The 144,179-nt window shown below is 38.1% G+C and overlaps 3 protein-coding genes across 6 annotated transcripts; 2 read left to right on the forward strand and 1 right to left on the reverse strand.

The window, feature by feature from the left end:
* Positions 1 to 1,370: 1,370 nt before the first annotated feature.
* On the reverse strand, positions 1,371 to 57,669 carry ATP6V1A (ATPase H+ transporting V1 subunit A). Its single transcript, XM_079921881.1, has 16 exons — positions 57,614 to 57,669; positions 56,918 to 57,134; positions 31,730 to 31,824; positions 24,514 to 24,642; positions 22,469 to 22,683; positions 22,052 to 22,189; positions 20,635 to 20,786; positions 16,888 to 17,050; positions 16,251 to 16,359; positions 11,844 to 11,966; positions 11,636 to 11,750; positions 10,759 to 10,822; positions 9,083 to 9,286; positions 7,644 to 7,738; positions 5,488 to 5,659; positions 1,371 to 3,731 (listed from the first exon to the last, which is right to left on the reverse strand). Exons 3-16 carry the CDS (start codon positions 31,812 to 31,814, stop codon positions 3,639 to 3,641), a joined length of 1,857 nt encoding a protein of 618 aa, XP_079778007.1. The 5' UTR covers positions 31,815 to 31,824; positions 56,918 to 57,134; positions 57,614 to 57,669; the 3' UTR covers positions 1,371 to 3,638.
* Positions 57,670 to 57,792: 123 nt separating this feature from the next.
* NAA50 (N-alpha-acetyltransferase 50, NatE catalytic subunit) lies at positions 57,793 to 89,566 on the forward strand. Its single transcript, XM_079921772.1, has 5 exons — positions 57,793 to 58,103; positions 76,765 to 76,901; positions 77,315 to 77,434; positions 77,872 to 77,938; positions 79,309 to 89,566. Exons 1-5 carry the CDS (start codon positions 58,096 to 58,098, stop codon positions 79,484 to 79,486), a joined length of 510 nt encoding a protein of 169 aa, XP_079777898.1. The 5' UTR covers positions 57,793 to 58,095; the 3' UTR covers positions 79,487 to 89,566.
* A 5,298-nt stretch (positions 89,567 to 94,864) lies between these two features.
* USF3 (upstream transcription factor family member 3) lies at positions 94,865 to 139,088 on the forward strand. Of its 4 annotated transcripts, none has more exons than XM_079922269.1 (7): positions 94,865 to 95,123; positions 114,804 to 114,928; positions 116,347 to 116,411; positions 118,132 to 118,160; positions 120,263 to 120,345; positions 128,095 to 128,191; positions 130,828 to 139,088. In XM_079922269.1, the coding sequence occupies exons 3-7, from the start codon at positions 116,365 to 116,367 to the stop codon at positions 137,256 to 137,258; spliced, it is 6,687 nt and encodes a 2,228-aa protein (XP_079778395.1). In that variant the 5' UTR covers positions 94,865 to 95,123; positions 114,804 to 114,928; positions 116,347 to 116,364; the 3' UTR covers positions 137,259 to 139,088. The 4 variants fall into 4 exon arrangements, with proteins under 4 accessions (XP_079778395.1, XP_079778394.1, XP_079778396.1 ...); XM_079922268.1 differs by having other exon boundaries at positions 114,804 to 114,919; XM_079922270.1 differs by lacking the exon at positions 114,804 to 114,928.
* The last annotated feature ends 5,091 nt before the right edge of the window (positions 139,089 to 144,179 follow it).

A 144,179-nucleotide genomic window follows, 5' to 3' on the forward strand; every position in this document is an offset into this window, starting at 1 on the left:
CAAAGAGACACTAGAAATCAGGGGGTCTGAATTCTGATATTAAGTGGCTGTGTGACACTGGGCAAATCAGTTAAACTTCCACTTCTCTTCTGTATTATGAGGGGGTTGGAATATATGATCAAAATCCCCACTAATCCAAGAACCTGCTTTACTTTCAGAAGCATTAAACCCCACATCTGCCTATTTATAATCATAATTGGTGTGTGTACTATCTGCTCTTTAAAAGACATCTTTTCTCTTTGAAGAGATGCTCTTTTAAAAACTCTTTTCAAAGAGTGTCCCGATCCTTTTACAGGGTGCTTCTTTATGTTGCAGAACAATGGCTTTTCAGTTACTGATTGAACAATCTTTTTTTCCTGTGTCTTAAGAGCCCTGAAGCAGATGCTATGAGTTCCCCACCCAAATCTCTTCAGCCATGAGTACCATTTCAGTGCCCACCAGCTGACCTCCCAACTGCCGGCACCTAAATCTCTTTGCAGAGGGTTTCCTGTGGCCACCAGAGCCTGATCTACTTATCATCATGTGCTGGGCACTGACTCTCCCTGTCTTTGTGGGAACAGCCTTCAGTGGATGACTGACAGCAGGTGGCTGTCAATCAATGATGCTGAAAGGACGCTAGTTCCTTTGCACCCCAGGTGGAATATAACGAGGTGCACATTTTTCAGTTGTTCCCACAACTCCCCAGCAGGATGGTGCTCCAAAATGTTGACTTGCTTGATACGAACACGTATTGGCTTCCTTCAGTTCTGTCTTAATTCTCTATTCCCCTACTGGTGCTTTCCTAGGATCTCATCCCAAATAAACTGTCTGCACGCAAATACATGTCTCAGTGTCAACTTCTGGGGGAACTCGAACTAAAAGGGAGCCCTTAGAACAACTTCAGAGGCATTTTATCATACCTCACCTGGGAAAATTGGTTCCCTTCTTCATACTCTTATATTGTGGCAATACATTAAAACTAATAACCTGAAAATATTGGATTATTACCAAAAAATAAAAATCACCCATTCTATAATGAATAAGCTTTCTCATGAATTTTTAAGTATTTCTCTACATAAAGTTGGTAGAGTTTTTCATTTCACACTGCTTCTTACTCCTTTAGAAATTGTTAAAAATACACTTAAGGAAATAAAAACCATGTTGCTACATTGGATCTTAAATAATTTGGCTTGCAGAATTACGAATTACAAAGCTTTAGTTCATTTGCCAAAAGTAGAGATGAGTACACTGATTTCCTTTCATTTATAAGTCTACTTTTAGAAACCATTCATTTTTTCAATTTAAAGTAATATTCAGAATGCTATGGGATTCCATGTACTATATTTCCAAATCACAGTGGTACATGATTATAGGACTTTTTGCAGTCTATAGTGAGGGCGCCAACTCAATTTCATGATCTTAAGTAACAATCTATAAAGAGGGAAATGAAAAACTTTGAAGTTCATACTGAAAACAAGCCGAAATATAATAAGGTGGCACGTTTTTTTAGCAGATCTTGCCACACCCACAAAAAAAAGGAAAAATGTTAATTTAAATCCACTTTTTATTCTTTCATAGATTTTAACAATTATACACAACTTTTAACATAAAGATAGTGAAACCTCAAGGATAAGAAGGCAATACATATGACCTCTTCTACTCGTTCGTCAGGATGGAAGGAAGTTTCCAAAGGGTACAATGTGTGAGATTTAACACTGGAAAAATACATATGAAACTTGTTAACTGGCTCCACTTAGGATCAGGCACAGCACAATAAATATAGAACTGCATCATCTTTTTAAAAGACTGTTGTTAACTTTAACACATTCTTACTAAAGAAATATGATCAGTGACCAATGTGAAATTCTACAACATATGGGTGAAGGGACACTTACGGTGAGGCTCTGAGCAAAATTTCTCTAGCATGTTCACACCCATACATCAACATTCTTAAAAAGGAGTAAGAATGTACATTGCAAATTCAGAAAAACACAAAAGAAACTTGGTCAAACTTTCTTCGTCATATCATTCATTACTAATACAATCCTAGTTTGCTGGTAGGTTTAAGGTAGGAATTGAAAGTTTTTGAAATTCTTTTAATTTCCACTGGTCTTAGGGCCTCTGGGTAGGAGGCCACATTGGAAAGCAAACTGATTCAGCAGCACCATTACATCCACGTCTCGACAAATCACTGCACAATTTTTATCTTCCAATATTCTGAAAGGTTAAAAAAAGATACATGGCAGAATACTTATCCTGAACAGCAGGCCACTGTAAGAACATGTAATCTGCAAGGATTTAAACAAACATAGCTGAATTCTCTAACTGCATCTTTCCTTAACAGACCAAAAGAAATACATTACCTAATGTGCCTTATCATACAAACACAGAAACTTTTATTTTAAAACATATACTTAAAAGATAGGAAGAAATGATCTTTTTTTCACATGACCCAGATTCTGTTATCAGCAGATATAAGAATTAACTTCATCCCTATGAAACAGAATGGAAACTGTTATACTGCTACAGCTACAGGTGTTCTGAGAAATCTTTTGAGCCAGTGAATCAAAAACCATGTGAAAGAATAATATTTTTTACAATCAGGAAGCTGGTTGTTCAAAAATGCAATTAGCAAACAAACAAACATGTGACACATGTCATTATCTTGTAAAAACATAGTGCCACTCTGGCCCCAAGAATCACTAAAGCCCAGCTGGTCCTTAAAGGTGCAAACAGCCTTTAACCACCACTAAATATCTTCTCTGTGGCATTTTACTGCCTATCACGTTGCCACATGATTCTTAGAAGCTTAGGGTTCTACGATGTTTGAGGAAAAAAAAGAGGGTGTGATGTGGATCAAGTTCTCGGTGATTGTTTTAAACATAATTTTAAAAAGAATTTCCTAGTAATGTAGTATAATAGTCCTTGATACCGAATTTTTCCTAGTGAAGTAAAATAGGCTTTAACAAGATGATGTTAATCTAAGTTTGATCACCTGGCTTCTTTTTCACTTTTTTAGAGGTCACTGATTCATCTATTGTGCTGAGTCCCACAAATGCCTGCTTTAAAAACAGTACAGTTCTCAACAGTTTCCCACAAATATTCTTGATTTATACTGGGGGAAGCAACACATAATAGAAACATTAATTATTCACGTTTTAAAAAAGTAAGTATTTCCTACAAAGCAGGTTACTTAGCAAAATGCTAAGCTGCAAATAACTTTACCAGACAGATGTTGAGTCATTTCACAATGAACCTGACAAAATGTATAGAAGTCTGGCCTTCCATTCCAAAGCCATTGCAAAGAGAGTACACGCGGTAGTCCTGTTTACAATTTAATGGCGATGAGGAAAGGGCAAACCTAGGACAAGGAGAGACGTCATCGTACATACACGTTCACAGTAGTGTAGCCATTGTATATCCTATTTACTACATTCACCACTTTGGAGAAAGGATCAGGGAGGCCCTTCAAACACTGGAACAAAGGAATGTTTGTTTTATATAAGACCTACCAAATAAACAGGGAAACAAATGATAACACACATAGGCACTAGTCTCAAAGCTGCACAATAAAGAAGCAAAGGGTTTGAGATGAGAAATTTAGGAAAATATACACATATGAGAGCTTGCTGAGGAAAAGGAGGAAAGAAATCACAGTTCTAATCTTCAAGGCTACGGAATGCATTCTGCATGTCTTCAAGAAGCTGTGCATAGTCGGCCTTGATCTTTGCCTCACCATCTTTCACTGGATCCTGAAAGAAGACATGACAGAATTCAATTTACCTTTGGAAAATAATTTTCAGAACACATAGTGAGTTATTTATATTTACTATATTTGAGTACTAGGTTGAGGTACACTGGTAAAACACAGGCAGGAGGCAGAATTAACCTTATTTTTCTTTTTGCCTTTAAGGGTAGAAATGTATAAAGTAGTCGTCCAACCAAACAGAAGACAAAATTTCCGTTTTGTGTCTTGCTTGCTAACTGTATTCAACAACCAATGGATTTACCCTCAATGATATGCAAAATATTAGGGAATTACGCAGCAATGTGTATTAGATGCATTTCTCTCTGTGTATATGATAGTTGGAATTTAATCAAAACAGAATTTACTATTCAAGGTCTGGTAGTATCACCTTGGGACGGGGGGAGTAAAATTTCTAAAATAACCTCAAAATGCACCCCATTTAAAATCTGTGTGGAAAGCAACTTCATTGAGTAAAATGTATGAAAGAAACCTTAAAGCGTTTAAGCCCTCTGATCCAATCATTCCACTTCTGAGAACATATACTAGGAAAATACACAAAACCAACTACATGAACAAAGTTGTCCATACCAACAACTGGAAATTTCCTAAATGCCTAAGAATAGGAAAATATTATTCTCCAGCCACAAAATAGTGCTATAGAAAAATACTTAATGATATTAAAGAACAACTGAAATGTTAATTTGATACAATATACCTGTAAACAGAAAAAAGACAGCACCTTTAGTTATACTACCAGAAGTCATCACTATTATTGCATATATTTTTTTATCATCTTCCTATGAATGTATAATTTTAAAAAATAAAATTTGGATCAAATTACATATGGAATTTCTTTGCAACCAACTTTTTTCACTAATTATACCATAAGCGTTTCCCTGTGTCTTTGGATATTCTTTGAAAAAAAGATGTTAAGCCTTTATAATATTTTTGCTGTAATGTACATGCCACAATGGCTCCGTTCACTTTTGGATGACATTTAAAAGTTTAATATACAATCTTTTACATACATCCATATCAAAATCTCTAATTATTTCCTTGGGTTATATGTTTTGAAATGGAAAGACAGGACTCAAAGGGTGTGAATATTTTAAAATCCTTGATACAGTGAGTGTCTATACAAATTTACTTCCAATCTATAATGCAAACACTATATATAGTGTATAACATACACATTCAGAGAATCACTCTTAATTTCTCAGTAGGAGATTAGTAAATATACTTGGATGTCACGACTTAGAAATAATTAAATACAACTCAACTGATCAAGTATTTTAAAAACAATCTTACACATTTGAGTTTCTACAGATAATTTCACTTAATTATCTATTTATGTCTTGTGTACTTCCCAAAGAATGAGAGTCTACTTAAAAGTAAAAATGATGTGTAATAGGATACTTGAAGTAAGCAGCAGAAATCGTTTCAGAGGAGCATCGGGATTAGATATTAACAGGCACTTGAGGTAACATAATTGCTGCTTAGCAATGATTTTAGCTCTAAATTGCCTGGCAGTTACGACAAAAGGGAAAACACGTCAGCGTTTATTTTAGACGTGACATACTATAGTCTTTATCATGTGAATTCCTATTTGAACATAGCTTTGAGGTCTCTTCTGGTTTTACATAACCCGAGCATGTATGAAAATGATAAATGCCAGTTTCACACACCAGGTTTGGGACCCAAATATTTTAAAAAATCAAAAAGAAACTACTAAAAAAAGTTTATGGTAGAAACAAATATACCTTGAATTTCATGGAGGAAAGCTTATAGAGGATCTCCCCCATGTGCTCACGGATAATGGACCATGTGATTTTATTGTCACTCTGGGCAGTGGTTTCAACAGCTCTGCGGGCCATATCATAAAATGCAATCATGTTGGACAGCATCCCGACTGTCTTGTAGAATGGGCAGAACCTAGGATAAATGAAAGTCAAAATAATAAACAAAAACAAAATCCAAAGCAAGGTCATAGTTTTTACTTCATCTGTAAAATACCAGAGCATTAACTTCTTTATTTAGATATGCACACTACTTACATTTATTGCATGATACATAAGGAATGAAAAAGGAATAGTGGAAAAGATCAATAATACTTAACCAGAGTTTTTGGACAGAGATGTCTCAGGAATAGGGGGTGGATGGAGAGATGGAGCTATGTATTCTTTTATTTAAAGAGTGACGTTAATTTTTGTTAACACAATCAAACAGGAAGAACAATGAAACAGTACTGCTACAATCTAATGACCTCTGAGGGTTTGTGTTTGTACAGTGCAGTTAAAGCAGTTACCCAAATGGTAAAATAACTGAGTTGTAAAGACTCCCTTGTGACAGTCCGTGAAGGTTTAATAAATAATAGGAAAGCAGGGAACTGCAATTTCCTAAAGTTAATAAGCATTTCCTTTCTCCATTAATGTGTTCACTTTCATTTACCCATATCTTTTAATAATGAAGACACAGAAGTTAATATTCAACTTGCATCCCATGCATTCTAATCAAATTTCCAACGCATTTAAACTTACTTGCATACACAATTTCATGCACACTCTCCATTACACTCTCTTCAAATAATTTTCCCTTTGTGGAGATATCTTTGTGTGGATGCTTCCCAGAGCTTCTTAAGTTCCTGATAGGTTTTTTTTGAGCCTTATTGATTATACTGTCATATTTTCTGCTTGTCTTACATTCTGGTAATCTTCCTATGTGTTCAGTTTCCACTTTAGTCTTATACAGGGCCAAATATGATTGAGGGAGAAAAACTAGCCTATGATGAAAGGGTTCAAATGATCAAAGTTTAAAAGAAATGGGAACTTTTAAATAAGCCATGGAAGTAGCAGAGACAATAATGAAAAACAAGCACTGGGCAGGAGTAGCAGGGACTGGTGAGATGTCCGACAGGGACTTCAGTAGAAAGAAAAAGAATAGGACTCTTGGGCTTCCCTGGTGGAGCAGTGGTTAAGAATCCACCTGCCAATGCAGGGGACATGAGTTCGAGTCCTCGTCCAGGAAAACCCCACATGCCGCGGAGCAACTAAGCCCGTGCACCGCAACTACTGAGCCTGCCCTCTAGAGCCCATGAGCCACAACTACTGAGCCCACGTGCCACAATGGTGAAGTCCGCATGCCTAGAGCCTGTGCTCTGCAATAAGAGAAGCCACCAAAATGAGAAGCCCGTGCTCTGCAACAAAGAGTAGCCCCCGCTCTCTGCAACTAGAGGAAGACTGCGCGCAGCAACGACGACCCAACGCAGCCATAAATAAATAAATAAATATACAAAGAATAGAACTCTTGGGAAATGAGGCATGAAAGTATATTATTTAGGAAAAGAGTAGAAGAGGCACAGGCTGTGGTAACAGGTAGTGAGAAAAGCTTCTGAAAGAGGCAATGATCCCCAGGCTCCGTACACTAAGCCACAATTTAATCTAATTAGAGATGGCTGGATAATGAGTGAAAACACTGTCATAACTGGAAAAATGAGCCAACTCAAGATAAGGGAACATACTGGATCACTAGATGTCTGCTATGAAAATATAAAATAAACCTATACACTGAGTCAGAGTGTGTCTGTATGAGAAAAAAAAGGCGGGGAGGGTTTTGTTTTGTTTTTTGGTTTTTTTTTGCGGTATGCGGGCCTCTCACTGTTGTGGCCTCTCCCGTTGCGGAGCACAGGCTCCGGACGTGCAGGCTCAGCAGCCATGGCTCACGGGCCCAGCCACTCCGCGGCATGTGGGATCTTCCAAGACTGGGGCATGAACCTGTGTCCCCTGCATCAGCAGGCGGACTCTCAACCACTGTGCCACCAGGGAAGCCCCGAGGGGAGGGTTTTAATGTGTAGGCAGCTCCTTCTTCAAAACTTGATAGAATATCCTCAAATTAAAAAAAGAAAATCAGGCTAGATTACCTGTCATAAGGAGTATATCCATTTTGTTGAAGGAAATCATCTTTGATAAGTTTTGCTACCTCCAGAGTGATTTTATCTGTTTCTGCTAGTGAAGCCTAGAAGAGGAAAAAATACATTTTTAGAAATTTACTGCCACAACGTGGGACCAATAGTTCTAACCAGTTAGCATGCAGAAACCAATCAACACACGATCACCTATCATTAATAAATTCACTTCAGGGGCTTCCCTGGTGGCGCAGTGGTTGAGAGTCTGCCTGCCGATGCAGGGGACACGGGTTCGTGCCTTGGTCCGGGAAGATCCCACATGCCGCAGAGCGGCTGGGCCTGTGAGCCATGGCCGCTGAGCCTGCGCGTCCGGAGCCTGTGCTCCGCAACAGGAGAGGCCACAACAGTGAGAGGCCCGCGTACCGCAAAAAAAATAAAAATTAAAAAAAAATTTTTAAAAATAATAAATTCACTTCATAACTGCTTCCTGATTGATGTTCTTTTTTGGATTTTGTTGTGAAAACATATAACATAAATTTACCATCGTAACCATTTTTAAGTGTAGTTCAGTAGGTTAAGTATGTTCACATTGTTGTGAAACAGATTTCCATAACTTTTCATCTTTCAAATTTGAAACTCTATACCTATTAAACAACAACTCCCCTTCTGCCCTCCCGGTCCCAGTTAACCACTACTCTACTTTCTACTTCTATGAATTTGACTACTTCAGATACGTTACATATAAGTATTTGTCTTTTTGTGACTCGTTTATTTCACCTAACATAATGTCCCCTCAAGGTTCATCCATGTTGCAACATGTGTTTGAATTTCCCTTCCTTCTCAAGGCTGAAATGGAATATTAATTCCATTGTGTGTGCATGTGTGTGCGTGTGCGCACGTGAGTGTGTTGCAAAGGACATCTGGGTTGCTCCCACCTTTTAGTGCTTAGATGTTTCTATGAACGTGGGTACACAAATAGGCTGATTTTTTTTGAAACACCACATAGAGAGAGAAATGCCCAGCCAACCCTTAGCTATTCCAGTCATCCTAGCCCAGGCACCAGACATGTGAGGGAAGAAACTTTCAAATGACTATGGTCTCAGCCACCATATGACTGCAAAAACTGTATGAGGGGACCCAAGCAAGACTTCCCATCTGAGTCCACTAAACCCAAAAACCATGAGCAAAAAAACACTACTTAAGCCACTATATGTCGGAGTGGTTTGTTATTCAATAATAATCTAAACACCAATCATCTTTCTACTTTCCATAACACAAGCAGGTCCCTCAAATATCTTCTGGATAAAGGAATAATCTAAAATCCTATTAGTTTAAAAAATATTTAATAAATACTAATTCTCCCAGCAAGAATCCGCATATCCAAGGTTCTGTTTGTCCTTAAAAAGCTTCACTGCAACTCACAGACCTGTCTTCCACAAGATTTTACAACCTACCTTTCCCACAAGCTGTACAATTTCTGCCAAGTCTTCTTCTTCCTGCAGAATCTCCTTAGCTTTGGTCCTCAGAGGAACAAACTCTGTGAAGTGTTTGTCATAGTACTCATCCAAGGCACGCATGTACTTGCTGTAGCTGATCAGCCAGTTGACAGACGGGAAATGCTTCCGTTGAGCTAGTTTCTTATCTAAGCCCCAGAATACCTGATTTAAAGACAAAATCAAAAACAAAACATAAAAATTTTTCTTAAATACAATTTTTTTTGAAGTATTGAAATGTATTTATTTGTTTGTCCTAAATATGCAATTCTATACTTTTCTGGTCAAATTATTTATCTTTTTAGTATATAACAAGTATACATGAAATAGAATAAAACTGCAAATAGGAAAATGTATTTCTTTTAGTTTCGGTATGGGTAATATCTACAAATCAAAATTTCCTTAATAGTATGTCAAATCTGATAGCAAAAACACTGACTCCTTTGAAGATTATGACAGTGCAATATAAACAGATGAACCAGAAAATGCTTATTAAGATAGATACTTCACTTTAATGAAAACCTCTAAATGTTCTGAATAAATTCAGTTCCCTATCATTAAGGGCCAATCCTAAAAGATGTGACAGTCATTTTTCTGAGGCCAAACATTCATATGTATTTTATGCGTTCCTAACTTTGCTCCCCATTTCCCTGCAATTCAAAATTCAAAATTTCAGCAAAGGTTAAACATCTTGAAAGTTGTAAATTTAGCCTCTACCACTTCCTTTTATCTGAAACTGACAGAAATATAGGCAAATATTCTATTTTTCCCATATGAATAATACATATGCTTATAAATGTATCAACATTAAAAAAATAATAGCTCTGATTTATATACATCTTTCATTTAGGCTTACTTTTAAAATTTTTTTATTTATTTATTTTTTATACAGCAGGTTCTTATTGGTTATCTATTTTATACATATTAGTGTATACATGTCAATCCCAATTTCCCCGCCACCCCCCCCCCCCCAGGCTTACTTTTAATGGCCAAGTTGGCTGGCTATCCACTAGAATTCATGCCCTTGTCACCGGGAAGCTGCCTAGGCAGAAACTACACTTTCCAAGTTTTGCTTTCATCTGGGTGTGGCTAACAGAATGAGTGGAGTGACCAGGCCTGAGCCCAAAGTAGGTGTGCCTTCTACACAGTCCGCCTGTACCAGCCAGATGCAGACAACTACCAGGCTAGGTGGAGCCCAAGGTAGAAGAAGCGCTGGTTCTGGATTACTGTGGAATGGAAAAGAGCTGCCCTCTAATAGGGTTACCTGCCTTGGACCATACCACGAGGAGAAACTTCTGTGGGGTTTTTGCCATTATATCTTTTTTGGGCCCATTTGTTTCTACTCCTAGGGTTACTCTAACTCAAAGTGTAGTATTACTCTAACACGAATAAAACTTTGCTACCCGGATGTATTTTCCACTTACAGAATATTAAATCTATTATAAACTCTAGATAAAGAGCTAAGAAAGAACAGACAGCACTGAAGACTTTCAGTAGTAAGAATGTTGCTAAAACAGACTTTACCGCTGCCTACTCTTCAGTGACCAAATGAAATACTTCACAGTGATGTGGATAACATGAGGACAGCCTGGGGTGGGGTGGAGCTCAGAAGCTGACTACACTAGGGAAAGATATACCTGAACAATACCAAGAGTAGCAGATGTAACTGGATCAGAAAAATCACCACCAGGTGGAGAAACTCTAAATTTAAAAGAAGAAAAAGTCATTAGAAATGCTTATGGAAAATAACTTGTATATAAAAGCAATTTTTTGCAAGTCAATTTTAATGTAAATAACTTTAGAAATATGACCTTCGGAAAGAAAATCTTATACAAAAATCTTAAATAAAAACCAGTACTAAGTTGAAAATTAAGAATGACAACTATTAAACACCTTCTAGTTTGAGAAATGAGACAGATTTAATTATAATCTGTTTCACTATTCTGATCAAACAGATGAAACAGGAAGGAAGGAAAAGGTCTGAGAACAAAGTATGGCTTTATGTGGGGATCGTGAATCTTCACATTGTTTTTATCGTGATACAGTCTTACCTTAACATGTCTATAATTTTCTAAATTATTTCTATGATATTGTGACTTGAATGTAATAAATCAGTCAAGTCAAATCTATAGAACCAGAACATGTAGAGATGACCTAAACATGTGCATTTTAAAGAGCTTCTTGGATGACCCAAGTGCAACCTTGGTTAAGAATCACTGCTCTCGGGCTTCCCTGGCGGCACAGTGGTTGGGAGTCCGCCTGCTGATGCAAGGGGTGTGGGTTCGTGCCCCGGTCCGGGAGGATCCCACATGCCACAGAGCGGCTGGGCCCGTGAGCCATGGCCGCTGAGCCTGCGTGTCCGGAGCCTGTGCTCCGCAACGGGAGAGGCCACAACAGTGAGAGGTCCGCGTACCGCAAAAAAAAAAAAAAATCACTGCTCTCAGGGGGGCTAAATATTGTCTCTTTAAAATAAATAACCTTTTTTCTTATGAAAAGTACAGTTTTGATACTTACGCTCCTACAATGCTGACACTCCCTTCTCTCTCAGGATTTCCAAGACATTTCACTCTGCCAGCTCGCTCATAGAATGAGGCCAGACGGGCACCGAGATATGCAGGATATCCACTATCTGAAAAATGAAAAGAAATTTTAAGGAGAGGTTATAAACCAATCCCCAAATCCTAACCGTCTTGCTTATGTAATAAGCAATACAAAGACTTACCTGCAGGCATTTCAGCTAAGCGACCAGAGATTTCTCTAAGAGCCTCAGCCCATCTGGAGGTAGAGTCAGCCATCATACTGACGTGATAGCCCATGTCACGGAAATATTCTGACAGTGTAATTCCTAAATTGGGAAGAATATTACAAGTTATAATCCTATAATGTATAATCCTGACTTTTTCACCCTTAAGAAAAATTTAAAGCAATAAGTTCCTAAGACTGCTAGCTGTTCACCATAATCTGTGCTGCTTCTTTTGGGCACACAGCTGAATTATATTGTCTAGCCTCCTCTGCATTTAGATGTGGCAAGTAACTGACCCCTATCTAATGGAATGTAAGAGTCATGTGTTCCACCACCAGGCAAGCCACACATCCTTCCATGCTACTTCTTCCTTCTGGCTTACTGAGAGGGCGAGAACTCCCAGGACCCATGGAAGATATGTGTCGAAATGAAAGAGCTCTTTTCAGCCTGCGTCCCAGCCCAAAAATGACAGAATAATGAAGATTGCCTGGATCATCTGAAATAAATGTCTATTATATTGAGCAATTATATGTTTGGGTTTATCATAGCCTAGTATACATTTTTAAAAGTAGGAAAAGACTTGCCTCCCATTCATTGTTGAGATAATTAGACATAGGCATCAAAAAATCCTCAACTAATTAGCTTGTTTGATTATTTTTCACAAGTAACAAATGTTATTAACGTGAGTAATAATCTTAATTATCCAGATCATTCTGCTATGCAGATTGGGTCCTCTCCTGTAAAATCACATACAGTAAACCACTTAGAAGAAGCTAATACACAGAAAGAAGTCCTGGGTTCTACTTCCTATTCTGTCATTAATCTTAGCAAAATAACTTCATTTCCCAGTGTGGTTTCCTAATCTGTGAAAATGGAATAGCTCTCACCCTATCTATCTACACATATCAGATGAAAAGATTTCTATAAATGCCCTCTGCAAAGTACAACGTACTATACAACTCTAAGATATTAGAAATGTACATTTGTTGCTACATCATAAGCAACAGTAGATTCCAGCAAATCTACTGCCCTAATTCCCTTATTTTACCAGTAAAGAAACAGATGCTTATATAAGTAAAACAAAATAGTTGCTGGAAGACTCAGAACTTTACTATTTATCACATCCTTCAGAATAAAAAATACTGACTTAGGCTTCCAAAATATGATCCAAGGAACAAAGTCTTTAAGAAATCCACTTATCATTATTAAGGCTTAAAAAACACAGTAATTATCACATATTTCAATCTGATGGTAGAATCAGATCCTCTCTTATACAAATACGCTATGTCTCTGTGATAACATTCACTAATGCCTGTGTGTATATATTTATTAAAAAGACTTGATAGAAGAGACAGATACACATGACTAAACCTCAAAGAAGTCTCATAGACCACTTTCATAGACCTAAAGATATCAGTGCCTACAAGAAAAAAAAAAAAAACTCTCAGACAAAATCAAAAGATAAGCAAACTAGGACAATATCTGCAACTCATAACAGATGAAAGACTGATTTCAAAGAACTTTACCAATCCATATGATAAACAACTACTACCAATACAAAAATGGACAGAAGGCAGTTTTCAAATGGTGAATACACAGAAAAGATGCTAGCTCACTGTAAGAAATACAGACCGAATAGGCATCTAATAAAGCAGGGACGGTAAAATGCTAATTATCAGATCTAGGTGTGGGGTACATGGGTATTCACTGTAATATTCTTTCAACTTTTCTGTATGATAATGATCATAAGAAAGTGTTGAAGAAATCAGCATTGGTGAGTATGTGAAGAAGCAGAATTCTTGTCCACTGTTATTCCTTTTCAAGAGCTATTAGAAACTAAAATCTATATTAACAGTTGTATTCTTAGCAATTTTACTTCTAAGAACTTACCTGACAAAAATACAAAGAAACGTGCATAAAACATACAAAGCCACAGTGTAAAAAACATGCTTAAGAATGTTTTATGGTGTGAAGTTTGTGGGAGCAAAAAAATTATCAATAATCCAAATGCCCCCTAAAAGGATGCTGGTTAAATAAATTACGATATATCCATACAAAGGGATACTGTGCAGCCATTTAAAAGAAGTAGGTAGACTTCTTGTCCTAAAATAGTAGATGAGTATGTCACTTTCTCCTTCTCATAAGAGTAACCACCAAACAAGGAGAACAAGAAATACAGAAACACAAACTCCATAGTCAAAAACTAGGGGCCATGTTTAGCTTCACAACAAAATAATGAGGAAAGCCAACTAAATGAGATAAAAAACAAACAAGGGGGTGGAAACACACCAAGAATTCACCTGAGGTTGCACATCTCAGATTAAGCTTTTGTAAACCAGAAGGTACATCCTGAGGGGCAAAACCAAGAATCCGTTGTCTGGAACACAGTAAAAGGGGTACAGGGCTAGTGGCAGGGGTTCCTTGGACCTAGTTTGGCATCAAGGAGAAGTAGAGAGATGGGGACCCAAAAAAAAGGAAGGCACTCCTTTTCAGTAAGTAAAAAGTGAATAAGGCAGGGTAGAAGAGAAAGAATTCATTGTAAGCGGCCTTGTAGCTGCGGATTTTTGTTGGCAGGAAAGAAAAAGTAAAATAACTTACACAACTCTATGCTATAACAAACTTCACAGATTACCAGGAAGAATTCCTGCTACCCTGGACCATAGTAACAACCATTCCCTCCCATCTCCTGCAAAGATGAGTAATAGTAATAATAAACCTCAGCACAGGAACAAAAATAAAAGAAAAAAAGAGACAGAAGAGCAGAGTACAACAATGAACCTGCCAAGAAACAAATGAAAACTGTGACCACAATTAATTAATAAAAGAAAATCTTAATATTGCATCCTACCACAAAATAAAAATCTCAAGGAGTATACAGTAAGATCACAAAAGATGTTTCATGAGCCAGCAGAACTCAGCAAAGAGCTAGAAGAACATAAAGGCTTCACTGGAAGCAATACAAAGAATACACGTTGATTACCCTGTTAAAAAATGGAAAAAAGGCTAAATAAAAAGAATTAGAGAGGAAATGATGCATAGGGAAACAGCTAAAGGAGATGCTATATGTTTAGCTTCAAGAAGATAACCATAATGGAAGAGAAAAAGTTTCAGAAACTATTCTCAAAAATTTTCCAAAATAAAAGACATATTCATAGATTGAAAAGGTATACTATGTCTCAGGAAAAAATTATCAGAACTATCAATACTGGGATATATCCTAATAAAGTTATAAGACTTCAAGGTTAGGACTTCCCTGGTGGCGCCGAGGTTAAGAATCCGCCTGCCAATGCAGGGGACACTGCTTTGAGCCCTGGTCCGGGAAGATCCCACATGCCGCGGAGCAACTAAGCACATGTGCCAGAACTACTGAACCTGAGCTCTAGAGCCCGCGAGCCACAACTACTGAACCCGTGTGCCACAAGTACTGAAGCCTGCGCACCTAGAGTCCGAGCTCCGAAACAAGAGAAGACACTGCAATGAGAAGCCCGTGCAACGCAATGAAGAGTAGCCCCCACTTGTGGCAACTAGAGAAAGCCCGTGCGCAGCAACGAAGACCCAACAATGAAGGTCTGATGCAGCCAAAAAATAAGTAAAAAAAAAAAAAAGACTTCAAAGTTAAAGAGACATTCCTTTGGGTAAAAAGAAAAATCACCTATAAAAGGAAAAAAAGTAGGCCAGCGTCAGATCTCTCCCCAGCACTTAATGCTGAAATAAGAGTTCTCTAGGCAAGAAATACTGATCAAAAAATTTTATACTCTGCCAAACTGTTAAAATTTAAAGGCAGCTGAAAAAACCCAGACTTACAAAGAAACAAGAATTCAAATTTTGTCCAACCATGAAACAAATGGAAAAACTGTAGTCAAGGGACTGCCAGTGGGCATGACTCCATTTCACTAGGTCTAAGGCTAATACAAATACTGGATTTATGGTTATAGAACAGAATACGAACATTATAAATCCTGAAAATGTAGAAATCAAAGCACCAAAAGCTGGATGGAAGTGGGAGCAAAGATGGAAGATAATACATAAACATACTGATATTCAAAGTATTACAGTTCAAAGCTGATAATTCAAGTTATAGAGATACAGATATATTCAGAGATAGAGCAATGGTAAAACAGGTAATGAAAAAAGGAAAACCAGTAGTAGAAGATACATCATTTTAAAGTCATCAAAAAGATTGTGGCAGCTCTATTAATGTCTTAAATTGACATATTCTCAAGATATAATAATATGTGAAATATTAAAAAAAATATTCTAGGAACATGGTTGTGTGTATGTACTTTAGAATGAAAGAAAAGTTCTTTGGCAAAGAAAAAGTTTGGTGCTAGATTTAAACTTAAGAACAGATATGTTAATCGCTTTTATTCCAATTCATATACTCACCAGTATAAATAGAGGCTTCTCTAGCAGCAACAGGCATATTAGAGGTATTGGCTACCAACGCTGTCCTCTTCATAATTGACTCTACCTTACCATCAACCTCCATCGTGAGCTAGAGGCAAACAATCTATTAGTGATCCCTAGAACATTTCAGTCCCCTTTTCACAACTTGTTTATATTTAATCTCTCTTATAATCTGTATTCCCAAAGCCATATTCCCATCACTCCAACCTCTTCCCTCTATCCCACTGTGTGGTAAAGAAAACAGCCAGTATTTCCATTTCATAAATGAAGCCCATTATTTTATGGAAAAAGGAATATTACTACAGTAACCTAGTAGATCATATAAAGGCTATGTAAAGTTCACACCTATAAATATTTTGCCTATTGTATCTTTCTCCCAATAACTGAAAACCACCAGACCACAAAAAGAAACTTTCAAGTGTTTCACTGAAAAATTCAAATTCGTCTCCTTGAGTATACAAACTGAATCACAGATATAATTAGAAAAATTCCTTAAAAGATCCTTGACAAATGAGAGCATTGCTCCAGATTCAACACAAAGCTTTATTAATTGCCAATTAAAGTTGATTAGTGGTATTTTCTCTAGATTAGTATTGGAAGCGTTATAAATACAGACCTCTGGGAAGTCCCGGAGGACTTCAGACATCTCATTTCCTCTCTCACCACATCCTACGTAGATGATCACATCACTGTTGGAATACTTGGATAGAGACTGCGATATCACCGTCTTTCCACAGCCAAAAGCCCCAGGGATTGCAGTAGTTCCTCCCTGTACACATCTATACAAATAAAACAAGCATGGATTACTTTACTCGCTAATACATACCAATAAATAAAGTAGGTAAGTGACACAGAAATACAAGTTAAAGAACGAAAGCACTTTATAATACTGTCATCTGTATCTATATATGTACTTACAAAGATAGATATACAGATAGATATATAACAATTGCTCCCCTAGTTTCCACCTATAGTAGTATATGTTGTTTATTATAAATTAATCATTTCTATCATCTTTAATAGCAAAAAGTGAAAGTATATTCCATAAGGTAACTGAGGAAGAGGAATATGAAAATAAATAAAATAGTACTAATGATATTCTGAATGCTTAAATCAATTAGTTTATGAAAGGACAATGTAAGAATTAAAGCTGAAAGAAAAATATAAACACTTTGAAAGTTGTCTTCTGAGGTAAAAAATAAGATCTAAGAAATTCCTATCTTGTTACAGAGGTTAATAAATGAAGACTTTTGTTAAGGTGTTAAGTCAACCCCCTTTTACCCATTCAATAACGATTTATGAGGTACTTCCAAGGTACTACAAACTATGCTTGGAGATGCTGGAGAGACAACAGCGGAGAAAATAGCCATGTTTCTGTATTCAAAGAGCTCACATTCCAGTGGAGTCAACTAGAGAGTCAGCTTGTGATTACAGCACCATTTAGCAACCACTTTCAAACTTTCCCTAAAAAGTGTCAGTGGAGAATGAAATACCGTTAAGGGCAGAAGGAAGTTAAGAGCAGAGGGAAGTGAATGTCACAGGTGTGTTTGTGTGTGCGGGTGAATGTGTGTGTCAGGCAGGAGTGTCTGGGCAGGAGAAATGAGACATAATGCTAAGGGAAATTCCTTGGTAATAGTGTGTTTTATCATAAAATTCACACAAACACTGCATCGTTAATAATAATAACAGACTTTTCTCATATGAAACTAATACGCATTAAAATGTTTTCTCCTTCAAACCTTTCAGTGACTCTGATACACTAAGAAGGCATGTCCATTCAGCCTATGGCTTTGTATACGTCTTTCAAATCACCTTTAAGCCAGGGTGGGGAGGCAAGGCTGGGTGTGCCCCACTTTAGAAGTTCAACAATCCAATGTGAAAAGTGCTATCATAGAGACCATCCAAGGTTTGTGGGAGTACACAGGAAGGAGTACAAAGTCTGACACTGGATGGGAGTGGGATTAGGAAATTCTTTCCGAAAGAAGCTAAGACCTGAAAGAAAATAGAAATTAGCCAGATACAGGGAAATAACATTCCACATAGAGGGAACAGAATGCCCAAAGGTCCAGGGGCAAGAGGGAGCATTGCTTGAAGAATTAAAAGTCCTTCGTTAAGTCTGGAAGATGGTGTATAAGGAAGCAGTTGGGCAGGCAAGTGGCTGAGACAATACTGGAAGGTAAGCAACAGCCAGATCATGGGTGGCTTTGTAAGGAGTTAAGGAGTGTGTGTTTGTCTTGAGAGCAATAAAGAGCTCTGAAGGGTTTCAAGCAATATTGTGCAGGATCACATATGCGTTTTAGTTGGATCACTATGTAATATGGACAACCACTTGGAAAGAAGGCAAAACTGAAGATGGGAAGTCTGATTAAATGAGTTTATTACAGGAATTAGGGTAAGATCCTTAATTATAGTCATGGAGTAGAGATGACAGATGCAGATAAAAAATATTTAGGGAATAGAATAACAGCATTAGTTCACTAATTAGATGTGGGAGGGTAAAAATGATACTTGAGAGAAGTCATAGATTTTAGATTAGGCATTCACTGGATGTATGATAATGACATTGGTTGAGAGAGGCAGCAAAGTTTCAAGGAAAGGAGTGGTGATTAAGATGATGATTTTAGTTTTAAACATACTGACTTTGAGGCACCTATAAGATATTCAAAAGGAGAGGTATAATCAGAAGTGGATGTATGAGTCTGGAACTCAGAAGAGATCTGGGATGGAGATACAGGTTTAGAAATCATCATATATAGATGAACATTTAAGTCTCGAGAGAGAATGAAGTCATCCACAGAGGGTAAGACGTATAATGAGGAAAGAAAAGGGAAAACCTCTAAGAAATATCAAAATTAAGGGAGAAGGAACCTGCAACGGAGAATAAGCAATAGCTTCTTGTAGACAGAAGCTAACTGGAAAAGCAAAGAAAGAGGGTGTTTCAAAGAGGGAGGAGTAGAAAGCAATATCCAATATCCAAAGTTGTAGGAATTAGGAAAACACTAAAACATACTTATTGAATTGGGAGTGACTGATGATGTTAGTGAGAGTAGTTTCGGTTGAGGGGTGGCACCATGGGCAGATCAGTACAGTGAATTAGAGTGGGAAAAGTGGAGACAACTAATTTACTTTTTTTAAGAGGTTTGGCTGTGAAGATAAGGAGAAACGTAGTGGCAGGTAGAAAGGGGAAAAGGGTCGAAGGTAGATTTCTTCTCATTAGATGGGAGATAAAGAGAATATCACTTAATGGGAGGTCTTTGAGGAAACATGAGGTGGGATAAACTCCAGAAAAAGGAGAGAAGTAAGGGATGGATGGGAATGTATGTTAACTGATCGAGTTCCAAATCTGATGGCCTGTCATTTCTCTGTGAAGGATCTAGAATGATCATTTGTTGAGAATGAAGGAGAAAGAAGACTGGAGTTGAAGCTCTGAGGTAAGTGGAGAGGTTTGAAATAGTCACTGAGGAGAGCAGGAGAATGATAATTAAGGAAACGCTGAACGACTGTGCCACAGTGGTGAGATACCAACTTGGCCTTATTTATTTTTCTCAGCAGCTTGTGTGTAGATTTGGGAGAAGGAGATAGCAGGACTGATTCACAGTTGATATTTCGCCAGGTGGGCGTGGCAGAAGACAAAGGAACCAAGAAAATTTAATATACTGACAGATGTTAGTAAAAGTGATAGACTATTAAACTTAAACTGGATAGTGAAGGATATGGAAACAGGAGGTACTGACTAAATAAGAAGAGTCAAAGTACTGAAGATCTTATGAGAGAGGAATAGTGAGAACAACTCATAGAGTAGGTTTAAAGGTAAGAGGCTGAAGAGTAAGTGAGACATACATGGGTTGGTGATCAGAAGTTGAAAGAATTACTACATCACTGCTTCAGTCCTTTCTGTGAATTAAATGATGAAGTTATCTGTTAAAAATGCCTAAGATTTAAAGAGAAAGGAGGTTTTTAAGCAGGTGATGAAGAAAATGGCAAAGAGCAGACTACAAAGTAAGAAAGATTGCTGGGTAGCATAGAGAACCCAGTTGATGTTAGAAATCATCAATTTATAGTGACACCAATCTACTAATTCTAGGATAACTTAAGAAAAATAGTTATATTATTTTGGCACAGATTTCCTTCTGGAAATTTCATTTTTTCAGAAAGTTTTAGAAATAGTGCTTTCCTTTTGCAACTGTGAAAAAATAAATTTTCTTCAACAGTTTGATTCTCTAAATAAGCACTGGTAAAATATATTTCTCTAGATAAAATGTATTATAGGATTAGCACATAAAATCTTTATCTATAAAGAAGTGAAACAATAAGCACATATAATAACTCTGAGGGAAAACCACGGGACACAAATCAAACTTACGGAAAAAGGGCATCAAGGACTCTCTGGCCAGTCAACAGAGGATGATTAGCTGGCAACTTCTCAGTGACAGGCCGAACCTGACGTACAGGCCATACTTGGACCATGCTGAACTTCTCCTTTATACCTTCAAATTCAAGCTCCAACACAACATCCTACAAAAATACAGCAGGACTTTAAGTACACTATAAACATTTCTTCCTCTAAAATCAAAGTAACGCCAGATTTCTCTTGGGGGGTTAGGGAGGTGGTATGTGAAAGTGGGGAGGGAGATTTATACTTTTTTATTGTAAATCTTTACATACTGTTCTAATTTTTTTTAAACCAGGTGCATTGTTACTATTTTAATGATTTTTTTAAAAAGCTTAGAAGTTTTGGAGAAAGGGGTATCTCAAGTAATAGAGGGATAGTTAAATAAATTACATGAATATGCATAGGAAAAATTCTTGAAGGGTACAGAAGATACTCCTGGGACTGAGGGAGGGAAGAAATGAAAGCTTTCATAATTTATTTTCCATTCTTTATTTTGCTTACTTTATTATAATGCTCTGACACTGCTTTAATGAAAAATACTAATCTATTAAGAACCCTAACATATTTAATAAAGTTAAATATTTTAAATTATTTACAAAAGCAAAAAGATAATGAGTAATACTCTAACATTTGTGAACACTGAGATGGTTTTAACTGTTCACAAACAATCTCAAAGTCCATAGACCTATAGAAATCTGTAATCTTGTTGATGCATGAATCTGAACTGTCTACTTCAGGGTTTTCTTTCAAGTATAGGTGAGTCTCTAAGCTAGTGAGTAAGGTTAGCTGACTGCCCAGAATCCCGATTTAATTCTTTTGCTCTGTATATGTTGTAGAGCACAGACTGATTCTTGTGAAATGATTAGAAAATTATTATCTTTTATCATATTTTATTGGGAAAAAATTATATGCTATAATAATCTTCTCAATAAAGCTATCTTCATACCCACAAAGATTATCATGCATCTACTGTATTTGGTGTGATGTGACTATCAATAACATTAAAGGACTAAGTTTTAAGTGGCTCACCCAGAGTAAGAACTTATATAATCCATTCTACAATTCATTATGTGAATAGAGACTGACAAAAAGATCAGTCTATTCTATGCCTAAAGAATCAGAGGTTTAAATAATGTAGCATAAGTTAAGAAGGTAGGAAAATACTATACTAGCTATTTCTCTTCAAAAAGAAATAATATATTTTGCTTTTTGTATTCCCAAGCTCAAGTTTTAAAGAAAAAAATCTTAAATAAAAAAATAATTATGGGAGTAACTTAAAACATACACATTAAATATGAATTCTGTAACTATTCAGAGTACTAAAACGGGGCAACTGTCACATATAAGGGGGGCCACTCTTGTGAGATAAAGTTTATATGATACTTACAGAGGTATCGTAGTTTCCAGGTGGAGCAATGTAAGTGACAGTTCCTCTGTTTCGTGGGGGCAACATGATTTTGTGTTTGATGAGTGAGTTCTCGTTGACAATTCCATAAATATCTCCACCAGTGATGTGACTACCAACCTAGAGAACAAATGCACTTGTTTAATGTTCAAATAAATGTCAAACCATTTAATGTTTAATAAACGTCAAGCAGACTCACCCTTGCTATTATTTAAATCATTTGCTTCACTTATCAATAGAACACATTTGTTCTATAATCCTTCTAGTGGAGCTAAAAAAAAGATGTAAACTATGCTTCTGTGGTCTATTTTTATTTTGACTAAGAGTACAAAATAGTTCAGTAAACACTCTTTTCACATTCTTTCACCAATTTTAGAAATTTAGGTTACAAAGACATACCCGTAGGTTTTTGCAAGGTGTGAAATCCCATTTGACATCTCTGCTAAGAGCAGACACATTTACTCCTCTGGGAATGTAAATACTTTGAGTCTGACTGCTGATATCCGACAAAGGTCTTTGAATACCATCAAAGATGGCTCCCATAATGCCAGGACCAAGCTCTACTGAGAGGGGTTTACCAGTGCGGAGTACAGGATCTCCAACAGACACACCAGCTGGAAATGGCAGTTGAGAAAAACTCACTATGAAAGATTAGAGATACTATAAAAAGGAAATACCACAGTTTAACAGGAAATGATACATAAGGCGCTAAACCTGCGATTCTCAAACTTTTAGTCCACAGCATCCTTAGTGTTTCGGTAACTTTTTCATAGTGACCTACAACAAAAGATATATATATATATATATATATATATATATATATAATTCCATCTATTAAATCATTATGTCCAAACATCTTAATACATGTCTATGTCCTAACAACTAAGTGGTACTTTGAAAAATACACATAAATTGAAAGAAAAAAGAACATTTTAATTTCATTATAAAATAATCTCAATTCTTACAAATGGGATTTATGTCCCTGTTGGGTATTCTACAATTTCCAAACCTTGGAGTCAGATTGAATACTCATCCCACATCATTTTTGTATGACACTTGGTTTTTAGCTTAGCAACTGCCAAAACTCAGCTTCACAAAGATATGATATCATCAACAAGAATATAGTACAGTCAAATAATAAAAGTGTTTATTATCTCAAGCTACTAGTTCTCATGGTGTCTGACAAAATGTCTAATATCCCCGTGTTTACCGTAAAACCTTAAAATATCCTGGGGCACCCACATGAGTTTGCTGCAGCTGCCCAGAGTGCCCTGGGGCACAGTTTGGGAGCCACAGGCTTAAAAATAGAAGCAAAAGCCTCTCCATCATACTTTGTTTCAACTATACTGGTGAGGAGTATCAGTTCCCTAAAAAGGATATTAGGACCTGGACAAAAACTTAAACGCTTAAGACTAAGAAACAACCAAAAAAATCTTCAGACTTAACAATCATTAAGAGATTTATTAATAAATGTTGGTATATTCATAAGCTGGAATTCTATGTAGACGTAAAAAAGACTAGGCACTTCTACGAATTTTTCAAGAAAGATCTCCAAAATATATTTCCAATATTTGATTATGAAATATTTCAAACCTACAGCAAAGCTGAAAGAATTTTACAGTGATCTACCATAAACATTGTACTATATTTATCACATATTTATCCATCTTCCACCATACATATATTTTTAAGTGAAAAAAACAAGGTACAGAACAGTGCATATAATATGCTATGCTATCTTTTGGGGAAAAAAGGAAATAAAAATAAAAGTATATATTTATATTGGTTCATACAACAAACTAGAAGGATACAAAATAAATGGAACTAACAAAATGGGCTGCATGAATGCATGTCTGTTTTGAAAACTGGCCAAATACAGGATAACAAAGGCAGAGCGGGTTCTCACTATACACATGGTCATTTGTTTATTTTAAATCTTCAAGCCATGTAGAAGACTAAATAAAAGATAAACCTAACAATAGAAAAAAATCCTTTTGATTAGTGATGATTTCATAGCTATGAAGACTTATTTTTATTAAAAATTTCAAATTAAAAAATTTAATTTTATTAAAAATTTTCAGATTTTGTTTAGAATTAGCACTCCAATACTGACAGAGAGAACAGGTACCATAAGCATATATTGTAATATGGCAAAAAAGCTGTACCAAATAAAACTTAATTAAGTAGCCAAAGAAGTAATACTGATCTTGAGAATAAGAGCAATGAAATATTAAGAGCAATGAAAGGTCAGGAGATAATACTAATTTCTTAAAATAAGAGCACTAATTCTTAGTACCTTTCTTCAATAAACTCCTATATATCGGGTTTCTTCAAAACACCAATATTCCACGTTTCTGATACCATTGGTGCTGCTTATACCTTTGCCATAAATCTTTCAAATCTGATTTATAGAAAATGGCTAGAAATTGAACCAAAAAGGATACAGGTTTCTTCATACACCTGGATAGTGGCCATGTCACCCTCCAATCGGATAATCTCTCCAACCAACTCACTGTGGCCCACTCGCACCAGTTCATACATGGCTGCACCTGCCATGTCACAAGCTGTAACCACTGAAAAGAACAAATGAGTATTAAGATAATTAAAACATCCAATAAATACTATAATACACTTCTCTCATATATTCATAGGAAAAATAAAATACCTACTATGGAACACACTATCTCATAAAAAGACAGTTTTAAAAAATTATACTTGATTTAAAATACTGTGTTAGCCGCAGAAATACAAAGCAGACTACAAAGAGACTACTACAAGCAACTCTATGCCAATAAAATGGACAACCTGGAAGAAATGTTAGAAAAGTGTAACCTTTCATGACTGAACCAGGAAGAAACAGAAAATATGAACAGACCAATCACAAGTAATGAAATCGAAACTGTGATTAAAAATCTTCCAACAAACAAAAGTCCAGGACAGATGGCTTCGCAGGTGAATGCTTCCAAACATTTAGAGAAGAGCTAACACCCATCCTTCTCAAACTCTTTCAAAAAAGTGCAGAGGAAAGAATACTCCCAAACTCATTCTATGAGGCCACCATCACCCCGATACCAAAACCAGACAAAGATACCATAAAAAAAGAAAATTACAGGCCAATATCACTGATGAATAGAGATGCAAAAATCCTCAACAAAATACTAGCAAACAGAATCCAACAACACATTAAAAGGATTACATCATGATCAAGTGGGATTTATCCCAGGGATGCAAGGATTCTTCAATATATGCAAATCAATCAAGGTGATACACCATAGTAACAAACTGAAGAATAAAAACCATATGATCATCTCAATAGATGCAGAAAAAGCTTCTGACAAAATTCAACACCTATTCATGATAAAAACTCTCCAGAAAGTGGGCATAGAGGGAAGCTATCTCAACATAATAAAGGCCATATACGACAAACTGACAGGAAACATCATTCTCAATGGTGAAAAACTGAAAGCATTTCCTCTAAGATCAGGAACAAGACAAGGATATCCACTCTCAGCACCATTATTCAACAGAGTTTTGGAATTCCTAGCCACGGCAATCAGAGAAGAAAAAGAAATAAAAGGAATACAAATCGGAAAAGAAGAAGTAAAACTGTCACTGTTTGCAGGTGACATGATACTATACATAGAGAATCCTAAAAATGCCACCAGAAAACTACTAGAGCTAATCAATGAATCTGGTAAAGTTGCAGGATACAAAATTAATGCACAGAAATCTCTTGCATTCCTATACACTAACAACGAAAGATCATAAAGAGAAATTAAGGAAACAATCCCATTCACCACTGCAACAAAAAGACTAAAATACCTAGGAATAAACCTACCTAAGGAGGCAAAAGACCTGTATGCAGAAAACTATAAAACACTGATGAAAGAAATCAAACATGACACAAACAGATGGAGAGATATACCATGTTCTTGGATTGGAAAAATCAATCGTGTGAAAATGTCTATACTACCCAAAGCAATCTACAGATTCAATGCAATCCCTATAAAATTACCAGTGGCATTTTTTACAGAACTAGAACAAAAAATCTTAAAATTGGTATGGAGACACAAATGACCCTGAATAGCCAAAGCAGTCTTGAGGGAAAAAAACGGAGCTGGAGGAATAAGACTCCCTGACATCAGACTATACTACAAAGCTACAGTAATCAAGACAATATGGTACTGGCACAAAAACAGAAATATAGATCAATGGAACAGGATAGAAAGCCCAGAGATAAACCCATGCACCTGTGGTCAACTAATCTATGACAAAGGAGGCAAGGATATACAATGGAGAAAAGACAGTCTCTTCAATAAGTGGTGCTGGGAAAACTGAAGAGCCACATGTAAAAGAATAAAATTAGAACACTCCCTAACACCATAGACAAAAATAAACTCAAAGTGGATTAAAGACCTAAATGTAAGACCAGACACTATAAAACTCTTGGAGGAAAACATAGGAAGACCATTCTTTGACATAAATCACAGCAAGATCTTTTTTGATCTACCTCCTAGAGTAATGGAAAGAAAAACAAAAATAAACAAATGGGACCTAGTGAAACTTAAAAGCTTTTGCAAGCAAAGGAAACTATAAACAAGATGAAAAGACCACCCTCAGAATGGGAGAAAATATTTGCAAACGAATCAATGGACAAAGGATTAATCTCCAAGATATATGAACAGCTTATGCAGCTCAATATTAAAAAAACAAACAACCCAATCAAAAAGTGGGCAGAAGACCTAAACAGACATTTCTCCAAAGAAGACATACAGATGGCCAAGAAGCACATGGAAAGCTGCTCAACATCACTATCAGAGAAATTCAAATGAAAACTACAATGAGGTATCACCTCACACCAGTTAGAATGGGGATCATCAGAAAATCTACAAACAACAAATGCCGGACAGGGTGTCGAGAAAAGGGAACCCTCTTGCACTGTTGGTGGGAATGTAAATTGATACAGCCACTATGCAGAACAGTATGGCAGTTCCTTAAAAAACTAAAAATAGAATTACCATGACCCTGCAATCCCACTACTGGGCAAATACCCAGAGAAAACCATAATTCAAAAAGACACATGCCCCCCAATGTTCATTGTAGCACTATTTACAATAGCCAGGTCATGGAAGCAACCTAAATGCCCATAGACAGATGAGTGGATAAAGAAGATATGGTACATATATACAATGGAATATTACTCAGCCATAAAAAGGAATAAAATTGGGTCATTTGTAGAGACGTGGATGGATCTAGAGGCTGTCATACAGACTGAAGTAAGTCAGAAAGAGAAAAACAAATATCATATATTAATGTATTTATGTGGAACCTAGAAAAATGGTACAGATGAACCTGTTTGCAGGGCAGAAATAGAGACACAGATGTAGAAGACAAATGTATGGACACCAAGGGGCTAAAGTGGGGGGTGTGGGGTGGAGGTGGTGGTGGGATGAATTGGGAGATTGGGATTGACATGTATACACTGATGTGTATAAAATGGATGACTAATAAGAACCTGCTGTATAAAAAAATAAAATAACATGCAAAAATTCAAAGTATATAAAAAAATAAAATACTGTGTTAGTTTCAGGTGTACAGCCAATGATTCAGTTATATACATTTTTTTTCAGATTACTTTCCATTTATAGATTATTACAATATATGGAATATAATTCCCTGTGCTATACAGTAAATCCTTGTTGCTTATCTATTTCATGCACAATAGTTTGTATCTGTTAATCCCATACTCCTAATTTGTCCTCTCCTGCTTCCCTCTTCCTTTTGGTAACCATAAATTTGTTTTCTATGTCTGTGAGTCTGTTTCATATACAGATTTATTTGTATTATTTTTTAGATTCCACATCTAAGTGATATCATACAATATTTGTCTTTGACTTACTTCACTAAGTATAATATTCTCTAGGTTCATCCATGTTGCTGCAAATGGCAATATTTCATTCTTTTTATGGCTGAGTAATATTCCATTGTATATATATACCATGTCTTCTTAAGCCAATCATCTGTTGATGGGTACTTAGTTTGCTTCTATGTCTTGCCTACTGTAAATAGTGATGCTATGAACATTGGGGTAGATGCATCTTTCAAATTAAGAGTTTTCCTCTTTGCTGGACATATACCCAGAAGTAGGACTGCTGAATCATATGGTAGCTCTATTTTCAGTTTTTTAAGGAACATCCATATTGCTTTCCATAGTAGCTACACCAATTTACATTCCCACCAACAGTGTAGGAGGGTTCGCTTTTCTCCACATCCTCTTCAGCATTTATTATTTGCAGACTTTTTTGATGACAGCCATTCTGCTTCGAGAAGATACCTCACTGTTGTTTTGATCTTCATTTCTCTAATAATTAGTGATGTTGAACATCTTTTTATATGCCTGTTGGTCAGCTGTGTGCCTTCTTTGGTAAAATGTCTATTTAGGTCTTCTGCCCATTTTTTTTTTTTCTGCCCATTTTTTGATTGAGTTGTTTGGTTTTTCGATATTGAGTTGCATGAGCTGTTTGTATATTTTGGACATTAACCCTTTGTCAGTCACATCATCTGCAAATATTTTCTTCCATTCCATATGTTGTCTTTTCGTTTTGTTGATCAAAAGACACATTTTTAGGGACTTCCCTGGTGGCGCAGTGTTTAAGAACCCGCCTGCCAATGCAGGGGACACAGGTTCGATCCCTGGTCTGGGAAGATCCCACATGCCATGGAGCAACTAAGCCCGTACGCCACAACTACTGAGCCTGCACTCTAGAGCCCACGTGCTGCAACTACTGAAGCCTGTGCACCTAGAGCCCGTGCTCTGCACCAGGAGAAGCCACTGCAATGAGAAGCCTGTGCACCACAACAAAGAGTAGCCCCCGCTCGCTGCAACTAGAGGAAGCCCGCACGCAGCAATGAAGACCCAACGCAGCCAAAAAAAAAAAAAAGAGACATTTTTAGCATATGACATAGTTGGGGTAAACAATAAAATTTGTTAGGCTAAAGATTACTTATTTACATAATATACATGAAAACTATATTCATTTTGAAGTTCTATATGACAAACTCTTACCTAGTAGCATTGAGGCAAGTTTTGATCAACCTAGGTTGCTATAATATATGGAATGATGGGTTTTGGAACAAGAGTAATAAAAAAAACCTTTAAAACTAAAATGAGAACAAGAGCTTTAGCTAGTTGCATGATAGAATGCCACACAATTATCAGTTTGCTGTGTTGTCACCATCGCTTTGAGAAATATTATATAAAACAACATCTTTACTTTCTAACACTTTATACCAGTGGTTCTTAAAACTCTTCTGGAACAAAGACTCTTGATAAACTAATGACAGATCTATCTAGAAAACCTCCCATTTGCATCAAAGACTTTTTTCATATCCCATAGGATGTTTATTTCATATCCCATAGGATGTTTATTTCATATCCCATAGGACGTTTATAATCAGTCACCACCACTGGGTGAAATCCTAATTAAAAATCCCTATTTCTTATAAATACTGAACTAGAATTTACACTTATTATTTTGGTTTATTTATTTGTTTGTTTGTTTATTTATGGCTGAGTTGGGTCTTCATTGCTGTGCGCGGGCTTTCTCTAGTTGCGGTGAGCAGGGGCTACTCTTCGTTGCGGTGCGCAGGTTTCTCGTTGCGGTGGCCTGTCTTTGTTGCAGAGCACAGGCTCTAGGGCATGCAGGCTTCAGTAGTCGCGGCACACGGGCTCAGCAGTTGTAGCTTGTGGGCTCTGGGGCGCAGGCTCAGTAGTTGTGGTGCACGGGCTTAGTTGCTTAGTTGCATGTGGGATCTTCCGGGACCAGGGATGGAACCTGTGTCCCCTGCATTGGCAGGCGCATTTTTAACCATTGCACCACCAGAGAAGTCCTGATCATGTTGTCTAGTAAGCAAAAACTACTTTTCTGGAATGAGGGGAATGTTGTACATTTTCAGATATGTAGAAATAAGTCTTTTTTTTTTAATTAAGGAATCCACTTCTATGACTGTCATGAAGCCCAGGCTGAGTTAACAGTGACAAGTTATGGAAGTAACAACATCCCACTCTGGACTTTCTGGTTATAACCACTGTCTTCTCTCTCTAACCTCAACCTCTCTACATCTACCTCTATCTATCTCTCTACCAGACTCATGAGGCCTCAATCCCTGCCCTCCTATTCCTGGTAGATGCCAAAGCCAGCTATGTAAGAGGCCTTTTCAGGAGAAGACGACTTCTGTCCTCCCAGAAGACAAAGCCTCTACTGTGCTTTATGAGGCGGATAGCAACCCCAAACCACAGATAGGTTGGGACCTGCGCAGGCCTCAATGGAATAAGTCTATTTTAATATTTAGCCTTCTGATACAATTAATTAGATCTATGAATTAGGTAATATTCGAGTGAAAACTATTAAGATGTTAATATTTATTTAACATTGAACAATGGAAATTTATTAATTTTTTAAATACTTACCTCTGAACCTATATATAAGAATAGTTAAGATGCACCAAAATACCAGAGATCACTAACGTTTGAAATCATATTTCATAAACAAAAGTATGCCATTTTTCTACTACCTCATTAAGTACTCAAAAATTATAAATAGGTTCCAAGAGCAGTTAACTACAAGTTTCAGAAAAATATTTTTACCTAAACTCTTTTGATAGTGTTCTTTTGCCTTTTCCCTACGAGTTCTTGTGTATAGCCTGTCTTTCCTGAAGACCTTACGATCCTCAAGGGGAAAAATTGTTTCTCCGAATGGCAAAAGAGATTGAAAACAGTGAAATATATTATCTGCTAATAAGTTCAAGCTCAAACACCAATTTCTAAGTGGTAGAAGCTTCTTAGGGAGAAATAGGCACAGTGACTGACAGTGTTTTCTTTGCATTAACACCAAAAAGTGTCATCAAAAAAAAAAAAAAAAAAGTGTCATCACCTCTTCTGTGATTACAACAAGAAAAAGACTACAACATGACTTTGTAAAAAGATATAAGGAAAAATGAATTTCCATGGCACTAAAGATACAAATCAATGAGCAGCTTTACCTACGGAAACTATGAACCACATTTTGCAATAGAAGTGTGGAATAATAAAATGAATACTAGAACAAAATTTATTATTTAAAATGCAGTACCCCAAGTGTGGGCAGAACAAACATAAACTGCTTTCCATTCTCATTATCATGTCATAAGACTATTTTCCTATAGGTAGCTAGTTATGTGATATCTGAATAACCATTCAGAAAGATTTATACATGCAAAGAGCCAAGGTTGATATTTCTGAGAAATGCTTTAAAAGCAATTATTAAAATTCAAATCCAATTAACAGACATCTAGGTATCACATACTAAAACCTATAAACTTTATAGTTTTTTAACCTCACGCTTAACAAAAAAATTAAGACATATAACACCAACTATACATTTATATAATAAACAGGATATCACAAATTAGTACCTCAATAATTATCAAATTTAGATAATAAATGTTACAGTAGCCCTTATGATGGAGGTATTACCTCAGTCTTACAGCAGCTATGAAATCTTTTAAAGACAGAATTTATGTAGGTGAACAGAAACTTGTGTATTTCTGCCTAAAACATCTTGAAAAGACATTAATTGATGTTAGGAATTTTTACTATTGAGATTATTATGTATTACTTACCAGGTCCTGAGACCCCATGCACATAACCAAACGTGCTTTCTTTATCTTCATCACGTATTTTGGGTAGCTTGGAGAAATCCATCATGTTAACTTACCTATGGTAAAAAAAAAAAAAAAAAAGAATTAAGTTATAATTACAAACTTTAAAGCAAAAGAACCAATATAGGTAGTGAACTTTGGTGTATTCTTGAGTTATTACCACTTCTTCAAAGTAAAATATAAAATTCTTAAGATTTGGTTAAAAGTACCTCATTCTTGGATAGTCTACAGTTATTAAAACTCAGAATTATATATCCATATGCAAGACATTCAATAGAAAATACCCCATGGAATGTAACAAACTGTGAATTCTTTCCAACCTCTTATCTAGCCTGACAACATCTTGCCCTCCCATTATTTCTCTGACCTCCTCTCTAACTACTCTTCCCCTTAATCAGGCTGCATAAACACTGAACTCTTTGCCATTACTCAAAGCACATACACATTCTGCCTCAGGGTCTTTGTACATGTTGTTCCCCCTGTCTGGAGTACTCTTCTGCCAGATGTCAGCTTCTATATACCTCCTTCAGGTCTTTCCTCAAATGTCCCCTTCTCTGAGAGGCTTCTCTGCCTATCTGCCCATCTATTTAAAATACCTCCCCTCCTTCTCTGCTTTATATTTTATCATCTAACAAGTTATATCTTACATTTAAAAAATGTTTAAATGTAAAATCTACCTTTAAAATATTTCTGGGATCATTTTTCCCTTTTTTCTTTTTTTAGCAGAACACAGAATAGTGTAAGAAATTTAGTTCAACTTCTTTACTTTAGAGATGTGCAATCTGAAAAACCCAAACAATGAACTATTCAAGTCCAAATAGAAAACTGGTTACAGACCCCAAAGCAGAATGTTTCTATGTAACTGCTGGTCTAACTTATTACTGACAATTTAATAAAGAAGATAAAATATATGTACATTTAAAAAGCTAAATAATGTCTCCAAACAACCATAAAGTAAAGGTCACAGATCAATATGTAATAAAGTATCAAATAATACACACTTATTTACTAAAAGTTCAACGATTAGAATGTTTGGGGAAAACATCTTGAAGGTCAGGTATAATTAGCATAGGAAAAGAAGGAGAGCAAAAGGCATTTCAGGTGGGGAAATAACGAGAACAAAAGAAGGGAAATAAAAATTTCAGGAACAGTTAACAGCCTGACTGGAATAAAAGGTTTATGTTATGGCAACAGTGAGAAATAAGGATAAGGGAGACTAATTTGTGGGTCTTGAAATGAATGCCTACTGGACTTTATCCTACAAACAATAGGAAATAACCGAAGATTGAGGGAGAACTGTTATGAGAATAATGATGTTTAACCAATCTAACGTTAAGTAGGGGAAGGGATGCAGGCATGAAGAGAAGTTGAAAAGCTCCGGAAATAGTTATGGGGTGAGTGTCAATATGTTACCAGAGTTGTCACCAGACCCTTGCTCAAAACCCACCAACCCCTCCTTGGAATAGGAACTAACATATATCTTTCAACACAGGGTCTGGACACAAAGAAAGGAAGCTATAGGAAGAGAAAAACAAAAACCGGACAGAACCAGCTGAAACCAAGATGGCGATGAATCTTAAGTCCAAGAGACCCCGAGTCTCTACACTGATTTTACTACATTAGTGTACCAAATGACACACCTACTGGCAGCCGTGACTGGAAGGACAGAAAAGTGGTGGCATCCCATTTCCAGGAAAGCCTGCCTCTTTCCCAGAAAACTAATGCATATGCATCCCCATCATTAGTCTCACTCCTTCCCCCCATTGTCTTTATTCCTTAAAAGCAAATCCGTCTTGCCATTAAGGCGAGAGCTTGATTTGTGAACTAAGTTCCCACTTATCCATTCTCTGGCCATTGAATAAAGCTTCTGTTGCTTCAATTTCTGCTTTGGTTTCATTTTTTGGCTGCTGGAACCCGAATGGAAAAAAACCTTCTCTGTGGAGGCAGAGGGCCTCAGTGGGCTAGGGCCCGAGCAGGGGTCCATACAACTTAACTGGTAACAAATGGACTCAATTTATTAAATGTTTACTGAGCTCCTACCAAGGAAAAGGTACTGTGTTAAACTTAGGGAATAAAGACTATGAATAAAAGGAGATTTCACTGGTTTTAAACAACTGTACCATAAGACAAAATTACTTAAGTGTTCAAAATGACAATACATTGGGAGAACAGAAGAAATTGATTCAGATGTGGGAGAAGTGTAAAGCAATGGGGATGAGTTAGGGGAACAGGTAAGAACTGGAAAGTAAGTTTCAAGGCTGAGTTGAGTCCAAATAGAAAGAATACAGAAAGAGAGGAAAATCAAACCCTGAGGTTTAGGTATTAATTCAGGCAGGGTACAGTGGTGTTTTTCAGTCTTTCTGGAGTCATTGAAGGATGGCTACAGAACCCTACACTCCTTGGAATACAATTTGTAATCCATTAACCAAGGTATCAAAGAATTCGGGAAGGGCGTGTAACAATAAAGTCATTAACAGTGGAATTCTGGTTTGATACACTTAGTGCCTTCAGAAGCAGGACGGTGTACAGGGATAACAGGGAAGAATTAAAGAGTGATTAAAGAAACAAGCAAGAGTAAAAACAATTAAAGATCAAAACCATATGGCGATTCACTTTGTTATACAGCAGAAGCTAACACAACATCGTAAAGCAATTATACTCCAATAAAGATGTTAAAAAACCCAAAAATCAACCACATGGCGATATGGGAGACCTTCCAAGTGAGAAGAATATGATCAAAGGGGCAAGAAAAGTACCAACACCTTAAAGATGGTATCAGTGATAAGGTAGAGACTATCATCACTTTGGTCATTTATTGATAAAGATGAAGTTAGTGTATAAGTCCTTAGAAATCATGGAAAAATAATAATAAATCTGATATTACAGTCACAAATGTCAATGTAAAGGAGACAAGGATTTTGGTGTCAGTAGGAAAATTGGAGGAAGGGCAGTTGAGGGAGGAAGTAAAGAAAAGGGGAAACTGGTTTATTAGGATTTTCCAGCCTCCTAAAGATGCAGAAGGGAACTGTTGAGTAAGTAGGAATGGGACTGCAAAAGATTAGAATATAAAAATATGAAAGTTTTTCTAGAAACTACTTAGATAACAGGGGAAAAAACAAAGTTTAAAGATAAGCATTTATTTGGGAAATGGGTTGGGCAAAGTCTTCAAAGAAGTACTAAATAAGCAAAGGAGGTCAAATTTTAATCTCCAGAAAATCAAAGATTTTCAAAGTCAGAAGAGAACTTTATAATAATACAGTCTAACTTCTTCCCCAAATATGGGTATTTCCTATGATACATGATCATCTGCCTATTAAAGTGGAAATATCACGAAATATTGAGTTAGCAGGCTTAGGAAATATCCTGATTCTACCAGTGACACACTGCAGGAGATCTTGGACAAATCAAAATCTCTTAATATCTTCATTTGAAAAACACAAGTACCACCTACCCTGGGGCTATGATTAAATTACAGTTTGTCAAAATGTTCCCTGTGAGATGTAAAATGCTCACAAAAAATTCATCTGTAATACCTACCATCTAAAGAGGGCTTCAGTTTTGAAAAAGCCATTCTATTTTCAGAAATCGCCTCTTAGAGAGTTGTTTTGTATCCAGCCTAAATCTACTTCCCCAACCTCTACCCTCTGGCCGTTTCTTCCAACTACTGTAGCCACACACAGTATCTTCCCTCCTGGAGGAATTCTCTTTGGTGTCAACTGTCCCTCAAAGGATAGCCTTTTTCAGATCTTTCTCCCCTGAGGCTACCCTCTTCCGGAAGTATTTCACGATATCAATGTTTCTTTTAAAACAGAGCAAACAAAATTAAAAACTGTATTCTAAATGTCACATGAGTAAGTTCTGAAGAGTACCACTTTCATCTGTTCTGGCTGCTTTCTTTTTATTGAGAAACAGAGACCAAGGATTTGAGTCAGACAAATGAAGTCTGAAATTATAAATTGTGCCCTTGAGCAAATCAAATTCTTTCAACCTTTTGAGACTCATTTCATCTGTAAAATCTACTGGGATTGTTGTGAAGCACCTAACAGTAAGCCTAACAGAAAAGTATTACTGATGACTACTAACTTTATTCTGTTAGTACAAGCTAATATTGCCTATATTTCTAAAAAGAACCTAACATATTCTTATCTTCTTGTTATATGAACCAAATCTAGTCAAGTGGCTAGTTTTTTTTCTTAGCTATTATGTGTATTTTACCATAACTTTATTTTCTAAAACTAAGTAGATTTTATTTTAAGCATCAGTGATATGCCAGGTGCTGTATCATAGACTGAAAATACAGTGGAGTAAGAATAGTTACAATAGGGTAACAAATGTGCTCTCATAGAGCAGTGCAGAGTGATTTAGAAGAGGCATCTAACCTTGACTTGGGCAGGACAAGAATGACTTAGAGGAGGCTAAGCTGAAACTTGAAAGATGAGGAGGCATTAGAGTATACAGTAGAACTTTCTTACAGATGCTTTAAATCTCCCAGGGTTCATGAAGGTGTTCTAGAATGTTCATGAGGCAATAATAGTATCTGTTCTGATTTTTAAAAACAGGTGTTTACATATTTTCCGTTTTAAACAACAAGAGCCTCCAAATGTATGAGCAATAATTAGTGGAAATCAAATGAGTTTGTTCATGATTCAGCTGCCTTGTGAATTTATCACTCAGCTGGATAATCCTAGCCACCATAGGAAACTGATGATTCTACAGTTTTAAACTTTATTTTTAGGCATATATTGTTTAATTTATGCCAAAGGCAGCAGGTGTTAGGAACAGTGATATCAACCTATTAAGTGAACCAAGAGCCTAAGTGATAATTCTATAAATTCACTTAAATATGCTTTTCACCAGATCCAAAAATTTCCATTCATCTGATTAATATTCTTATAACAAATCAAGATGATTCTACTTTTTAAAAAGTCAGTGTTGGGCTTCCCTGGTGGTGCAGTGGTTGAGAGTCCGCCTGCCAATGCAGGGGATACGGGTTCTTGCCCCTGTCCGGGAAGATCCCACATGCCGTGGAGCAGCTGGGCCCGTGAGCCATGGCCGCTGAGCCTGCGCATCCGGAGCCTGTGCTCCGCAACGGGAGAGGCCACAGCAGTGAGAGGCCCACCTACCGCAAAAAAATTAATAAATAAATAAAAAATAAATAAAATAAAATAAAAAGTCAGTGTTTACAACAGCCAAGATATGGAAGCAACCTAAATGCCCATCAATAGATGAATAGGTAAAGAAGATGTGGTATACAAATATAATGGAATATTTCCCGGTTGTAAAAAACGAATGAAATCTTGCGATTTTCAACAACATGGACCTAGAGGGTATTATGCTTAGTGAAATAAGTCAGACAGAAAAGGACAAATACTGCATGAGTTCACTTAAATGTGTAATCTAAAAAACAAAACAGGACTTCCCTGGTGGCCCAGTGGTTAAGACTCCACACTTCCACTGCAAGGGGGCACAGGTTCCATCCCTGGTCAGGGAACTAAGATCCCGAACGCTGCACTGCGCAGCCAAAAGAAAAACAAAACAAATGAAGAAACATAACAAAACACAGAGTCATGGATACAGAGAACAAACAGGTGGTTGCCAGAGGGGAAAGAGGTGGGGGAAGGAAAGAAATGCGAGATGAAGAGGTACAAACTTCCAGTTGCAAAATGAATGAGTCACAGGCATGAATGTACACTGCGGGGAATACAGTCAGTAAGTATAAAACTGGAAGGAAAAAAAGTCAATGTTAAGAGGAGAAAAACATGATGATGGTCACAAGTAATTTAGCTTTTTGTACACCACTGTATGATATTCAGAGAAGTGGTTACAAATACATTCAAAAACCAACTCTTAACACATCTTTCATGATAAAATAAGAATATTATGAAAACACCAGTTTTTAAAGTATAAAATGTAGGAATTCCAGGCACTTTTGTCCATTTTTGATGCTTCAACATGTTAAATTTTAATCTCGGCTTCAACTCAGACCTTTATATTTGCTGTGCCCTGCCTAGAATGTCTTTTCCTCACTCTCATGAAATAGTCCCTCTCTTCCCATTGTCATCCTCGATGCTCTTACCCTGCTTTTCTTCATAGAACTTTTAACTACCTGAAAGAATATTTTTTCTTTTTAATTTACTTGTTTACTGTGGTTAGTATAAGCATCTGTATCACTCCCTAGAATACTTAGTTTCATGAGGGTATAGAAAACAGTGCCTGGGCAAAGAAAAAAGCACTCAGTGAATAGTTACTGAATAACTTCATACCCCCTAATACCATCTCCATTTTACAAATGTGGAAACTAAAGAATGGAGATGTAAGTAACTTTGCCCAAGATCACAAAACCAGCAAACAGTAAAGGTGGGATTATGAACCGAGGCAGTCTGACATCAAAGCCTATGCTCTTTAAGCACTGCACTCTGCCTCCTCAATTAACTAGGCTGATTTCTGTTGTATACATCTAAACAATCCTATGTGGTACAGAGGACAATAGTCTCTACCTCAAGACTATATGTTTTATTTTATTAGACACAGAGCTGCAACATTCAGATTCCACTTCAAGGAAGTGGATAGCCAACAGCTGTCAGCCCTTCAGGGATGCAGAGAGCTGCCTTGCCCACATTCACACCCTTCACAGAGCAACCTGCACCAGGTGACTGAGCAAAGTGGAGGTATAAAGAAAGGCCCAGCCCTATCAGCCCAATGCGGAGGTCACAAGCAATAAATGCTCACTCCAGATCATCCCACCTGGTCAGCTGAGGCTTTGTCGGGCTTGCATTGCATTTGCACTTCTTCCCCAGACCAACTCTGTTTCCGTCCCCTTCCTTTCACATGTGTTGATCCTTAAGAAAATCTTATACACCAGACTCCTTTTAGACATCTGATTCCAGAGAACCTAAAATACTTACAATGAACAAACTGAATAATTACTTCCTGGATAACTGAAACATAGACTCACACTTGAAGCACTACAATTTTTGGCCTGTTTTCTGTCTTAGTAATCTTGTAACTGGTTACTTTGGGAAAAGGAAAAAACAATACAAAAGTGGGTTTAGAAAGCACAGCCCAATAGGCAATTCTCCAGCTAAGGTTCCCATGCAACGAAAGCCTTAGTTTCTGAAAGGAACTTGCTCCTCCTCCTTCAACATAAACCTTAGATACAGCCCATCACCAGCAGTCGCAGGAAAAGAAGTCTAAAGTACTATTTTCTGATATTGGAAAATATGTTTTCCTGGTCCATAAGTTTCAGGCTCCAACCTCTTAACAGTTAAACACTGAGAAACTTTCAAGGATCAGTCCAACGTACTAGGCTTTCTTGAACATTAAAATTTGCAATTCCCACAGCACTGACATAAGGATACACACACACACACACACACACACACACACACATATATAGATAATATACTTCTAAAGCTTTTTCATCAAAGCACCCCAATTGCAGAAGAACAAGTAAGCACTAAAGTAATAAATACCTCCCCACCACTTCCCCAGCATCTTGACAGACAACAGGATGTTACAGCAGTCTACTGTAAGCAGCCAAGTTTCTTTGTCTGCTCTTGTATACCCTCTTAATCCAAACAAGTTTTGCCCTCTACATCATCATACACAACGTGTGTTTTACAAGAAAAATATGGAAGTGTTTCCTTCCCACAAATAAAATAAAAATGATAAATTAGGTAGACATATTATATTGACAACTACTGAACAGGGCAAAGCATACAGCAGTTTGATAGACATGGTCATACAACGTACTAATTTGTATCCATTAACCACCCTTCATTGTTATCTATGAAAAGAGTGAAAATAAAAATACCCCACTAAAATCTTCTGCTTCACTACTGAATCCTTATGTATCTATGTGAAAAAGTATAGGCTTTTTTTTTTTTTTGGCTGCGCGAGCGGCTTACGGGATCTCAGTTCCCCAACCAGGGACTCAACCCATGCCCTTGGCAGTGAAATCGTGGAGTTCTAGCCACTGGACTGCCAAGGAATTCCCAACGTAGGCTTTTAAAAATGTTAAGACAACAACCTCCCAAAACAGTTTAACTTGCTATAAGCAAATGATACTGCAAGTCAGATTATACTGAAAGTTAATCTCATGCCAAATCTCCATAAGATTCAAACTATCATGATATGATTTAATCCTACATGAAGTTTTATGTGCTATGTAATAACTCCTTTCTAATACGATATGCAGCTATTATTGTTGCTTTCAATCGTTTAAAAAATAAAAGCATGATATTTACTTTAAAAACAGTTGCTTCCGATAAAACAATGTGTTATATGTACCTGCGCTCATAGAGAAATCAACTCGATTATATTTTTAAAATTGGCTTTAGTTGTTGGACTCCTCTTTTAAGGATAAAAAGTAAATGCAATTAAAACCAAGCTTCTGGGGACTTCCCTGGTGGCGCAGTGGTTAAGAATCCACCTGCCAATGCAGGGGACACGGGTTCGATCCCTGGTCTAGGAAGATCCCACATGCCGCGGAGCAACTAAGCCTGTGTGCCACAACTACTGAGGCTGTGCTCTAAAGCCTGCGAGCCACAACTACTGAAACCCACACACCGCAACTATTGAAGCCCGCACTCCACAACAAGAAGCCACCGCAATGCAAAGCATGCAAACCGCAAAGATGAATAGCCCCCACTCACTGCAACTAGAGAAAAGCCCACACACAGCAATGAAGACCCAGTGCAGCCAAAAAAACCCAAAAAAACAAAAAAAATCCAAAATTCTAATAGTCACAAACTGTAACCACCCCCCATATTTGTGAAAGATTAAAAAAAAAAAACCCCAAAACAAAAAACCCTGCTGTAGAAGGGGAAAAATCCAGATAGCACAGGCAACCATCGGACCTAATGAGTCACCAGCCTCTCCTCCAAACACTGCAGAACACTGCAGTGGCAAATCACAACACCAGAGGCCCACTTTTGTTCCTTCTGTTTTACAAGATCCCTTACAAATTGCTATTGGTTAATGCACTATACCTAGTAATTTCATTACCCAGAGAAATGTTTTCACTACCAGTCTTGGATGATACAATTGCTGGAGGCAAGGGTAAGGTGTTATGTAAAAGCTAAATACCAAGGTTCTATGACAAGATTTATTTACATACAAAATCCTTAATTGATACCGGGGCACTTCATTGATACTTAACATAACACTTGGAAATGTACATCCTATCCAACGGACTGAAGACTATCTTTGGAAATAATAGATTTTTTTTTTTAAGATGAAGAAGAATCTAGTTGATTAAAAGCAAATACTTATTTTCATACACAATTTACCTTCTTGGGGAAAGGCATCAAGAATCTAATATTTTTATGCTTGCTATAAATTATAACGAAAGTTATAGAATTGGTAGAATTCCAGCTGATAGCACTACCTTATATTCACAGAGTATAGTACACAATCATTTTGTGAAGTACTTTTCTATTCATTTTATTTAACCTACCTCCCTAGCAACACCATTAGAAAGGCTTATGTGTGGGCTTCCCTGGTGGCGCAATGGTTAGAGTCCGCCTGCCGATGCAGGGGACACGGGTTCGTGCCCCGGTCCGGGAAGATCCCATATGCCGCGGAGTGGCTGGGCCCGTGAGCCATGGCCGCTGAGCTTGCGCATCCGGAGCCTGTGCTCCGCAACGGGAGAGGCCACAGCAGTGAGAGGCCCGCGTACCGCAAAAAAAAAAAAAAAAAAAAAAAAAGAAAGGCTTACGTGGCAGATTACTGACTAGCATAACTAGTTCCTCCTTTTTATCTTGTTACCAAAACCCTAAATTGGCTGAAATTTTGGTAGACACATCAAGGTAATTCCAGGTCCCCTGTCAATGACTGGTTTGGAAATGAGCATGTTATGATGTTCTGACCAATAAGAGGTAAAGCAAAGTCTACTGGGGAGCTTCTGGGAATGATTTCTTTGCTCTTTTAAAATATACAGGCCATGAAAAACACTTTTTCCCTTGGGATCTGGTCATCTGCGGGGGACATGCAGCCATCTTGGGACCTTGAAAGAAGCAAATCTAAGTAGCCAGGCCACCTTGCTAAGGACAGCAAAACTGAAAGACAGAAAGCATCTGGGTCCCTGTTGCCTTTATAACAAAACAGAAAGGAGAGGATTTCAAGAATATTTTTATATGGTATACATATTTCATAGTGTTATTTTTTTTAAAGGATAGGCCAAAAGGTTAAGAATAAAGGCATCTATAAGGTCATTACTTAAATAGTTCACAAAAAATTACTTGAGATGGACTACAAGGAAATATGCAGACAAAAGTGGGAATCAGAGTAGAGAAGTATAGAAAGATCACAGATGGCAAACTGGACTAACAGAATCAGAAAAAATTTATTCCTACTACAATAAAATTTTTTGAGGGCACACACAGATAACACCCTTTCACTTATTAAAGTACAACTAATCCTGTAAAAGAAACAGTAAAGATAAAAGGTAGGGTGGACAATTAAGCTGGGAATAGAATTCAAATCTTATTGGCTACATATTCTTATGCTTTGATGACAAGCTTATCCATAAACAATTTTGATAGCATTTCTAGAAATAAACAATCACAGATTCCTTTCACTTCAAAATTTTATAAATAAAAGTGGGTTATACTAAGATGATAATCCAAAGTATTAACCAGAATAACAAAATACTGTATTTAGTGTATAAGTTCTATGGTTTGAAATTTATAGGCTAGAAGCCTATGACCAATGGTAGAACTGTCGTATGAACAGACTCAAGTATCCCTGCCTTCAAGGGGCATACATTTATCATTTTCTTAACTCTCTTCCCTCCACATAGCATGGAGCCTTGCACAGCAGTAACTCAATAAAATGTTCTGATATTAAAAACAGGTAAACTACTACTTGTTAAGCACATATCACATTCCAGGCATTATGTTAAAAAATAAACACATCTCATTTAACCTTTAACAACAGTCCTAGGAGGCAGGTATTGTTTGATTACGAAACAGGTTTTGAGACTTTAAGCAACCCGCTCAAGACTAGAGCTATGGAGTGGAGAAGTCCGAATTTAGTCTGATTTTAACATCTAAGCATTTATAATAATAACAAAGAATTCAAAAGACCTTATTTAGCCAGTAGCTTTAACCTCTATTATCTTAAAAAAAAAAAAAAAAAAAGCCCAGGATGCCTCTTTTCCATTATTAACTGACTCTATGTTAGAATGGCAAAGAATAATATGCAGGCAAAAGGGAGAAGATGAAAAAGAGATGATATAACAGATCATTCACAAACTAAAGAGCAAGTAGTATAACAACTAAGAATTGACTGTTTCTAGAATATCCATCTCCTAAAGAACTAAGATTTTTAAAGAACAACACACAATGCTGTGTTTTATTAATGCCTAGCTTTATAACACAAACATAAATAACTGATAATAATAGTAAAAATAAATTTAACTGTAAAGTAAATGGGCATATTTGGAACTAATAAGAATATTAATGAAAACAGACCCAATATAATTTTGCTACAGGGAATAGTAGTAGAAAATTTCTGGTTAATAGTCTGTCATAAATTTGGAATAATAAATTTACCTGAAACAGTATCTGAGAAATTCCTCTTATTTTTCTTATCTCTAAGACAAAACTTATTAAAGAGTTAAAAGTTATAGTGAAGCTAACATTAATACCCCATAAGACTTCTATGTGAATTTTTAGAAGATTTCTTGATTTCAGATTACAAAGAAAAAAACGAGTCACTGATTTTATATTTTAACTTACCAAGAATGTAAACAGCCAAAAAGATAGCTAAATGATACAAACAGTAAAGAAAATAAGCATTTGTTACATACTTCTGCTTAAAATTTATTTTCAGAAGCAATATGCCTATAATTTTTAAAATACCCAAAGAAAAGTCTCACAACTTGAATACTGTTGACTTTGATGTTATTTCCTCACAATTTTTTATATAACTGTAATCAATACTATAATACAACTTGACATATTTTTAATAAGTATCATCTTAAACAGTACAATATTCCATTAAATGGATACCATAGTTTATGTAATAATTCTCTTTAAACTACAGTACCCCACTTTTTGTTATTTATATATAAATAAATAAATAAATATAAATATATATATATATTTTTTTTTTTTTTTGGTACGCGGGCCTCTCACTGCTGTGGCCTCTCCCGTTGCAGAGCACAGGCTCCGGATGCGCAGGCTCAGCGGCCATGGCTCACGGGCCTAGCCGCTCCGCGGCATGTGGGATATTCCGGCAGGCGGACTCTCAACCACTGCGCCACCAGGGAAGCCCTTAGTGGTTATTTTGTTTGATGTTATAAATGCTAGAACACCAAATAATTATACAAAGAATAGATAAAATCTTATCTCCATTATTCTGCCTGGTATTATTATTTAAAATTTTACAAACAAATATTAGCTCAAAAAGGCTATACAGGGACTTCCCTGGTGGTGTGGTGGTTAAGAATCTGCCTGCCAGTGCAGGGGACACGGGTTTGAGCCCTGGTCCAGGAAGATCCCACATGCCGCAGAGCAACTGAGCCTGTGCACCACAACTACTAAGCCTGCTCTCTAGAGCCTGAGTACCGCAACTGCTGAGCCCACGAGCCACAACTACTGAAGCCCACGTGCCTAGAGCCCGTGCTCCGCAACAAGAGAAGACACCACAATGAGAAGCCTGCACACTGCAACGAAGGGTAGCCCCCACTCGCCGCAACCAGAGAAAGCCCACGTGCAGCAACGAAGACCCAACGCAGCCAAAAATATAAAAAATAATTTATTTTTTTAAAAAAGGCTATAGAACCACACACAGAAATGGACAACTGACTAAAACGGACAATTTTACACAATTAAAATGATGGGCAAGAGATCTTAAGATATACGGCACAAAGAAGACCCACGAATGGCAAATAAATACATGAAAATATGCTTAATATTAGGAAAATGCAAAGGAAAACCACAATGAAATGCCACTCCATACCTAGCGGGGCTAAAATTTTAAAAGACTGACCACAGGAAGTGTTGGTAAGGATGTAGAACTAGAACTCTCACGTACTGCTGGTAGGAATGTAAAATGTACAACCATTAAAAAAACAATCTGGCAGTTTCTTAGAAAGTTAAGCATACACCTATCATATGACCCAGTCATTCTACTCCTTGGTATTTACCCATGAGAAATGAAAGCTTATGTCCAAACAAAGAATTTTACATGGATGTTCATAGCAGCTTTATTCATAACAGCCAAAAAGCAGAAACAACCCAAATATCTATCAACAAGTGAAGGGATAAACAAATTGTGGCATTTGTGGTATACAGTGAATACTCAGCAATAAAAAGAAATGCATCATTGAAACATGTAAAAGTAAGAGGTAGACACCCCCCCCCCCCACCGCCCTGGGCAAAGGGTTCCATTTATATAAAACTCTAGAAAATACAAACTAACCTATAGTGATAGAAAAGAGATCAGTGGTTCCTTGGGGATGGGCAGTGGGGAGGTATAGAAGGAAGGGATTACAAAGAGGCACGAGGAAATTTCTTTTGAGGGTGATGGATATGTTCACTATATTGACTGTAGTGATGGTTTCATGGGTGTATACATATATCAAAATGTCGAACAGTACACTTGAAATATGTTTGCAATTATGTCAATTATACCTCAATAAAAGCACAAAGTATTGACAATATGACTCCTGTAAGGGCATAATGCTTACACAGAATACATCATATTCACTTTTGTTTTTACTTGTCAACTAACAGTTACAGAAGACTACATGATGCTATGTATGCCTATGATGCTAATAAGAGAACCTTAACCCTAGGAACAGCTGAAAACCACCACACAGGCTTTTGTCTGTTTAGAACGAACTAATGTGGCTCTTGATAAGGCTGTGGGCACCCACTTGTCCAGTCAAGTTCGGCAAATCCTGAGAATTTCCAGTCCCTTAACAGCTCAGGAGTATATTAGTCAGAAATGCCTCTAAAGTACTTACTCATCTTTGTTTCAGAACAGGGCTTAATGGCAATATCTTGTGTGAGGATTTAGGAATATTATCTTGAACTGTCAAGCCATGAGGCATGAGGCATAGAAGGGTTTGACCTCCAAGATTCAGGCTCAGCTCTAATATTTTAGATATCAAAGTTGCTACGGTGCAATGATTCATTTGGAGGGTGAAGGTAGAGGGAGTTATTTTCTGTTGTTTTATTCTTCTCTGAGGTAGAAATAGTTTACAATAAAGAATTAATAGTCTTTATCATTGCCTATTTTTAGGTACTTCCCCCACCCTCCTTATCCAACAGCATCTTTGGGTGAGGATGAGATCATATTTAAAATACGCACACACCACTGAACAATAGCAGGTACTATAAATCTACATTCAAGCACTGCAGGTGTACCAAGTTGGGACCTGAGCATTCTGTATTTTAAGTGTCTGCTTTGGATCACATTGAAGAGTTTGGGTGTCACTTGGCCTATTCTTTGGATTAATCAGAGATACTTTTCTTTCTTGAAACAAATGAAATAGAGGACACTGAACTGAAGTATGTTATATTCAAAATAATTTGTGGATATTGTAACTCATGTTAATAAAGTCCCTCACTGTCTGATTCTGCATTACCTAAGACTAGTACTTATAGAGTGACAACCCATTTTTCACAAGATACAGTTATTCTCACATTTAGCTAGCTATCACACTCTAAATGTTCGTATTAATTGGCAATCTGATTCCCTATGTATTATTTGAGAGCTCTAACATAATTGTTTTGGTTCATAAAATCAGCAACTTTCACAATTATTAACAACTGTAGTATTTTACTTTTAATAACTTACATTCAAACTTCAATTGATAGAATTTCAATGTATGAGTCACATAAACAGCACTTCAGGTTATCTAGAATGTTTTCCATTATTTGAAAGTAACAAAAAGTCATGACATTTGTCAGACCTTGATCTCATACTGACACTGTTAGATACTGATTAGATATGGGGTAACCTATGCTATCACACGATGGTAGGTCACACGTAATTCAGGAATGCTAGAAATTTTAAAGGCATTCAGCTATTCAGCTTCCCTAAGACTCAAGCTAAATGGGCAGATTTTGGCAAAATACTGACGACAAACCTGACCTTCAGTGCATCCCTAAATTGGACAATAATTTGGCAATACCCACCAAAATTCAAAATCCTTTGACCCACCTCTTCCATTTTTAGGAATTTACTTTATGTGTACAAAATGTGCTATTAACAAAATAATCTATTACAGCACTGTTTCTTACAGCAAAAGACTGGAATGTCCATTAATATGGAGACGACGCCTTGAGAGCTGTGGTGTTAAGATAGTAATCTCTGGAAAAAGACTCTCTGGGTTCAACTCCAGAGTCCTATTACTTATGAACTGGGTGACATTGGTGGGCATTTAACCACTCAAAGCCTAAACTGCCTCATCTGTTAAATGGGGATAAAACTAACACCTATCTTATAAGGCTGTTGCGAACTTGCATGACTTAATTCAAGAAAAGTGCCTGATACAGGAGTACACTCTCAAAAAATTGTTGTGTAGGATGATGATGGTACATTAGTACAACTGAATACTAGACTACTATTTAAAAGAATGTGGCATCTTTAACTGTATCAATGTGGAAAAATCTCCAAGGTAACATTGTTAAATGAAAAATGTAAGGCCTGGGAATAACATGACAAGATGCTACCTTTGTGAACAAATACATGAGAAAAAAGAGTAAGGATGGAGAGACGGGGAGAAAACGCACACATGTATGAATATAAAAATTTTACTGTATTTGTACATGTATTATCCATTCAACTTAGTTAAAAATATTGAGTGATTTGATGAGTGCTAAACCAATTAAGCCAAGTGATAAAATTACTATATATAACTAATTAACTGAGCAAAGAGCATAGTAACTAAATAATAATGGCAAATATGTACATGGCTCTTATTATGTAACAGTCGTTGTTCTAATCACTTTTCTTATATTATTTAATCCTCACAACACTTAATGAAATAAATATACTCTTAATATCCTTATTTTAAAGCTGAGAAAAATGCAACAGAGAGACATAAGAGAAACTTCCCCAAAGTCACACTGCTAAGAAGTAACAGAGCCAGGGTTTGAGCCAGTCTGGCTCCAGTACCTACACCCTTAACCTCCTTGCTTGCTATGTTGCCTCTCAACACTACTCTAAAATTACTTTTTATTTACATATATCCCAACTCTTTTCAAAAGGAATTTGTACATTCCTCAAAAAATGAAAAACAGAACTCTCATATGATCCAGCAATTCCACTCCTGGGTATTTATTTAAAGGAAACAAAAACACGAACTAGAAAAGATATATGCACCCCACTAAGTTCACTGCAGTATTATTGACAATAGCCCAGATATGGAAGCAACCTAAGTGTCCATCAACAGAAAAATGGATAAAGATGATGTGGTGTGTGCATACAATGGAACATTAGCTGTAAAAAAGAATGAAATCTTTCCATTTGCAACAACAGAGATGGACCTACAGGGTATTAGTGAAATAAGTCAAAGAAAGACGAATACTGTATGATTTAGTTATATGTGGAATTTAAAAAACAAATGAACAAACAAAACAAAACAGAAACAAAGTCATAGATACAGAGAACAAACAGGTGGTTGCCAGAGGGAAGGGGATTGAGGGAGGAAAGAAACATGTGAGGGAGATTAAGAGGTACTAACTTCTAGTTGCAAAATAAATGAGTCACAGGTATGAAATGTATAGTGTGGGGAATATAGTCAATAAGTATGTAATATCTTTGTATGGTGACATGTCGTAACTAGACTTATTGTGATTATTTTAAAATGTATAGAAATATCGAATCACTATGTTGTATAGCAGGAACTAACATAGTATTCGCTTTAAGTCAATTATACTTTGAAAACAAAAGAGATCAGATTGTGGTTACTAGAAATAAGGGAGCAGGGGAAGGGGTAACCAGATGAAGGTGGTCAAAAGGTACAAACTTCCAGTTATAAATAAGTGCTAGGGATGTACTGTATAACATGATATATAATTACATTACTGAATGTTAAATATGAAAGTTGTCAAGAGAGTAAATCCTAAGAGTCTTCATCACAAGAAAAAAAATTTGTTTAACTTTCCTTAATTTTGTATCTATATGAGAGGATGGATGTTTACCAAAATTACTGTGGTCATCATTTCATGATGTATGTAAGTCAAGTCATTCTGCTGTACACCTTAAACTTATACAGTGCTGTATGTCAATTATATCTCAATAAAAATGGAGGGGAAAAATGTGTACAGTTTACAATAAAGAACATATACATGATTAAGTTAGTAAAACTTTTAAGGAAAAGGGGAAACAAAAAATATCAACATGAGAAACAAATACAAATACTTTAAACATATAACAAATCTCACTCTAAAGCAGGGGTCCCTAACTCCTTGGAACCCGGCTGCACAGCAGGTGAGTGGCAGGCAAGTGAGCGAAGCTTCATCTGCCACTCCCCATTACCGCCTGAACCCTCCCCCCACCACTGCACCACCACCACCACCCCACCGCCGCCACCCACCCCGTCTTCAGAAAAACGGTCTTCCATGAAACCGGTGCCAGAGGGCAAAAAGGTTGGGGACCGCTGCTCTAAAGCATCTGTTATTTTCTATTACGGCTTTGAATGATATATTAATTTCAGATTCTTAAAAGGACTGAAATCAAGTATTAAGTAACTTAATTTTGCTTCTTTATAGGCATTCTTATTTGAAGCTTCCTAAGGAGAGTTAATGTTGTATTTAGTTTTTTTATTCACCAAAACCCAAATGTGGACTTTCCCTTATGCTGACCGTCAAACAATTACGTCAGGTAACAGACTCCATAATTGTGCAATATGCTCTATTATCTCCAAGGCAGAAAACATTTCTGGAGGACTTAATATCCATACCAAAAATAAAATTTGTAACCCTATCTGGTAATGCCTATCACTTTTCTGTACATTTTTAATGACAACTTCTTATTGGATGCCCATGGGTTATCACATACACAAAAAAATTAAGGAGAGTTTATGGAATTAGCAGGGTAATTTATACACTTTCCCCTCAGATACCTAAGTAATTAAGACAAAAAAAAATTTCAGACAATTGCCATTTCTGGCAATTTCAAATGGAATTCTTCCTTTTGTTAATTCCTTCTTTGCCCTAACAGATCTTTTACTTTTAATTAATTAACTTATTAATTAATTAATTTCTGGCTGTGTTGGGTCTTCATTGCTGTGCGCGGGCTTTCTCTAGTTGCGGCGAGCAGGAGGCTTCTCTTCCTCGCGGTGCGCAGGCTTCTGCTGCAGAGTACAGGCTCTAGGCGTGTGGGCTCAGTAGTGGTGGCTTGCTGGCTCCAGAGCGCAGGCTCAGTAGTTTGGCACACAGGCTTAGTTGCTTCGTGGCATGTGGGATCTTCCCGGACCAGGGCTTGAACCCGTGTCCCCTGCATTGGCAGGTGAATTCTTAACCACTGTGCCACCAGGGAAGTCGCTTCTTTTTAAAAAAGGTAGTTTTTTCTAATTACAGAAACACTACATGTTCATTGTAAAAATAAAAACACATAATACAGAAAAGGGTAAGAAAATAAAAACCACCCAAAATGCCCATCCATGTACTGAGGTAACCACTAAACATACACTTTGGTGACTATCCTTTCCGCAATTCAACTTGTACAGATATGCACAAACATGTAGTTTTATGCATGTGTTATTGTGAATACCCTGCCTTTTTTCCTTTGTCTTTCTGTTTTCTTTTGCTTACTTCCTCCTTCCAGTGTTGACAATCATATAGGCATATACAAAACTCATGGTGTTTTTCAGCTGTTTAACAAAAATGGGATCTCGTTACATATTTTTCTCTAAACTTTGCCTTTCTCACTTAAGATACATGATGGATCTTTTTAGGATGTATTTGGAAATCCTTTCGATTCACCAGTATGGATTTAACTTCAATTTTTTTTTTAACTCCTACTTTTAATGGATTTTAAAAACATAAAATCTATAAGTTATACACCAATACCCCTACTGACAGGCATTCCCTTTGTTCCCAGGTTTTTGCTACTTCAAACACTGCTTCAATCGACATTCATGTGAACACTTGCTACTTGCTGGTGTTTTTATTCTAAGGAAAAGAGTCCATACGGTGGGATTGTTGGATGGAAGAATATGTATTTTTAATATTAACAGATATTGCCTGATTGTTTACTAAAAAAACTGTAACAATTTACATCTCCACTAGCATTTTATGAGAAAATCCTTTACCACTAGTGGTAGGTTTACCACTTAATTTCTGCTAATCAGAAAAAAATTTTTCATTGTTAGTATATTGATTACTAGTGAAGTTATACATCTTTTCATAAGTTTGTTGAATGTCTGGATTTCTCTTCTTGAAGTTCTGGTCATATGCTTTACCCATGTTTCTATTATGTGGACTTTTTCTTAATATGTAAAAGTTCTGACAAATGTTAACTCTATCTGTTATACATATTTCAATTTGTTTTCAATCTGGCTTTTGTCCTCTATTTTTGCCACTGAAAAATTCTTCATTTCTGTGTGTTCTCATACACCTATGTTTACTTTTATGACTTTCAGATTTCCTATCTTGGTTTAAAAGGTCATCACTACATCTAGATTGTATATATAAAAAAATTTTAGGAATATTTTTAATATTTTAAATATTTAAGTTTTTAATCCATCTTGAAACTAGTTTCTGCATATGCTGCAAAATACTGGCTCAAGTTAATTTCTTCCAGACAGACAAGCTGTGTCAGTTACATTTACTATATATGTCCCCGTTTTTCCCACTGGATTGAAATATCACTTCACCATGTATTAAATTATTTTATATGCTGGGATTTACTTCGCTTTTTAAAATTCTGCTGAGCTTACAGAGGCCTAAAAACATACCTGCACCTATAAACTTAAATAACGTATTCAGTTATCTGGATAAGTCAAAACATTTTCACTTAGGATATCCAAGTAATTAAGAAGAAATCATCATTTAAATGCCTAATTCTCCATACCAAATTAAAAAATTATTGCCCAAAGCAATAAACAGTGATTGTAGGAACTCAAATAGAAATTTTAAAACTTTCTTAAATCTCCTAATCTAAGATGACTTATTTTGATGCATTTCTGTCCATCTTTTTCAATAAGTATATACAATTACTACACATACAGTTTCTGTATCATGCCCTTTCTTCAATTTTATAAGTGTTTTCTAATTTAGTCTTCTCTATTTTATTGTTAAATAAACACTTAAAAGAATTAAACTAAGAAATAACTAAAACAAAACAAAGTCTGGTTGTTTTTCATTGCTCAAGCACATGTGCAGCTCTTCTGCATTATATCATGCATTACCCGTTTTACTTTCAATGAAATAAGCTTAACTATTTTTCAGAAAAGAAATAAAACATGGCATGCTGTTGATATAATTTTTAAAAAGGTTTGTCAACGAAAGAACAATGGTTTCTACAGATAGCATTAAGATTCAGAAAAACTGAAAATTTTATTGTAGTAACTAGTCATAATATTGACACCAAAAAAATAGCAACAAAAAAAACACAGGTTAAATCTCAAAATATCTATGAAATACCACCAATTTTGAAGGCTAAGTGCAGTTGTGAAATTTATTAAACAGAGCTAACTACAAACAAATGTAAAGGGGCGTTTCAAAAAAATTAATCATTAAATAATTTTATTCACAGTAGTAACTAATTCTAAAGATGACTTTAATAGTTACAGGTAAAAATAAAGATTTATTACTATGAAAATATACATCTATTTCAGCTATCTTTATAAACACACACACAATGTATATGTATTTACTATACATATAATATGTATATACTATATATATATAAAATAATACACTTATATAAACTGAAGTCACTTTCAGTTCACAACAGGAAACAAAGAAAATAGTAAAATTTTAAAGTCTCTACAGAAAAATTAAATGGAAAATATGGTTATTGATCATAATTTATTTCACTATAATAGAAAACTTGACATTAAAGACATTAAATATTCAATAATCTCTTAATAAAATCTTTCCTTAGAACAAATGAGTTATTTTTTTCAGGACTAAGGTGAAACATAAACTCATGATAGCTACACTTCAATTATTGTTTAATTTACTGATATTTTCCAATACAAAACCACTAAACCTTGTGAATCGTCAACCTAGGAAGGGAAAAGTTTTACTCTAGTTCACGTCTCCATTGTGTTCTCTATATTCCTATGTCTACTTCAAATGAGGATAAAAATAAGGCATAAAAACAGTTAGAATAAAAGGCAGAAATTTTAAATATAAGCTAAACTCAAAAGTTCCACCTCTGTAGGGTGGTGTAATTTTAATATATTTCTATAATCCTGTGTAGGGATAATAATTTAGAAATACAATACTTCCTTAAATTGATTCTACATATTAATGATCATGAGCTCTGGAAAATCTTTATATAGAAAATATTAAGTCACTGCAGTTGCCAAAATAATAGACTTTATGTTGATATTTCTTAGCTCCTATTAATAAATCTATTTTAGAATCTTTGCTAGAAGTACATTTTTCTTGCTATTTTTTGGTAATAAGCCTCATTTCAAATTCTACTCTTTACTCCATACCCCAAACTTGTTGCTCAATTTTATAGGATATCTAAAAGTCTCCTTTAGAAATTCAGTATATAAAATCAAACTAGGTATCAGCAAAGTTAATTATTTAAACGTACAAAGTATGTACTAGGCCCTCTGCATCATGATCTAATTTAATAGCATCTATGGCATAGATTTAAACACGAGGAAATTTAAGCTTAGATTAAGTAAATTGTCCAAAGTCACACAGCTTAAATAAATGGTAAGGCCAGACTTGAACCCAGGTCTATAGGATCAGGAAATATCACTTAGTTTTAAAAATACTTTCACATAGATTACCTAGGGTTTATCTCACTTGAAATCATAACACCCTTGATAGAAAGGTTCCTAAGTATCAAACCATAAGCCCCCACCCCCAACTTTACTTAAAAGCATATAGCTAAAGTGGCAGTACTTAATGATGATTTTCTGACTTTTAGTCTAGTGCTATATCACGTGTAGCCTGTACAGTGCCCCTTTTTTCAATAAACACAACTCACTCCTCTTCCCTTCCCTATCATGCAAACACATATGTTGTGAAAATAAGTTGATCACTACATTAATAAAGTCCATCTGAGGTTTATATCTATTCTATTGACCATGATTTGGATGGTTACTATTAACAATTTATATCTTAAAGCTAATACCTAGTGCATAAACTCAGTAGGAGCTATGATCTGCAAGAACTTTAAAAGTAGTTTAATCTCCCTGTCCAACTGTCAAACACTCATTCAATGAACAATTTATTTAATGCCTATCAAGTACTTCTGCATCCTGGTACTAAAGACACAACAGTAGAGACACTGTCCTTGAATTCCTAGGAGCTTTACAGTTTACTAAGGAACAGCCCAGCAAACAGTAATTAAATACAACGTGCTAGAAATGAAAATAGAATAGAAAATATTGTGTAGTAGTCTATAGAAGTTAGTGCCTAGTTCTGCCCACAGAGGAAGAAAGCATCTTGGTGGTGGCCATAATCTACAAAGGCAGTGACATATAAGAAAGACCTCAGAGTAAGCACACAACAGGTGTCAGGGACCCGAACACAAAAACCCCCGTGTGCCATTTAATGTTGGACTACAGCACAATTCTCTAATGAATGTTAAGATTTCTACATATAGGGAATTCCCTGGTTGCCCAGTGGTTAGGACTTCGTGCTTTCACTGCCGGGGGTGGGGGGGCCAGTTCAGTCCCTGGTCAGTGGTCAGTGGACTAAGAACTAAGATCCCATGAGCCACGTGGCAGGCCAAAAAAAAAAAAAAAAAGATTTCTGCATATAATATTCATAGATTGATAAAAAGCTCGTCTCAGAAATGGTTTCCACACTTCACATCACTTGTTTGTGTGTGTAAATCGAGTATAACGTCAAAGCTCTTTTTCAAATTCAACTTTAGTAGCAATTTAGTCACCAATTCCTGCTGCCAATCTTCCAGATTTCATTAGTGGTCTAAATTATTGCTTTTGCAAGTTCCTTAAAATCAGGGGAACTGTGAAGTAAAATTGCAAACTCATTCAACCTCTTTCACATTGACATTTTCTCCTCTAGTGCTCAATCCTTTTTAGCCTGTTTTCTCTATTCCATTTTGGTCTCATCCAGACAGGACTGGTTTAGACTTCAAGAACTCCTGTTATTTGGTGGAATGTTACCTGGGCAATGAAGCAACACTGCTTACATTTTTCTCTCCTCTAGTGATCAGGGAACCTCACTTTGGAGCAAACTAATGGATAAAACTATATTTATATCGGTAGCAAGCATACCGATACTTAAACATCGCAAACAAATTAGTGCTTTTGTCCAATATAAGTTATATGCACAGAATGCTAAAACTGTAAATCATAACAGTGGCCTTCATCATTACTCAGAGAAAGCAAGAAAGATTTTTAAGGTTATGTTTTCTAGTAACGAGCATCAATAAGCGAGTTTCTCTATTTTGAACTTACTATAAAACATTTTGTTAAATTGATGTTACTCTAGCATTTTAACTTCCCCCTTAACAAAATAAGACCAGTTTATTGCAGAGAATTTGGAAGATACCAGAAAAACAAAAATAAGTCATTCATACCCACCACTCAAAGATAATGATTCCATCTTCCTCATTTTTCAGTTGTCTTTTTAATGGATTCTTCAATGACATGGGTTAGAAAACTCTAAGGTTTAACTAAGAATATAATTTTTTCAGATTAAGAAAAAGTGTAATTTAAATTTAAAAAATCAGATTTGTAATTTCTGTAAGGCCTTTCAATTTAAAAGAACCAAGGGACTTTGAGTTTGCAGTATAAACAAGAGTTTAACCCCAAACAGAAAAACACTCTTCCCTAAGGCACATTGTTTGGGGTCAAAACATTGGTTACTATATTACATGTGAAATGGGAGTACACTGGGTTGGGCAAACACCTAAACAATCTTTTCTGCACTTTCAGAAAATACTGTTCATCAAAATCTGAAGAGGTCACCTGGACTTTTACAAATGGGGAAAGCTAAGGAGGGATACAAATGCTACTTAACATAAATTTACCACTAGTCAAGGAATTGACTGGGAGTGGCAATTACGTAGGATTTTAGGGAGAAATGGCAAGAGGATGTCAAAGGCAGAAAATATGAAGTCAGCAATATCTCAACTTAACCTCCTTACCTTTAAGTTTATGGTCAAACACATTAGTTTAATTATCTTTCCAGCCCAATTAGTTTCTGAAGAATTACTTCCCTTTCAGGGAGGTCACTTTTCCATAAGCTAGCCTGGGTCTCCTGCAGATCATGACACCGCAACACCATCTTTCAACGCCTCCCCATTCAATCTAGACTGTCGCATTACCAACACCTCCTGTTTTGAAGGTAGTATATATTTATTCTTTCAACTGTCCTCTCCTTTTCTGCACCATTAAGTCAGAGAAGAGAAAGGTAAACGGCCACCTTTTACCCTTCCAGATCCATTCAAAGCTTGTGGACATCTATAAAACGCCTCTCGCAGGGATGCTACATAAAAGCTAAGAATTAACTGAAAATGCACATTCGGAAGCAAGATTTACAGTGACACCGCAGTGAGGGCCACATCGGTGACATTCTCTCCCAAGCCGGTCTCACAAGGAGACGCCTCTGCCTCCGGGGTTTTTCCTATCTCCCCGCTCCCCAGCCCCGGGCTGAAGGTAAAGACTTTACAAGGCCTCTGCCAAAGAACGGGGGATTGAGACCTGGAGGCTACTGCAGACCCCGAAGAATGCCTGAACCAATCCCACTACCCGAAGCCCCAAAGACTCGAAAGGGGAACCATAATGGCGGCACTCACCCCCCAGCCCCGGGAAGGGTGGACATGTGAACTCCTAGGTTGCAGGGGCGACCACATTGGGGGAGCGGGTGTCAAGATAACTGGAGAAATGAGATCGCCGGTGCAGGATGACAGCGGGGGGAAGCCCGGGACAGCAGAAGCCACCATTCACACTCTCTCTTCTCTTCATCCTCTCACCTCTTCTCTTCTATCCCAACCAGCCGCCGGTTACCGGTCGCCACTCACCTGCCGGGGCGCGAGGTCCAGAAACTGTACCGATCACCTACCCAGAGGCTCTGTCACTGTGGGAGGAGAAGCCTTCAGCTGCAGAGGGGGGCGGGTCTAGACAGTCACGTGACCCCGGGCTCCGCCCTGTTCTCCCCAACCGGGCTTGCTGCATCTCCGGCGCCTGTATTTTTGCGGATCGTTTGAACATTAATTTTCTTGCGATTAGATTTTAGGACTGCAAGAACAAAACAAAAATGTCCGCAAAGATTATGTTGTAAACTGCAACGTAGAAGGCGTGGGTGGAACGGGCTAAAGTGCATTGCTAAGGAAGTGACGTTCACGCAGTGGTCTCGGGGCCGGAAATGGAGATAAAAGTTCCGCCCCCCTGGGGCCCGCCGGCAAAATCCCAGGCTTATGGGTTTGGGGCCATCACGTGATATCGAAACCGAAACGTGCTGGACGGAAGCCAAGTTATCCGGCCAATTGTTAAATACACCTATTTGTCTTAAAAGCACTAATTTACTTAAGTCTCCCACAGGCTTCTTTACATTTAGAGGAACCAGCTTTATAAAATCTTATTAGGAGACAGGAGCGTTTGAAGGTCATACTGGAGACTACCAGCTACGAAGACCAGGGTCGGGGAAGACTGATCTTGTTGAAGTGGGAGAGGTGAGGGAGGGGTGGAAAAATCTGGCTTTTACCGCCAAGGCCTACCCGGCAAGCCCCACAAGTTGCGTCGTAAGATATGGGAGGAGGAAGATGACGCCGGAAGGCAGAGCCCAGTAGAAAGATGGAGGTCCTCAAGTGGAGGGGGAAGGGTACTCGGAGGCCTGCAGTGCGGCTGCGCGCCGGGCTGCCGACGCGCCGGCGCGCAGAGGGGGCGGGGTGAAAGGTCACAGCGCGGCGGCGGGTCGGGCTGGCGGCTGCGGTGGCGGAGGGCGGGAGGCGAGTGCCCCGCGTGCACGTGTGGAGAAGCGGCGGCACCAGCGCGGCGGCGGGAGGCACCCCCGCCCCCTCTGGAGACGCAGGGCCGCGCTCGACTCTCGCGGCCTCCGTCACCCGCTCAGCTCCCTGCCCTAAGCGAGGAGGCCGGCTTGCGGGGTGGAGTGGCCCGAGCTGAGGGCGCGGAGAGCTCAGGGCGGCGACGACAACGGCGTTGATATCGGTGGTAACAACGGCCTCAGCAGGCGGGGAAGATGAAAGGGTGAGGAAGGGCAGCCGGGCAGGGCCCGACCGGCGGGGGAGAGGGGCTGCGAAGGAAGGGAGAGACTCCGGGCGAAGACCCGGCGGAGGGAGGTTTCTGGGCTTCTCTGCTCATGGAGGGGGCGGAGGCTCGGCTCCGGCTGCTGGCGGGCGAGACCCGGGGAGCCTAGGGTTTGGGCCTGGAGGACGAGTGCGGGTTTAGTGCACACCAGCTGCTGAGTGGGGCAGCGGGGAAAAGCTGTCGTGAGGCGCCTGGGGCCTCCTGCCCGGGCGCGGACTGCGGAGCCACCCCCGGCCCGCCCCTCCGAGTGAAGCGGTTTGGGTGTCCTCTTCAGATCCCGGCTCGACACTGAGAACTGTGGTCTTTGACACCTTTCGGGCTTATTCACACTTGGAAGCCGTGCAGAACCTTCTGGAGGGAGCAGGAATTGGAATAAAGAGCACGGAAAGGAGTATTAAGAGCTAGTGACTCAACTGGATTTGGGTTGGGTCAGAGCGAGTGGAGGAGGGGGAGAGAGCGTGAGCACTGAAGACTTGGGGTGCCAAAATGTTTAAGGAAGTGTTGCTGATCAGTAGGTGGAGCTATTGCTCCAGCCGTTTACTGTTGCCCTTGTGCCGCGAGGGGGTCCTGGGTTCCTAGTGAAGCTTTCTTCAGGGGTTTGGCAAAGTGAATATTCTTTCACAGGTTCCCTCTTGGACAAAGTTAGGGATTATTTTGGTTCGACTATTTCCATTTGGATAAGATGTCATCTTACTATTAAATTGCATACTGTTAAAGTATTAATTACCTAACACTGTGTTTTAACATATTGACGGAGGGAGCCGTTTTGAAGCTTGCCTTTACCCTCCTTAAAGAACGAAATGGAATCTTAATCAGTGTTAAAAGCTTTCTGAGGTGCTGAGTGTTTTCTACGATAGCAAGTCAGTTAAAGAATTGTAACTGTTTTGAGTTAGCGAAGCCTTTCAGACTGTTAAGCAGCCCTTTTGAAGATGAAGTAGAAGTCTGTTCGAAGTAATCTCATACTGCCTAAAACAAGGGTCTGTATATTACTTCGGTGTGTATATGTGTTTGAGGTCGCAGAAGAGGTCCAAGAAAGTTTAATTTGAAGGTCTGTAGCGTGATTCCTTACTCTGATTTTGCTTTAAATATTGAGAATCCATTGTAATGTCGAATTGCGTGTTTTGTATCAAGTTGAGAAATCATGAAGAAATTTTCACAGTACCTGCATTAATTCACATCAAGTTCTAAAGAGTTCCAATCAGGATACTAATTGAGGGGGTATTTGAAGTACGTGCTGCACTTGAATCATGATCTAGGAAGTTTGGCTGTTTTGTATATGATCCAATATAACTTGGCGAGATTTATCTCTTTTTTCCTTGAGTATGGATGCTGTCTCTTAGTTGTTTTTGTGTTCTCATTGGCACTCAGTGCTTATTTGTCTTTGTTAAAGTAATAAAAATGAGGCTGAAGAGTTCTTGGTGTTGAGCTTGTGCACGGATTTATAAAGGAATGCCTCCAAGGAATTATTCTGGATGTTTAGATCCAAGATCTTTTGATCTAGCTCAGTCTGCCTAGGATGTAATGCTCTTCCTGATACTAACTTGGCAATAGAAGTAATCTACCTTCAGTTAACATACTTATGAGGCAATTATCTTTTTATTTAAAATGGTTATTTTATATGTAACAAACTGATGGAGGCCAATCTCCAGAAATGAGTAACTGGTCAAATTTAGAGGAAATTTATAGTTACTGAACCTGTACCTTATGCCAGCAACTATGCCTAAAATGTAGAGTCCTTAAGTCTAGTTCCTATCACCTTTTACTATTGGGAGCTTAAGATCATGTTCTTAATGGTAAACTTTTAAAATGATTTCAGAGGAACTTCTAAGGTGAACTAACTCCCAGGTAAGATGGGACTGTAAAATTTTTTTCATTTGTTAGTCTTGCCCTTAAGGCACTGAACAAATGAAGACAGTGGATATTATTTAAAAGATTTTAAGGTTCTTGAGTTCAAAGATTTGTATCACCGTGTACAATGCAGTCAGTGTTATAGTCCTGACTCTTGGTTTATGAAGGCCTGTGAAAATGAAACAGTGGTCCTGATTATGTGGTTTTTGTACGAAATTTTATTTGCTAAGTGTTTTATTGTATATTGAGCTAATTCAACTGTAAGTTGAATACAAATATCTAAAATTGAAAACATGCAGAACTCCTCACTCTGAATCAGTCTACTGTTTCAATATTTTACATCGTTGCCTATATTGTCTATCGTTTTGAAACCTTTAAAACTTAACTATTTTACCTGGCTTTTTCTTCATATTTTTACTTAGTTTTTTATTAGTAGCAGTAGGACATTCCATGGTATTGGCATGTATTTGCCTTTCCTCCATAGTAGATAAGCTTCCAGTTGTTAATTACTGCATGCATTTATATGCATGGTTTAGAAATTTGAAGTATATTATGAGGTGTTACTTGTACTGAGGTTGCTTGTTTTTATGAACCAGGGACATTATAGGTTGAATTTGTGGATGGTAAGCTGATTATTTTTATCTGTTCCCCTGTAGGGAGGGTGATATTCAAGCAAGAAGGTATGCTATACACAGCCATGACTGAAATGAGATGGCAGTGTAATAGTCGATATAATAGAAAGTAAACCTGAGTCCATTTGCCCTTCAATTGTAGCAAAGAGGTGTAAATTCTAATAAAGATGTCTTTAACTAGATGTGAACAAAATAAAGATGACAGCAATAATATAGTATATAGAACAGTGTAGTTTCCTAATTGAAGTGTTAAAATATAAGATTCTGCAAGGAGAAATGAGTCTATGTTGAAGAACTCAGAAAATAATTGGTACCTCTGAGAGTTTATGGACTGGAAAAGGGCACAAATAACTTTACTGAGGTGCTAGAGACATTCTGTATCTTTACCTTGGGTATTGGTTGCAGAGGTGTATACATATGTATAAAATCATTGAGCTGTAACAAGATTTGTGCTCTTTACTGAGTGTATCTTATATGTCAATAAAAGTGTTTTTTTAAAGGTTTTATTGCTGTTTTTGTCAGGGGAAAAAAAAAAACAAAAAAAGAAAGCCAGTAAGGCCGAAGTATGTAGAATTCAGGAACTTTTGTAAAACTGCAATTCATACTCCTTGCTTCTGTGAAGCCAATGATTTGTAGGATGTTGATTAAGTTACTGGATTTTAACAAATACTTTGTAATGTTCCCTTGCTTTGTTCAGATGAATGCATATAAAATATAATCTGTCTGTACCATAATTTTAAAAAATCAATATCCTAACTAATATAAAGGAGAATAAAAGGAAAGTAAACTGCAGTAAGATATCTATTTCAATATGCAGATGAGCAGGTACAACAACACCATAAATCATAAGACCAGGTGTTTGCATCTATCTGTAAATATAATCAACTATATAATTTAAAAAGTATATCTGCTACCAGTACAGATGTGTGCATTGGTGAGTAATGCTGTGTTGCCATCAGTGTTGTGATTTCTTCCCCAAATTGTGGACAACTGTTGGTAAAGTTCTGAACAAAACGCACAATAATCAAGAACTGTGGGTTGGGAAAGATTTTTAAAAGGCACTCATAAAGCATTATCTTTCAAAGCCAGTGCTTTTGCCAGACGAAACTAATATCTATATTAAATTTCACTTTCCTAAATCCTCTCTTTTGGTCTGTAGAAATTCTTTTGACTCCTGATTTTCTCTTCTAGGTATTAGCTATGGCTTCCAGCTTTGTGCCATCTGGAAAGATACACCTTCTTAATTATTTAAATGGCTGTCCTTTTTTCTTGTTTTAAAAGTGCAGCCTACAGAAACCGTTAGAATACCAGTACTAATCAATAGAAACGTCCTTCGCGTCATAGAAATGAGAATTGTATGATTATAGTTTAATAACTTACAAAATTGTATAATTGTGCTATCACAGAACACTCCTTTCTCTTGAGCTGTTCTCTTCCATCATGTGCTGTTTACATTCATTCAGTGCCTGACTTATTAGCAGAACGTTAGTCCTGTCTTGTCCAATACAGTAGTGACTAGCTATGTTTGGCTGTGGAGCAGTTGAAATGTGTCTTGTGTTACTGAGGAGCTGAATTAAAATGTCAGTTGTTGGACAATTTTTATGTGTGTTTCGAACAACTTGGATGTGTGAATCCACTGTAAATTTTATGAAATATAAGTACAGATAAAACATTTCCAAGGAAAATTACCATCTGAATTGAGACGTGCTGTAAGTGTAATGTGCACTGGATTTAAAGACTTAGTATGAAAAAAAGATTTTTTTAAAAGGTCATTAATTTTATTTTGATTACATGTTGCAATGATTTCAGCTGTTTCTTTATGCCTTGTTAATGTAGATATTAGGGGGAAAAAGTTTTTTTTAACAGGGATTTGAACCCTGGACCTAGAAATTTTTAAATTACATATGTGACTCAAATTATATTTCTGTTGGACTGTGCTGTGCTAGACCCTGAAAAAAACAAATTTGTCTAAAACATGATCTCTTCCCTTAGGATCTAGTTCCTGGATGGTAAATGTTTCAAATGTGGGACAACACATAGTGTGTGGCTGTTTATACCTCTGTGGTAACCACTCCTGGTTTTCAATTAAGATATTATAATCCAGTAGTATCCTCTGGGTAAATGAAGGGGTAATTGGAAGTATGTATTTGCCTTGCCTGAGCTAGTACAACCTGTATTCTACCTCTGTCATTGCTGAAGCTGTTCTTAAGGGAAAACCTTGTTTCCCAAGTTCAGACTTCTCCTCTCAGTCTTCAGTAGAGCAGAATGCTTGCTTGTATAACTACTGGACACACATCCTTAATTATTTCTTTTGGATAATTCACTAGAGGAGAATTTTTTGGATCAGAAAGTACTGCCATTTTTAAAGCTCCGATATTTGTTGCCAACTGACCTCCAGAAAGATAGTAACACTTTATACTGCCAGCAGTGTATGAGAGTGCCCTTCTCTTCTTCAAGGGCTAGTGGAGAAAGGGAGGAGCACTTGCAGAAACTTAAAGGAAAATGGAGGAAGACATTGTGGCTGCCATTTCAGTGATGGGTGATGTAAATTACCTTTGTCTGCGATGAGTGGCATACATTGAGCATTTCTAAAATGATAGAAATAACTAATAGTGTCTTGACAAGTTGGTTTGGAGGACATATACACATATACCCTTAATTCTAATTTTACTTTGCTGATTAGGTGATAAATGGCCTTTCTTTCTTCCTTTCCTGTTGATTACTTGGTGGAGTTGGACATTTCCCACTTTTACTGGCCATTTGTATGCATTTTAAATATTTCTTATTTCTCCTTCCAGAAAACTAAGATATATTTAAGGAAGTATTTGGATGCCTCCCACCCCCCAGAATGTAGTTTGTTATTTGTAGCATAATTTATCTTCAAAAAGGAGACTTACTATAATGCAGAAGGCATTTGAACTAAAAGCAACCACATTTTATAGTTCAGTGTGCCACCAATAATAGTTAGCAATAGTAGGGACACTGACTAATAAGTTTCTTGGCTTCTGGGCCCTCATTTCTTTGTCTCTTTTGCAGCTTGTGGGATCTTTAGTTCCCCAACCAGGGATTGAACCCAGGCCCCGGCAGTGAAATCACTGAGTCCTAACCACTGGACCACCAGGAATTCCCTCATTTCTTTGTCTTTAAAGAGAACAGCTTGAACCTGAATAGGAAAGGCTGAAGGTTTGAGTTCTTGTGCCAGTTCTAATCTGTTGATAGTATCTTATCAGTATTATATTTAGTCTGTTGGTAGCTTTGATGAGTTCTCAGACTGTGGGGAAAACAAGTGATGTCATTGATTATTAATGGCACGTGTGTCGCACGTTTGCCATTCCTGGTCTCTGTCAGCTCTAGCTTTCTATGATAGCAAGAAACAAAACTTTGGAATCATATTTGAATTGTTCTCTTTTAAGCTGAACTCTTCATTTTGCTCTTGTGTCTGCTTTTTGGGACCTGCTCTCCCATCCCTTCCCCACGCTACTATTACCTTTTACAGAGGAGGCACTGTTAAGGCAATGTGCCAGGCAGTAGTCTCATTTAATCCTCACAGTAGCTCTAAGATAGTATCCATAGTCTACTAATGTATCTGTAAATATAGTATAAAACAAATATAGAGGTGGGCCAAGAAGGGAAGAAAGCTTGTTGGGTGGTGGGGTTTTTGAGTAGTTTTATATGGCCAGAAAACAATGGGGGGGTGTTGGGGAGAAGGCTAGGCCAGTGGCCACAGCTAGGCGATGAAGGACTACTTGAATTTTATTTGGTAGATTATGCGCAATTTTTTTGAAAGATTTTACGCAGAGAAGTAAAATGGTCAAATTTGTGTTTTAGAAGGATTATTCTGACTGCATTGTGATGGCTTTGTCTCCTTGGCTCTAGTCTTATTCCCCTTTATTAGGCTATTAAAATATGTGTTGAAATGAGGGGTTGAAATGATGGCCTGAACCATGCTGCTAAGAGAAAGGGTATAGGAACAGGTTATAAGGTTAGTTGGGAGGCAGACTTATCAGGGATTAAAATGGGATGTTAGAGTGCGTCTGAAGCTCAGTGTCTGTATTGGATGAATGATGGAGCTGTTCGGAAAGGTAGAGAACAGATTTCCTATGGAGAACGATGAGTTCAGTTTTTGATGTGTTGAATTTGTGATTCCTGTAGAGATAGCCGTTGGAAATATGTGCTTGAATTCAGAGTTTTGTAAGTAAAAACATCAGTGTTTAGGTAGTAGTAGGGAAAGAGCCGTAGCTGGGAAGGGGCTCTCCTAATTGAACATACAGATAACGATGGAAAAATTTTTCAAAGGATAATTTTACTCTTTTTTAGGTTATAACCTTGAGTATATTGTGTCCCTGTGTGTGTTTAGCATTTCTGGTACCCAACCAAATAATTACTGAGATTTTTACACACCTGATACTTGCAGTCACACAGCTTGGAGGACTGATTCACCCACCACTGCTTTTTTGATAACCTGCTAAACCTCTAGAACAGTGACTCTCAACCAGCGGTACACCTCCCACCCCACTCTGGACATCTGATAATGTCTGGAGACATTTTTAGTTGTCACAGTGGGATGGGATGGTTACTGACATCTAGTGGGTAAGGCTGGCAATGCTGCTAAACATCCCAGGGTGCTCTGGGAAAGCCCTCACAACAAATTATCAAGCCCTAAATATCAGTAGTACCAAGATTGAGAAACTGCTCTAAAATCTAGATGAGATGAAAGAGAGCTCATCGGTTTTACTAAGGTCCTAGAGATTCTTAGATTTACTGAAAGTAATTTAGCAGTCCTTGAAATAGTTGAGGTTCTGCCCTAAGTCTTGTAGTTCAGTAGAAGAGGTAAGGTTCGAAAACAGATGCTTATAGCAGTGCAGAAGTTCTGTGCCTTGGAAGAGTACAACTGTAATATAGTTCAAATGAGGTGGAAATCTCAGCAGGATGACAGGTTAAGGCCTCATGAGCAGTTAGTATTTAAGCTGTGCTTTGATAAATGCTGAGAGGGCTTACTTTTAGGTTGAAGGAATTTATACTTTAGAGGAATCACTCTTTCATGTAATTTACTTGAAGGCAAGAGTTTAGAACCACATTACTGCTAGCTAAGAAAAAATTATCTCTAAGCCCCTTGAAATTTTTAATCAAAGGACCATGGGCATACTTTGATCCTTGCCAGAAGACTTAAATTTTATGCAAAAGTCCTTTATCAGTACACCTTAGATAAATGTTGGGTATTTCTCTCTCTCTCTTAACCTTGAGAAGTAAAGATGACTCCTTTGAGGGAAGTCATATGGTGTGGCTAATCTTGCACTATAATGGAATTCATAGACATAAGCCTGATTCTGGCTTTATTGATAATTGACTGTATAACTACAGGCACATCTGTCTCTGGGCTTCAGTTCCATCATCTGCAAAATGAAGGGGAAGAGAGCCAGTGGTTCTAAGGTCCCTTCCAGATCAAACACTCTTCATAAGAAGTGACCAGACAGTTAAAATTTTGTGCCAGGGTGCACTTAAATACCCATCTAAAGTATAAAGACTTTAAGCTTTCTCTATACATCATTTCCTCTTTTTGCTATGTAACTTTAGCAGTCAGACTTTGCCCAAGAAAGACCCACTTTTGTGTAGTCGTATCTCCATCTTGTGGCCTTTCAGAATATTGCCACTAAATTTTGTTTTTGTAATTATGGCCATAATTGACATTACCCTTAAGAGCTAGAAACATTTGAGTGCTTATTATCTGATGTTGCTGTACTAAATACTTTTCCCATGATAAATACCACTTGTTTTTTAAGCCAAGGGTAAAGGTTTCCTACTACCATATTCTAAGTGCAAAGATTATTTGAGATTTGACTGAGTAACAGGCTAATCTTGTGGTGCTACTCTCTAAAAGTAGGAGGCAAGTAGCTGTGTTTTCCAGATCTAAGGACTTGGTTCACATTTCTGTGGATGCTTGTGCTGTATGAATCTGTCCGCCCCTCCTTAGATCTTAGTCTCAAAACTTTGGTATGAAGATGCGTTAGAGTTTGTTATGGATTTGAAAAACAAGAAAAAATAACATGTCACATGAATTTACTTGAGCTAAGAGAATAATTTAGTTACTTTAATAACTACTGTCTTCAGTTTTTTACTTAGAGTTTGTGAACTCTAGTGCCAACAGGAACCCAGGACCTGGGACCAAGCAGATAAGGTAAATGAATAAAACAAGAAACGTAGGCTTTATGTGAAATCTTCTGATTTAAGTATTAGCAACCAAGTTAATTTGGAAAAACAAAAAATTGTTGAGTCAAGTAGATGTGGCCACATGGCTGATTTGACTTCTAGGCTAGGAATTTGGGGCTTATCTACAGAACAGAGGTCTTGAACCAATAAATTAAAAATAGTCTATATTGTTAAATTATATTGAAATCTTACCTGAAGTAAGCAGTCAGTGTAGTGATTTTAAAAACCCAGCTTTCAGAGTTAGGCTGATTTGAGTTTGGGTCACAGTTCCTCAATACCAGTTATGTCACATACATTAAAGCTATAGTGTAACATACTGTACTGCTTGCATAAGGGAAATGATTAACATTTTATGGGGAAATGATTAGCATTTTATGGGGAAATGATTAGCATTTTATGGAAACCCACTCTGATCATATAGTGTATTTTTTTTGCAGTGGTCTATTCCACTTCCCTGTGCCTGTCTTTAGTCTCTATTTCCCTTACCAGACTCCTTGGATTTAGAAATTTACACACATGCAGTAGGAAGTTTCTTGATTAAAGTGGGTGTTTAATTTGTATGGTTAAAAGAACAAGCTTTATTACAGAAGTAAAGATTCCAAGGTAGGATGTGGGAATTTGAGTTTTTAACCGGCAGAACGATTCTGGTGTATAGCCAGGTTTGGAACCCAGTCTTGGATTTTACGACACTGCTTCTCCAGATTTATCCCTACTCTCTTGAACATTGTTTCTCAGACATCTTTATGGGCTCCTACTCTTTTACTTCTGAAATGTCACTTCACACCACTAGAATAACTATAAACAGAAAGGCAGTAAAAAGCATTGGTGAGGATGTGGAGAAACTGGAACCCTAAAACATAGCTAATGGGAATGTAAATGGTCTGGCCACTTAGGGAAACAGTTTAGCAACGTATTAGTTTTCCCTTACTACTGTAACAAATTACTACAAATTTAGTGGCTTAAACAACACAAATGTATCATCTTTGTTCTTCTTTTTTTTTTTTTTGGTGGTCCACGGGCCTCTCACTGCCGTGGCCTCTCCGGTTGCGGAGCGCAGGCTCCGGACGCGCAGGCTCAGCGGCCATGGCTCACGGGCCCAGCCGCTCCGCGGCATGCGGGATCCTCCCAGACCGGGGCACGAACCCGTGTCCCCTACATCGGCAGACGGACTCTCAACCACTGCGCCACCAGGGAAGCCCCATCTTTGTTCTTGAGACCGAAAGTCTGAAAGGGGTTTCACTCTGTTAAAATCAAGATGATGGTAGGTATAGTTGACTCCTGTCTACCTGAAATTTTAGCATGTGACCTTATTTAGAAATAGGATCTTTGCAAATGTAATTAAGATGAGGTCATACTCAATTGGGGTGGGCACTAAATGACTAATGTCCTTATTAAGAAGAGAGCATACATACACACAGAAGACCATGTGAAGATAGAGGCAGACATTAGAGTTATGCTGCCACAAGCCCAGAAACACCTGAGGCCACCAGAAGCTGGCAAAGGGCAAGGAAAGATTCTGCTCCAGAGCCTAGAGGGCATGGCCCTGCTGACATTCTGATTTTGGACTTCCAGCCTCCAGTACTTCGAGAGAATACAGTTCTGTTGTTTTAAGCCACTGAGTTTGTGGTAATTTGTTAAGGCAGCTCTGGGAAACTGATACAACAGGACTGTGTTTCTTCTAGAGGCTCAAGATGATGTAACGTTTCCTTGCCTTTTCAGTATCTAAGACCACTTGCATTCCTTGGTTCATGAGCCTTCATCTTCAAAGCCAGCAGCATAGCATCTTTAAGTCTCTCGTGTCTCTGCTCTTAATCATATCTTCTCTGACTCCTAAGGACCTGAGTGATTACAAGGGGCCCACCCAGATAATCCTGGTTAATTTTCCCATCTCAGGATCTTACATCTGAAAAGTCCTTTTTTCATGTAAAATAACATATTAAAGGTTCCTGAGATTAGAACATGGACAGCCTCCAGGGGCCATTATTCTGCCTACCAGAGGCAGTTTCTTTAAAAAGTAAAACATGTACCCCAGTGTTCATTGCAGCACTATTTATAATAGCCAGGACATGGAAACAACTGAAATGTCCAATGACAGATGAATGGAAAAGAAGATGTGGTACATATATACAATGGAATATTACTCAGCCATAAAAAGGAATGAAATTGGGTCATTTGTAGAGATGTGGATGGACCTAGAGTCTGTCATAGAGAGTGAAGTAAGCCAGAAAAAGAAAAATATCATGTATTAACACATATATGTGGAATCTAGAAAAATGGTGCAGATGAACCTATTTACAGGGCAGGAATAGAGACGTAGACATAGAGGATGGACATGTGGACACGGGGCAGGGGAGAGGAGGGTGGGATGAATTGGGAGATAAGGATGGACATATATACACTACCATGCATAGAATAGATAGCTAGTGGGAACATGCTATAAAGCATAGGAAGCTCAGCTCGGTGCTCTGTGACGACCTAGATGGGTGGGGTGGGAGGGAGGTCCAAGAGGGCGGGGATATAGGTATACATATAGCTGATTTACTTCATTGTACAGTAGAAACGAACACAACATTGTAAAGCAGTTAAACTCCAATTAAAAAAAAAAAGTGAAACATATTTGCCATACGACCCAGCAGTCCCACTTCTAGGTATCTACCAGAAAAAAACTAAAGCCTATGTCTGCACACATACTTGTATGCAGTAATCATAGCAGCATTGTTTATAAAAGCCAGGAAGTAAATACAGTTAAAATGCCCATCAAGTGGTAAATGGATAAACAAAATGTGGTATATTCATACAATGGAGTACTGTTCCACTACTGACACAAATTGCAATACGGATGAACCTCAAAAACATTATGCTGTGTGAAGGAAGTCTAGTCCAAAAGATCACATTTATTGTATGAAATGTTCAGAAATGGCAAGTCTTTAGAAAGAAGGTAGATTTAGTGGTTGGCTTGGAGTAGGTAAGGGGATCTATCTCAGCTGTGCACAAGGGATTTTGGGGGTGTGATGTGAGTACTCTAAAGCTGAATTGAGGTGATGATTTCACAACCCTATAAATAGTTTAAAACCATTGAATTGTACACTTAAAATAGGTGAATTTTATAGTATGTAAATTATACCTCAAGAGGGCTGTTTAAGAGAAAAATAAATGAGAGGGTTGTAAGGGGATGAGGCTCATACACCTAAATGTAATAAAACTTCTAGAAGAAAACAAAAATCTAAATGTTAGTGGCCTTGGGTTAGGCAAAGATTTGTTAGATATTACCCTGAAAAGCATGATCCACAAAAGAAATTCATCAAAATGTATAACTTCTGCTGTGTGAAAAACACTGTTAAGAAAATGAAAAAAGCCACAGACTGGGAGAAATCCTCTGCAACATACATAACTCGCAAAGGACATGTATTCACAGTAACTTAAATCTCAGTTGGAACCCAGGATTTTTTTAAGAGCAAAAAATTTCAACAGCACCTTTACCAACGAAGATAATATGGGTAGCAAAGAAGTACATGAAAAGATGTTCACCATTATTTAGGGATATGCAAATTAGAACTGCAGTGAAATGTCAGTACACACCTATTAGAATGGCATAAATTTTAAAAGTTGATAGTGTCAAACACTGGTTTCGATGCAGAACACCTGAAACTCTTGTACACTTAACTAATGATCCAGTATCCCCTCTCCTATGTATGTATTCAAGGGAAAGAAAAACTTATGTTCACACAAGAACCTGTACATAAATTGTTTGTGGCAGCTTTATGCATAATCTCCAAAAACTGGAAACACCCAAATGCCCTTCAACAAAAGTATAAACCATGGTACATCCATACAATGGAGTACTACTCAGCAATAGCAAGGAATGAAGTTGATACAGTAGTGTGGTGAATCTCAAAGGCATTGTGCTGAATGAAAGAAGCCAAGAAAATGGGAATGTATTGTGTGATTCCATTTATGTGGTATTCTTGAAAAGGCAAAACTATGGGAAACAGAAAACATTAATGGTTCTGTGGGAGTGGTGGTAGAGCTGAACTACAAAGGGTCATGTGAGAGACTTTTGGGGTGATAGAACCATTGTGTTTCTTGATAATTGTGGTAGTTAGGTGACTATATGTATTTGTCAAAACTCAGAACTATATGCCTGAAGTTAATTTAATTTTATATAGGGAATTCCTTGGCGGTCCAGTTGTTAGGACTTGGTGCTTTCACTGCTGTGGGCCTGGGTTCGATCCCTGGTTGGGGAACTAAGATCCCACAAGCCATGCAGCAAAAAAAAAAAAAAGGAATTAAAAAAAGGTTTATGTGAACTTTTAAAAGTTTTGTTTTGTTTTCTTTTAGCTAAGAAATTTTTTTTTCCCTAAGAAAGTAAATTGACCCCCCAAAACGGCTGGAAAATAAAGGAGCAACTAATAGTTGATACAAATTAGAAAATTGCAAGCTGGTGGACTTGAATACACTATGACAATAATTATATTAAATCTGAACAGACTAAATACTCTGATTACCAAATTAAAGGAACAAGACTCTTATGCATTTGCTGTTTATAAAAAGACACTTTAAATATAAGGCCACAGAAGTTCCAAGTAAAGGGTGGTAGAAGATATACCATGCAACATTGATTAGAAGAAAACAGTGTGTCTATATTTATGATAAACAAAGTAGACTTTAAGGCAAGGAATATTACAGCGAAGAGGGACATTTCAAAATGATAACAGGATCAATTCATCAACTCATAACAGTCCCAAATATTTATGCTGTTAATAACATAACTTGAAAATACAGAAGCAAGCATTGACAGAACTGAAGAGCAAGAAGAACACTTCCAAACTTTCTTTGAGGCCAAGAAACCTTATTGATACGAAAACCTATCAAGAATATTATAAGGGAAAAAAAGAGTGTGTCAGAGTAAGACTTCCTGACATATCATTTGAACAGACCTAAAGGAGGTGAGAGAGTAAACTTGCAGCCAAGAATGGAAAGGCCACCAACTTAGATAGGGAAAGCTTCAGGTGAAGCACATTTTGTGGGGAAGATCAGATAGCTAGTGTTGGATATGTTTAATTTGAGCTGTCTACTAGAGATGCTTTGGCATTTAGGAGTGATTTCTAGGCTAGAGACAGAAATTTGGGAGTTGGCAGCATTAAATCCATAGGACTATATATAGATTGAGGTCACCGAGAGAATGTAGAGAAGACAATGAAGTACCATCTTGATGTGCAAGGCCCTCCTCTCCAGCCCCGGCTTCCACATGTACACAAAGCATACTTTGTTTTACTATAGCAAACTGCCTGTGGTTTGGGGAATACATGAATGTAAACTCCTTTGCATTCCAGGTGTTAGCACATAGGTGTTGAAATATTGAAATAGAACTGATTTATGCTTTGAATAGGCAACTATTATGTTCATAAGAACTATAGAAAATTTAAGATTCATGATGGAGTTCTTAAAATCTCTATTATTTAATTTTCTAATCAAGTTCTTTTAACTTCTAAAAGCTTTTGGTTGTTTACAGTCAAATGATGTTCTAATTTACTTGATATTCCTACATAACTATGTTTATGCCTTTGGTACTACATGTTCTTTACTGAATTATATTTACAAGTTGATGATATTACTCTGATATATTTAGAATATCCACATCTTAGAATAATTTGGAGCTAAGTGATCAGGATTACAGAAAAGTTCCATTTCAGTCAGACATATCATGTTCAGGAGAGTTAAACTGTATCTGAAGGTGCATTTTGCTGACAAAGTTATATTTAATAGACATTTAATAATTCTGTTTCTAGTATATGCTGACAGTCTGGTAATAATAAAAGTTGATTATAAACAGCAAGGTCCTACTGTATAGCACAGGGAACTATATGCAGTCTCCTGGGATAAACCATAATGGAAAAGAATATTAAACAAAGAATGTATATATGTATAAAACTGAGTCACTTTGCTGTACAGCAGAGATTGGCACAATATTGTAAATCAACTATACTTCAATTTAAAAAAAATCAAACTTGATTAATTTCTTTCTTAAACAGCTACCGAACAATACAGTATTCCAATTCTGTTTTAAAACTTGTCAGTATATATGTGCATAGAAGAATATTAGAAGACTATATGTCTAACTCATTTCTATGGTGTTGCGTTTGTTTGTTTTTTTAATCAAGACACACTTTTTTTTTTAAAATTAGGCATGGTAAGATTAAGCTGCTTATTCTCTAATGATTCAATATTGTATTCTGTATTTAGTCTTGATCTGCCCACCCTAATGGAAATTTTTTTAGTAGTTACCTTTTATTAGTTTCAGTCTACCACACTGCACCATGACCACCTTTTCCTTCTGTATGAAGTCATGAAATACCTGGTTATTATCCTTTTAAAACTTATACTTGAAGCATGGTAATTACCTAGAAGTTATTCTTAAACTCTTAAAAACTCAAGTTCTTTCACTTATTATCTGGAATCTTAACTTCCTAGATTCTGAAGTTTTCCTTTATTGTTTTTTACTATTAGATTTCATAATGTAATTTTTCAATCACTATTAAAATACAGAGACTGGCTTTTAAGTGCAGTGGAGTAATTTTTTTTTTCCCTGTGTGGCATGCGGGATCTTAGTTCCCCAACCAGGGATCGGTCCCGAGCCCCCTGCAGTGGAAGTAAGGAGTCCTAACCACTGGACCGCCAGGGAATTCCCCTGGATTAATTTTTAAATGATGTGTTCTAAATATAATCAATATAATAAGCTATCTTATATTTAAAATAAATTACTGCACCCAATCTGTGGTACGATATTAAAGAGTAGCATTAGGCTGAGTGAAATAAGCCAGATAAAGACAAATACCGCATAGTATTACTTTATTACTTGTATGTGGAATCTTAAAAAAAAAAAAAAGGCAAGCTCATAGAAAGAGAGTAGAAAAGTAGTTTCCAGGTGGGGAAGATAGGGAAAGGTTGGTTAAAGTGTACAGACTTTCAGCTATAAGGTGAATAAGTTCAGAGAATCTAAAGTATAACATATTTGATAACACCGTATCGTATAATTTAAATTTGCTAAGAGAGTAGAACTTAAATGTTCTCACCAAAAAAAAAAAAAAAAAAAAGGTAGGTGATGGATGTATTAATTAAGTGGGAGGAATCCTTTTTTTAAAAAAAAAAGAAGAGACTGTGCAGGTAAGATGTGATCCCTGTATTTTAAGGTGAAATGTCATTTACCTCAGCCTTAAAGAAGAGAAAGCCAGGGTGTGCTTTAATGAAAAGGGAAGTTTTTCTGTGAATGAGACGTAACCTAGTAAAGAAGACATGACTCAGTACTTCCCTGGTGGCACAGTGGTTAAGAATCCGCCTGCCAATGCAGGGGACATGGGTTCGATCCCTGGTCCAGGAAGATCCTACATGCCATGGAGTAACTAAGCCCATGCGCCGCAACTACTAAGCCCACGTGCCACCACTACAGAAGCCCTCGCGCCTAGAGCCTGTGCACCGCAACAAGAGAAGCCAGTGCAATGAGAAGTCCACACACTGCGAAGCCTGTGCACGGCAACAAAGAGTAGCCCCTGCTCGTGGCAACTAGAGAAAGCCCACGCGCAGCAACGAAGACCCAATGCAGCCAAAGATAAATAAAAATTAAATAAATTTTAAAAAAGAGACATGAGTCATGAAGGGAATTCATTTTAGTCAAATACTTGGGAAGAAGGCCATATTTACTCATGTGGCTAGAAATTGAAAGAGAATATAACAGATCTATATATTTTTTACTAAGATGCCTGCATCTTAAAATTTCGTGTGGCTGCTAAGAAACTCAGTGCGCTTACATTTTAAGAAGACATGCAAGATACACAAGGGTGGTTGGTCACAATAGTGAATAATGAAAAACAGTAGCATACAAATGAAATAATTGAGGCAGGAAGGCTAAAGTTCCAAATGAGTATAATGGTCTGTAATCAGGTTTTTTTGTTCTTTAAGAACTGTAATACATTCTGGTTGTTTCTGATTATCTTATTAACATTTCAGAGAATATTGTTATAAAAGTTATCCACAAACCACACATTGTTTGAATGTGCTTTTAAACATTTTTCTGTATGTTAACAAAAGTTGGAGATACATTTATATATATTCCCAGGAAACTATATCAATGTCTTTCTAATATAAATGTATCATGCTTTATTTAATTAACCAGTCCCCTAATGGTGGACACTCAGATTTTTTTCTTTTCCTTTTTTTTTTTTAACCATTATAAAAGTGTGATGATTAGCTTTCTTGTTTAGTCGTTTCTGTAACAGAGAGCTTTCAAAACCTCTGTGCATATGATGTAAATGGTTAATTAGGGTGCATTGTTTGCATTTTCCTGCTATTGACTAATGCAGTTGTGATGTGGAACTAGCACCTAGTGTAGGACATACGTCATTTTCTAGCTGCTTGGTTGGCATCAGATTGTTTTGTTTATTTTTGAACTCATTTTTAGTTTGATTTGACAATTTTTTTTATAAGATACTATTTTTTAAATTTATATTTTGGCTGCGTTGGGTCTTCGTTGCTGTGCTCAGGTTTTCTCTAGTTGCGGCTAGCGGAGACTTCTGTTCATTGCAATGTGCGGGCTTCTCATTGTGGTGGATTCTCTTGTTGCGGAGCACAGGTTCTAGGCACGCGGGCTTCAGTAGCTGTGGCACGTCGGCTCAGTAGTTGTGGCTCGCGGGCTCTAGAGCGCAGGCTCAATAGTTGTGGCACCTGGTGGGATCTTCCCGGACCAGGGATTGAACCTGTGTCCCCTGCATTGGCAGGTGGATGACATTGTTTTCTTTAAATGTTTTTATGACCCACTGTTAAGATTTTTTTTTAATTTTTAAAAATTTTTTATTTTATATTGGAGTATAGTTGATTAACAATGTTGTGTTAGTTTCAGGTGTGTTAAGGTTTTTAAGAAGGCAAATAGTGTATATAAGCAACCTCTACAAATGATAGTGCTGGTGATAATAGGAAGAAAAATTGTGTAGATGCTATTCAGGTTTGTCTTGTCACTATTGATCAACCTTTAGCATGTGGTGGTGAGATTGATTTGAGCGCTTAAAAATTTGTTGACAGCTCTGTAGGCAAATCAGCTTTATTACCATGAGTCTGAAACTTTTTAGTGGTTATCCCTTTTCCCATGGAGCCGATTGTTTTGGTTAAGTATGGTTACTTAGCGATGCTACTGTTGTGTTCTTGATAAGTAGTTTTCAAGCTGGGGTTTGTTTTGTTTGGTTGGTTGGTTTTGTTTTGTTTCTGAAATGTAGATTCCCATGTTCCATTTCCAGAGACTGCTTCTGAAGGGGGTGGGGGTGGGACGTCCAGGAATCTGGATTTGGTCGCCACCCTCTGTGACTCTGGTGTATGTGGTTCCTGTGTCCAGTGACCAGAATACACGTGATTCTTGCATATTTTAATTATTTTCTTAGAATAAATTCCTAGAGTGGGGATACTTTGACAAAGGAGGTGTACTTTTTAGACTTTTTAGTACATAGTTGTAGATTGTCTTCCAGAGATACTGTATCTATTTACATCCCTGCCAGCAGAGTATAAATATCTTACTTGCCACCCCTTTGCCAATTAGGTATCATCAGTCTTTTTGATCAGTAATAGATGTCTTTAAATTTTTCTGAAAATTTCAACATTATATGTAGATTATTATTCTGGCCTTCTTAGTAATTGTTGTTTACTGTATTTGTCTCTAAATGTATACAATTGTATGAAAGCTAGGAGTTGGAACCTGGATGGAATGACTGGCAAAATCTGCTTATTAGTGGTGATCTTCATAGGAGTGTAAGGTTACTGTGAAAGGGTTGGATTTATCAGTCATGTAAAAAAGACTTGGTACCCTTTTAATATGTCCATCTTAACAAATGAAGCTAATTATATTTTATTGAGTACATTTTGGTTTGTTCCAGTAGCCGGATCGAGCTGGGAGATGTGACACCACACAATATTAAGCAGTTGAAGAGATTAAACCAGGTGATCTTTCCAGTCAGCTACAATGACAAGTTCTATAAGGATGTGCTGGAGGTTGGCGAGCTAGCAAAACTTGGTATGATATGGTTTTTCTTCTTCCCTTCGTTTGTTTATTCATGTTCTTGACCTCTAGTTTTTAATATCAGGACAAAAAAAGAGTTAACTGATTTAATCTCCTTGTTTTACAAGTGAGGAAATGGGGGTGATCCAGGTTCTTAGAAAAATCAAGATAAAATAAAATACTTGAATTTCAAAAGGAAATGCTAAATATCTTTTCTTATTTAGGCTGTGTCTGTGTTTTCACATATTTAAGAGGGGTCTTAAATTCTGAAGGTATAGGATATTTTTGAGGCTATTGATACTCAGAGTACCTGATAAAATTTAATTAATGCTAATAACAATTTAGTCGTTGTACAAGGGCAGGGAAAGATTCAGTAAAATGTGTTATTCTGTCTGCTAAACTTTGTATCTTTATATTTTCTGTGGCAGCCTATTTCAATGATATTGCAGTAGGTGCAGTATGCTGTAGGGTGGATCATTCACAGAATCAGAAGAGACTTTACATCATGACACTAGGATGTCTGGCACCATACCGAAGGCTAGGAATAGGTAAAATTATTTGTGGGTTTTGGTTTTGTTTTTTTCTTTAAAGAAGCATAAATACATTGGTACTGTTCCTGACCCCACTAAGGCAATATTTCTTCTAGGAATACTGGGAAAGGGTTACTGAATTATATAAAGTAAGGTGGAAAAGAACTGTTTTATATGTCAGTTGAACATAATTGAATTGAAAGCCCTATATATAAATAGATTTGTTACTAATACCCCTTTTGCTTTTTCTGTTTTCCTTCTTCCTGGAAGGGCTGTATATAAAGATTGCTTGTCTGCTAGCAGTTTTAAACACAGAAGGTAGTGTAGAGAGAAAAAAATTGTGGAAAATCAGGATGTCTGGTGTTTACCTCAAATTCTATTAGGACTCAGTAAGATGTTTAGTTTAAAGATTGATTTTTATGAGATTACTTATTTGCTGTTTGTCTTGTTAATAGGAACTAAAATGTTAAATCATGTCTTAAACATCTGTGAAAAAGATGGCACTTTTGACAACATCTATCTGTAAGTAAAGTCATATTTAATGATCTTATCTAAAGAATTTAATAAATTGGCAATAGAAATCTTTACTAGAAAATTTAAAATCTGGTCACTTATTGTCTTTGGGAAATACCATGGAAGTGGTAGTTACGAAGTTTGTTTTAATAATAGATAATGAACCTGTGATAAAACATTCTTGTTTTGCTTTATTACATTGGGGTGGGAGCTCCAAAGTCACATATGTGAAACCAAGATTAAAACTCAGATCTTCAGAATTTAAGAAATTAATACCATTAATATTACTTTTATCATGCCATCTGTTTGCACTCTGAGTTTTGTTCAAGGCTCTCAGTGACATGCTCATTAGTAGTAGAATTTAATCATCAAAATCAGAGAGTACCTAGCTGATTTATACTTGAATCTTAAGAGTAAGGCTAAGGTGGCAACTATGGATTCTTTTTCTTTTTTTTTTTCATTGAAGTATAGTTGATTTACAATGCTGTGCCAATCTCTGCTGTACAGCAAAGTGACTTATACACATACATACGTTCTTTTTTAATATTCTTTTCCATTTTGGTTTATCCCAGGAGATTGAATATAGTTCCCTATGTGGATTCTTTATAATACAGATATTGAGATTATTCTCATTTTCACTTTGGCATTGGGAGAGATTAAATTATATAATGCTGTTTTGAGGAGTAATTGAGAAAGCACAAATTATTTTCAAAATCTAACATGTTTTTTATCAATCAGAAAGATATATTCAGGCATTTGAGACCCTAGGTTTTGTTTATTTTTTAATGTGTTACTATGGTCTTTGAATCATCCCTATAGTTATCTACGTACTTTTAGTTACAGAAACCTTTTCTCCTCTTGAAATAAAAAATGTTATGATACTTTAACCTTTGTTGATTTTAAGAATAAATGCTGTTCCTGCATCTCCTCATCTCAGCTAGCTGTCTTCCAAATATTAGATTAAGAGTTAGGTTAGAGGGCTTCCCTGGTGGCGCAGCGGTTGAGAGTCCGCCTGCCGATGCAGGGGACACGGGTTCGTGCCCCGGTCTGGGAAGATCCCACATGCCGCAGAGCGGCTGGGCCCGTGAGCCATGACCACTGAGCCTGCGAGTCCGGAGCGTGTGCTCTGCAATGGGAAGGGCCACAACAGTGAGAGAGGTCCACGTACTGCAAAAAAAAAAAAAAAAGTTAGAAGTATAAATTTGTCATCAAAGTTTCTCTGAAATGAATACCTAATCTTTGTTGATAACTAGTAATTGTAAAGAGAGTCTAACAAATGTCTGCAGTATTCCAGCTCCAACCAATAGCTATCTGTGGAGGACACATAAAAGCTGATGGAATCTTAATTTTTTTTTTTCCGATACCCTCTTGTATCTCAGGCATGTCCAGATCAGCAATGAGTCTGCAATTGACTTCTACAGAAAGTTTGGCTTTGAGATTATTGAGACAAAGAAGAACTACTATAAGAGGATAGAGCCCGCTGATGCTCATGTGCTGCAGAAAAACCTCAAAGTCCCTTCTGGCCAGAACGCAGATGTGCAGAAGACAGACAACTGAACAAATTACAGATGAACTTTCTTGCACTTGCTTGTCGCCAAATAAAAGAGAGGCCCATTGATCCCCCCCCCTTTCTTTTAAACCTTTCCCCCTTCCTCATTCTTGTGTTTCCTCCTTTCAAAACTTCCTTCCCTTTCCTCTAAAAGTTTTAAACTTTTAAGGATTTATTAATCATGTTTGGATTGTTTTAGTTTTCTTATTTTTATGAGGTGGTTTGATTGTAGGAAGGAGAAGGTATAGATCTGTTTAGTTTCACAGTTAAGATATATGGTCCCGAAAACTTGAGTGTCCATTTCATTTTTTTTTTTTAATGTCCTGCTTTCACATTGAAGGGCAGAGCCTACAAAATATTGTATATTTCAAAGGACAAGAAGCAGCAGCAGCAATATCTTGTTCTCTAACTCATAGACAAGTTTAGTGTGTTTGTGGTACTTTGGGGTTTTCAAGATTTTGTGGGATACTAATCCCTATACATTGCCTTCACTCCACCTTTTGTCCTTCTGAGTATTATCTCAGGAGTTGGACCATTGTTATCCTTGTAAGAAATACTAAGTTTATTTTGTTCTGTTAAGCAGTTATTTCTTCCTTCCTCGCTGGTGGCTGACGGTGGCTGGGACAGTCTGAGTAAGTAGTATTATACTTTGGTCTCAGCATTTGAGTTAAACTGCTTTTTGCTAATGAGTGGGCTGGTTGTTAGCAGGTTTATTTTTCCTGCTGTTGATTGTTAGAAGTGGCATTAACTTTAGGAGTGTGGGCTGGTGAGATTAATTTTTTTTAATATCCCAGCTAGAGATAATGGCCTTTAACTGACCTAAAGAGGTTTGTTGTGATTTGCTTTTTTTTCTCCTGTCCTTTTTCTTCAGTAAATCCACAATAGTTAGTCAAACCTTAAAAATGGAGTGATGTCCTTATAGGTCAATGCCCCTAAATAAACCTGAAGCAGGTGTTGTCTCTTGGACATATTAAAAAATACCTAAAAGGAAGCTTAGATGGACTTGTGGCACAATAAATGCATTTAATGTCAGCTAATGCAGACGGTTAGAAGTGTGGCCACTGAGCATTTGATTTTAGAGGAAGGAATATCTAGACAGTATTTTTGAGAATGACATAGCTGTGCTAATTGCTTATCTGTTGGAGAACATCCCAGATTTGCTTACATTCTGTGCCTGTGATATTGAGTTTAAGGATTTGGGGGTGGGGGAATTATTAAACATATTGCTTCTATTCTTGGAAAAAGTAGAAGTCTAGAAGTGTTAATAACGCAAATGTCACTGTGACCTCCTCTACTGACAGGACTGGTTTATGCCAGATCGTTTCCTGGCACATAGGGAGTGGCTTTGACGGGTCGATAACTTTTTGTAAGATAGAAGACATCTGAAATTTTCATGTTTTCCTCCATAATCCCATCTCCAATATTTAAAATTTTCTACATTGCCAATACTGGTGGCCCAAGAAATGTTTTCATTAGACTTTAAAACAATGCACAGAGCTTGAATTTTCTGTCATTTGACTTTAAAAGGAAGATTGATTCATAATATTTATCCTCTTATGTAAATTCTGGCATAAAAGTTTCATCTCTTCAAATATATTGAATGACAAAATTATTTTACACAATGTTTATGCACATTTTATAATCTTAAGTTCTTATTTGAGAATGTAAAAATACAAGGTACAATAGACTTCAGCAGTCTTAGTTGAGTGCCAAGTATAATATAGAAAAGGAAGATAGTTGATAAATGAATTTATAGGGTTATAATCTTAAGATAGTAAAAATGTAGAAAGACCATGCTGGTTTCTTGGGTATCCGTTTCTTAAGCAGTCCAAATCTAAGCTTAGAAGAAAAGTTTAGCATTAAGCACCTTTACCTTCATGGATAAGCTTCAGCTTGCTCTTGCCAAGAGAAGAATGCTTGAGTTACAGAAGGCATAATTAGTTTGAAGATTCAGCCTTTTTGTAAACTTCGCATATCAGAATAGATTTTGATATATAAATGAGTTTTGTGAGATGACACTGCCTCTATTTCTATAACCATTTCACCTGGACTATCTAATCAGTCCTATGAATGTATCCCTGAATGTGGTTAATGAAAACCGAATAGCTGCCTCATGACAATTAAGTACATATTATTTATGGAGGAAAAAATATTAAATTTTGAATTGAGTGTGTAGGCTCCCTATCATTTTAGTGTTTCTTTTTCCACACTAGTCACTGACTTTAACCTAAATTGTAAGTGTTTGTAAAGGGTGAATTGTCCTACATCAAACTTACATGAAATAATTCCATCCACTTATGGAGGAGGAGGATGTAGAAGAGGTGGAAGCTGGGCACTAGTTCACGTGCCTATGAGTCAGTAAAGACTGAAATAATGTCCCATGTTCAGTTGGTTATTTTGATAAAAATTATCGTTGAGGTAAATTCTATTAACTGGAAGATCACAGGATATATCCATCATATTTTTCAGGGTAGATAGTTTTTTTCTGTAGGGCAAATAGATAAACATTATATTGTATGGTAATTGCATTTAGGTTCTAAAGAAAAGAATCTGCAGAGAAATCTATGCAATATATAATTTGTCCAGATTAGTTTTCATTTGGGGAAAGAAGTTCTGAAATATCCCCAAAGTGGCTTACTCATCAATTGAAAGTCCTCCAAAAATAGAACTATTGGGAAACCATGACATATGGGGTGGAAAAGAAAAGCTCCCTCAGTTTTTTGGAGGGAATAACTTTAAAAATACTTAAATAGCTGAGTTTATTTGGTGCAGTTAAGATTTAAACTTGTTGATTTTAACATTGCTGTTACATCTGAAATAAACTTACATGATGTTCTGGTAGTAATCTGTGATGTCTGGTAAATGTCAAAGAAATGTAAATGCATTGTGTTGAATTCTGAGATCAGCAACTATATATGTAGTCATTGTTTACTGTTGCCCATACTGGTTTATGTACTTTCACTTTTCTTTAAGACCTAACTTAAAACTAATTAAAATAGGCCAAGTGTAATCAAGGCCTCCTAATTCAGACCTTTTGGAACTTGCTAGAAACACTGCCTGGTATCTGCAGTTCAGTCCCAATGAGAGAAAAAATAAGATCTGAAGAGCTGTCTTACTGTTACTATATTTTGAACGCAATTGTTAAAAGCACCTGACACTTTAGGCTGTGAGCTAATTAGCAGTGTGCATTGACTAGAGAGAACATATATTCAGATTTTTTTCTTTCTGTTAACAGTGAGGAAGGAGTTTAGTTGAGTGAGTTGGGAATTGCTTTTTAAGTTTTTTCTGAGTACCAAACAAATACGAATTTAGAATTTTGTCTTTAACAAAATTAACTCAGTATCTTAGTCAAAAGTGTTAGAATTTTGCTTATTCCATTCAAGAAACAATGGGTGATCTTTGCCCGATGTGTCTTAATCATATCATCCCCAAATTTAACAGCTTAAAACAATGAACATGCATCATCACCCGGTTTCTGAGTGAGGAATCCAAAGGCAGCTTAGTTACGTGGTTCTGGCTTAAGGTCTCATCAGGTTACAGGACTGTCAGCCGGGGCTGGAGAAGCCACTTCTGAGATGACTGACTCTCTTGGTTGTTGGAGGCGTTCAGTTCCTCACTATGTGGGTGTCTCTCCAGGGCTGCCTGAGTGACAGCTGGCAGCTGACTTGCCCCAGAGCGAGTGATCCAAGAGAGTAAGCAGAAGCCATACTCTTGTATGACCTACCTTCAGAGTGACATACTTATTACTTCTGCCATATTGCATTGGTCACACAGACCAGCCATTGTACTAGCCTGGTAGTATGGGAGGGGATATTAATACCAGGAGGTGGGAATCAGTGGACCTGGCTACCATGTCATGTTTGGAGGAAATGTTGGGCTTTATTGACAGCCAACACAGGGAAGTTGGAAAGGTTCTGTTAATCTTACTCTTTGAAGGGCTTGATTTCCTAAATGAGGGTTAGAAAACATTGCACTTTACCGTTATTCAGAATGTTAAAGAAGGGACTTCCCTGGTGGTCCAGTGGCTAAGACTCTGCTCCTAGTGCAGGGGGCCCAGGTTTGATCCCTGGTCAGGGAACTAGATCCCGTGTGCCACAACTAAGACTCGGCACAGCCAAATAAGTAAGTAAATAAATTAATTTTGAAAAAAAAATGTTAAATAGGGAGTGGACCTAAAAGTTCTGCTCTTATGGTTGGGTTTTCAACTGCGTGGGCTCACTAATCTGTCTCCCAGGTTGGTGCTTTTCTAGTTGTGTGATCTGAACATTCCTGGGAAGTTGAGTACTGTGGGGATGAGTAGGAGTGATGAGCCTTTGAGAATTTTTCAGGGAATAAACCATGACAGAGGGTCCTGAATTGGACTTCTTTACAGTGCTGTACTACAGGAGTTTAGTCCTAGTTCAAGATACAGCCAAGTAGCATAGCCATATGGAAAAAAAGGCTTGAGTCAGATTTTTAAATGTATCGGTAGGTATAGTTATCTTGATAGAACATTGAGGAATGTAAAGTGAAGAGAATATGTAATCTGTTCCTGGGGCAGAAGTTCTCACCTTTTCAATTTTCTAAAACAGTTCAGTAAAAAGTATCTAGAATCAAAGCCTACTCCAAGAATAACTGGGAGCATAAAGCTAATATGAATCAATCACTGCTTAAACAGGCTGGAATTTAAATCTCAAAGACTTACAGCCTGGTTTTTTTTTGTTGTTGTTTTCTTGTTTGCTTTTTTTTGCGGTACGCGGGCCTCTCACTGTTGTGGCCTCTCCCGTTGCGGAGCACAGGCTCCCGACACGCAGGCTTAGCGGCCATGGCTCACGGGCCCAGCCGCTCTGCGGCATGTGGGATCTTCCTGGATCGGGGCACGAACCCGTGTCCCCTGCATCGGCAGGCGGACTCTCAACCACTGCGCCACCAGGGAAGCCCCCTATAGCCTGTTTTAATATTAATTTGTGATGGAAGCTTAAATCCAACATTTGGGAGAATAGTCTATTGTGCAGGGGTATTTGGAGTGAGTGAACTTGGAATTAGTTATTCCTGATATACTGAAACTAATCTGCCACATAGCTGAATTTCGTCCCGATTTTTACTCTTATTTATTTACTGTCTTCAAGAACTCAAGGCATCCTTGGGACTTCCCTGGTGGTGCAGTGGGTAAGACTCTGTGCTCCCAATGCAGGGGACCCAGGTTTGTTCCCTGGTCAGGGAACTAGATCCCATACGCATGCTGCAACTAAGAGTTCGCATGCTGCAACTAAGAGTTCGCATGCTGCAACTAAGGAGCCCACCCACCTGCCGCTACTAACACCTGGTACAACCAAATAAATATTTTAAAAAACCTTCAAGACATCCTTTTATAAAGGAATCTAAGTAGTATAAATTAAATCACGTTAAATGACTGTACCCTCAAGAAGATAACTGATTATGATGTTTTTCTTTGTTTCCTTGACCAAACTTTGTTAGTTCGTCTTTTAGAAACTGTACTTACTGGCAATATCAAAAGTTCTCTGTAAAGATTTGAACAATCTTAAATCCTATTTGTCATTAGTAATCTCTGTACTAAAGTGAAAACTGTATACTAAAAACAGGCACCACAAGTATAACTGCTTATGCAGATGAAATTTGAATACACAACTTGAAATAATTAATATATAGAGCAGTAAAATCTGGTAAGATGAAGGCTTTCTTATAGCAGTCTAAAAGTAGTTTAATGACTTTCTTTATCCTTACCATCTTCCAATGTGAGAAAGTTATCTGCCTTTCGCTGGTGTAAATGTTGAAAACTTTTTGCGAATTTATTGAACACCTACTATTCTAAGCTTTAGGGATATGTCAATGAACTAGGCAGATAAAAATCATAGTCTCTTTAAAGGGAAGTAAAATTCTAATTAATTTGCAGAGAATTCATGTCTAAGTAGAGGCCAGCTTCTTTACTAAAATAACAACCAGAGCCTCCAAGGACCTTGACTTTACCTTAACTTTGGAAGGAGCTTGGTGGAGAGGAATATTCTTTATGCTGACTTGCTTTCTTTAACATTGGTTTGAGTATAAACAAAAAGCCTAATTCCCATAGAAGAACTGAGACTAAAAATATGAAAGGGAGTGCAAAAGGGATACAAATTCAGAATTTATACAACAGAAACCATCTAAGTTACATTTTGTAGAGTTTCTGCTTGTCCCCCAGTTCTCAGCCTATCCCATTCTAAAACTGCCTTGAGGAAGCTACAATTTAGAAACAGCAGACTAGCTCAACTGGCACCTTAGCTGGAGATTATACTATTAGCCAAATTAAGAATGACCTTCCACAAAATTTGACCTTTTGCCTCAAAATCCAAAGAAAATTTCTACCTCCGTAGGTCTTCCTTCATCATTGGTTTCTCTTCTCTAACAAATTTCTTCTGATGACAGACACTAGGAAAGACTACCTATTAGGGACTTGATTCAATTCATTTGTTTTACGTAGAAGTAAATCTATATGACCTTTGTTCATACTGTTCAGATTTCATCGGACGTCTTATTTAGTTGCTTATAGTTGAAACACTGATAACTCTTGCAATTTTCTAAAAATTTTCTTTTTTGTCTGCGTTGGGTCTTCGTTGCTGTGTGTGGGCTGTCTCTAGTTTCAGAGAGCGGGGGCTACTCGTCGTTGTAGTGCGTGGGCTTCTCATTGCAGTGGCTTTTCTTTTTGCGGAGCCTGGTCTCTTGGCGCGTGGGCCCAGTAGTTGTGGCTCGCAGGCTCTAGAGTGCAGGCTCAATAGTTGTGGCGCGCGGGCTTAGTTGCTCCGTGGTATGTGGGATCTTCCCAGACCAGGGCTCTAACCTGTGTCCCCTGCATTGACAGGTGGATTCTTAACCATTGAGCCACCAGGGAAGCCCACTCCTGCAATTTTAACTGCAACTACCGTATACTAAAAGCTTCCCCTTCTCTTGTAAAACGCTCTTTCCCTACATAAGATTGTCTAGTGTCTCTTCACTCCAAATTGAAATCCAGCTAGTAATATGTAACCTGGGACAAATTTAGAGCATGGTTTTTGGACTACTGCCAGTCCTTAAAGTTATTTTTTTTTTTTAAATGTTCTTGTAACTTGTGGGACTTAGTACAGAGATAAGGTCAAAGAATGTACCCACAATGGTTCAGGCACTGATGATACAACAGTGAAAAAGATAGGCATAGACCTGCCCTGGTGATCTTAACAGGGAACAAACATTACATTATTTCAATTGCCATGAGGTACTGTGTTGGAGTGGTAGGTGTAATACATTTTACAGAATTTTGGAGAAAACATTTCAGTCAATTTTTACTTTGGTTCTCAATACAAAATGAATAATTGTTAATGTTTTTATACCTAAGAGTGGGGGGAAAAAAGAGAGATGAATGATCATTGTAAAACTTTGGAATTGAAAAGCCCAAGTTATCTCAACATTTCAATACAGAACCAACTAAGTTTAATAAAAGCTAGACACAAGTATCAGGAGCATACTGTCAGCGCTCACCAGCTAGATAATGGGAAACTAACCCATTCACAGTGATCACAGAGGAGAGAGACTAACTTAGTAAAAGCTATAGTTTATACAAAATATGAAGTTCCTTTGAAACTGAATGAATTAATGGAAGAGATAAAGTGATATACCACATTCGTGGATGTGAAGAATATAAAATGCCTGTAAAAATGTCTGAAAGAGTGAAGTTTAAAAAAATTCTAATAGGCATATCCTCCAGGAAAGTTACAAAAATCATAGTTTTAAAAATATGGTCAGATTTAACAGTTACAAATAATTGTATTAGAAAGGGGACTGCAAAATTTTGCATTAACACAGTTTTTCTGTCTAAAGAGCTCATACCTAAGAAAAACATTGAGATCTTTTGATGGTGAAAGGACATAATTCACAAAGGAAATACAATTAATGGAAAAGGAAACTCTAATAAGGCAGCTTACAAAAGTATGTCCTTATTTTTGCCTAAATGACGAGAATTTGAAAATACGTGCATCCTCAGGGCCTAACCCCACTGTCTGGCACTGAATTCATTCATTACTATAACACTTACTGAAAGATTACCATGTGGCAGGCACTTTGATCGATGCTCTCACTGAATTCACACAACAGTCTTTTGTGGTAGGAACTTTCATTAGCTCCATTTTACAGTTTCAGAAACAGGCTTAGAAAAGGTAACTTTCTCAAGGTCACAGTTAGTTAAGGGGCTGAGCTGTATGATGCTCACAATAAATATGATAAAATATGGTATCTCAGTATTACCCAGCTTTTAAAAACTAACAATATGATTAAAGTGGAAGAAGGCAAGGTATAAAATGTACACAACAAAGAATAGATGAGACAAATAGAAAACAAATGGCAAGATGGAAACTTCAAATACAACCATATTGATCCTTATATTGAATGTAAATAGTCCAAACACAGCAATTAAAAGGCAGAGATTTTTCATACTGAATTAAACAAAACAACATGCTACCTATAAGAAACCCACTTTAAATACAAGTGAACCAGAAGAGGGGTAGAAAAGATATACCATGTAAACACAAATGAAAGGGAAGTTGGAGTGGCTAAATTAATACCAAAGTAGATTTTGGAACAAAATATATTTCCAGGGATAAAAGAGGGATATTTATGATAAAGAAATCCACCAAGAGAATATAATCTTAAATGAATATGAACCTAATAATAGAAAACTGACAAGAGAAATAGACAAATCTTCTGTTATAGAGATTTTGAACTCTTGGTAAGTATGTCACAATATATTAAAGAGGATTGATACTATGCAAACCACATCCTTTAACCACACCAGAACTAAACAAGAAATCAGTAAATCTGGAAAATCCCCCAAATATTTGGAAATTAAGCAACATTCTTCTAAATACTCATGTGTCTAAAAAGGAATTGCAAGAGAAGTTAAAAAAAATTGAATAGAAGGAAACAAAATATGTCAAAGCTGTAGGATTAAATGCTTAAAAGATAATTTATAGCATTAAATGTGTATATGAGATCTGTTTTTCTTCCTTGAAGTATAGTTGATTTAGAATATTGTGTTTCAGGTGCACAGCAGTAATTCAGTTATTTATTTCAGATTATTTTCTATTATAGTTTATTACAAGATATTGAATCTAGTTACTTGTGCTATATGGTAAATCTTTGTTGCTTGTATATGAGATCTTGAATCAAAGATCTAAGATTTTCCCTTAAGAAACTAGAAAAAGAGCCAGTTAAACCTAAAGTAGGCTGAAGGAAGGAAATAATAAAGAGCAGAAAGCCGTCAAATTGGAAACAGTAAGAGTAGGAAAATTAAATGAAACTAAAAGCTACTTCTTCGAAAAACTAAGATTGATACACCTCTCCTCTAGCCAGACTGACCACTCCCCCCAACCCCCTACACAGAAGACACAAATTACCAACATCAGCAAAGAGAGGACATCACTACAGAACTTACAATAAAAAGATAATAAAGGAATATTGCAAACCACTTTATTCAATAAATTCAACAAATAACATGGACAAATTTTTTTGAAAGACACAAGTCACTCAGGTCACCCAAAAAGAAATAAGAGTTTGGCAGTTCTTCAGAAGGTTGAACATATGACTCAGCAGTTCCAGTCTTAGGTATGTAAGTATATAATTTCAAGAGAAATTAAAACATGTCCACACAAAAACTTGTACATGAGTGTTCATAGCAGTGTTATTCATCATAGCCAAAGAGTGGATGCAACCCAAATGTTCATTAACTGGTGAATGGATAAACAAAATGTTTCATATGCATATAATGGAATATTATTGAACCATAATGGGTGAATTGTAAGTATGTGAATTATATCTCAATAAAACTGATACCAAAAGAAAAAAGCCAAATATTAGAAAAAAATAATAGGTAACTTGAATAGCCTTATATGTATGAAAGAAATTGAATTTGTAGTCAAAATCCTTCCTGCAAAGAAAATTCCAGGACCAAATGGCTTCTCTTGTGAATTCTAAAAGATATTTAAGGAAGAAATAATACCAATTCTACATTCTTCAAGAAATAGTAGAAAAAAGAATATTGCCTAACTCATGTTATGAGAACAGCATTCTACTAGTACCAAAACCAGACAAAGACATTACAAGAAAACAGTAGACCAATATCCCTCATGATTATCTCAGTAGATGCAGAAAAATCCAGTACTCATTCACGATTAAAAACTTTCAATGACAAAGGAATAAAAAGAAAATTAACTTGGAAAGGGTATCTGTAAAAACCCTACAGCTGCCATCATACTTAATGGTGAAAAACTGGATGCTTTATATGTGAGATTGTGAAAAAGGCAAGGATGACTGCTCTCACCACTTCTATACAATATTGCCCTGGAAGCCCTAGCCAGTCCAGTAAGACAAGGAAAAGAAATAATAAGCCTGTATGTAGATTGGATAGAAAGAAATTGTCTTTATTTACAGATGATACGATGTAGTAGAAAATGCTAAGATAACTTAAAAGAAAAACTAGGACTAATAAGTGAGAGTAACAAGTCCACAAGGTACAAATATCAATCGTATATCCAGCTATTAAAATTTGAAATTTAATAATATTTACAATAGCATAAACATGATATTTAGAGATATTTAGCAAAATATATGCAAGACCTGTATGCATAAAGCTATAAAACACTCCTCAGAGAAAAATTTAAAAGACCCAAATAAATGGAGAGAACACATTCATGAATCCAAAGACTCAATATTAAGTTGTAATTTCTTCCCAAATTGAATTATAAATCCCACTCAAAATTTTAGCAGGCTTTTTTTTTTCTTCTTGACAAGCTTAGGTCTATATGGAAATGTGAAAGACCTAGAATAGTTAAGACAATTTTTTAAAGAACAAGAAAATTGGAGGACTTACATACACTACCTGACTTCAAGACTTACAAAGCTGCAGTGAATTAAAAAAAAAAAAATGCAGTGATTAAAACTGTGGTATTGGTGTCAAGATCAATAAATAGATCAATGGAACAGAATAGAGTCCAGAAATAACAACCACACATATATGGTCAACTGATTTTTGCCCAAGGTACAAAGACATCTCAGTGGAAGAAGGATGGTGGTTACAGTTGGTGCTTGAGTACTTCCCTGGTGGTCCAGTGGTTAGGACTCCATGTTTCCATTGCAGGGGGCACGGGTTGTGTTCAATATCTGGTTGGGGAAGTTCCACATGCTGTGCTGTGCAGCCAGAAAGAAAAACAAAAAAACCACAATTGGTGCTTGAAAAACTGGACTTCCCAATACAAAAGAATTTTTCATCCATAGTTCTGTGATATACAGCAATTTAAAAGGCACCGTGGATCTAAATATAAAACATGAAACTATAATACTTCTAGAAGAAAAATAGAAAAATCTGTGTGACTTTGTGTTAGTCAAAGATTTCTTAGATATGACCCCATAAGCATAATTCATAAAAGCCATAATTGATAAATTGGACTTAAAATTAAGAACAACTATTTGAAAAACAGGAGAATGAAAAGACAACCCAGAACTGGGAGAATATATTGTATATCACACATCTGATAAAGGCTATGTAGTCAGAATCCATAAAGAACTCTTAAAACCCCATAAATAACAAATGACCCAATAAAAATGGGCAAAAGCTTTAAACAGAACTTCATAAAAGATATACAAATGGCTAATAAGTACATGAAAAATGCTCAGTATCATTAGTCATTATGGAAATGCAAATTAAGGTCACAAGGAAATACCTCTATACACCTATTAGAATGACTAAAATTTTAAAAGATTGACCATATTAAATGTTGATAAGGCTATGGTACAATTCAGATCCTCAGAGTCTACTAGTGAAAATATAAAATGGTATAACAACTTTGGGAAACAATATGGCAGTTGTTTAAAAAATGTACACTTAGCACCTGACTCAGCCATTCCACTGGATATTTACCAAATTGTTACCCAAGGAAAATGAAAGCAAATGTCCATGCAAAAATTTATACACAAATGTTCTAGCATCTTTATTTGTAATAGTCAAAAATTGCAAACAATCTAACTGTCCACCAACGTGAATATATATGATATATCCATATGATGGAATACTACTTAGCAACAAAAGCTAATGAATTATTGATACAACAAAGTGGATGAACCTCTCCCTCCCCCCCCATGCTGAATGAAAGAAGATAGACAAAAAAATATAAACAGAAAGATTCCATTTATTTACAATTCTAGAAAATGAAACGAATGTAGTGACAGAAAGCAGATTAGTGGTTGCCTGGAGAACAGGATGAGGGCAAGAGGAAGGAGTGAATAAGGAGGATGAGGAAAACTGAGGGCAGGCTAGATATGTTCATTTTTTATTGTGGAGATGGTTTCACAGGTGCTTACAAACTTCAAAACCTGCCATGTTGTACATTTTAAATATGTTCAGTTTATTGAAGATTCCTTAAAAAAGCGATCTTGGTTTTGTCCCCCTCCCCCCCCCAGGATACTAGGTGAAAATATTTGCACAACATATATCTGAGAAAGAACTTTTATCCAGAGGGTACAAAGAGCTTTTACAACTCAATAACTAGACAAGCATCCTGCTTTTAAAATGGGCTAAAGATTTGAACACTTTACCAAATAAGATGTGTATCTGTCCAATAAACATGGAACATATGCTCAACACCAGTAGTAATTAGTGAAGTGCAAATTAAAATCACGAGAGACCACTTCACACTCACCATAGGGCTACAATGAAAAGGACTGACCATATCAAAGGTTGGCGATGTGGAGTACCTGGAATCCGCATATATTGCTGTTGACAATGCGAAATACTACAACCATCCTGGAAAACAATTGACCGTTCGCTTGTACCGCTGCCATTCATTTCCGAAAGCTTCTAAAAAGAACACGCAAGCTTGGAGCCTCTCTAGCCCTCCACGCATCTGGGGATAGGGGCCCAGCGTGAGCCCCCCGCGGGCCTGGCATCCTGCGACGCGGGGCGCCCGGAGGTTGGGTAGAAGAAGGGCGCGCGCACCCCCATTCTCGTGCCCCACCTGGCTCCGCACGCAGGGGTCCCCTGCGAGGAGGCACACTCTGCGCGGCCCCCTCTTCTGGGAGCAGGGAGGTGTTGGGTAGAGTAGAGCCCAGAGAGCCCCTCCGTCCCCTAGTCTTTCATCCCCAGGAACAGGAAAAAAGAGGTGTCAGGAAATGAAACTGGGGAGGCAAGCAAGGGGCTTGTAAGTCATGCAGAGAGTCTTTTAGAGCCACTGAAGGATCTTAAGTACGTGGGTGAAAATCATATTTACTCCAGCGGTGTGAAAAATGGATTTGGCCTAGAGGCAGGGAGACCAGTTTCACTTGGCCACCATATTTTATTATCAGTGTAGGTACTATAAGCACATGTCAGCTAGCCGGGAATTGGACTGGTGCGATATTCTGATGTCATCCTCTCATCTAGAGCCGTAAACCAACGTTGAATAGGCAAAGTCAACGAAGAGATCTATGATTGGGACTTGGGTTTCAGTCGGGAATGAGGACTAAATTAAAAAGCGAACATTCAGACCTTTCTGTTGTTGTTGTTGTTAATTTTTTATTGAAGTATGGCTGATTTACAATGTTTTCCATTATAGCTTATTACAAGATATTGAATATGGTTCCCTGTAGTATACAGTAGGTCCTCGTTGTTTTTTTATATAGTTTGTATCTGTTAATCCCAAATTCCCAATTTACCACCCCCACCTTTTATCAAATAGAAATTTAACATTTCTACACTGTGCCAGAAATGTATTCATGTATGTTTTCAATGGTGGTCCAAAGAAACTCTTAACAACTGTTTTCTGAACTGTCAAAACTATTTGTGTTATTTTACTTTAGGCTCGATGCATTGCACTTCCTTAGAAAATCATACATACCCGAGATATGATGTTTATTAACCAGAATAATTTTTAACAAGAATACCTTATATTCTGATCACAGTGGAAATTATTTCCTACAGCTGGACATACTAACTAATACTATACAATTTCGGGCGCTATATTAGCATTACTATTAGGCTCTGAATCCTAGGGTCTTATCTGCAGCTTTGATTTGGGTATGCTAAATGCATTCAGAGGCTAGAACTTTATATGCTGAGATGCAAGAGTTAAAGAAAATTTCCAGGCTGTTTATCATGCCATAGTTTACAAGTAACACTAAAGGCCTTCTGTTTCATCATAGCTTTTAAACTGCTGTACAAACATAAGGTGTGGTTACTGTTTAACTTCACACCTTTTCCCAATACAAGGTCAGCTTCCTCTGTACACAGGCTCAAGTAATTCCCACTATGCCATGCCCTGTGTGCACCTTCTGGAAGTTGCCTGGTCTAGCCCCTGGACATGTAAGATCTGGGACATTTCCGAACCTGGTGGTGGAAGCGCTTGGAAATCTTTCATCACCACTAGGTGGAGGACACCTGTTTCAGGGGAGGAGGGGTTACGAAATAGGAAGTAAAACCAGGAAAAGGGAGTTGTGACCACGGTTCCAGGGCCCCAAACCCATCTTGGAATTAGCGGACCCTCAGGTCTCCATGCCATCACCCGCGGCTCTGTACCTCCCAGATCTAGGTCTATAAGAACCCAAGCTTGAAGTTCCAAATCCCATCCCCGAATGTCACATATTCGCTTCCCCCAGCTAGGAGGCCCCCAGGACATTTCTGAACACTGTCATCTCCAGTTCGCAGGAATCCGCCTTTGTGGCTAATGAAAAATGACAGATGACCACAGCCAACAAATCTGAGCAGCGTCAGGTCGGCAACGATCTTCCAGTGAAATGGCAGCCGGAGACATCTGCAATCTCTTTTTTCTTCCCCACCTCCTGTGTTACAGAGGCATCATCCCGCCTTCCTGCCCTCTAGGCTAAAAGGATCTCTCTAATCGTTTCTGAAAGCCTTCCGTGCCCTCCTCCTTTCCAGTTTTTCCACTTCCAAACTCCTACCGAAGACGTGTGAAGCAGAACAGAGACCATGATACAAAGAAGTTTCTTAAAACACCTCCTTTTTTAGGTTCTCAAGGCGTCCCCTTTAACGAACCAGGCCCACCTCTTTCCCATTCACCTACTGGCTTTCCGTCCTGCCCATCACTCTACCTTTAAGAATATTTCCTGTTCCTTCAACCCAACTTGCACACCTCCGCCCCCCGGCCCTCCTCATTGGGCCGCCAGAGGCCCGTTCACTCTTCACTTTTCCCTCCACCTCCTCCCGCCCTCTAGCAGAGCGCAACGGCGTCTCGGGTTCTGATCGGCTACCACGGCAGCCTCCCCGGGATCGGATTGGTGCCATGAGTGGCAGAGGCGGGACCGCGGTACACCCAGGATAGGCTGTTAGCTAGCCGAGCGGCGGCCGCGGGAGGGGCGGGGGGAGGGGTCGGGAGGGGCGGGGGGAGGGGGGCTGGGAAAGTTGAGGCCGTGCTGCCGCCGGGTCTCCGGCCTTGAAGGCTCGGGCTCGCAGCTGCGGCAGTGGCCGCAGGAAGAGGCGGCGGGGGCGGGGGGAGAGGAGGGCCTGGGCCCGCGCTCCCCCAGCCCCAGAGGAGCAAGCGGCGGCCGCAGACTGAGAGATTCGCCCGGGCGGTCGGACAACCCTGTGGAACCCGCTTGGGATCATGACCCAGGCTGGGGTCGCCGCCGCCGCCGCGGCCGAGCCCACGCAGCCCCGGGGTGAGTGACTGCTGGAGGGGGCCGCTGACAGCCGGGGCGGGGGGCGGGGGCCGGGGCTGCGGGGGCGGCTCCGGGGGGCGGCTCCGGGCTCTGCTCCACCCACCCCTTCCTCGCTCCCGGAGGCGAGGGCTGCGCAAAGTGTGTCTTCCTCCTGGGGACCCCTGCGTGCGGAGCCTAGTGGGGCGCGAGCGCCGAAGGTGCGCGCACCCCTCTTCTCCCCGACCTCCCGGCGCCCGCGTTCCCTGGTGCCAGGCCCGTGGGGGGATCGCGCTGCGTACCGACCCCCGACATGCGCGCGGGGCGAGAAGGGCTCCACGCTGCCCCGAGTGCATAAAGAGCTGGGCATTCAGGTTCATACCGGATGGCCTTTGCCCGCCTCCTTCACCTTTTCCTGTTTCCTTCATTCCCTCTTCTTTCCTTGCCCTCCGATTTTCCTTCGGACCCACTGGTCAGACTCCTGTGACTTGCTTTTTAACTCTGACACCTGTGTCGGAGAGTTAGGCTTGCGTCTTCTTTTTAGAAGCCTTTCTTTTCCTTTCTGAATAGGAACGATTCTCCCATACCCGCTGGCCCCTTCCCCCTCCCCCCACTACGGTTACAGTGGGATATGGTCCTTCGAATTTATTAACTTTATCTGGAGATAAGAGAATGCATAAACCTATATGTGGGATCCCAGCTGATGACTTCCAGCTTACGTTCTCATGCTGTTTTTACTATTAAGTAGATATATTGACCTAACACCACACAAAACTAGACAGTTGTGGGTAACTTAAGTTTGCGGAAAAAAGAGAGTTGCTTACTTATCAAAGTACAGATTTCTTGAATAAACCCTTCCGCGAGTAACAGATTCTGAAGCATATTTGTACCTTTGCTTTTTCTTAAAAAGCAATCAAACAAGTAAACCTGCTTTTTGAAGGATCAACAGGCTGTCATGCACTCTAATCACTTTGATGACTTTTTCCTCCTACACAGGACGCGTGTTTAATGTAGTACAGAGTTGCTGTATGGGATACATTTGGTGTTTCCCTTTATTTGTGAAGTACGTTAAAAGTAATTGTTACAAAATAAGCAAAATACTTTGTAATCATTGCACTAATGAAACCAGGAACAGTATCCTGTCTCAGGAACAGTGTAAAGAAGAACTTAATCTCACGTTTTTCTCTAATCTAAGCAGTATGACTTTTTTATACATAGGTATTACATTCTCTCTATATTTAAAAAAGAAGTTTTATAAAATCCAGATATGCATGCAGCCTAGAACATTCTTTGGAATAAAAGCACCTCATTGCAGGGATTCAAGGGCAGCATAGGATTGAAATGCTATAAATAAAATTACATGAATTTTATTTCATGGAAATAAAATTCTAAAGGTGCAGACTGTGCAGTCAGTGAAATAGGCAGGTAAGAGAAATTGATCTGCTGTTTTCCTATTTTCAGACCTTAGGATTGTCAACAAGGGAAAAGAAACATAAGAAAACTGAGAATGTTTAACTCAAGTTAGGAGATAGGCTTCAACAGGCAATCAACTCAGAATTGTTGCTTATAAACAGAGACTGAATCAAGCTTGGGTCTTAACCATATCTTTCATGTCTTACCTTTTTATCCTCTAACCCAGTGGTTCTCAGTCTGGACTATACAGTAGAATCATCTTATGTACTTTTACATTTTAATGCCCAGACTGCTTGCCCCAGAGAGTCTCTTACTTTTGATGTGGGGTTAACCTCAGCTGTAGGTGTAGTTTTTAAAGCTCCCCAGGTGTTTCAATTCAGCAGTCAGGGTTGAGAACTACTATGTGTCTAGAGCAATGTCCAATCCACTAGGCTTGCCTTCCAGGCTCTTCTAAATTAGGCCTTCACTCATGTGTCCAGCTTTCCCCCCCGCTACTTCCCAGCATGAGCCTCCTTGTGGTCCCACAGATATGCAGTTCAGATCCCTTCTTTTGTTAATGACATTGATCTTTCTCAGCATATGGATGCCCCTCCCTGTGCGCCCTCTCCCCAGTGACAACAGTTCTAACCCTAAACTTTAATGAAGGTTTTCCTGGACAGACCTTTCTCTTCAGTGATTGGCTCCCTTTGAACTTTTAATCCACATATTGTTTAAAAGACTCCCTTTGTGGTTACATCATGTAGTGGTTTAACTTTCTTTTTCTTTAATACATTTATTTATAACTTCTTTTGTATATGTGTTTCATTATTCTCAAACTTAACGGCAAGGAGTATTTTAGTTTTCGCTCTTCTACAATAGTTTGCTGTAGGTTGGATTGATTTGCTTTGAAACCTCCCCACTCTGTTTGCAACCATAGTTTCAGGTTTGATTCCATCCCAGATGTTTCTGTCGTGGTAGCTTCCTCACATCTTAACTCACATTGAATTCATGTATGGATGTCAGTTTCTTCCATGTATTTTCCTGACTTCTTCAGTAGGTTGATGATTTTCTGTGGCCCCATAACAGCTTGTACTTATTTCTGTGTTAACACTAATCACATTGCCGTTGAGTATGTGTTTATCCACCTTCTCCATGAGCCTGCTACCCCTAGAGCAGCCACATTGAGAGCTCCAGGAGGTATGATTTACACTGTATTCTTAAATACCATTGCAGCATGTGGAGCTAGAACCCCGTGAACATAGCAACTGTGTTCTCTTCATCTTTGTACTTCTGGGACCTAACATAGCACTTATTAGTAGGCACTCAAAAAATGTTTGTGAAATGAGTAAATGACTGTTGTGTTATGTATTATGCAAAGATAACCATATACATCTTTAGCATAGGTTGATTTGGCATTAACTGATTTCACTATTAAATATTTTTATGTCCTAGACTCCTATTATGGATTTATTAGGGATTAGTGGAATTTAAGTAATTATGGTTATGATAGATCGCTTAAACATGTAATCATCCTTCCAACATGCATGGAAATATATGCCTTGAGTCTTTTATTCTGAGCTCTGGAAGTCGACTCTTGTTATCTGTAAAATATTTGTGGAACTCTAAGAGAAAAGCTGTTAACTGTTCAATTAGATAATTTTTCTTTTTCTCATTAAATTTTCCATACGGGTACAATTGCACTACTTCAGAAGTCCAGATCTTTTAATTAGATCAGTAGGGCATAATAAATTGCTCCTATTAATGTGCTAATATGCTGTTTTTAATTCAGTTCATCAAGTATTTATTGAGTGTTTACCACGTGTCCAAATACTCTTAGGTGCTAAAGAGAATACAGAAGTAGTAAATGGTGTGGACTCAGCTCTCAAGAAGTTTTTAGACTTATTGGGAGGATTGGAGAGCATCATATCAAATAAGGGGCTGAACACAATATTCATTAGCTAATTTAAACGTAAGTACTCAAAATTGATGATGCAGTGATTAATACCATGTAAAATTAAGAAAGACCAGATATTCCTTCAATAGACATTTATTACTCCCGTACTGAGTACTAGTTGCTGAGCATACAATATGGAAGATGTGGTGTCTACCATTTAGAAGCTTACGGTCTAGTGGGAATAGCCAATAAGCATATAGAGTGTATTTCCTGTTAAGATATTGTGGAGTATGTATTATGTCAGGATGTTTGGGACTAACCTGTAGGGATCAGAGAAAGTTTCAAAGAGGATAATTAGGAGTTCCCAGTTGGAAAGTTGATATGAGCATTCCAAACACAGTGATAGGTGCAAAGGCATGGAGATGAGAGAGGGCATTTCTTGATTAAGGAGCTACAAGTAGATTGTCATGGTAGAAAGTGGTACGTTAAAGAGCATGGACTTTGGGGTCAGACATGTGTAGTCAGACATGCAAACTTTTACGTTAAAGAGCATGGACTTTGGGGTCAGACATGTGTAGTCAGACATGCAAACTTTTATCCCTGAGGGGTCTGAGCCCTGGCAGACCTTGTCTGTGTAATGTAGCAGTAGTGTGGTAATTTTGCTGCTAGTATTAGTAAATAGAGGTGCCCCAGGGTTCTCCCTGTTCCCACCTATGCTCCCTGTGACTTCCCTTTTGTCTATTACCTGGCTGCATGAGGAGCCCCAGACAGCCTTCCCTCCAAATTAATGAAGCCATTATTGGGTCCCTTGGCAAAAGCGGTCTCCCCTTAGCTACTATAATTTCTTAAACAGCAGAAGCCTGTAGTGAAGGTGACAGGGAGAAGAAATTTGTAGTGTAACCATGAGAGGTACCACTTCTACCTCAACTCCACTTGCAGGATCAATTTCTCTTTGGTTAGAGCAGCAGAAATTGTCTTTGGCTAACCTAAGCAAGAAAGGGGGATTTATGGATAGATACTGGTAAGTTCATGGAAGTGAAGGAAGGTAGAATAATGAAGCCTTGGGAAGACCAGAGAAAGCAGCTTCTAGGATCACATGGGTCTGTGGGGCTAACTCAGCCTCAGCCAGTTTTCCTCCTTGTGCAGTGTCTTGTTGGTCAGCCCTGTGCCCACCCCAGAGGTGAGCCCATGTTTGATAGTCATATCAGACCTCAGGAATCAGACAGAGAAGCTGTCCAAAGGAAGAGCGAGGTGGTATTGCCAGAAGGCCAAAACCAAGATATTTCCTACAGAGTTCATAGGATCTGGCAGTGTGGAGATCCTGATGTGTGAGCTTGTTGTAAACAGTTTCAGGAATAAAAGCCATGTAACAGGGAGTTGAAGAGTGAATGGGAAGTGAGGATGAAAGGACAGTGAGTATAAACTACTTGTTCAAGGAGCCTGATGGTGGGAAGGGAGAAGAAACTAGGAACATCTAGAATCTGTGGCAAGGTCAGAAAAGGAAAAAAAAAATTTTTAATCTTTTAAATAGGAAAAAAATGAATAATATATTTTAATGTAAAAACACTAATAGGGAAGGAGAAATTAATAATATATGAGAGAAAGGATATATTTTTGTAACAAAATTGCTAAGAAGTGGGAGTGATAGAGTCCAGAACAAAGGTAGAAGGTTTAGTGTTAGCTGGAAATATTAGGGAAGGTTTTATAGAAGAGGACGTATTTGCACGGGGCTTTAAAGAGTTAGCAGGATTTGGATAAGCAGAGCAAAGTGGAAAGGTTGTGTCAGTGGGAAAATAGCATAGATTTAGCAAAAAATAAACTAGCTGATAAGGAGCACAGGGAAACATCTGTCTGAATTGGGGAGGAGGGAAGAGTAGATGATGTGATCAGCTATATAACCCTGCTCCTCTGTGTGTTGTACTACGTAGAAATGGATGAGTGAGCCCTGCAATAAAGAAGGCAATGTGAGGTAGAGTCATGAAAGGTAGGACCCAAGAGTTTGGATTTGATACAGTAGATGTTGGAAAATGGTACTGTAGATTCTGGAGCAGGACAGGCATGTGATAGGATACAGCGCAGTGGAAAGATGAATGAGACATTGGAGTATAAAACCATTGAAGAATAGGGAAAAGGCTGGGAGCAAGAAAGAACCAGAGCTATGTAAAATGGGGACTCATCTAAGGTGGTAGTAACAAACATGAGAAGAACATTGTGCAACAAACTGATAGGATTCGGTGAGAAGATCTGAAGGTTACTTTTGAGTTTAAAGCCATGTTAAAATTTTGGTGTCGTTGATAAAATGGAGAAATCGGAAATAGGTCTCTTAAGAGGCAAGGCCATTTGACATGTTGCACACAGACTCTTGTTTATTGGTTTTGAAATGAATTGCTCTGAAGAGAGCTTTGCCTAACCAAAGATTTGGAGTAAGATCAGTGTTGAAATGTAGCTTTATTGTAGAAAACATAACAGCTTTTACACAGAAACAATTTGAAACTTTGCAGGGGAAAAGCAAATAGAAAAAAAGCATTCAGCCTTGGAAGTCAAAGTGAGAGAAAGACGAGGATTCATGTTAGAGAAAGATGATGCATAATTGGAGAGAGGAAGACAGCCTGGGAGAGAGAATTTCAAGAAAAGGCAGAGATCAGCAGCCTCAAATCCTGCAGAGAGGAGAAGACCTTTGACTTGGTGAAAAATAGTCCCTGACCTCTAAGAAAGCAGTTTTGGCTAGCAGGAGCAATCAGAAGGCGTACTGCCACGGGCTTTAGAAGAGACTGGCCAGTGAAGGAAAGGTGAGACGTTTCATAGGAAAGGAGGAAAGAAACGGAATGATAGACAGAAAAGGCAGTAAATTCCAGTTTAATATGAGGAAACTCTTTGTATTTTGGAAACAAGAGAGAAATGGTTAAGGAGGGAATATAGTACTAAAGAGGAAAGAATCAAGTATAGAATCTCTCTCCACAGGTGGTGGAATTAGCTTTAGGATGTTCTGGTAGCCTGAAAGGACAGATGTATAGACAGAGGTCTGTTATGATAAATGTGGGATCCAGTTAAGGAAGGTGAATCAGATGACCTTCATCTTCCCAGTGAATTAGGGGGGAAATGGAAGAAAGGCAAGTAAAGTGTCTTTAGCTCTTGCTACATACCAGGCACTTTGCTTGATCCATTAAACGTATTATCATGTAAACTCCTAAGGGTTCTTTGAGGGGTTGGTGATAATCTCCCAATTTTAAATGTGAGGATACTAAGACTTCAAGGAATACTTATTTTTAAAAGCAAATAGCTAGTAAATGCCAACTTTGAGATTTGATCCTCAGTCTGATATCAAAGGCTAGTCTCACTCCACTCTACCATTCATTCATTAATGTCAGGTGAAGAATATGGGGAACTTGAGAGAATCTGTGTTACTGATTACAGTGGCCGTGCCTCACAATCACTTGAGGAGCTTTAAAAAGCTCCTGCCTGCACCTTACTGATTACCCACTATATTAGTCAGGCTTCTCCAGAGAAACAATAGGATGTATGTCACAAGATGAGTCTGGAGCATCTTACAGTGCCAAAAAGTAAGAAAGTACTAAAGAGTGTTAATAGGACATTTGAGGAGGACAGTTGGTGGAGAAGACTACTACTTTTACAACTTAAATCCTTCGGAATGATCGGAGTAGTTTAATATAAGGGTGTTTTATTTGTATAATGAAAAAATCCAGTTAAATAACAAGAATAAGAAAATGGGAGAATAAGGGCACATCCTTATTAGTGTTGAGAAGCTGGGAAAGGTGTCATCTAAAGACGAAAAACATTGAGGACTTTAGGAGAAATGAAAAGCATATAGGAGCAGCTTGGTGACAAACCTTATAGCATTGAGAAATCTGCAACCTGATACAGGCTTAAAGCAGAAACACTAGAAAAGTGAGTTTTGCCAACACAATTGTGGAAAACCCCAATTCTCAGAGACTTTGAAAAGTTGAGGTTGGTTGTCTTAGTCCATTTTGGTTGTTATAACGAAATACCATAGACTGGGTGGCTTATAAACCACTGAAATTTATTTCTCACAGTTCTGGAGGCTGGGAGTCCAGATCAGGGTGCCAGCATGGTTGGATTCTGGTGAAGGCCTTCTTCTGAGTTGCAGACCGCCTACTTCTTGCTGCATCCTCACAAGGTGGAAGGGGCAAGCGACTTCTCTGGGCCTTGTTTTATAAGGGCACCAATCCCTCATGACCTAATCATCTCCTAAAGGTCCCACCTCTTAATACTGTCACTTTAGGGATTAGGATTTCAGCATATGAATTTGGGGGGGAGGGATGGGGAAAGCAAATATTCAGATGGTAACAATGGTCAAAAGGTAATTAGTTACTGGATTTTAGAACAACTGTACCAGGCCTAATTAGAATAGCTAATTACAGTGTTTACTCTCGAGCTAAGCTACTAGAACTTATTTATATAAATTGGGTGTATCTCCATCTTGGGCTTGAGGGCCAGAGAGAGAATCAGGGTTATACCTCAGAGAACTTCTAAGTGCCCCTGTGAAAGTAGGGTTCCTTCCTTCAGAAGTTACCCATCTAGCTGCTCCCCTCCATCTCTGCATGATTCTCTGGATAGCCAGCACTCTCATAATCAGCATACACTTTCATGATGGGGAGAAGAGTGATATTCACGTATATTAAAGCAGTGGTTGTTAGTGGTGGATGCCCATTAAAAGCACCTAGGGAGCTTTTCTTTTCTTTTCTTTTCTTTTTTAAAAGATGATTTCTACAGTGCATCCAGAGTTGAGAACCACTGTGCTGGGGAAACCAACTTTAGCTATCAGTTCGATTAACCAAGACTCACTAAATATTTAAGGAAAATCAAGAGGGTGAAAGAGGGACACCAAGCTGAACAGAGGAATTGATTTTTGAGAAAACAAATTGAATATAATAGATAAAAGATAATATTTGTTATTCAAAAATAATCCTGAAAGATTTTAGGGAATATAATTTCCATAAAATAACAATGGGGTGCTATGAAAAAGAAACAAGAACAAGACAGTTTTTGGAAATTGAAAACATGTTTTCTGAAATAAAAACATTAATAGCAGGCTGAATAGCAGCATGGTTGTAATAGATGACTGAATTAATGAACTAGAAGATCAGACCAAGGAGTTCTTTCAAAATGTGGTACAAAAGAACAAAGAAGAAAACTATGAGCTGTTGGACATGAAATATATATCTAGGAGGAGAACTAATACTCTAGAACTAAAATTCTGCACAATTTTAGTAAGTCTTTGGCAGAGGGGAGATGGTGGGCATTTGGTGGGTAAGAATTAGAGTGTGTTAAAACTTCTGTAGTGGTAGAAGAGGAGACCATAGATACTGTTTTTAATAGGAAGAAAATTTGTTTAAATTTAATATTAGTATATCTTAAGTTATTGATATGTGATTCCTTTTCTGTCAGCTTTATCCTCTCAACTTTGCTTTTCTTTGTGTGTCAGTTTCATCCTCATACTGGCTTCCCTCTTTTGCAAGATGTCTGCAAGTTCAGTATTTGGAATTACCTGCTTTCTCTTTAAATTGGAGAGAGAAAGGGCACAGCTACCCACATCATCAAAGAAAAGTCCTGAGCTTTGCTTTGATTGGATAGGTCAGAGACCAGTCACTGTTGTCAGAAAAAAAATCATTTGCCAAGACCTGCCAAGGCCTACTACTGAAGCACAAGGACTGTGCTGGGGAGGGGTACATACCTAAGTGAGAATTGGGGAAGTTCATGGAGTGGAGAGGAGAAAATGTCTAACAAATGTCCGCTACAGTATGTTTCTTAAAATTGTTAAGGATATTTATGAATAGAATAGATATAGAAGGGAAGAAGATATTGAGGAAAATAAACAAAAAGCCAGCCAAGGAAAAGTAAAAACTTAGTGGAGGAGGGAAGAGAGAAAAAGTGAAATATGACCAAATGTAGCAATAGTTACAATAAATGTGACTGTAATACATTCTCATTTTTTTTTAAAAAAGCTCTTAAATTATGTAGAAACAAATCTCCAGATTTGTGTTATTTTAGACAAATATAAACAAAATAATGCAGAAAGGTTAAAAATAAAATACACACATACATACTCCAGGCAAATGTTGAATGGAAGAAAATGCATAGTAACTTGTTATCAAAATTTAATTCCAGACAACAAACATTTAATTTAAAATAGTTGATAAAACTTTATACCTAAGGAGCTAAAAATACACACTCTTCTCAAATACTCATATAACACTTAACAAAAATATATCATGTAACAGGGCTACACAGAAAATCTCAAATTCTGAAAATTGAAAATTTTTTATTGCCAGTTGTAATGCAAGGAAATAGTTCCCTCTCTCTCTCTCTCTCTCTCTCTCTCTCTCTCTCTCTCTCTCTCTCTCTCTCACACTCTCTCTCTCACACACACACACACACACACTCTTAACAAAAGTGGAACAAAAAAGAAGAAATATAACTTCTTGGAAAGCTTTTTACTTTACCTAAGTTTGAAGAGGATATAAAAGTTGAAATTACAAGGAAGAAAAAGTCAAGGTAATAAAAACAAACAAATCATGGAAAAAAGAACTATAAATGATTTATAACATGTGAAAGGGTATTCAGCCTCATTAGTCCTCAAGGAGATGCAAGTTAAGCAATAATAAGATATTTTGTGTTGCTTTGGACTGAAAAATTTAAAAGATGTTGATTATACCCTTTTTTTGTCAGCATTGTTTTTAATAGCAAACAAAACAAAACAAAACCCAGAAGTAAAAAAGGAAGAAGGATAACAACATTGTAAATCAACTATAACCCAATAAAAATTTTAAAAATAAAATAAAATAAATAAAAAAGAAAGAGGGATAAAGAGTATTCATCAGTGGGTAACAGCTAAATAAATGATGGCTCATCCATGTTACACAATGCTATGCAGGTATGAAAAAGAGTAAGTTAAATTGATATGTACTTACTGGAAAGATGTCCATAACATATTTCTAAGTAAAAATAAAGCATATTTCAGAGTGACATAGAGCATGATTTAATTTTTATAAAAAAAGTTGTGCATGTGATAATGCATATATGTAAATAACTCTGTAGAAAGATCAAGAAAATTGATCTCAAATTTGATTACCAACTGGGAGAGGGTACAATGAATAGGTGGTAATGGGGACTTTGATTTTCCTCCTTGAAAAAAGGGATGTGGTTAGGGGTAATGTTTATTTTTTTGTTTTTCAGTATAGCATTTAAAAAATAATGTTTAAGTGAAACTGTATACTATTTAGAAATTAATAACCTGAAAATATTACCTATCAAAATTTATGGGCTGTGGACAAAGATGTACCTTGAGGAAATATTATAGCCTTAAATGCGTTTATTAGAAAGACAAAAATTAATTCATAATGCATACATGTGGCAAAAATTAAAATTGCATTTGAAGATATACACTAGGTCTCCTGTGTACTGTGTCCCCCATTTCCCTTCCTCAAAGACAGTCCTTCCAGAGAAATTCTGTGCATCATTTATTAACATATGTTCTCCTCCCCATCCCAAAGGATAGGTATTCTATACAAGTTTACTTGTAACATTTATTTATTTATCAATATTTATTTATTTATTGACTTATTTGCTAGGGCTGCCATAACAAAATACACAGGCTGGATGGCTTAAACAAGAAAAATTAATTTTCTTAAAGTTCTTGAGGCTCAAAATCCAAGATTAAGGTGTTAGCAGGTATAGTTTCTTCTGAAGCCTCTCCTTGGCTTGTAGATGGTTGCTTTCTCCTCACGTGGTCCTCCCTATGTCTGTGTGGTCTGCATTCTAATCTCCTTTTCTTATACGGACACCAGTCATCTTGGATTAGGGCCTACCCTAATGACCTCATTTTAACTTAATTACCTCTTTAAAGATCCTATCCTCAAATACAGTCACATTCTGAAGTATTGGGCAGTAGGACTTCAACATGTGAATTTGGGGGAGATACAATACATAACAAATAAATAGGTAAATAAATAAATTTGACTATCAGTACATATAACTACATTGTATGGGTGGAGCTATTAGGTTGAGTGAGAGGCCCGCGTACCGCAAACAAAACAAAACAAAACAAAACCATTTTTTTATACAAACAGTTTACTTGTGTAGCTTAAAAATAAAAATTTAAAACTGCATTCAGCAAATTACTATGCCCTTGGCTTATTTCTTTTTCTTGAAATATAGTTTCACTCAACTGCCCAGTAAAAGCAGGACTTCATTATTTCATATTCTTATATATGTCATAGCATCTCAAGGTTGACATTTATGAAAACTCCGTGACTGATTGCACCGAACATGATGGTGGGAGCCAATAGACATTGTTAAAGGACGTAATATTTCTTTAACGGCAGAGAAAATTAGAACTTCTGATAGCAGTTACAGAAAGCAGAAGACAACACAGCACACTCATAAACAGCTCCTCAAGTTCCCACCAAGATGGAAAGCAGCTGCTGAAACCACATGCATAGAAGAAGGATTCTTTTGGGTGTGAAAAGCACCCCTGTGCTATTCCCACTATTAATACATATATGCCAGATTTCAAGATTTAATGAGTTGAACCCCGTAGACCAGGTAGGAGGTTATTAACCTAAAATGCTGGAGAAGATAAATGCAAATTGTAGCTCGTCTAGCAAAATACAGAGAGCAAAGGTGCCTCAAAGCACTAAATAAGATGATAGCATACGTATATCCAAGATACTAAACGTAAATGCTGTAATCACAATTTTGAATGACATGGAGAAATGCCCACCTTAAGTAAAAAACAGAACATAACATCGCCTATGGCCTAACATTTTAATGACTGTGACCCAGACCAGGAATTAATGCTTAATTGCGTTGTAATTTCCATGGATCATATTCTAGTTCAGTAGTGTAAATCATTTTGATTGGAGAGAACTAAGGATTTATTATAGATCTCATATAAAGAAATGGAACATATTTTAAAATTGCATATCTACGTAGCCACTCTTAAAACATTTTAAGTAACTGTAAAATGCTTAGGAATGCGTTAAACAGCAGCAAGACAAATACCGAGATTGAAAAGATCTTTCTCAACCCATGGACAAATGATGTTTAAGGAATGTGCCATAAAATATTTTCAATTAAGACACTTTAATTCCAGCTTGAAATTTTTATAAGAATTAGGTTTTTCTCTTCATAGTATCTAAAGACACAATTAAAATTAACCTTTACCACTAATTTGCTTCTTGGTGGGAAGAAAATGCAACTTGCCACTGAAAGTTAAACTAAATCTTCTCTTAAATAAATGCCAGTACTTTTTGGTGGCTTCACATTTTCCCTGTGTTAGGGAAATTGGGGATGACTGGTAACTAAGTAGAATTTTGAAATTATATGCTGAAAGAAAGCAGATGTACAAAGTGATGAAAAAGGTGAATGGGTAGAGTTTCAAATTACCCAAAGAGACTTCTATCAAACAGTTTTTTTTTAATTTAAAATCTTGATTGAGACATAATTCACATACCATGAAGTTTACCATTTAAAGAGTAATTCAATGGTTTTTAGTATGTTTACGGAGTTGTGCAACCATCACCGTTATCTAATTTTAGAACATTTCATCATCCCCCGAAGACCCCCCACCACCACCTTCTTCATTAGCATTCACTCCCCATCCTTCTCAACCCCTGGCAACTACTTTCTTTCTCTATGGGTTTACCTGTTGTGGACATTTCTTATAAATGGAATAAATAAAGGTCACAATATGTGACATTTTGTGTCAGACTTCTTTCATTTAATATAATGTTTATAATATAAAGGATCACCCATGCTGTAGCATGTATCAGTACTTACGTCTTTTTATTGCTGAACAATATTCCACCGTGTGGATATATCACATTTTATTTACTTGTCACTTGAGGACATTTCCCTTGTTCCAACTCTTAAACTATTATGAACATTGCTGCTACAGATATCCATGTACAAGTTTTTGTGTGAACATGTGTTTTCAATTCTCTTGGGTATATACCTAGGTGGAATTGCTGGATTATGTGGCAACTCTGTGTTTAACTATTTGAGGAACTGCCAGACTGTTTTCCAAAGTGACCACACCATTTTACATTCCCACCAGCAATGTATGAGGTAGTAGCACACTTCTGAATGTACACATATATTTTTTCCAGCTTTATTGAGGTATGATCGACAAATAAAAATTATATATATTTAAGGTATATAACATAATGCTTTGATATAAGTGTACGTTGTGAAATGATTACCACAGTCAAGCTAATTAACATATCTGTCACCTCACATAGCTACCGTTTGTGGTGAGAACAATTAAGATTTTCTCTCAGCAAATTTCAAATATACAATACCTTATATTAACTATAGTCACCATGCTGTACATTAGGTCTTCAGAACTTTCTCAGTGTATAACTGATTGTTTGTACACTTTGGCCATTTCCTCCACCCCCTGGCCCCTGGTAACAACAATTTTACCCTCTGTTTTTAGTTTCCACATATAAGTGAGATCATACAGTGTTTGTTTGTCTGTGTCTGGGTTATTTCATTTAGCATAATGTCCTTCAGGCTGATCCATGTTGTTACAAGTGTCAGGATTTCCCTTTTTTTTAAGGCCAAATGATATATACATACACATATATATATCACATACAATATACAAAATAATACATTCGTATAGTACAGTATTTTCCTTACCCATTCATCTGTCAATGGACACTTAGGTTGTTTCCATATCTTGGCTACTGTGGATGATGCTGCAATGAATGGAGTACAGATATTTCTTTGAGATAGTGATTTATTTCCTTTGGATATATACCCAGAAGTGTGATGCTGGAACATATGGTAGTTCTATTTTTAATTTTTTGAGGAACCTCCATGCTGTTTTCCATAATGGCTGTACCAGTTTATGTTTCCACCAACAGTGCAAGAGGGTTCCCTTTTCTCCACACCCTCACCAACAGTCTTTCGACTTTTTGATAATAGCCATTCAAACAGGTGTGAAGTGAGATCTCTTTGTGGTTTTGATTTGCATTTACCTGATGATTAGATGTTGAGCATCTTTTCACATACCTGTTGGTCATTTGTATGTCTTCTTTGGAAATATATATTCTTCTTTGAATATATATATATATATATATATATGTATTTATTTATATGGACCATTTTAAAAGTCTTTATTGAATTTGTTACAGTAGTGTTTCTGTTTTATGTTTTGATTTTCTGGCCACAAGGCATGTGGGATCTTAGCTCCCTGACCAGAGATCGAGCCTGCACCCCCTGCATTGGAAGACGAAGTCTTAAACCACCGGACTGCCAGGGAAATCCCTGAATATATACTTTTAAAAGAAACTTCAGGGAATTAAGTGGCAGTGACCTCGAAAGAGCCTTTTGAGATGCTGGTAATGTTCTATATATTGATCAGAGTGGTGGTTACATAGTTGTATTCATGTATAAAAATGCATGAGGAGTTCTCTGGCGGCCTAGTGGTTAGGATCACAGGCTTTCACTGCCGTGGCCTCCAAAAAAGCATGGAGCAGTGAACTTAAGTTAGTGACTTACTGTACGTAAGTTATATTACCAATAAAAAAGAAAAAATATCCTAACTGCATTGTCCTTCTTTCTATTTTACTGTAGACCGGGGGACTTCACTTTACTGCAGACCAGTGGTGCTAGGCTAGTTTCTTGGATTGCTATTCAAGAACCACTGACTTTAAGGTAAAATCTGAACACATTCATTAGGCATAGAAAATTCCTTTACAGTCTGGTCCAGGTTCTCTTTCTGCCCTCCACACCCCCGGCCCTCGGCAGTGAACGTGCGGAGTCCTAACCACTGGACCACCGGGGAATTCCCTAAATTCACTTTTAAAAACTTTTTATTTTAAAAATAATTATAGACTCAAAGGAAGATACAAACACAGTACAAAGAGTCCATGTGCTCTTCACCCCGCTTCACCCAAAGGTGACATGTTTTATAAATGTAGGACAATACCAAAACCAGGAAGCTGACATTCATTAACCTATCTTTTAATTCATCTTTCACCTTTTAACTTATTTTTTACATTCCCCGTGTTGTCCAGTACAGTAGCCACTAGCCACAAGTAGCTATTTAAATTACTTAAAAATATAGAAAATGAAAAATTTTATTCCATGGTCTCACTAGCCCCATTTCAAGCACTTAATAGCCACGTGTGACTAGTGGTGACCATATGGAAAGTAGATTTTCCACTGCACAAAGCTTTTTTGGAAAGCCCTGATCTAGACTGTATTTATCTTTATTTCTGCAATTGCTAGGCAGTGTACATACTCAATCCATACTTGAACAGTTGAGTCTAGACCTACCCTCTTTTACACATGAAAAAACTTAGGCCCTGGGTTATGGTAAATAAAATGGAATATAGCTATTGAGTAGCAAATCTGAGACAGAGCTCGGGTTTCCTAAATCCAAGTTCACTGGTCTTTCCAAGTGGACCCTAATGTGTAAGCTCACCAATTTGTATCAGTTTTAGAGGAAGGAGTGTTAAAGTAATGTAATACTTTCTAACTTTGGGGTGTATAAGAATCAACAGGAAGCTTGTTAGAACTGCATATTCCTGGACCTCTCCCTCCCATGATTCTGATACATTAGGTCTGGGGTGGGGTGTAGGAATCTATATTTTAAACATAAGCTTAATCAAGACTGTGTGGTGATAATATAAGGATAGATCAGAATATAGAGCAACAGAATAGAGAGCCTAGAAACAGAACTGCACTGTTACAGATATTTGACTTTTAACAAAGATGCCATTGAAGAAAGGAAATCTTTTCAAGCAATGGTGTTGGAACAACTAAATATCCGTATGAAAAACAAAGAACTTTGACCCCTACCTCATGCCATAAATAATATGGATCATTGACCTAAATATTATAATTAATTAGTAATTAATTTATAATTATAAACTTTCTAGAAGCAACCATAGGAGAATATCTTTGGGATGGGTAAAGGTTTTTTGGCCAGGACACAAAAAGAAATAATCATAAAAGAAAAAATTGAGGGGCTTCCCTGGTGGCGCAGTGGTTGAGAGTCCGCCTGCCGATGCAGGGCACACAGGTTTGTGCCCTGGTCCGGGAGGATCCCACATGCTGTGGAGCGGCTGGGTCCGTGAGCCGTGGCCACTGGGCCTGCGTGTCCGGAGCCTGTGCTCCGCAGTGGGAGAGGCCACAGCAGTGAGAGGCCCGCGTACTGCCAAAAAAAAAAAAAAAAAAAGATAAGAAAAAGTGATGTTATATTTCATCAAGAATTTTGCTCACCAAAAGGCACATTTAAGAAAATACATAGGCAGGGACTTCCCTGGCAGTCTAGTGGTTAAGACTCCTTGCTTCCTGTGCAGGGGGCGCAGGTTCCATCCCTGGGTGGGGAACTAAGGTCCCACGTGCCCTTAGTTGGAGGTGGAGCCAAAAAATCAATCAAATCAGAGAATCAATGAACTTGAAGAGAGAAAAAAAGAAAATAAGAAAAAGCATAGGCAAGCCACGTAATAGGAGAAAGTGTTTGCAAAATATATTTCAGACAAAGGACAGGTGTCCAGAAGATATATCAGTTAATAACTCAGAATATATAAAGACTTCCTATAAATCAATAATAAAAAGATAAACAGTCCAATTGAAAAACTGGTTAAAGATATGAACACACAAAAGAAGATCTACAAATGGTCTTAATAGGCACATAAAAAGCATTCAAGGGAATTCCGTGGCGGTCCAGTGGTTCGGATACTACGCTTCCACTGCAGGGGGCATGGGCTGGATCCCTGGTTGGGGAACTAAGATGCTGCAAGCTGCGTGATGCAGCAAAAAAAAAAAAAAGCATTCAATATCATTAGTCATGAAGAAGTGCAAATTAAACTATAATGGGATACCGCAGTATACTCACCAGCATGGCTAAAATTAACAGGCTGACAAAACCCAGTACTGGCGAGGCTGTGGAGCAACGAGCAATTCTTCTACATTGTGGGCGGTGCAAAATGGTACTACCACTCTGGAGAAAGTGTGACATCTCTTGGGTAAATACCTAGGAGTGGAACTTAAGGGGACGTGATAAACAATTATACTTGTAGGTATTTACCAAGAGAAATGAAAGACTATATCCACAAAGAGACTTACACAACAGTGTTCTTGGGTAGCAGCCTTATTCATAGTAGCCAAAACATGGAAACAGTCCAGGTGGCCATGAACAGAAAAATGAATGAACAAATTGGGTTATAAATTCACACACAATTATATATTCATACTCAGGAGTAAAGAGGAACAAACTACAAATGAATTTTAACATGTTGAGTAAAAGTTTGAAACAGTAGCATTCTCAGTTAATACATTATAAAGCTCTGTGGTGAAAAAAATGAGAAGGCTGGTCACCTCTCTGGGAGTAGGGGGAAGGCACTGATTAGGAAGGGTCATGAGAACTTTCTCTGATGATAATAATGTTCCGTACCTTGCTAGGGGTTGTGTCACACAGGTGTATGCATTTGTCAGAACTCTCTGAATGTTACACTAAAATCTGTGCATTTGACTAATATGTAAGCTTTACCCTGAGGGGAAAAAAAGTTTTAAAAGATGTAATTTTGATGCAGGTGATCTGAAGGCCACACTTTGAGAACCACTGGGTTTGACTGATTTCAGAAATAATTCTTTCTTACCGTGAAAAACAGTAATCCATAGATTACTAATGTAACGTTTTGACAATTTTCAAAAATTCATGGCACTTTAAATATTTTAAAGGGTATATTTGTATTTAATTACATAAATATTGTATTAAAAGTGCCATTTCCTTATTAGTAGGTTAATTAATAAGTGGACAAGGATTTATGACAATATTATATAGTTCTTCATGCCAGTAAATGTTCTTTTTCAATGTAAGGAATGCAATTTTAATATCAGGAGGTAATGGACATGGAAATAATTTTGCACTGAATTAGATTAATTGAATTGGTTAAAATGTGCTTTGAGATGGGTATTTATAGTGACATTTGGTAAACTGGATGATTTTGGTTTGCCGTTATATTCCTCTTTCAGTAAACTACTGGCTTTCACCACAGTGAAGTTTATTGAATGTGTTTACTTATGTGATAGGCCTCTAGTGTCATTTACTTTAAGATTCTAGATGTTAAAAAAAATTAAAACTTTTACTTCATGTATCTTAATTGTAACATGAATCTGCAGACTTGCAAAAGGGCTACAGGGGAACAACTGGAACTGTGATATTAATGACCAAATGCTGACTCATGTGGGTATGAGGCAAATCTGACCTTACTGGTTTATAGGTAAAATTATCTGGTCAACTCTCATACCACATCCCAAACAATCTCTCCTGCAGTAGAGTATCGGTCAGGTCCCTGAAATTTCACCAAGATACCTGCCTGTGCTTTCAAATTGTCCTGATAAGAACCACCTGGGGGCACTCATTAAATTTCAGATCCCTCCATCAGAGATTTGAATTCCTTCCTTAGAGATTGATTCAGTGGGTCTGGGATGGGCTGAGAATCTGTATTTTTAAACTACTACCTTCAGATGATCAGGAATGTTTAGGAAATATTGCCCTAAAGAGGAGCTAAGTTTGTCCAAAAAAAAAAAGAGAAGGGCTTCCCTGGTGGCGCAGTGGTTGAGAGTCTGCCTGCCGATGCAGGGGACACGGGTACGTGCCCTGGTCCGGGAAGATCCCACATGCTGCGGAGCGGCCGGGCCCGTGAGGCCTGGCCCGCGTACCGCAAACAAAAAAAAGAAGAAAAGAAAAAGAAAAAAATCACCCAGAGACCTTGTTGAAAATACAGATTCCTGGGCCCTACCTAGCACTTCTCATTTGTCTGGGATGAAGCCCCCATATGTCTGCTTTTTTTTTTTTTGGCCATGCTGCAAGGCTTGTGGGCTCTTCGTTCCCCGGCCAGGGACTGAACCCAGGCCCTGGCAGTGAAAGTGCTGAGTCCTAACCAGTGGATCACCAGGGAATTCCCCTCCCCATATTTGCATTTTTTAAGAGCACAGACAATGTGCAGATGTGAGGGCTGTCTTCCTGGTGCCTTAGTGGTAGGTCCTCGAGTAAGTTTTCAGTCATTCGCACAAGAGAGAATGGGGAAGTAGGAGATTGAAGGAAAGATAATTTTAGAATTGAGGACAGCAGAGGGCAAGGAACACTGAGCATGCATGAGAAAGGGGAGAATCACCTCCTGGAGACTGTCCAGTGGTTGCTGTGCTACCATCTTTGTGCAGGGCGGAGCACTCATAACCCACGGGGAAGTGACTTTTGAAAGCAACCAGGTTCATTAATTTTTGATAGGTGGGGAGAATTCAGGATCATTCTGTATGCCACAGAAAATCTGCCTGCCTGCTCTAGGTTGCTAGTCCTTGTTTTCCATGCTGCTAATGGAAACCTATAAACATTCACTGATTTTTCTCTTGTGTAGTAAGAAGAAAACATAACTTATAGACCATCTTCTGGCAGAAGATGATAGATTTGGATCAGAAACGGGAGGCGTTGGAAGCCAGGAATCAAAAGTGAAGAAATTCTGCAAGCCCTTGGGTGAGAAAGGTGACAGGGATTGATTTATTTACTCACGTGTCCCGCATTGTCAGTCTGTGGTTATCTAATGTGAACTTGTTTTTTAGGCTGATCTGGACCTTCATAAATGTTAGGGAGAAGGTTGGAATAAGCTGCTGGAAATGGGTCTAGAGCACACATTTCTCCTCAGGCTGCTTCAGTTAGTACTTTTCTGTCAGCACCTTGTCTGCATCTACTTCTTTCTTTCCCAGGACCCTTCCCCCTCCTTTCTAGAGCTAAAGCCTTAACCTGAAATACCTCATTAATATCCATGGCCAATGTTGATTAAATTCTTACTCCAGCTAGGCACCATGCTGTTGTCCTCTCCCTGCATTATTTCATCATTCCTTTCTTGAAACAGCCCAATAATCTAGATACTGTGATTATGATCCACTTTCGAGATGAAGCATCTGAGGTTCCAAGACGTTACATAACTTGCCCAGGACCTCACAGCTAGGAAATGGCAGAACCAGATTTTAAACTCACGCTGACTTCGGTTCCTTACTTGCTGCCTTCTTTTTCTCTCAAAGAGAAAATAGGGAACTGCTCTTGCAGCCTCCTCCAGTGTATCAGAACAGGTATCCCAACCTGACAGACCTCTTTTGAAAAGTTGTCAATCCCTGGGATTTAAAAGTATTAAAGTTGTCGTTACAAAATTCTGAAAAATCAGAAAAGAGAAAGAAGTCACCTATAATATTCCTGGCCTTATATAACTGTGATTAATATTTTAATGTATTTGCTTTCAGGCTTTTTTGGCATAGGTGTATATTTCCATATTATACATATATTCTTTAGTATCATGGTATTTTAAATATAAATAGAATTTTCAAACTCAGATTTTTAACGATTCTCAAGTGGTAATGTTTAAGACTTCTAGCAGTTTGAAATGAAAGAAGCCTGGCAAATGAGTGAATGAATAAATGAATGAATGCTTGCTTCCATGTATGGAATATGATTTATTTGTGTACTTGTCACTTTTGTTTTTTCTGCATTCAGAGAGGAGGACCATTGTTTTAAATTTTGTGTCATGAACAAACAGTATCATGAACAAAGAACATACTCTCCCAACAAGTGTGTTTTACCTGTCTTTCCAGGTCTTGCTCAAATCTACACCCCCTTTAGGCTTTTCTTGATTTGCAAACCTATAATGACCTTTCTCTCCTCCAATCTTCTCAAGCACTTTCTGGCTATACCTCACATTTGACATTCACCATGTTCTCCACCTGCTGGTTATAATATTTTTTGTCCTATCTTCTTGTACTTATCTACAACACCTAATCCAGTGCTTTTTCATGATGTCACTTTTATTTCTTAGCGTCTTGGTATTCAAACCAAATTGCTATTAATCAGTTTCTCCAAGATACTAGAATGCCTTTAGACTTTCTGACATGTCTTTCCATGCCTTGTAGGTTCCTATCACTGTAACCATGCCAGAAATGACAGAGAATGAGACTCCTACAAAAAAGCAGCACAGGTATGAAGACACAATCCAAAAATAATATAGTTTGGCAGATAAGAGGCAGAAATAGTCCCCACTTTGCTAAATAGGTAGTCCTTTAGGGAACTTTCATTTGGATGCCTAGAAAACCATTACTCTTCAAAAATAGGTGTGGATAAATATAAATAGATTTACTGAAAGGGGTACATAATTAAAATTTACCTGTCCTTTAAATTCTACTAGCAGTGTAAGAAATAAAATGACTATCAGTAGTTAAAATAGTATAATACCTAATCTATGCTAAATGTTTAGTTTCTCCTGAAATTTTTACTTGCCCTCAATATTAGTCTTTGTGGTGGATACTAAGTTCACTTAGGCTGCAGTCTGTTTCAACAGACATTTTGTGACATTACAAACCATTAATGCCAATATGCACATTAGTACAGTATTAGTTCTGGTTCTTTGTATAATACCTCCTTCAAAATTTCTAGCATTTTGGGCAATGTTTCTGCTTAGAATTGCATGGCCAACGCTTCCATTATTAAATATTAAAATCATTATTTTCTTTCCTTACCAAATAGCTATTAAAGAATTCTTATGTATTGAGTAATTGTACATAAAAGGGAAAATTGGTGTTTTTAGTAGATTAGCTTTTAAGAAAATGTAAGAGTTTGGATAACCTAAGGTACATAAATGCAAAAGATGGCTCAGATGCCAGTTGTTAGTGCGTGAGTGCTAGTGACTACCACACTTCCCTCCCTGGGGATTATAAGTTTCTTCTGTACCATTGCTTGTTTTCTGTACATACTCATCCCTACCCCTGGCCAGGTGCCAGAGCAAACATCAGAAATCACCTACAGGGACTTTCCTGGTGGTGCAGTGGTTAAGAATCCACCTGCCAATGCAGGGGACATGGGTTCAAGCCCTGGTCTGGGAAGATCCCATATGCCCCAGAGCAACTAAGCCCGTGCGCCACAACTACTGAGCCTGCGCTCTAGAGCCTGTGAGCCACAACTGCTGAGCCCGCGAGCCACAACTACTGAAGCCCGCGCGCCTAGAGCCCGTGCTCCGCAACAAGAGAAGCCACTGCAATGAGAAGCCCATGCACTGCAACAAAGAGTAGCCCCCGCTCACCGCAGCTAGAAAAAGCCTGCGTGCAGCAATGAAGAGCGAATGCAGACAAAAATAAATAAAATAAAATAAAATAAATTTATAAAAAAAAAGAAATCACCAACAGTTGATGCTTGAACAGCGTGTAGCCAGGGGTATAGCCAGACTTCCTGTTCACAGTTCTCCATATCCATGGATTCAACCAACTGTGGATCCTGTGGTACTGTAGTATTTACTATTGAAGAAAATACAAGTATAAGTGGATCCGTGTAGTTCAAACCCATGTTGTTCAAGGGGCAGCTGTACTTGGCACATCACTTAGAGAGCTGACTAGCCCCTTAAGTACATTTTTCAAATAGGTAAGATTTTCAATGATTGCCTTACTTCCCAACCAATGACTTCTGGGTATGGAAAAATGGAGAATTGTAGTTACTTTGAGAAAATTTTGAATTCTAACTTTATATTGATGTATCTGCAGTTAGGTTTTTATACCATAATATATTATTAAGAAAATTTTCCTTCAAATGGTTTCTCATTGATACAACAAATACAAATTCATAAAATTAATTTTTATGGTTCTCAAAATATAACGTAAAATGTTTTCCTATTATTTTCATGTTCCTTTTATCTGTACTTTTTGTTTCAGAAAGAAAAATCGGGAGACACACAATGCAGGTAGAAACAGCAATTTAAGTTTTATTTGTTAGCACTTTTTGCATTCAAAATGAAATTATACTGCAGTTGATTGTGTTTTTATGTTATAAGCACAGAATCATTATTCATTACATTTTAGGAAAGTGTTCCTTTATTGTTTGGGTTATTTTTTTTTTTTTGCATTTTTTATATTGAAGTATACTTGTGCAATGTTATATAAATTACAGGTGTATGACATAGTGATTCAAACTTTTAAAGGTTATATTCCATTTATAGTTATTATAAAATATTGACTGTATTCCCTGTGTTGTACAATACACCCTTGTATCTTACTTATTTAATACAAAATAATTTGTTCTATATTGTTTTTAGTTGACAAAATACTCCCTAAGTCTCATGAAGATGGCTTATCATTTTCTGATTCACAGTCTATTAAATAATTTAAGGATTAATATACCCCTGGAGCTAGTGTTTTAAGTGATTTCACCCACTGAGGAATTCAGATATACTCCTTCTGAAAAGAGTGAAGAGTATGTACCTCTGTAGAAATTCTAGAGTGGGCTAGCTGCCTACAGGAGTAGGGAAGAAATGGGGAGCAGCTGTAAATCTTAAAGGTACTTGAAATGTGAACAGTCTTAAATTAAGCTGTGGAGTTCTCAATTATAAGAAGAAATGTAGAAAAAAATATTTGATTTTTATCTCAAACGTCAAAATTAGAGGCCACAGCCAGGTAAACATTGATAGAAGTAATTGTGCATACGTTGGCAATTTGGTACATTTTTAACATTTTATTTTCCATCAGGGACTACAGTCAGATCTAAAAATATACATTTTAGACTCAATTTCTATTACTCTATAAATAATCTCTTCCCTTCCCTAAGGAAAGGACCCTGGGGAAAACTTTATCTATGGAAAGTTGTGTTGAACACTGGTAGGACATAGCTGTTTCCCAGAATGGGAGTTTACTACCTTTGAATTCCCTTTTATCACTGTGGATAGAGTCTTAATGTTGTTGTTCTTGTTGTTTTATCTACACACATTAAAAAATATGCTCTTAGATAACAGCAAATACTATTGTTAGAGAATTCAGAAGAAAGGTGAGCTATAGTTTATTGCTTTGTGGGTTTTTTTTTTTTGGCCACATCAATAAATCTAATTTTTTTGGCCATATGAACTAAATCTTTTTATTAGAATCAAATGTCACATAGGACCATAAATATGTCCTGATAGTAATTTATTAAGAGAGAGTAAATGGATGTCATTGAAAGGATGTTCTTACTGCTAGATTATGAAGCAAAAAGTATATATTTTGAAAAACAAGACCTACTTATGCTATATCTGAAAGATCATCCTCTTAGAAGCGCTGAAGTCCTTTGTAAAAAGGAAGGTTTTAGAAAACTGACAGAAAGTAGACTGATTTTTCTATTTACAGTGTCTTATAGAAAAACTATTTAGATCATCGCTTGTATCTTCTTGCCCCTTTCATACAACTTTTAAAGTTGTAGCACGGAAGCCTGGAACATTGCTCAGTTAATTGAGAAGTTGTCAGTTGTTCAGCTTCTTAGATGGGCCAAAGTGAACAGCACAGACCCCATAGAAAAAAATAAACCAATGCCTTTTCTTGTCTATTTTAAGTCACAACTAATAGCCGTTTCTATTCCAAAAATGCCTTCTAGTCAGCCTAAAAGGTGTGTTAAAGTTCTTTAATCTGTCTAGAAAGGTCTAATTTGCCCATTTGCTATAAAGAAGCAGCTTTCTAGTAACATAGCTAGTGGGTTCTTGTAATTTAGTTATCATTAGAATCTCTAATAATTACTTGAAATATAATAATGGCCTAAGAGTAATGTAGTATTAGCACATTGTGTTTATAATTTGAATTTAATTAGTATAGATTCCATTATTTTAAATCCTAATAAATGGTATGGCTTATATTGATTTCCATAACACTAAACCTAGAATATGACATTCTTAGAAATCTTATTGTAGTTATTTGTATTCAGTAGATACTATTTGATAAGACTTTCTTAGGTATTTCTTTACCTAAAATTTCTTTACCCAGGGAGAATGAGACACTTTGGCAGTAGTATTGTAAGGTTTGATAAATGAATTTTTCCTCTATCTAGTGGAGAGGCATAGAAAGAAGAAAATCAATGCTGGGATAAACAGAATAGGAGAGCTGATCCCATGCTCCCCTGCGCTGAAACAGGTAAGAAATCCACTCATACTTTCACCAATTGCTTGTGATCAGATAATTCCCTAAGTTGTTTCTGTGCTCAGAATGATTATTTTTGTTCCCTGCCATTAATGGTTTTTCAGAGTTAATAATTGCCTCATTGTTTTTCATTTGCTCAATTTTCTATATACGTGCCTATCTTTAATTCTCTCCACACCTCCAACAGTCTCTTACTACAGTTTCTATATGGTCAAATTGCCACATAATTTCCATGTTCCCAATTTTTCCTTTGAACCTTTACTTCTGGAACCCTCTACCCTTCCTTTTCAATCTCAATTAGTTGGTTTCTTTCAACTCTTATATTTTTAATTTCCAAGTCTTTTTTTTCTTATTCTCTTTGTTCCTTTTCATACATGTTTTTTTATGGATATAATATCATCTCAGCTTTGAGAATATTATATAGGGTTTTGGTTTTTTTAAATGTTTCTTCTATTTTCTATATTGTCTTTGTTTCTTCTGATTTCCTTTTCTCCTCCTCTGTTTTGATGTTTTGTCTTTCTTTTTGGAGACATTCCTTAAATGTTTAATGATACTTAGCTGTCTTTTTCATATTTGAGAACGAGGCATTAAAAAGCTGATGGAACAGGCTTGTGGTTTGGTGGTCCTAACTGTCCGGTGATTGGCTAGTGAGCTGATGTTTTTGTTATTGTTGCTGAACTAAACAATATCAGTATTTGTAGATTTCTTCTTTGGGGGTTAGCTATTAATTTTTATTTTCCGGAGAAGGATCCTTCAGCACCCTACCTAGGAGTGGGAATGGTGGGAAAAGAACTATAAGGCTCATTGCCATTTTTCTGGGAGCTGGGCTGGGGAAGGGGTGCTGGAGAGTCTCATGCTCTAGAAGGCAGGATTTTACTTTACCTCCTGTTTTCATTTAGGAGCCTCATCTTGTCCACTTCTGTGCCAAGTAAGTATCCTTGAGGCTGAAATCTTCTGGTTCAAATTTCACAGAAAATAAACTTGTCTCCTGTGGTTGGGGAAGAGGGGAAGTCATCCAGCTGCATAGGATGTGTGTGTGTGTGTGTGTGTGTGTGTGTGTGTGTGTGTGTGTGTGTGTGTGAGTGTGTGTGGTTCTTATTACTGCAAAAGAAGAATCTTTCTATCAGTCCCCTCAGTTTTAACCCATGCCTCACCCCACCTTCTGGGGTAGCTGGAGCTTCCCAGTCCCAAACCATCCCAGGCTTTTGGTGGGGAGGGCCAGATCAATGTGTTCACTTCACAACACTGTCTCCCTCAGCAAGGTCTTACAATTCAGTTTCTTTTCATTCTCCCCTACAAGATGATACCTAGTCTTGCATAAATGTGCTTTTTTAGTCTTTTTAAAAAGGTACTTTCTGTTTCCTTAACACACAGGCAAACTTAAGGGCAGGTACTATGTCTTCTGATTGTTTTTCTTTCTCCACATATCAGTGTATAGTAGCTGCTCACTAAGCACTGGTGTTTGCCCAATAAAATGTTCCTCCCCTTGGCTTTTATTCCTACAAGTTTATCTGAAAGGAAACCATAATCATTTCTCTTTCTTGGTGCCCTAGAATGTGCAATGGAAGTCAGTATTTGGTCTCCAGAAGCTGAATAGATTTAGATTTTCTTAACTATTGCCGCATGTCCCCACCCCCATCTGCAGTAGAGAAGCAGTAGGTGGGCATTATCAGGTTCTGCCTTTGTCTCGACATTTGCTTTAAGAAAGGACACTATCTTAGTTTCTTTCTCTAAAGTACGGTGTTTCCTGGGTTATACTGGACTTCTGATGGGACCCAGCCTAAGGGACCCAAAATTGTAACTTGCTGAACCAAAGCCCTAAATCACCGACTCCTACATGAAGAGAGCTATCAGATAAAGTACTGGAGATATTTAATAGTATAAATACTGGGTAGAGCTTAAACATTCACTGTAACATTTTTAAAAGCTGAAGAATTAAAAAAACGAAATTCCTCTTTCATAGCTTATTTATCAGTAATAGACTGGTAAACAAAACAAATACAGCCTTTAGAAAGTATAGCGTAGATGTAGATATATGCACACACATATCACATCTTATTTATCCATTCATCTTTTTTTTTTTTTTAGGAATTTTGCCTTTTTTATTTTTAAATTTTATTTATTTATTTATTTATGGCTGTGTTGGCTCTTCATTTCTGTGCGAGGGCTTTCTCTAGTTGCGGCAAGCGGGGGCCACTCTTCATCGCGGTGCGCCGACCTCTCACTATTGCGGCCTCTCTTGTTGCAGAGCACAGGCTCCAGACGCGCAGGCTCAGTAATTGTGGCTCACGGGGCTAGTCGCTCCGCGGCATGTGGGATCCTCCCAGACCACGGCTCGAACCTGTGTCCCCTGCATTGGCAGGCAGATTCTCAACCACTGCGCCACCAGGGAAGCCCTATCCATTCATCTATTGATGAGGACTTAGGTTGTTTCCATATCTTGGCTATTGTAAATAATGCTGCAATGAACATAGGGATGCATATATCTTTAGGAATTAGTGTTTTTGTTTTCTTTGGATAAATATCCAGGAGTGGAATTGCTTGATTGTATGGTCATTCTATGTTTAATTTTTTGAGGAGTCTCCATACTGTTTTCCATAGTGACTGCACCAATTTACATTTTCACCAACAGGACATGCAGGTTCCCTTTTCTTCACATCCTCACCAACACTTCTTATTTGTTGTTTTTGAGTTCTGTTTGTTAGTTTTTTCTGTTTTTTAAATTTATTTATTTATTTATTTGGTTGCTCCAGGTCTTAGTTGCGGCACATGGGATCTTCGTTGTGGCATGCGTGATCTTTAGTTGTGGCATGCATACTCTTAGTTGTGGCATGCATGCAGGATCTAGTTCCCCAACCAGGGATCGAACCGAGACCCCTGCACTGGGAGCATGGAGTTTTACCCAGTGGACTACCAGGGAAGTCCCTGTTGTCTTTTTGATAACAGACATTCTGAAAGGTGGGAGGTGATATCTCATTGTAGTTTTGATTTGCATTTCCCTCATGATACTGATGTTGAGCATCTTTTCATGTGCCTGTTGGCCATCTGCATTTCCTCTTTGGAAAAATGTCTATTCAGATCCTCTGCCCATTTTTTAATTGGGTTGTTTGGTTTTTGATATTTAATTGTATGAGTTCTTTGTATATTTGGATATTAACTCCTTATTGGATATATCATTTGCAAATATCTTCTCCCATTCAGTAGGCAGCCTTTTTGTTTTGTTGATAGTTTCATTCACTGTGCAGTAGGTGGGCATTATCAGGTTCTGCCTTTGTCTCAACTTTTGCTTTATGAAAGAACACTGTCTTAGTTTTTGTTTGATGTAGTCCCATTCGTTTATTTTTGCTATTGTTTCCCTTGCCTGAGGAGACAGATCCAAAAAAATATTGCTACAATTTATGTCAGAGTGTCCTGCCTATATTTTCTTCTAGGAGTTTTATGGTTTTCAGTCTTACATTGAGGTCTTTAATCCATTTTGAGTTTATTTTTGTATATGGTCTGAGAAAATGTTTTAATTTCATTCTCTTACATGTAGCTGTCCAGTTTTCCCAGCACCACCTAATAAAGAGATTGTCTTTTTCCCCAAAGTATCCTTGCCTCCTTTGTCATAGGTTAATTGGCCATAAGAGCATAGGTTTATTTCTGGGCTGTCTATTCTATTTCATTGCTCTATGTGTCTGTTTTTATGATAGTACCATACTGTTTGTTTGTTTGTTTGTTTTTGCCATGCCGCACGGCATGTGGGATCTTAGTTCCCCGACCAGGGATTGAACCCACATCCCCTGCATTGGAAGCATGGAGTCTTAACCACTGGACCACCAGGAAAGTCCCAGTACCATACTGTTTTGATTACTGTAGCTTTGTAGTATAATTTGAAACCATGCATGATACCTCCAGCTTTGTTCTTCTTTTTCAAGATTGTTCTGGTTATTTGGGGTCTTTTGTGTTTCCATACAAATACTAAAATTATTTGTTCTAGTTCTGTGAAAAAAGCCATCGGTATTTTGATAGGGATTGCATTGAATCTGTAGATTACCTTGGGTAGTATGCTCATTTTAACAATATTAGTCCTTCCAATCCATGAGCACAAAAATTACAGGCCAGTATCACTGATGAACATAGATGCAAAGATCCTCAACAAAATGTTAGCAAGTTGAATTCAACAGTACATTAAAAGGTTCATAAACAATGATCAAGAAGGATTTATCCCTGGGATGCAAGGATGGTTCACTATCTGCAGAGCAATCAATGTGTTACACCATATTAGCAAATTGAAGAATAAAAATCATATAATCATCTCAACAGATGCAGAAAAAGCTTTTGACATAATTCAACATCCACGTAAGATCAAAACTCTCAACGAAGTGGGTTTAGAGAAAACATACCTCAGCATAATAAAGCCATATATGACAGCCCACAGCTACCATCATATTCAATGGTAAGAAGCTGAAAGTATTTCCTCTAAGAAGACAAGAATGCCCACTCTTGCCACTTTTACTCATCATAGTACTGGAAGTGCTAGCCACAGAAATCAGATAAGAAAAGCAAATAGAAAGAATCCAAATTGGAAAGGAAGAAGTAAAACTGTCACTGTTTGCAGAACACATGGTACTCTTCATAGAAAATCCTAATGATGCCACCAGGAAACTACTAGAACTCATTAATGAATTTAGTAAAGTTGCAGGATACAAATTAATATACAGAAATCTGTTACATTTCTATACACTAACAGCAAACTATCTGAAAAAGAAATTAAGAAAACAATCCCATTTATAGTCATATCAAAAAGAATCAAATACCTAGGAATAAATGTAACTAAGGAGGTAAAAGACCTGTATTTGGAAAATTTTAAGACACTGATGAAGGAAATTAAAGACAACACAAACAGATGGAAAGATATACCATGCTCAAGGATTCGAAGATCCATAAAATGACCATACCATCCAAGATATATAAATATATATTTTTTAATTAATTAATTCATTTTATTTTTGGCTGCACTGGGTCTTTGTTGCTGCACATGGGCTTTCTCTAGTTGCAGCAAACGGTGGTTACTCCTTGTTGTGGTGCGCGGGCTTCTCACTGCGGTGGCTTATCTTGTTGTGGAGCACGGGCTCTAGGCATGCGGGCTTCAGTAGTTGTGGCACGTGGACTCTAGAGCGCAGGCTCAGTAGTTGTGGAGCACGGGCTTAGTTGCTCCACGGCACGTAGGATCTTCCCCGACCAGGGATCGAACCTGTTTCCCTGCATTGGCAGGCGGATTCTTAACCATGCACCACCAGGGAAGTCCCCAAAATATATTTTTGAAAATTAAAACAAAATAATGTAACATACTTAAAATTTTTTTTGAAGTACAGTTGACTTACAGTGTTGTGACAATCTCTGCTGTATAGCAAAGTGACTCAGTTATACACATATATACATTCTTTTTTTTTAATATTCTTTTCCATTATGGTTTATCCCAGGAGATAGAATATAGTTCCCTGTGCTGTACAGTAGGACCTTATTGTTTATCCATTCTAAATGTAATAGTTTGCATCTACCAACCCCAAACTCCCAGTCCATCTCTCTCCCTCCCCGCCTCCCCCTTGGCAACCACAAGTCTGATCTCTATGTCTGTGAGTCTCTTTCTGTTTCATGGATAGGTTCATTTGTGCTGTATTTTAGATTCCACATATAAGTGATATCATATGGTATTTGTCTTTCTCTTTTTTACTTACTTCAGTTAGTATGATAATCTCTAGTTGCATCCATGTAACATACTGTTTATAGTATCCTTCTATCTGGGTTTTTAAAAAAAGATTTATATATATATATATATATATGTATTGGCATAGAATATTTCTGGAAAGATACATAAGTAACTTACAGTTGTTGACTCCGGAAAGGGGTTTGGAGGGCTAAAGTCAAAAGGAATGTACTTTTCATTATATATCTCTTCATATTGTTTACATTTTTTTTACCATATGCATATATTATATTTTCAATTTTAAAAATTTAAGTAAAGATACAGGAACTTTGACATAAAATACGATCATTTTGAGAAAACTTAGGAATGGAATATATTGGGAGCATGACACCAGAACTCAATCAAGTGACATTGTTATCTCAACCTACTATTTAGAATAGTTTGTAGTTGTGGTTGACAGAGTAAAGAATAACATTAAAGTCTAAAATCTTTCCATGGTCTTGCAGACTCTCTCTGGCCTCTCTCCTCTTACTGTTCCCAATATACTTGACTCTAGTCTCACTCACTTCCTTACTATTCCTCCAACATGCCAAACTCAGCCCCACCTGAGAACCTTTGTCCTTGCTGATCCTGATACCTGAGCCTTCTTCCTCCACATATCCACAGGGCATAATTTCTTGTACTCCCTTCAGATTTTTGCTTAAATATCACCTTACAGAGAGACCTTCCCCAGCCTCCCTATATTAAATAGATTGTAGCAGAATGTCTTGGTCAGTTTGGGTTGCTATAAGAAAATTACCATAGACTGGGTGGCTTAAATAACAACAATGTATTTCTCACAGTTCTGGAGGCTGGAAGTCCAAGATCAAGGTGTCACCAGGTTCGGTTCCTGATGTGGGCTTTCTTCTTGGTTGTGTCCTCACATGACAGAGAGAAAGATCACCTCTCTCATGTCTTTTCTTCTAAGGGCAGTGATCTCATCCATGAGGGATCTATCCTCATGACCTAATTACCTCCCAAAGGCCCCACCTTCAAATACCATCACATCAGGGATTAGGGCTTCAACATGAATTGTAGGGGGACACACACATTCAGTCCACAGCACAGAGTAACCTCTGCCATCTCTCTGGCCCCCTCCTTACCCTACTTTACTATTATTTTTTTAATATCTTACAATTTATTTGTCAATTATACCTCAATAAAGCTGAACAAATAAGGAAAAACAATATAGTTCTTCTAATGAGTCCAAGAAATAATGCATTTGACGTAATTAACATAGGACCTGACAAACAGTAGCTACAAGAAGCTAGCAATTATTAAGCACTTTCCATACCCCACTAACTGTGTTCTCAGAGTGTTACATGCTCTCTCTATATTAAAGACTTTAATCCTTACCACACCCTTCAAGGTACGTACTTTTATTATCCCCATTTTACAAATGAAAAACTGAGGTTTAGAAAGACTAAGTAACTTTCCCCAGTTACAGAAATGCTAAGTGGGGGAATCTGCGCTTCCATCCATTATGCTCTTCTGTGATCTGGAATAATAAAGCACACAGTAAATATCATAGTAAGAGGGGAATAATACCTACCATCTAGCCAAGGAAATATAGAGTTCTAGAACAGAGAGGCCCAGGGAAGAGTTCCTAGAGAAAGATGCATCTAAGCTCAAACCTAGACCGGGCAAGGGAGGTGACTAGATTAACAGTGAGTGAAGTACCCTACTTGCTTTTTCTTCATAATATTTATCACCACCTGATTTTATTTATAAATATAAATAGATATTAATATATAATAGTTCCTCATAAATAAATAATATTCCTCAAGGTCAGGAACTTTGTCCCTTTAGTTTATTATATCCCCAGTGCCTAGAACAGAGCCTCAATAAATACTTACTAAATGAAAGAGGAACAGTAGAAGTTTTGAATATGGTGGCAGTTTTAAATTTTGAAAAGATACGTATCACATATATGTGATAAAACCAAAGCTTTAACTTTTTTCTGGCAAGTTCTTACCCTTCAGTGAAACTTTTAAATGGTTGATTTTCTTTGGCAGAGCAAGAATATGATCCTGGACCAAGCCTTTAAGTATATAACAGAATTGAAAAGGCAAAACGATGAACTCCTGCTTAATGGAGGAAACAATGAACAAGGTAAAGATTTTAAGATTCTTACTTTCTGTTGTTTTTTCAATGTTCAGGCCTTTGTGTCACAGTGCAACTTATATTAGGATACAGAAGGCTTTTTTGCCCCAGTTCATTAAGATCATGCATTGGCTGGGCCTGTGAGAATAGTGTTGCAAATACATTCAACCTAGTTGACCTCTTTTCCCCCTTCTTTGAGCAACTCTAACCTTGTAGGCATACACAGTTTTGATTTTTTACTCTTCTTGTACTTCATGTTTGCTAAACTCATGATGCAAATAATACTGGATCATGATGCAAATAATACTGGATCTCCTTCCTTCCAGGTGGATCTTCCAGCTAGGGGAATCCCATAAGAGGATGCAGCGGGAGTCCTGCTCAGTGTAACCTAAAACAGATAAAGATATGCCTGTGCCAGGACTTAACTAGGAGTTAACTCCGAAGGCCAAAACATTCAGTTCATAATTGTTTATACTGCATGTAATGTGTGCGTGAGACTGCCTGGTCATTTAATAACATTTGATTTTTAGAGGTGACTTTTTTATGCTATCAGATGAGTTCTCTTTTCCCATTTGCATTGGAGAGAAGGTTTTCTTGTAACAGCTAAAAAGAAAAATGAGAATCTCCTGTGACAACTCAGTAGGTCACCTTAAAAGGAGACAAACCTCAGAATTTGCTGATGTGGGAGCAATGCTGGGCTGTGTTTATTGTAAGAAGTGCTGGAAAGCACATCCAGAAGGTCGGCATTCTGAATTCTTGTTTACTTTCAGTTAGCTGACAACTTACCCCTCCCCTCAGTCAGCTGTCTTTTATGGTCCACGTCCTGTTTTATGATGCTGTCAAGCAATTAGATACATAATCAATATTTGGTAACCATTTTGAGGCACCCACAAAAGGGATAGTAAGGCTAGAGTGATGTATAGACTTTTCTAATGAGGGCTCCTCTGGTTTCACAGTCCAGCATCTGAGGCAATCGAGTTACCCTAGGGAAAAGGGAAACTTGAAGAAATACAAGTTGCAGGCGGTTCAGGAAGAGCTGAACAGCCAGGCCAGGGGTTGGGGCAGCACCCGAGGCCCCTTAAGTCCGACCGTGTTGTCATCGCGGTCATGATCCTTTCTTTGGTTCTGTTTTGTATCTGCTCTCTCTTCTTTTCCCAGCAGCTTCCTCCACATACTCACTGTCCACATGACAGTCTTGCACAGTGGCCACAGCAGTGCTCTTGGGAGTCAGGCCCACCTGGGTTTGAGCCTTGACTTCCTTTGCTCACTCAGTACCTCTGGCCAGTTACTTAACCTCTCCAAGTGTCAGTTTCCCTGTCTTAAAATGAGGATAATCATAGCATCTATCTAGTCGACTTTAGGCAAATTATGTAGCTACTCTGAACCTGTTTCTTACAGCTAAAAGTGATGATGACAAAGGTGTTTGTCCCATCTCGTGGTTGTTATGAGGATTAAAAGAGATAACACAGGTAAAGCACTTAAAGCGCAGCACAAGAGTAAATGCTTGATACGTGTTACCTGTTGTTGTTGTTATTATTATCATTAAATGAGACAGCGAATGAAAAGCACCAGGCATAGAGTAAGTGCACAATAAGTGAGAACCATCTTCTTTATTATTTGGTCCATGATAATTGTCCTTTAATTTCTAATGTCCATAGCACATTGGCATCTTTCTTCTGTGGCTCTTTCTTTAAATAGCTGAGAAAAACAATCTGATAGTCTCAGCTCCTCCTTGTTGGAACAGAACCTGTTACTTCAGGCTACCTCATAAGGTACTGGCCTTGAGGATCGGCTGCCTTTGGCGGAGGGAATGGGGGAGAATACCTACTATGGCACAGCAGGTGGGGATGTACAGGGTCACAGAGCGTACATACCAACAGCCAAGGCTGACCCTTAGTATCCGTGGTTGAGGCTGTCTCCTTTAAAACAGTGTAGGGCATCACGGACATCTTCATTACTCACTAGCATACACACATCGGCCCTACCAAGGAAAAAGCAAGTTTCACTGGTGGTCCTTTCTTCAGCACTCTCCCATCTTACTTCTTACATGTTCTGCTTGTTCTCTGTCATTTCAAAGGGTAAGATAGAAACCAGTTTAAAGCCATTTATAAAAGAGACTGTCGGGAGTTCCCTGGTGGCCTAGTGGTTAGGATTCTGGGCTTTCGCTGCCGTGGTCCCAGGTTAAGTCCCTTGTTGGGGAACTGAGATCCTGAAAGTCGTGCAGAGGGGCCAAAAAAAAAAAAAAACTCTCTGTTACCACCATAAAGTAATGTTAGTTATTGCAACATTTAAATGCTATTATATTGATATTCAGTGTTATTTTCCTAGCATGTTACCATGACATCAGTATGTCTTTCATTGCTGCCCTATTTTGAATTTTGGAATTTCTACATTATGAGTAATTTCTGACCTTTGAATTGTTGACCTTTAAAGATACATACTTTTCAAAGGATTAGGATAGAGATTTGAGATACCATTCTAAAAAGAAGAAAGAACTTATATTAGAAAAGAGCTGAAGATTCTCAATTGAGGTACTTAGAATGTTAAAATTAGTGTTCAGTAGTTTAGTATACAGCTGTTTCTTAAATTATTATAAATATTGACACTTAGAGGTAATTTTTTCATTTTTGTTTTTGATATTGTAGCTGAAGAAATTAAAAAGCTACGTAAACAACTGGAAGAAATTCAAAAAGAAAATGGCCGATATATTGAATTACTGAAAGCAAATGACATATGTTTATATGACGACCCCACAATCCACTGGAAAGGAAATCTTAAAAACTCAAAGGTCTCTGTTGTGATTCCCAGTGACCAGGTTCAAAAGAATATCATTGTTTATTCCAGCGGGAGTCAGCCTGGTGGAAATAGCCAGGGAACAGCTGTTCAGGGGATAACCTTTAACGTTGGGCATAATTTACAGAAGCAAACTGCCAATGTGGTACCAGTACAGAGGACTTGCAATCTTGTGACTCCTGTGTCTATTTCTGGAGTTTACCCTTCTGAAAACAAGCCATGGCATCAGACCACGGTTTCTGCATTGGCTGCCAACCAGCCTGTTCCTCTTTGTCTTCCTGCTACCATTTCTGCTCAAAATATTCTTGAGGTTTCCACCTCCGAAAGCGAGTCGAGTGTGCTTGGTGCCAGCAGTGGCTCACTGATGACTGTCCCTGTCGGGCCTGTACCACCCCAGCATCATTCATTGCACACATGTCTAAAGGATCAAAATTCTTCTGAAAATAAGAATGGGCAAGAGAGCCCCAAATTATTGAAGAAAACAGTCCCTTGTGCCACAAGCATCTCCCCCAGCTGCTCAGCAACTGCCACTAAAGGACACCAAGGAAGCAAGTCCTGCCTGGGCGTACAGGAGTGCAGAAGTGACTTTCAGACCACCTCTGTTGTTTCCGTTACCACGACAGTCTGCTCCCAGCCTCCAAGATCTGCAGGTGATTCTTGTCCAGCGAGCATTAGCAAGGGTGCAGACTTGACAAGTGTTACTGCGGTGGTGGCCCCGTCTGCCCCTGGAGGAGGGGAGACCACCACCCCTGTGAGCACCCTTTCTGCAAACCCTGTGGACAGTGGTTGGACTCTTTCTTGTTCTTTGCCTTCTTCAGCTGTTAGTGCTTCAGATTTGAAAAACATTAATAGCCTTACCCGAATTTCCTCAGCTGGAAACACGCAGACGACGTGGACTACTTTGCAACTGGCGGGAAACACTATTCAGCCCTTAAGCCAGACATCATCTTCTGCTGTGACTCCGGTATTAAATGAGTCTGGTACTAGCCCCACCACGGCCAACCACAGCAGATGTGTGGCTACAGGCGTCAACTTGAATAATTCCTTTCCAGCAGATGGGCAGCCAGTTGAGCAAGTAGTTGTAACCTTGCCTTCTTGTCCATCTTTACCTATGCAGTCACTGATTGCCCAGCCACAAGTTAAATCTCAGCCTCCAAAAAGTATCCTTCCATTGAATTCAGCAATGCAAGTGATTCAGATGGCTCAGCCAGTTGGGTCGGCTGTTAACGCAGCTCCTGCCAATCAAAACGTTATCATTCTTCAGCCACCCAGCACCACCCCGTGCCCAGCAATGATGAGGGCAGAGGTTCCCAACCAAACAGTGGGTCAACAGATAGTAATCATACAGGCAACTAATCAGAACCCTTTGCCACTCCTCTCCGCTCCACCTCCTGGTTCTGTTCGACTCCCTGTCAATGGAGCCAGTGCTATCATAGGGTCTAACAATTCAGTGCAAAATGTTTCGACCCCACAGAGTTTTGGAGGAAAGCACCTTGTCCACATATTACCAAGACCTTCATCTTTATCAGCATCTAATTCAACACAGACTTTTTCTGTAACCATGTCAAACCAACAACAGCCTCAAACGATTTCTTTAAATGGACAGCTCTTTGCTTTGCAGCCTGTCATGTCTTCATCAGGAACTACAAGTCAAACCCCTATGCAAATTATTCAACCCACCACCAGCGAAGATCCAAATACCAATGTTGCCCTGAATACATTTGGCGCTTTGGCCAGCCTCAATCAAAGCATATCGCAGATGGCTGGGCAAAGCTGTGTACAACTGTCTGTTAGCCAGCCTGCCAATCCTCAAACTGCTGCAAATAGTCAAACCACCCCAGCTAACTGTGTTGCATTAACAACAGCTGTAGCATCTCCCGTGACAACGGAGAATTCAGCCACACTACCCAGTACGTATAATCTAGTGACTACTCCCTCAATGAACACTGTAGCTTGTTTGCCTAACATGAAGCCCAAAAGGCTGAATAAGAAGCCGAGTGTCAAGAAACACGTAGCCACTAATAAGTCAGCCTGCACCCTGAATCCAGCCAGAGACGTGGGTAAGTTAGACTGCCCCAGCACCGAAGGCTCCACAGAGCCATCGTGTAATGATGGACTTCTGGACAGCCTCCCTGGTGTGTTACCATCGGTCACTATGTCCCAGGTAAATAGTGTAAGTGTTTCTGGCTCACATTCTTTGGATGTTCTGAATTCTGAATCAGTGATACCTGAGTCCATACCCAAATCTAAGTCAGCAGAAGAGTCTAGCTCATCCTCCCAAGAATCTGTAACAAGTGAACATTTTACAATGGCCCCAGCAAAATCCAAAGATTCTCTCCCCGTTTTGCAACGAGAGACATCTCAGGATAAGCCAGCAGCTAGTTTGGCATTGCCAGCTGCTGCCAAATCCTGCACTTCAGCCAACGTGTTGATCTCGTCTGCGAACGATCCCCACGTTTTGGTTTCTCAGGTTTCTGATTTGTCGTCTGCTACGAGCACTGCAAGTACTGACTGTGTTTCTGAGGTAGAAGTCATTGCTGAACCTTGCAGGGCTGAGCAAGGTTCATCAGCTACAGTGCACACCACAGGTCTCTTAAAGGGGCAGGGTTTAACTGCACTGCTCTCTGGTCTTGCTAAAGAAAAAGACCCTCAGAAATCACCTCTTTCAGTCCAGGTGGACCATCCTGACTTTTCTTCAGAAAATTCTAAAATAGTCCATTCAAATGTTGATTTACATCCCAAACAGGAGCTATTACTGATGAGCAGTGAGGACAGAGATCCAGGACAGCATCATTCCTGCATCTCTGATCAGGAGGTTATTAATGGTTCTTTGCTTACCAGTAGGCAGGCTGACTCCCCCATGTCAACCAGCTCTGGCAGTAGTCGTAGTTTCTCAGTTGCATCCATGCTTCCTGAAACAACTAGAGAGGATGTCACCAGCAGTGCAACGACTAATACGTGTGACAGCTGTACCTTTGTAGAGCAAACTGATATAGTTGCTCTTGCAGCAAGAGCTATTTTTGACCAGGAGAACCTTGAGAAGGGAAGAGCTGGCGCCCAGGCTGATATAAGGGAAGTTCCTTCAAAGCCTTCCGAAGCATCCTCTTTAGAGGGAGACCAGCCTTTCAAAACCCAGATATCTAAAGAGAATGGCCCAGGACAGGCAGAAGCGACACCAAATGAATTTAATTCTCAGGAGTCAATTGAAGCAACTGTGGGTCGGCCCCTTGAAAAACCAAGTTGTTCTATAGGGATGAAAACATCAAATGCCTCTTTACAGGTTTCGACTTCTCAGCCGCCAAGCATCACCAGTTTAAGTGTGAACAATCTTATCCATCAGAGCAGCATCAGCCATCCTCTGGTCAGCTGCGCTGGTTTAGCCCAGACTTCAGAGCCAACAGCTGCTCCTGCCACGGTTAATCTGACGGTTTCATCTAGCTCCTATGGCAGTCAGCCTCCTGGCCCATCTCTGATGACCGAATACTCCCAAGAACAGCTCAGTACTATGGCCGGTACCATACCAAATCCACAGATTCAAGAGCCACTCTTAAAGCCAAGTCATGAAAGCCGTAAAAACTCTGCTAAGCGTGCTGTCCAAGATGACCTTTTACTGTCTTCAGCTAAACGTCAAAAGCATTGTCAGCCGGCTCCCCTCCGGCTTGAAGGTCTGTCCCTGATGAGCCGAACTCCAGACAGCATTTCCGATCAAACTCAAATGATGGTTAGTCAGATCCCTCCCAACTCGTCAAACTCAGTTGTGCCTATTAGCAACCCAGCACATGGAGACAGCCTTACGCGGTTATTCCCACCTGGTAACAACTTTGTGGCCCCTGCGTTGAGGCAAACTGAGGTTCAGTGCAATTCGCAGCCTTCCGTGGCTGAGCAGCAGCAAACGCAGGCCAGCCAGCATCTGCAGGCCCTGCAGCAGCATGTGCCAGCTCAGGGGGTGCCTCACCTGCATAGTAACCATCTCTACTTGAAGCAGCAGCAGCAGCAGGCGGGGCAGTTAAGAGAGAGGCATCACTTATACCAGCTACAGCATCACGCACCTCACGCAGAGAGCTCTGTCCACTCTCAGCCCCACGTCCACCAACAGAGAACCCTGCAACAGGAAGTCCAGATGCAGAAAAAGAGGACTCTTGTCCAGGGCACTCAGGCCTCTCAGCTTCCTCTACAACCCAAGCACCATGGAAGTGACCAATCCCGACCCAAGAGCGGTCAGCCACACCCCCACCATCAGCAGATGCAGCAACAGATGCAGCAACACTTTGGAAGCTCCCAGCCAGAGAAGAGCCGTGAAAATCCTTCCACAAGCCGCAGTCATCATAACCATCTCAGTCAAGACATCATGCACCAGCAGGAGGTGGGGAGCCGGCAGCAAGGTGCGGGGCTTTCTTCTGAACACGTATCTGGGCATAATCCAATGCAGAGGCTTCTGACTTCAAGAGGCATAGAGCAGCAAATGGTGTCCCAACCGAGTATCGTGACGAGACCTTCAGACATGACTTGTACTCCACACAGGCCAGAGAGAAACAGAGTTTCAAGTTACTCTGCGGAGGCACTCATTGGAAAGACATCTTCCAACTCAGAGCAGAGAATGGGTATATCGATTCAGGGTTCCAGAATTTCAGATCAGCTTGAAATGAGAAGCTACCTTGATGTTCCCAGAAATAAGAGTTTGGCCATTCATAATATGCAGGGTCGTGTGGACCATACTGTTACCTCAGATATCCGCCTTTCTGACTGTCAGACATTTAAGCCAAGCGGAGCCAGTCAGCAGCCCCAGAGTAATTTTGAAGTACAGTCTTCAAGAAATAATGAAATAGGTAACCCTGTGTCATCCTTGAGGAGTATGCAGTCCCAGGCCTTTCGAATTAGTCAAAACCCTGGTCCACCACCAATTGACCGCCAAAAGAGATTACCTTACCCACCAGTTCAGAGCATCCCAACAGGAAATGCTGTCCCACCAAGGGACAGTGAAAATACATGTCACCAAAGTTTCATGCAGAGTTTACTTGCCCCTCACCTGGGTGATCAGGTCATTGGGAGCCAGAGATCACTGCCAGAGCATCAGAGGAATACACAGTGTGGTCCCTCCTCTGCAATCGAATATAATTGTCCCCCAACTCATGAAAGTGTCCATATTAGAAGAGAGAGTGAGAGTCAGAATAGGGAGAGTTGTGACATGTCCCTGGGTGCAATTAACACCAGGAACAGCACTTTGAATATTCCGTTTTCGAGTTCTTCTTCCTCAGGAGATATTCAAGGTCGAAACACAAGTCCCAACGTTTCTGTACAGAAGTCCAATCCCATGAGGATTACTGACAGTCACGGGACCAAGGGCCACATGAACCCTCCAGTCACAACCAACATGCATGGGGTTGCAAGGCCAGGTTTGCTGCATCCGTCTGTGTCTCACGGAAATGCTGACCAAGGGCCTCCTGTACGTCAAACTAGTTCTTCAGTTCCCCAGCGATCAAGGCATCCCTTGCAGGACAGCAGCGGTTCCAAAATTCGTCAACCTGAAAGGAATCGCTCTGGAAACCAAAGACACAGTAATGTCTTTGATCCAAGTCTTCCCCATCTTCCTCTGTCTACTAGTGGCAGTATGATTCTCGGACGCCAACAACCCGCTACAGAAAAGAGAGGAAGTATTGTTCGTTTCATGCCCGATGGCCCACAAGTACCTAATGATAATTCAGCGCCTGACCAGCATACACTATCACAAAATTTTGGTTTTCCGTTTATTCCTGAGGGTGGCATGAATCCACCAATAAATGCGAATACTTCTTTCATTCCACAGGTTACTCAGCCTAGTGCCACTCGAACTCCAGCCCTCATCCCTGTAGATCCCCAAAATACTCTCCCCTCCTTCTATCCCCCGTACTCTCCTGCTCATCCTACACTGTCCAATGATATTTCAATCCCCTATTTTTCTAATCAAATGTTCTCGAATCCTAGCACAGAGAAGGTAAACAGTGGAAGTTTGAATAACCGATTTGGATCAATTTTATCTCCTCCCAGACCTGTTGGTTTTGCTCAACCAAGTTTTCCTCTTCTCCCTGACATGCCCCCAATGCACATGACCAACTCTCACTTATCCAATTTTAATATGACATCTTTGTTTCCAGAAATAGCTACAGCTCTCCCTGACGGCTCAGCAATGTCACCTTTGCTTACGATAGCAAACTCCTCTGCCTCGGACTCTTCCAAGCAGTCCTCAAACAGACCTGCCCACAACATAAGCCATATTTTAGGTCATGATTGCAGTTCAGCTGTTTAAATACTGACTGACTGTACATAAATGTAATGGGTGAGATTACAAATGTATTTGTGTGTGTATTCACACATGTGCACAGGAAGAGAGAGAGTGTGTGAGTGTATCTCCTTGTGTTTGTATAATCAATGGTCAGTTATCTTCTGAATGTAGGGAAGCCGTGTCAGAGATGAGGCAAATACTGGGTCGTCGAAAACAAATTATCTTTCATTTTTAACTGCATGGTGTACTTTTTAAATTTTCCAAGCAGATTTACATTTTCAAGTTTGATCTGTAATCTGACATTCCCTAGATATTAATCGGCTGGAAGTTGAGGGAGATCATCTGGGTGTGTCCTGGGTGGTAGGAAGGAACCTAGATTTTAAACTTGATTGTTGATACTTTGTAAAATAGTTGAGCTGATTGAGTTGCTTTCCAAAAATACAGACAGTTCGATGTAACACAATGGCTCATAACCCAGTACGGGCCAGTGTCAGCATCTAGAACAGTTTCTTAACCATGGCAGGTGTTGAATTAATGTAGAATGAATGTCCATGATTCAAGTCAAGCAGTTAGCAAATAAATGAGTTGTTTAATCAACCTGTGTTCCCAAGGTTTGGTTTAGGTAGAGGCTTCTTTCTTAATTATAACAATTCATAAATTATCTGAATGTCATGTCTTGTTCTCCAAATTAGGGAGCCATGTTATCCTTTAATGTGCCAAGATCCTGTAAAAGCAAAGGTCTTCCTTAAACAAGTAGCCTTAAAAGCGGAAAGCTAAAAAGCAGAGTACATAGATGTTCTCCATTTTGTACTTGCATTTTGCATCAGGCCATAAGGATAAAAGCAGTTGTATTGTGGAGTTTTGCATGTGTTCAGTTAAAGATTGTTTGATCCATTGAGTTTCGTTGTAGAATTCTCTTCTATTTATTTGATCTTGAAATAAGTTCTTTTATATTTGTTTAATCATTAGGGACTGATCAGTAAATAGCGTGTTTGGAATCTACACAGTTATTTGAGCCTTACTTTTAAAATATTTCTGAACAGAGTCTTAAGCTCTGTCAGTATTTTCATTACTGATATTTATATTTAAAATATGGCATTGTATATTGCATTATTACCCTTCATAGTAGAATTACAATGAGAAGATGAATTGGTTCATTATTTTTCCTGATGGTAGATGTGAAATGGTGCTTCAAAACCCTGTCTTTGCATATGTCCACGTGTGTGAGCGTGTGTGTACTCGGACATAGATTTTAAAGTATAAACTGGCTCTTTAAAAATAGGCCTGCCATCTGAAAATGAGGAATTGGGACCTGAGACCTGCTGAAGTGTAGAAGAACTTGATGTAGCGTTTTTTAAAAGCCCCGCTGAAGTTAATAATGAATTTTAAAAATATATTCAAAATTCATGAATTGAATTTTGAAAATTTAATTAAGAAAACATATGTACTCACATTCTCAAGCCCATTAATTTTCGTTGTTGTTATAGTCTGCCAAAAATGGGATGGAGTGGGAGATATAAACTGTTCTGTCTACTCTGTTAGCAAAGTGAACCCACGGACCAGAATTTTGTGTTTTTTTCCTTAAAAAAAACCCTCCTAAGGCTTGGTTAGAGCAGTTAACTCCAGTGAATACCTCTATTAAAGACTCAGCAAAAGGGTCATCTGTGCCTATAACTTAAAAAAAAAACTAACTGGGGCTTCCCTGGCGGCGCAGTGGTTGAGGGTCCGCCTGCCGATGCAGGGGACGCGGGTTCGTGCCCCGGTCTGGGAGGATCCCACGTTCCGCGGAGCGGCTGGGCCCGTGAGCTGTGGCCGCTGATCCTGTGCGTCCGGAACCTGTGCTCAACAACGGGAGAGGCCACAACAGTGAGAGGCCCGCGTACCGCAAAAAAAAAAAAAAGGAAAAAAAAAAACTAACTGAGTTTTAAGCTTTAACATTCAAGTTTTTCTTTGTTCTTGAAAGGTCCAGTCTGCTAATTGCAAGGACTGGTTTCAATGTGTTCAGCTATTCATTCTCCCTCCCTCCCTTCCTCCCTCTCTCTTTCTTACCTTGTCTTTCTCTCTCTGTCTCCCCCTCCTCCTCCTGTACCCGCCAACACACACACAGTGGCTGTTGAGTTCTGAAGAACTGGGGACTGTTAGAATTGGAACTAAGGTAACAGGCTAAGAAGAAGCTCGATTTGAACATTCAGTGGAAAGGCCCCAAGCCTGGTACTTGCAGATATTTCTCTGTTGCCTCGATTGTATTTTTCTGCTCAGCTCTGTTCAGAGGTAGCATTTACATTCCTCAGAGCTTTCATTCCAGGAATATAACACTTTGATCCCGAAAGAGTCTCTACCCCCTAAGTAAGGCTTATTTGACCATTGGAGGAAAGATATGAGCATCTGCAAATAATTTGGCTCCTGCTTACATATAGCTCTAATTATCTTACAGACATGTATGTATGTATGTAAGAGATCATTTTATACACAAACTCAATTCTGAAAGTGTTGAGAGCACAGTAATCTTACTTGATTTATAAGCACGAGTACATGAGGTTTTTTTTTTTTTTCAGTACGCGGTCCTCTCACTGTTGTGACCTCTCCCATTGCGGAGCACAGGCTCCGGACGCGCAGGCCCAGCGGCCATGGCTCACGGGCCTAGCCGCTCCGGGGCACGTGGGATCCTCCCAGACCGGGGTACGAACCCGTGTCCCCTGCATCAGCAGGCGAACTCTCAACCCCTGCGCCACCGGGGAAGCCCGAGTATATGAGATTTACCAGCAGTATTAAGTATTTGATAATTAGAGCTACATGATCTGGGGGAGGAAATTTATTATTTAATATCTAACGAGCTCTGGATATAATTTTGGCAAAGGAATGGCAGAAAACATAGTCAATTTTTGTTATAGTAAATTTAATGTTATTCATGGCTTGCTAATATATGTCTATAGAATGTAAATCCATTTCCACAGATAAATTTGTAATTTCTAGAAATACACTAACAGGTAGGAGTCATAAGTGAGAGTCATTGATTAAATTGTTTCTCTCTCTTGTAGTGTTATTGATCACATAGAATCAGTTTCAGAAAGTGGTTGATTCCTCTAGACATTTTACACAGCAACTTCTGATGAGGTGAAAATTTTCAGATTTCCCATCATGTAAAAACTTCTAATGTGTCAATCATGGATAAAAGAAATCAACTTTGATGTCATTTCTTTTTTTTTTTTTTTTTTTTTTTTGGTACATACAGATTGTTTTGGGGTGTTTTATACTGCTCCAGGAAGTTTATTTTTATTTTAAGACCTTTGGGGTGTACCAGAGGTGGCACCCTTTTTCTAAGTAAGGAATGCAAATTCCAGAGTGATCATGCTTTATAAAATGTAATGTATCAGAACTTTGGGGAGAGAAGGACGAGGAAGGAATGTTCTTTTTCAGTGATTTTCAGTCACATATCAGGGTGAACTGCAATGAGGATCAACTTTTAAAAATCAGGCTTCTTAATATACAAAATTATTTAAACATTTTAAAGATAATTCATTTGCCTTGCTCTTGCCTTCTAACATTGGCCATTTCATGGAGAGGCTAAGATTTATACCCCAAAAAAATGTAGAAATACATTTTAATGGGAGTGAAGTTTTTAAAATTTGAGGAAGGGTAAAGACTCACTAATATGCATCTTCTTAGCTTTATCCTTCCTTTGATACATGAGTACTTAGGCTCTTATTTTCTTCCGTCTGCTCCATGTCAAACAGGTGGCAGGGAATCTGGTCATTTCCTCAGAAGGATGATTACTCCTCTGCCTTGAAACATTTATTGAGTCCAGTGTCTATTGGATCGGCGTGTGATAGGGACTCATACTTCCAAATCAGTGATTCCCAAATGCCTGCCTTTGGAAACCATTATATCTCCTATTCTATTAAGGGGCAACAAGAATTTCTCAAAACAAAAGTAGTTCACGACCGACTGAAAATGTTTAATGTGCCATATAGTTCTGTCCCTTGTTTGGGAGAGGTTTTTTTGTTTCCCCCCATGGAGGAGTAAAGAAAGGGCAAATGTGGTACCAAAATCAGACGGCTTTGGGTTGATATCCTTCGGAACCTGGAAGTCGTTGTTCTAATTCTGTTGTCTCTCTAAATCTGCCTTTGCCCAGAGATAACGACCTATGGCTGTGTACTTCCAGAGGGCAATAATAAATGATGATTTTATGATACCTTTATGCAAATTAATGGCCAGAAATTAGTTTCTTCTCCGATACCTTTTTGGCTGAAGGATACCATTTCTCCTTCCTCCAGAGTTCAACATAAAAGGGTCCTTTTTTTACTTAACAATATCCTCCCTGCATTCTACACTTCCTGTGTGAACCTAAGAGTGTTTCTACTAGAGTCTGTGGGGGACATAAGGTTCAGATTGAGGCCATCCAGGTGTTCTGGGAAGAAGTGTTGAGGAACTTCTTGGACACAGAGCTTCTAGTTGTGCCCCCATGCCACTACCCTGAGACTGCACTTTACCTGCAACTGTGCCTCTGGTCCTAGGACCAGCCATTGGAACATACTGCTCACTCACTCCTCTGTTACAGCAAAGGACCGGCCGGGATGGTCCATGCTGTGTAATCAAACACCTAGACGACAAGTACAGCTGATGTTTCTCACTGTTGCCTTATCATTCTCTGAGCCATCTTTAAAGCCGATCTTGTAAAACACTTAGTAGTTAAATGCAAGACTCCTTTTAAACTCAGAGCTTGTATGTGGTGGCCATTCAACATTCTTCTTTCTAGATTTGCACAAACCCTGTCAACTGTAGTCATTTTCTGGCACATGCCTGTGTTCAGATGCTTCATAAACATGAGCCAACCTGGGTTGAAAATATTGGGGATAGTATCCAAATTGGTGTTATTTTGAATGACCACATAACCTGTCACTAGGGATCTCATGAGACATAGAAGACAACTCTTCATTTGTTAACACTTTTTTGAAAAGATGATTATTTTTTTCCCCTCAGTTGTGTACAGCTATACACCATACTATGTCATAGGAACTTAAAGTTTACTCCATGTCAGTCCCCTCTTCACTTTTCTGGACCTCTGTTCCTCCATCCCCTAAGTCTTAAAACCGTTTTTCATCTGTGAGGCACTGGACATGAGTATATTGGTAACTTTTAGGGGGAGTTGAACTGTTGATCTTCCAAGAAGAAAGGGACCAGACAGTGTTGCTTAAAATGCTGCAGTTGTGTTACTGTGAAGAAAAGATTTGCTTCCACTTTCAACAGGAGATTATATATATATATATATATATATATACACACACACACACACACACACACACACATATATTCATTTCAGTAAAAGTGGGTGGAAAAATCTGAGAACATAGTTACCTTCACAAATTATTTATAGATACACTGGGTGAGAAGCTTACTGTAGGGCAGTCACCAGAAAAAAATCTAACTGTAGTGCTTTCAGTAGTGTATGTAATATTTGTAACTATTCTCACGCCAGCAATATCTGCTGTGCACTGTGTCCTATTACTGTAAATTACCTGGTTTATAATTCTAATGGGAACTAATTTGTTTTGTAATAGAATCCAGAGCAGATATGTATAATATGGTCAGGATTGTCCTACAGTTGTAAATAAGAATAGGTCCTGTTTATTTTGACATCTTTTTACAAATGCATTGTATTAGGGTGTGAATATTCTGAACCATGCTCTTGTTTAAAGTTTTGAAATTTTTATTGGTAAATGTAACATTTTAATGGTTGTAATAATTATTTGTATAGATATGAATATAGTATTTTATTTAAGAAAATAAACTTTGCATTTTTGCATTGTGAATTCTGCCTTTTCTCATCATTGCCCGTGCCGCTTCAAACCTGGTATTAAAATGATTTGTCTTACATACTGAAGATTCATGTTCAGGTAATCTTTAAATTTTGCCAAAATGTCTGAAAATGATACCATGACACATTTCCCATGGGGTTGTGTTTCTGATCAACAAGTCAACCTCAGATAAATCATAATTATGATCAGCGCTATATTTTTGGAGTAAACTGTACACCTCTATATTTATTGTAAAAAGTAGAATTTCAGATCTGGAGAGAATTGATAGATGATTCAATTTAAACTCTCCTTGTGTATTTGTAGTGGCAGAAACTGAAGCACAAAACTTTGGGACAAGAATTAGGTCTTTCATTACAACTACCCACATCAACTTGTCACATCTCACAAGCATGAAGTTTGAGGGGAAAAGATAGGTTGCCGAGGATCTTGTGCAGTATAAAGCTATGTAAAGTTTAAATACCTTTAAATCAAACAATTTATTCTTTGGGGATAGCCTACAGATGTGGGAAAAATTACAAATTGAGGGGAAATTCCCCGGCAGTCCAGTGGTTAGGACTCTGCACTTTCACTGCTGAGGGCCTAGGTTTGATCCCTGGTCAGAGATCTAAGATTCCACAAGCCACATGGTGTGGCCAAAAAACAAACTACAAAAATTATAAATTGAGGAAATGAGAAACCCAAAATTCAGGATAATGGATACTTCTTAGGAAAGGAGGGAGGGAGAAGGTATCAAGAGAGGTACTTCAAAAACACTGGTAGGGGACTTCCCTGGTGGCACAGTGGTTAAGAATCCGCCTGCCAATGCAAGGGACACAGGTTCAAGCCCTGGTCAGGGAAGATCCCACATGCCGCGGAGCAACTAAGCCCGTGCACCACAACTACTGAGCCCGCGCTCTAGAGCCTGCGAGCCACAACTACCGAGCCCATGTGCTGCAACTACTGAAGACCGCGCGCCTAGAGTCCGTGCTCCGCAACAAGAGACGCCATTATAATGAGAAGCCCGTGCACCGCAACGAAGAGTAGCCCCTGCTCGCTGCAACTAGAGAAAGCCCGCACACAGCAACGAAGACCCAATGCAGCCAAAAATAAATAAATAAATTTATACAAAAAAAACCCCAAAACATTGGTA

The sequence above is a fragment of the Stenella coeruleoalba genome, assembly GCF_951394435.1.
Source record: "Stenella coeruleoalba genome assembly, chromosome: 5".
Lineage (NCBI taxonomy): Eukaryota > Metazoa > Chordata > Mammalia > Artiodactyla > Delphinidae > Stenella > Stenella coeruleoalba.

Coding starts and splice junctions, on each gene's coding strand:
- NAA50 (XM_079921772.1), top strand. Junction 77,435..77,871: donor ATACCGAAGGCTAGGAATAG/GTAAAATTATTT, acceptor TCTTGTTAATAG/GAACTAAAATGTTAAATCAT. Junction 77,939..79,308: donor ACTTTTGACAACATCTATCT/GTAAGTAAAGTC, acceptor CTTGTATCTCAG/GCATGTCCAGATCAGCAATG.
- ATP6V1A (XM_079921881.1), bottom strand. CDS start 31,814: ATGATGGATTTCTCCAAGCTACCCAAAATACGTGATGAAGATAAAGAA. Junction 20,787..22,051: donor CTGGAAACTACGATACCTCT/GTAAGTATCATA, acceptor GTATTTTTGTAG/GATGTTGTGTTGGAGCTTGA. Junction 3,732..5,487: donor TTTCCTCCATGAAATTCAAG/GTATATTTGTTT, acceptor GTCTTCTTTCAG/GATCCAGTGAAAGATGGTGA.
- USF3 (XM_079922269.1), top strand. CDS start 116,365: ATGCCAGAAATGACAGAGAATGAGACTCCTACAAAAAAGCAGCACAG. Junction 120,346..128,094: donor GCTCCCCTGCGCTGAAACAG/GTAAGAAATCCA, acceptor TTTCTTTGGCAG/AGCAAGAATATGATCCTGGA. Junction 128,192..130,827: donor TGGAGGAAACAATGAACAAG/GTAAAGATTTTA, acceptor TTGATATTGTAG/CTGAAGAAATTAAAAAGCTA.